Source organism: Ranitomeya imitator, chromosome 2, assembly GCF_032444005.1.
Source record: "Ranitomeya imitator isolate aRanImi1 chromosome 2, aRanImi1.pri, whole genome shotgun sequence".
NCBI classification, from domain to species: domain Eukaryota; kingdom Metazoa; phylum Chordata; class Amphibia; order Anura; family Dendrobatidae; genus Ranitomeya; species Ranitomeya imitator.
The window spans coordinates 655,162,632-655,306,810 of record NC_091283.1 but is presented as its reverse complement, the minus strand read 5'-3'; the positions used below and the strand labels follow the sequence as shown (position 1 = coordinate 655,306,810).

Below are 144,179 nucleotides of genomic sequence, written 5' to 3'. Positions count from 1 at the left end.
GTTTTTAGCTCTTGCTGTAGTCAGTACGTCATACAGACACAAATGCACACGCACACACAGACATGCAGACACATGCACACAGACGCACAAAAATGGCAATACTCACACTGGTTTGAAGGCTGTAGCGTTACCTGGAATGGTTGCAGTGGCTGGCTCTTGGCTCTATGGTGGCTGGAGTCTGGGTGTGGCAGGAGTCTTGCTGGCAGGCTGGAGTCTTGCTGGCAGGCTTCTTGAATGTAGGCTTCTTGCTGGCACATTTGGGGTTGAAGGCCCAGGCCAGGTTTATATAGATTTGGGGGTGTCTGGTGAATTTGCAACAAAATCCTGAATCTGAGCATGCTCAGTGTAAAAAAACGTATTGCAGGGCTGCATTGCGTCGTACGACGTGTCTCAACAGATCCTGCGTCCATAGGCTTCCACGTTTTTTAGGCGGAGATAAAAAACGTTGCAGTCAATGTTTTTTCCAGACGACATATCGCTAAATTTCTACGCATCCGTCGTACACGACGTATGACAATCCGTCGCAATGCGTCGCCAATACAAGTCTATGGGGAAAAAAACGCATCCTGCGGGAGATTTTGCAGGATGCGTTTTTTTTTCACAAAACGACGCATTGAGACGTCTGCTGAACAACGCTAGTGTGAAAGTAGCCTAACCCTGTATTTCTGCGGGGTTCCTTGATTTCTATGCATACCCCCGGTGAATGGTAATTGCAAGTTCTAATCCTTGGGGCCAAGACAGGTGTGGTAGTTCTGGAATGTATGAAATATGTATTGTGAACTATTTTCCAACTAGATGGATGCCTTGTAGATCTAACTCTATGGCATGTTACCTCTTAGACCATTTCACCAAATTATGACTTAGGGACGTCCACTCTAGTGTTGAGCCGCCCCCCTAGTGTTCGAGTTCGGATCGTCGAATTGGGGTGTGTTCAACGAATGTTCGTCGAACGTTTGACGAACACCGTCGAACCCCATTGAAACCAATGGCAGGCAAACACAAACACAGACAAACACATAGAAAACACATAGAAAACACCTTAAAAGGTGTCCAAAAGCTGACAAACTGCTCTGAAGACACAACAAACACATGGAAAAGTCAAAACTATATATAGTCATGTGAAAAGAAAAGAGGTGGAGGAGTAAAAGGAGGAGGAGAGACACAGATATAGGCATGTCATGCCCTTCTAAAATCAAGAAAGGCTGGAGTAAAAATCTAAAATCACCCTACCAACACCCAGACGTAGTGGTATCCCTGTTGGGAGTTGTGCCAAAAAGGAACCCAATACATTCAGACTAATCCACCATTTGTCATATCCAAGGGGCAGGTCAGTAAACGACAACATCGACGCGGAACCAAGTACAGTACTATGTACTGTACCTCCTTTGACGAGGCAATCATGCGGGTCAAGAAGTTGGGAAGGGGCACCCTAATAGCCAAAACAGACATTGAGGGGGCGTTCCGGTTACTACCTGTGCCTCCGAATAGTGTCCTCCGATTGGGCTGCTTCTGTGAAGGAGCACACTACATAGATCGATGTTTGCCCATGGGGTGCTCCATATCCTGCTCACTATTTGAGGCGTTTGATTGCTTCTTCGAATGGGTCGTCATGGACGTTTCTAAGGGGGCACATATTATCCATTATCTCGACGACTTCTTATGTCTGGGCCCAAAAGATTTGCTTGCTTCATGGGTGGGGTACTCTGCTGAGTAGCACAAAATGCTACTAGGCCCAAAATGATTTCCTGGGCTGGGTGCAGTTAAAAATTAGTACTTAGGTAAACAGGCGGTGTAGCTTGCTTCATGGGTGGGGTACTCTGCTGAGTAGCACAAAATGCTACTAGGCCCAAAAGGATTTCCTGGGCTGGGTGCAGTTAAAAATTAGTACTTAGGTAAACAGGCGGTGTAGCTTGCTTCATGCGTGGGGTACTCTGCTGAGTAGCACAAAATGCTACTAGGCCCAAAAGGATTTCCTGGGCTAGATGCAGTTAAAAATTAGTAATTAGATAAACAGGCGGTGTAGCTTGCTTCATGGGTGGGGTACTCTGCTGAGTAGCACAAAATTCTACTAGGCCCAAAAGGATTTCCTGGGCTAGATGCAGTTAAAAATTAGTACTTAGGTAAACAGGTGGTGTAGCTTGCTTCATGGGTGGGGTACTCTGCTGAGTAGCAGAAATTGCTGCTAGGCCCAAAGTATTGCCTGGGCTAGATGCAGTTAAAAATTAGTACTTAGGTAAACAGGCGGTGTAGCTTGCTTCATGGGTGGGGTACTCTGCTGAGTAGCGCAAAATGCTACTAGGCCCAAAAGGATTTCCTGGCCCAGATGCCGTTAAAAATAGTACTTAGGTAAACAGGCGGTGTAGCTTGCTTCATGGGTGGGGTACTCTGCTGAGTAGCACAAAATGCTACTAGGCCCAAAAGGATTTCCTGGGCTAGATGCAGTTAAAAGGTAGTACTTAGATAAATAGGCGGTGTAGCGTGCTTCATGGGTGGACTACTCTGCTGACTAGCAAACACTGAAGCTTTGGAGCAGACCTTTGAATCCCAGGCCATAGTATGAGTAAACAACTCTGCAGACGACCCCACCCACCTGGAATTGACGATGGCAACGTCATGTAAAACACAGCAAGGGGACTCCAAAAAGAGTCTCCATTTTTTCCAAAAATTCGGCCACAGACACCACTTAAGTGGCATCAGTTTCGCCAGAGTTTTTTAAAACAGTTGGTGAGGTGATTTTCAAAAATCATCAAGCTTTTAGTCTCCCCAGGATGACACAGGGGTAGAAAAGTCCTTGCGGATCCAGGAAAGTTCATCTTGATGAACATTAGTCTGTCTACATTGTCACTGGACAGCCGCGTGCGCTTATCTGTCAGCACACCACCAGCAGCGCTGAACACACATTCAGAGAGAACGCTGGCTGCGGAGCACGACAAGATCTCCAAGGCTTGAGTGACAGGCTCAGGCCATTTTTCAAGATTGGAAGACCAATCCAGTCCAGTTCCACAGTCATGGCATCGATGTTAACTTGGAGATACTCCTGTACCATCCTCTCTAGGCGTTGGCTATGTGTCAGACTTCTTGTCTCCTGTGGCCTTGCAAAGGATGGTCTAAAAACATCTTGAAACGATTGGAAAAAATTGCTGTTACCACCAGATATGATGTTACTGTTATGGTTTGAGTGATGACTCGATAGTCCCACGGTTGGCAAGTTAGAACTCAGAGATTCACTACATGCACCACTGGTGTTTTGTGGAAAAGCAGATGTAAGATTCTGTAACAGTCTCTGCTGATTCTCCTGCATGTATGAATCCCTTTCTATGGCAGGAATTATTATTTACTTTTGTACCGGGGATCTAAGAGTGTGGCAACCCAGTAGTCGGCATTACTTCGGATTCTGACAATCCGAGGGTCATGTTGCAGGTAGTGCAGCAAGAATGCACTCATGTGTCTTGCGCATCCAGGAGGACCAAGTCCTTGTTGTCTTGGTGGCGGTGAGGTGAGTATCATGCTTCCTTCCTCTGCCCTCTCCCCCCAACCTCACACAACAGAAATTTGATCAAGGTCTCCCTCATCTGATGAGTCTTCCATGTCCAGTGCCAGTTCGTCCTCCACTTCTTCCTCACCTCCTGCACCTTCCTCAACAGTTTGGCTGCTACCATGCACCCTCAGTAATCCCTCTCTCCCAGCCTCCAATGCCAGCCGCCTTGGTGCAGCCGACCGTCTGGACCTTGGAGATATTATCCCTTCCTCCTGTTCCTCATCCTCCTCCTCCTCTTATTCCACCACATGACTCCGCATACTGTTTAAGATGTGCTCTAGCATGTAAATCACCGGAATACTCATGCTGATAATGGCATCATCAGCACTAAACATCTTCGTCGCTATTTCAAAACTGTGCAGAAGGGTGCATAGGTCCCTGATCTGAGACCACTCCTGCAGCGTGATTTGCCCCACCTCTGGATCTTGTTGGCCCAGGCTATACATCATAAGGTATTGCACCAGGGCTCGTCGGTGCTGCCACAGTCGCTGCAACATGTGCAGAGTTGAATTCTACCGTGTGGGCACATCGCATTTCAGCCGGTGAACTGGCAGGCCCAACAACTTCTGTAGAGATGTAAGTCGTTGAGCTGCGGGATGCGAACGGCGGAAGTGAGCACACAGCGACCATGCCCTCTGCAGAAGCCCATCTAGTCTGGGATAGTTAAATAAAAATTGCTGGACAACCAGGTTCAAAACGTGAGCCATAAGAGGCACATGTGTGACATTGCCCCGGCGAAGGGCTGCACCCAGGTTTGCAGCATTGTCACACACGGCCTTCCCTGGCTGCAGGTTGAGTGGAGACAACCATTGATGGAACTCAGTCTCCAGAGCTGATCACAACTCCTCAGCTGTGTGACTCACATTTCCCAGACATTTCAATGTAAACACCGCCTGATGCCATTGAGCCCTGGTGACAGCATATTAAGGAGGTATGCAGGATTCCTTCTGTGCAGTTATAACGCGTGTTGCATTACCAGAAACGCTTTGGGTGCAGGTGGAGGACCGAGAGGAGGTTGAGGAGGCAGAAGCAGTGGAGGAACTTCTACATACAGCAATTTTTATCCAACTATCCCGGAGCAACTCGTGGGGACGGCAAGACTTGGACAGTAGCTCCTTCTCCTGATGTCACCATAGTTACCCAGTGCCCAGTCACCGACATGTAACACCCCTGTAAATGTCTACTCATCTAAGTGTCTGTGGTGAAATGCACCCTGTCACACACAGAGTTTCTCAAGGAAGCAGTGATGTTGTGTGCGACATGCTGGTGTAGCGCAGGCACAGCTTTCTTTGAGAAGTAGTGGCGACTGGGCATCTGCTACTGGGGCACTGTGACGGACATAAGGTCTCGAAAATCCTCTGTGTCCACCAGGCGGAAATGCAGCATTTCTGTAGCCAACAGCTTGCAGATGGTGAAATTCAACCTCTTAGCTTTGTCATGGCTAGGAGGAAATGGTCTTTTACTTGTCCACATCTGAGGGACTGAGGGCTGGCTGCCGTGCTTAGATGGGGTTGAGTAGGGTGTCCCCAGCAAACTGCTGGTTTGTGAGGAAGGTGCAGGTGGAGATGTTATGTTTCCTTGCTCAAAATGTGGTGTCGATGTCGGAGAGCGCTCAACAACAGCAGGTGTTTCCACTTGCAAATGTCCTGACGACCTGCCAATCACACTGGCTGTTGCGGGTAAAGAGGTGGAAGGTCTGTGTTCAAAACCATGTGCGACTGCTGTCCCCACAGTCACAGAGGATGCACTTGATGAGGCAGATGGTGGTTGATCCGGCCCACTGGGCCGCATTGTAGCACAGTGAGCTTCCCACTGCAACTTATGACTCATATCCATGTGACGGTTCATGCATGAAGTACTCAAACTAGTCATTTTTTGGCCTCTACTGAGATTTTGGTGACAAGTCTTACAGACAACATGAGTTGGGTCATCCTTTGCAATCTAAAAAAATGCCCAGGCGATGCATCCAGGAAGGCGCAACCTAACCTCGTCAGACTCGTCACTAGCATCCTCCTCCACCTCCTCTGCTGACCTCATGGACTGGCGGCCTGTGGGTTAACAGTAAGTGGGGTCTCCAACCTCGTCATCATCATCCTGTGTGTTCTTACACCGGTCGTCCTCAGAGCCAACCTCTTCCTGCCCTGACCGAAAAGTCAAGTTTTCGTTCCAATCAGGTATCTCAGTCTCATCATCATCTTCCTCTTTGTCCCCAACAGGAGTTACAGTTTGGGAACGAGGGTGTACATTATGCTCAGAACCTTCTTCATCTGGGCCTGGATCCGACTCACAAAGATTCTGGGCATCAGTGCAGATCATTTCCTCTTCTGGATTCACAGAAGCTCTGGAGCAGACCTCTGATTCCCAGGCTATAGTATGAGTAAACAGCTCTGCAGACTCAACCATCGGTGTTACCCCATACTGAGATGGGCGGCTGAAGACTTGGGAGCTGTGAGGAAGCAAGTGCAATTGGGGTGACACCTCTGAGGACTGGAGTAGTTGTGATGTTGAAGTTGACATGGAGGAGAGTCCACTTGATCGAGCACTTGATATCCGTTCAAGCACCTGCTGTTTTTGTGCCTCATCTGGAATTTTTAGTGATGCTCGTAGCGATGGTCGTAAGAAAGGGATCATATCAGATTGTCCATGAAAAGAAGTAGACATCTTACTTTGGCTGGAAGATGGTCTTTCTTCTGCAGATGTTACTGTTGCTTTACCACCTACCCCATGGACACAATTTTTTTTTGCCCTTTCCAACACGCCTATTCCCCTTCCACCAGCAGCAGGCCTTTTGCCACTCATTTTGGTGCTTAATTAATTGGCAACTCTGTATCTGTAGTTGTTGGCACAAAAACGATGGATGAAAACCGAGCAGAACTGAGTGGCTAAACTGTGGTACTAGGCTCAAAAGGATTTACTGGGTTAGATGCAGTAAAAATTTAGATACACAGGCGGTGTAGCTAGCTTCACAGGCGGGCTACTCCGCTGACGTGCAGGCACTGCTCCTAGGTCCAAAACTATTTACTGGGTTAGATGCAGTAAAAATTTAGATACACAGGCGGTGTAGTTAGCTTCACAGGCGGGCTACTCCGCTGACGTGCAGGTACTGCTCTTAGGCCCAAAACAATTTACTGGGTTAGATGCAGTAAAAATTTAGATACACAGGCGGTGTAATTAGCTTCACAGGTGGGCTACTCCGCTGACGTGCAGACACTGCTCCTAGGCCCAAAACAATTTACTGGGTTAGATGCAGTAAAAATTTAGATACACAGGCGGTGTAGTTAGCTTCACATGCGGGCTACTCCGCTGACATGCAGACACTGCTCCTAGGCCCAAAACAATATACTGGGTTAAATGCAGTAAACTTTTAGATGCACAGGTGGTGTAGCTGGCTTCACAGGTGGCCTACTCCGCTGATGTGCAGACACTGCTACCAAGCCCAAAAAGATTTACTGGGTTAGATGCAGTAAAAATTTAGATACACAGTCGGTGTAGTTAGCTTCACAGGCGGGCTACTCCGCTGACGTGCAGACACTGCTCCTAGGCCCAAAACTATTTACTGGGTTAGATGCAGTAAAGATTTAGATACACAGGTGGTGTAGCTAGCTTCACAGGTGGGCTACTCCGCTGACGTGCAGACACTGCTACTAAGCCCAAAAAGATTTACTGGGTTAGATGCAGTAAAAATTTAGATACACAGGCGGTGTAGCTAGCTTCACAGGCGGGCTACTCCGCTGACGTGCAGACACTGCTACTAAGCCCAAAAATGATTTCCTGGGTTAGATGCCGTAAAAATTTAGATACACAGGTGGTGTAGCTAGCTTCACAGGCGGGCTACTCAGATGACTACCAGACAATGCTACTAGCCCAAAAGGATTTGCGGAGCTAGATTACACCAAATGCTATGAAATACACTTGCACAACACTGGCACAGACCTGCCTGGCAGAAAGTGCTATGAACTGCTGTAACCTACCCTAAAAAGGGCTGATATTACAACTAGTCCTGACTCCTCCCGATTGCCTAAACCTATCTCTCTGACAATTTGCTCGCAATTCACACTCTTATACTCTATAGCGCTCACAGCAGCAGCGGTGCCGTCTAACACTAAGCTGCAGCAGTGAGGAAATGGTGGCGACGGGGAAAATGGCTGGTTCTTATAGGGCAAGGACATGTGACATACACAGCCAATGACACATTCCCTTGCTTGTGTGCATCACATGCACATTGCTGTGTGTGTGCGCACTGCTGATAGGCTGAGAGACTGCACCGCCCCACTGTAAATGCGGAAAAGAAAAAAAATGGAGATCGGCATTATTTCAGCACAGATCTATCAAACCCCCCACCTACTATACACTGAAGCAGTCTATTAATGATGAACAGTTTTAATGTGCAAATCAAGCTAGGCTTTTGGTGAACGAACAGTTATCGAACAGAAACTCGAACAGCCGAATTTTAAGCAAATTGTTCGAGTTCGACAAATGACTCGAACACCGCCCAAAACAGCTCAAATTTGAAATTGGCAAACAGTTTGACTCGAACACCGCTCATCTCTAGTCCACTCACCTATCAATGTTTTTATACAGTTTTTGTTAAAGTTTTGCAGTAGGTTTCATAAGAGCAATAAATCTATTAAGTACGTAGAGAACATTCAAAAACATAAAACATACTTGATATAACAATATTTAAGGTCATCAAACTCCAGGCGCAGCAAGGGTATTTGTATCTTTGAATCTATATGTAACAGTCACATATCTATACAAATTGTCCTTTATGATTAAGATTTAAAGAAACAAGAAGAGAGTACAAAAAAAGGAAGTGAGAGAAAGGGGATGTAGAGGGGAATTCACGTCAGAATTTCTTAGAATTACTAGAAGAAATACAAGAAGTCACGTTGCTCATTGAATGTCAGATGCAATAGTAATTGCCCAATAATTGTCAGCGTGAGAAGAGGGAAGAGATTAAAGTTTACAACTCAAAAATGTAGGGCTGGTTAGAGGACAGGCATTTTCTCAGTTAGCTAAAAGTTACCGTAAATGTTATGGAGTATGTGGGAAATGAAGCCCCTGGTGTTTATGAAACTGACATGATCTCCATCATCGTTTTGTTGTTTTTGTTCCATTATACAGGTAGGGCAAATGCTTTTTCAAAGGTCTGCTTTCACACTACAAGCATCTTCAGAAGAAATAGGAGGATGTTCCAGGATAGTACTACCAGGGACCCCAGGATCATTAAGAGAATGAACACAAAGCTTTAATTGGTAGTCTTGATTTTTTTTTTTATAATGAACAGAAAACATGAAGAATGGGGCATTTCAACCACATACACTCCTCAACATTGAAACTGAAACAACAAAAAAGGAAAGGTTTTAGAATTATGGAAATCACCGGATGGATAGATACAGTAAGTTAATAACATGCAAAAGATTAAAGAAAAAGAAACTAAAGTTTCAAAACACCTCAATTTATTCAGTTTTGAATATGAGCACCAGTAACCGAAATATCCACACTTACATGCATTGGCTGCTAACAGTGAGGTTATAAATGGTTGTTGGAGGGATGTTCTGCCACGCTGAATGTACTTAGGTACACAAATCCTCAAGATCTGCTGCTGGCAGCACCCTTTGTAATTGACGGCTAATAACATCCCATATCTGCTCGACGGGAGACAAGTCTGAAGGCACTGTTATCTGTTATTATACCTGTAATAAAGACTAGAGAAGTCCAACAACCATATGATATGACACCCACACCATAATCCCAGGGGTAAGATTCCATTTGCAGGTGTTCTATTGTTCTCACACCACCACTCTCAAAGGCTATCATGGTGCAGAGCAAGAGAACAATATAACATGGAATGGATGTCCATTCTTTTCAGTGATGACTCTCAATGTTTTATTGGTTGCAGTTATAGCTCAAGTTTGGTCTATTGACCTCATGGGAAACATCACGAAGAGACATTCAAGAGGGAAGACGGGTCCTACTCCTGGGATTATGGTGTGGGGAGGCATAATGTACGTTAGTCGGAAACCCTACTCTTCCATCCTGGTACACTAAAAGCTCGGCATTAGATTGATTTGGTTGTGGAAGTAATTGTACCGCAATTTCTCCAAAGTGTCTCAGAAGCCATTTTTCAACACACCAAAGCAGGGCAAATGTTGCTTGTGCTATTGCGAGAAGCCTGCATGGCTTAATGATGCTACCATAGCCTGCAGTCTCCTAGCTTTTCTCTCATTGGGCATAACTGGGACGATGGGCAGACTGTTATGGACCTGGTGGTTAGGAGCACCCGGAACGACCTGATGGTTAAACTCACACAGGACAAGCTCTGACCGCAACCCCTAATCCTATCACACAACTAGAAATAGCCGTGGAGCGTACCTAACACGACCTAGACGCCTCTTCACAGCCTAAGAGCTAACTAGCCCTAAAGATAGAAAATAAAGCCTACCTTGCCTCAGAGAAATTCCCCAAAGGAAAAGGCAGCCCCCCACATATATTGACTGTGAGTTAAGATGAAAGTCACAAACACAGAAATGAAACAGGTTTCAGCAAAAGGAGGCCAGACTTACTAAACAGACTGAGGATAGGAAAGGTATCTTTGCGGTCAGCACAAAAACTACAAAAGACCACACAGAGTGTGCAAAAAGACCTCCGCACCGACTCACGGTGCGGAGGTGCCACTCTGCATCCCAGAGCTTCCAGCTAGCAAGACAAAATCATGATAGCCAACTGGACAAGGAAACAATGAACAAATAATTAACTAGCAGGGACTTAGCTTCTGCTGGAGTAGACAGGTCACCAGAAAGATCCAAGAGCGAACTGAACCAGTACAAGAACATTGACAGCTGGCATGGAGTAACGATCTGAGTGGAGTTAAATAGAACAGCCAGCCAAAGAATAAACTATGTCACCTGTGGAAGGAACCTCAGAAGCAGCAGCTCCACTCACAGCCACCAGAGGGAGTCCATGGACAGAACTCGCCGAAGTACCATTCATGACCACAGGAGGGAGTTCGAAAACAGAATTCACAACAGCAGACACTGACAGCTTGGTGCCTCTGTGCAAGCAATGTTTGGGCACCCCCTCCTTACATGGCAACCAAGCTACAGATACTGTATATATTACTTAATCTCCTCTCATTATGTATATTACCGCCCTTATTACATAGTGCCCTCTATTGTTATGTACATCACCATTCCTTACGTATTGGATTCTTTCGTTATTTTTATTTATTTATTTATTATTATTTATAGTGCCCTGTTCTTAATTACATACTGTCCTCTCGTTAGATGTATAATACAATGATGGCTGATGGAGCATGGGAAAGCTCCTTTTCTAAGGTAGGAGCTGATGGACTGGTCTGATGGTCAGATGCTGCCCCATTAGGAGTTATATTTAACAAGTGAGTACTATGTAATAAAGAGAGGGCTCTGTGATTAACAAGAATGAGAATACGCTATGTGAGAGACGGAGATGTACATGATAAGAGAGGATACTTGATAAAATAGATTGCTCTCCACATAATAACAGAAGACGTTATGTAATAAGATACGGCGCTATACATAAATAGAGAGGATGATGTAATAAAGGACAGTGTTATACAATGCTTACAAGTAGTATTCAACCCCCTGCAGATTTAGCAGGTTTAATAAGATGCAAATAAGTTAGAGCCTTCAAACTTCAAACGAGCAGGATTTATTAGCAGATGCATAAATCTTACAAACCAAAAAGTTTTGTTGCTCAGTTAAATTTTTATAAATTTTAAACATAAAAGTGTGGGTCAATTATTATTCAACCCCTAGGTTTAATATTTTGTGGAATAACCTTTGTTTGCAATTACAGCTAATAATCGTCTTTTATAAGACCTGATCAGGCAGGCACAGGTCTCTGGAGTTATCTTGGCCCACTCCTCCATGCAGATCTTCTCCAAGTTATCTAGGTTCTTTGGGTGTCTCTTGTGGACTTTAATCTTGAGCTCCTTTCACAAGTTTTCAATTGGGTTAAGGTCAGGAGACTGACTAGGCCTCTGCAACACCTTGATTTTTTGCCTCTTGAACCAGGCCTTGGTTTTCTTGGCTGTGTGCTTTGGGTCGTTGTCTTGTTGGAAGATGAAATGACGACCCATCTTAAGATCCTTGACGGAGGAGCGGAGGTTCTTGGCCAAAATCTCCAGGTAGGCCGTGCTATCCATCTTCCCATGGATGCGGACCAGATGGCCAGGCCCCTTGGCTGAGAAACAGCCCCACAGCATGATGCTGCCACCACCATGCTTGACTGTAGGGATGGTATTCTTGGGGTCGTATGCAGTGCCATCCAGTCTCCAAACGTCACGTGTGTGGTTGGCACCAAAGATCTCGATCTTGGTCTCATCAGACCAGAGAACCTTGAACCAGTCAGTCTCAGAGTCCTCCAAGTGATCATGAGCAAACTGTAGACGAGCCTTAACATGACGCTTTGAAAGTAAAGGTACCTTACGGGCTCGTCTGGAACGGAGACCATTGCGGTGGAGTACGTTACTTATGGTATTGACTGAAACCAATGTCCCCACTGCCATGAGATCTTCCCGGAGCTCCTTCCTTGTTGTCCTTGGGTTAGCCTTGACTCTTCGGACAAGCCTGGCCTCGGCACGGGAGGAAACTTTCAAAGGCTGTCCAGGCCGTGGAAGGCTAACAGTAGTTCCATAAGCCTTCCACTTCCGGATGATGCTCCCAACAGTGGAGACAGGTAGGCCCAACTCCTTGGAAAGGGTTTTGTACCCCTTGCCAGCCTTGTGACCCTCCACGATCTTGTCTCTGATGGCCTTGGAATGCTCCTTTGTCTTTCCCATGTTGACCATGTATGAGTGCTGTTCACAAGTTTGGGGAGGGTCTTAAATAGTCAGAAAAGGCTGGAAAAAGAGATAATTAATCCAAACATGTGAAGCTCATTGTTCTTTGTGCCTGAACTACTTCTTAATACTTTAGGGGAACCAAACAGAATTCTGGTGGGTTGAGGGGTTGAATAATAAATGACGCTCTGAAAAGACTTTTCACAATTTAAAAAAAAAAATAAACAAAGAAATAACATTCTTTTTTGCTGCAGTGCATTTCACACTTCCAGGCTGATCTACAGTCCAAATGTCACAATGCCAAGTTAATTCCACATGTGTAAACCTGCTGAATCTGCAGGGGGTTGAATACAACTTGTAGGCACTGTATATAATAAAAGAGGAAACTGTAATTAAGGGTGGCGCTATTCATAACAATAGTGTATGCTATATACTACAGGATTGCGCTATGTATAAGGCTACATTCCTGTATCTGTGGGACGTCAGTGTGCTGCCTGATTTTTTTTCTCCGATGGCACATCGATCCATTGAGTATGTCCTTAAAACCGGATCAGAAATAGCCATGCTCTGAGTCTCACAGATCTCATTCTCAGATCCATGATTTTCACAGATATGTGAATGAGGCCGGCATCACACAAGAGAGTTTTACGGATGTATGAGAGGCGAAAAAACTACGCATTGCACACGGACCAATGATTCTCTATACGGGCAGCTCCTATCTGCCGTATATTTCGCAGCTGTATTTTACATGCGTAGAAAATAGCAGCATGCTGCTTTTGTCAGCGTGAAAGTCTATGGGTGCGAGAAAAATACGGATTACACACGGACCATCAGTGTGACTTGCGAGAAATACGCAGCGGTGTTCTATAGAAAAGCCATCAATTCAGTGCGGTGTACAGTAAAATCACACTGACAGGATAGAATAGATCAAATAAATGTCTACACATAGTATAGATATATATATATATATATATATATATACGCCATTTAGGCATTAAAGTCCACTTTTTTTAAATTATTTTGTGCTGGTTTTCCTTTTTTTTTTTTAGTTTATTACTTTTTGACCATTGGATTGCTGGTCGGGAGAGCTCTGCATGCCTTGTAAGGTAGTAATTTGATGCTGTTCCAATTTTTTCACTTTATATATATACATATACTGTATATATATATATATATATATATATATATATATATACACACACATTTTATATATATATATATATATATATATATATATATATATATATATATACACACAGTCATGGCCAAAAGTATTGACACCCCTGCAATTCTGTCAGATAATACTCAGTTTCTTCCTGAAAATGATTGCAAACACATATTATTTGGTATTATTATCTTCATTTGTCTTAAATGAAAAAAAAACACAAAAAGAATTGTCCTAAAGGCAAATTGGATATAATTCCACACCAAACATAAAAAAGGGGGTGGACAAAAGTATTGGCACTGTTCGAAAAATCATGTGATGCTTCTCTAATTTGTGTAATTAACAGCACCTGTAACTTACCTGTGGCACCTAACAGGTGTTGGCAATAACTAAATCACACTTGCAGCCAGTTGACTTGGATTAAATTTGACTCAACCTCTGTCCTGTGTCCTTGTGTGTACCACATTGAGCATGGAGAAAAGAAAGAAGACCAGAGAACTGTCTGAGGACTTGAGAAACCAAATTGTGAGGAAGCATGTGCAATCTCAAGGCTACAAGTCCATCTCCAAAGACCTGAAAGTTCCTGTGTCTACTGTGCGCAGTGTCATCAAGAAGTTTAAAGCCCATGGCACTGTGGCTAACCTCCCTACATGTGGACGGAAAAGAAAAATTGACAAGAGATTTCAACGCAAGATTGTGCAGATGTTGGACAAAAAACCTCGACTAACATCCAAACAAGTTCAAGCTGCCCTGCAGTCCGAGGGTACAACAGTGTCAACCCGTACTATCCGTCGGCATCTGAATGAAAAGGGACTGTATGGTAGGAGACCCAGGAAGACCCCACTTCTTACCCCAAGACATAAAAAAGCCAGGTTGGAGTTTGCCAAAACTTACCTGAAAAAGCCTAAAACGTTTTGGAAGAATGTTCTCTGGTCAGATGAGACAAAAGTAGAGCTTTTTGGGCAAAGGCATCAACAGAGTTTACAGGAGAAAAAAAGAGGCATTCAAAGAAAAGAACACGGTCCCTACAGTCAAACATGGTGGAGGTTCCCTGATGTTTTGGGGTTGATTTGCTGCCTCTGGCACTAGACTGCTTGACCGTGGGCATGGCATTATGAAGTCTGAAGACTACCAACAAATTTTGCAGCATAATGTAGGGCCCAATGTGAGAAAGCTGGGTCTCCCTCAGAGGTCATGGGTCTTCCAGCAGGACAATGACCCAAAACACACTTCAAAAAGCACTAGAAAATGGTTTGAGATAAAGCACTGGAGACTTCTAAGGTGGCCAGCAATGAGTCCAGACCTGAATCTCATAGATCACCTGTGGAGAGACCTAAAAATAGCAGTTTGGAGAAGGCACCCTTCAAATATCAGGGACCTGGAGTAGTTTGCCAAAGAAGAATGGTCTAAAATTCCAGCAGAGCATTGTAAGAAACTCATTGATGGTTACCGAAAGCGGTTGGTCGCAGTTATTTTGGCTAAAGGTTGTGCAACCAAGTATTAGGCAGAGGGTGCCAATACTTTTGTCTTGCCCATTTTTGGAGTTTTGTGTGAAATTATCAATGTTTTGTTTTTTGCTTCATTCTCTTTTGTGTTTTTTCATTTAAGACAAGTTAAATGAAGATAATAATACCAAATAATTTGTGTTTGCAATCATTTTCAGGAAGAAACTGAGTATTATCTGACAGAATTGCAGGGGTGTCAATACTTTTGGCCGTGACTGTATGTATGTATTGTGAGGTGCCAAGGGGAGAAGTACTAGAAAACAGATATGTTTCTCCCCGTTTCATTTCATATGTATCACGGTATTGATTGTGAAGCTGTTTATTTCTCTGTAATCCGGTCCTGGTTTCTTTAGTGATCAGCCTGAAAGCTCTGGTGCTTCCCTTCCACACATACGATCCAGCTTTTGCTTCAGCTGATATAATCAAGGAACTGCTGGGATCTCAGTCTCTCATCTGCTGGTCTGGGAGCTGACACAGTAAGGTTGCACAAACTTCTTTCTTGTTGTATAGGTTTATTTTGCAGTTAGTATCTTGCTGTTAGTTAGTGGCCAGACGGCCTTAGACATTTTATTTCATGTTTGGCACGTGTAACATTGTACGGCAAATGTGTACAATAAATACACCTGACACTTACCTGTGTGGAACTCGCTAGCCTGCTATTGTTCGTTGTGACTCCATAGCCACCTGCTTGGGCCAAAGCAGAGATCCCTGATGAGCTATATTCCCACAAATGGTTTTGAGAATGCGGGCATAGTGGCTGTTGGACTGTGACTGCAGATAAAGTGCTCTGTGTATGTCCTGGCTGAAAGCTCATGTGCTTTTGAAGAGCCAAGAGTCCAGTAATATGGAGGAACTAGTGAAACAGTTATTGCAGGCAAATGTGCAACAACAGCAGACCAATACTTACTTCCAGCAAGCCCTGGACCAGCAAAACCAGATTCAGCAAGAGCAGTTGAATGCAATAAAGCAGGCTTTGATTCGGCAGCCCCGAGATGAGAGGGATCATGCACAAAGTGTTGCTGGTGCACGGAAAGCCGTACAAAAAACCCTGCTTAAAATGACTGCTGACGATGATGTAGAAGCGTATCTCACCGTATTTGAACGTATTGCAGAACGTGAGCACTTACCGGTGGACACGTGGGCTGAAGTGGTTGCGCCATTTCTGAGTGGAGATCCACAAAAGGCCTATTACAATTTAAGTGGAGTGGATGCTATGGACTATACCAAATTAAAAAGCGAAATCCTGGCAAGGCTGGGAGTAAACACATATGTACGAGCACAGAGGGTACATTTATGGACTTTTGTGGAAGATCAGCCAGCCCGCTCACAAATGCATGATCTTATCCATCTAGTAAAAAAATGGCTGCAACCAGAGATTTTGACATCTGCAGAGATGGTGGAACGTGTTGTTCTAGACAAGTACCTGCGGTCCTTGCCCCCTAAGTTACAGAGGTGGGTTGGACAAGGTGACCCATATACAGCCGGCCAGTTGGTGAATATGGTCGAACGCTACAATGCTTCCGAAAGCCTACTCCAAGGGACGTTATCACCTCGCTGGGCTCCCAAGAAATCGCCAGAAAATACTGCGAGACCTACTTCATCTTCAAAAGAAGAGAACGTTGCAATAAAGGGTAGCAGACCCACAAAGAACTATGGAGGCGGTACAGTCTCACAGCAATTCAGCAGACCCTATCAGGCATCTTCGGCGAGGAAGCAAGGACCTATACAATGTTGGCGATGTCGCGGGCTTGGCCATGTAGCAGCTAACTGCCCAATGACTACAGAGCCAATGGACTGTAACGCTATGAGACGCCTTTCGTTATATGTACAGTCAGTCTGTGTTGCAGAGGTCCTCACAGGAAATGAACGACACGTGTGTTGCCTCGAGGTCGACGGCCATAGTGTGAATGCCGTCTTGGATTCCGGCAGTCAAGTAACTCTGGTACATGCCAGTTTGGTGGACCCTAGAGCCCTAACGAACTCAACTCTGGGCATTAGTTGCATCCATGGCGATATAAAAAACTACCCCACTGCCTGGGTCACCCTTGCCACGCCAGTAGGAACCAAAAGACATCAAGCGGCAGTCCTAAAGTCTATGGGACATGATGTAATATTGGGGAGAGACTTTCCCTTATTTTGGGACTTGTGGAACCTTAAAAATGGCATGAGCACTCTAGTTGAGGAGGGTGCCGTGGGGCTAACCCCTGAGCTATTGCAGCAAGAGGGGGGGGGGAGTCCATCTCAGAGGTAACTCCAGAATCTGTAGACTCACCTCTGGCTGTATATGCAGGCGACGCAAGTGAACTAGAGGAGGCTATAGAAATGCCAGGTCTTGAGGTGGCCCGTGGTAAGTTCGGGACCGCTCAACACCAGGACCCTACTCTGGCAAGGGCATGGGAAAATGTAAAGGTCTCTGAGGGAAGACCATTGTACCCAGGGGCTCAAAATGAGTTCCCACACCTAGCTGTGCAACAGGGTATGCTGTATCATATAGACAAAGTGCGGGGGGTGGCGGTAGAGCAACTAGTGGTGCCCAAGTCCTTTCGCCAGGTAGTTTTGGAACTGGCACATAAACATCCCTTGGGGGGACACCTGGCCGGAGAAAAAACAAAACACCGTATTCTGCAGCGTTTCTTTTGGCCGGGTCTAGGGGGGGACGTGACCCGGTATTGTCAGTCCTGTCCTACGTGTCAATTGACCACACCTATGTCACATTTTAGAAGCCCCCTTGTGCCCTTACCAATAATAGAGGTGCCCTTCGAGAGGAAAGCAATGGATATAGTGGGTCCATTAGTTAAATCTGCCAGGGGACATCAGTACATTTTGGTAGTACTAGATTATGCCACTCGTTACCCTGAAGCAGTGCCTCTGCGGAATGCCAATGCGAAAGCAATTTCAAAGGAGCTTGTTAATATGTTTTCTCGCACCGGCATTCCGAAAGAAATACTAACAGATCAGGGAACCCCCTTTATGTCTCGAATACTTAAGGACTTGTGTAAGCTACTAAAAATCTCCCACTTGCGTACTTCAGTATATCACCCTCAGACTGACGGGTTGGTGGAGCGATTTAATAAAACCCTGAAGGGAATGTTGAAAAGGGTGGTAGATAAGGACGGGAGGGATTGGGATGCTCTCCTACCATATCTCCTGTTCGCTATACGGGAAGTACCCCAATCCTCCACAGGCTTTTCGCCTTTTGAGTTAGTTTACGGGCGATGTCCTAGAGGCCTGTTAGATATTGCTAAAGAGACTTGGGAACAAGAGGTGACTCCTTATCGCAGTGTAATTGAACACGTAATGCTTATGCAAGATAGAATTGAGGCGGTCATGCCAATAGTTAAAGAATGTTTAGAACGTGCGCAACAGGCCCAAAGCACGGTATATAACCGAGCGGCTAAAACACGAGTCTTTCAACCCGGAGACAGGGTGTTAGTATTAGTACCCACTGTAGAAAATAAATTTCTTGCGAAGTGGCAGGGCCCATACGAGGTGTTGGAGAGAATAGGTGAAGTGAATTATAAGATATATCAACCAGACAAGAGGAAAACCGAACAAATCTACCACATAAACTTGCTTAAGGCCTGGCGGGATAGGGAGAGTCTAATGACAAAAGCCACCCTTAATGATGGACCTCGTAGGGCACCCCCATCTGTGGTAAATGACCCCCAGGTAGCATTGCCAGAGGTGGGTATTGCAGAGACACTATCCGAAAGTCAGAAACGAGAGACTAAGGAATTTATACAGAAAAACGCAGAGGTTTTTTCAGAGCTTCCTGGTCGTACTCACTTAATTAAACACGACATTGTTACTGATCCACAGGTCCGTGTACGACTAAAACCATATCGAATTCCGGAGGCTCGGAGACAAGCCATTGCCCAGGAAGTCGAGAAAATGTTAGAACTTGGAGTCATTGAAGAGTCCCGGAGTGATTGGGCTAGCCCAATCGTGCTAGTGCCCAAACCCGATGGGACTATTAGGTTTTGTAATGATTTTCGGAAATTAAATGAGGTATCAAAATTCGATGCCTACCCGATGCCGAGAGTTGATGAACTTATAGAGAGACTGGGTTCGGCCAGGTACATATCTACTATCGACTTAACAAAAGGTTATTGGCAGATTCCCCTCACGGATTCAGCCAAAGAGAAAACGGCCTTTGTAACGCCCCAGGGACTGTTCCAGTACCGTGATATGCCATTTGGGTTGCATGGTGCTGCAGCCACCTTCCAACGTCTAATAGATATTGTCCTTAAACCCCACCTCCGGTATGCGTTCGCATACTTGGACGATATCATTGTCTTTAGTGATGACTGGGACACACATTTGTCAAAAGTACAAGCCGTCTTAGACTCGATAAAAACTGCTGGGTTAACTGCCAATCCTAAGAAATGTACCTTGGGATTGGAAGAGGCTCGCTATCTGGGATATAGCATAGGGCGAGGAGTCGTAAAGCCACAGACCAATAAAGTGGACGCTATTCAGAATTGGCCACGACCGGTCAACAAAAAACAGGTCGGAGCCTTTTTAGGGATCGTTGGCTATTATAGGCGCTTCATTAAAAATTTTGCCACCATCGCGGCCCCTCTCACAGAGCTTACCAAGGGCTCAAAATCTATCACAATAAAGTGGAACGCAGAAGCAGAGAAGGCCTTTCAGTATTTGAAAACGGTCCTCTGTGACCAACCAGTGTTGGTTGCCCCTGACTTTAAACGGGAGTTTATTGTCCAAACGGACGCCTCTGGTGTCGGCCTCGGTGCAGTGTTGTCACAGGAAGTGAATGGCGAGGAACACCCAGTAAGCTATCTGAGTAGGAAGCTTACCAGGGCAGAAAAGAATTATAGCGTGGTTGAGCGTGAAGCCCTGGCTGTGAAATGGGCCCTATTCACCTTACGCTATTATTTACTAGGTCGCCAATTTAGGCTAGTAACGGACCATTCACCCCTAACATGGATGTCCCGCGTAAAAGAGGGCAATGCGAGGGTGACACGCTGGTTCTTGGCATTACAACCTTTTAACTTTTCCGTTGAGCACAGGGCAGGCGCAGCGCACGGGAATGCAGATGCGTTATCCAGAACACACTGCTTAGTGACTCATCATGTCCGACCCTACAGGCTCGAACAAAGGAAGGGGGTATGTGAGGTGCCAAGGGGAGAAGTACTAAAAAACAGATATGTTTCTCCCCGTTTCATTTCATATGTATCACGGTATTGATTGTGAAGCTGTTTATTTCTCTGTAATCCGGTCCTGGTTTCTTTAGTGATCAGCCTGAAAGCTCTGGTGCTTCCCTTCCACACATACGATCCAGCTTTTGCTTCAGCTGATATAATCAAGGAACTGCTGGGATCTCAGTCTCTCATCTGCTGGTCTGGGAGCTGACACAGTAAGGTTGCACAAACTTCTTTCTTGTTGTATAGGTTTATTTTGCAGTTAGTATCTTGCTGTTAGTTAGTGGCCAGACGGCCTTAGACATTTTATTTCATGTTTGGCACGTGTAACATTGTACGGCAAATGTGTACAATAAATACACCTGACACTTACCTGTGTGGAACTCGCTAGCCTGCTATTGTTCGTTGTGACTCCATAGCCACCTGCTTGGGCCAAAGCAGAGATCCCTGATGAGCTATATTCCCACAGTATGTATGTATGTGTGTATATATATATATATATATATATATATACACACATACATATAAAGTGTGTGTTTCATTGAGACACACATACACAGTACAGACCAAAAGTTTGGACACACTTTCTCATTTAAAGAATTTTCTGTATTTTCATGACTATGACAATTGTACATTCACACTGAAGGCATCAAAACTATGAACTAACACATGTGGAATTTTATACTAAACAAAAAAAGTGTGAAACAACTGAAATTATGTGTTATATTCTAGGTTCTTCAAAGTAGCCACCTTTTGCCTTGATGACTGCTTTGCACACTCTTGGCATTCTCTTGATGAGCTTCAAGAGGTAGTCACCGGGAATGGTCTTCCAACAATCTTGAAGGAGTTCCCAGAGATGCTTAGCACTTGTTGGTCCTTTTGCCTTCACTCTACGGTCCAGCTCACCCCAAACCATCTCGATTGGGTTCAGGTCTGGTGACTGTGAAGGCCAGGTCATCTGGCGTAGCACCCCATCACTCTCCTTCTTGGTCAAATAGCCCTTACACAGCCTGGAGGTGTCTCTGGGGTCATTGTCCTGTTGAAAAATAAATGATGGTCCAACTAAACGCAAACTGGATGGAAAAGCATGTCGCTGCAAGATGCTGTGGTAGCCATGCTGGTTCAGTATGCCTTCAATTTTGAATAAATCCCCAACAGTGTCACCAGCAAAGCACGCCCACACCATCGCACCTCCTCCTCCATGCTTCACGGTGGGAACCAGGAATGTATAGTCCATCCGTTCACCTTTTCTGCATCGCACAAAGACACGGTGGTTGGAACCAAAGATCTCAAATTTGGACTCATCAGACTAAAGCATAGATTTCCACTGGTCTAATGTCCATTCCTTGTGTGTTTAGCCCAAACAAGTCTCTTGTGCTTGTTGCCTGTCCTTAGCAGTGGTTTCCTAGCAGCTATTTTACCATGAAGGCCTGCTGAACAAAGTCTCCTCTTAACGGTTGTTGTAGAGATGTGTCTGCTGCTAGAACTCTGTGTGGCATTGACCTGGTCTCTAATCTGAGCTGCTGTTAACCTGCGATTTCTGAGGCTGGTGACTCGGATAAACTTATCCTCAGAAGCAGAGGTGACTCTTGGTCTTCCTTTCCTGGGGAAGTCCTCATGTGAGCCAGTTTCTTTGTAGCGCTTGATGGTTTTTGCCACTGCACTTGGGGACACTTTCAAAGTTTTCCCAATTTTTCGGACTGACTGACCTTCATTTCTTAAAGTAATGATGGCCACTCGTTTTTCTTAGCTGCTTTTTTCTTGCGATAATACAAATTCTAACAGTCTATTCAGTAGGACTATCAGCTGTGTATCCACCAGACTTCTGCTCAACACAACTGATGGTCCCAACCCCATTTGTAAGGCAAGAAATCCCACTTATTAAAGCTGACAGGGCACACCTGTGAAGTGAAAACCATTCCCGGTGACTACCTCTTGAAGCTCATCAAGAGAGTACAAATCAGTCATCAAAGCAAAAGGTGGCTACTTTGAAGAACCTAGAATATAAGACATTTCAGTTGTTTCACACTTTTTTGTTAAGTATTTAATTCCACATGTGTTAATTCATAGTTTTGATGCCTTCAGTGTGAATGTACAATTTTCATAGTAATGAAAATACAGAAAAATCTTTAAATGAGAAGGTGTGTCCAAACTTTTGGTCTGTACGGTATATATACTGTATATAGACTGTATATATGTTTTCAAGAATATTTGATCCCATGGATCCATTCTATGTCCATTTTGCTAGTCTTTGAGAAAATCTCCCTGTACGGATGCCATACGGATCACATACGGAGGTTTACATGCACAAAATACGCAGCCACACCCTGCCTACGGATGACATACGGATCACTGTTTTGGGATCATTTCTGCGTATTACGCCTGTAAAAAAACAGACCGTATTTCCCTACGCTGAGTGTGACCCTGGCCTGAATCTGTAAAACTCTTGAGCCCGTCTGCCATCCGATAAAAAAATCTGGCAGCTCACAGACATAAATGTGAGAATGTGGCCTAAGGGAGGTCGTTTTACAAATAACAGAATTACTCCAAGTCACACAGCATAAAGAATAAATTCTTATATCCAGGCACTTGCCGCTGATGTCTTATCTGATTAGTCTTGTTTTCTGTTGTTTCTTCTCCATCTGGTCAGACCTTCATGTCTACATCTCCCAGCCACGACTCATCTTGTCATGATGATCACTGCAGGCCTGAAAATAACAAGGTCACATATATTGTATATATGCATTTGTTGGTTGAATAAAAAATCCCCCGCATGGCGCATCTGACTACAAATATGTACACCACCATTAATATACTATTAGCCACACACCATTCAAATTATAAACTGATAAATTTAAATTAATCAGTCCCTGTGGCTCTCCCCCAATTTATTTGAAGGCTATATGAACACATCACATTTTTATTGCAGAAAATTAGCAAAGTTTTAAAGTGCAAGCAAAGTGAATGAGATGCACATATTCATAGCCACTTTTCTGTGTCCTTACCCCCCCCCCCCCACACACACACATACACATTCATTATAAGGCCCTGATAGCGTCACAATGAATTAGGGGGCGGGAGAAGACGTGATTAGGATCTTATAATGAAATGGGGGGTTGGAGAAGATGCCATCAAGTAATAATCAGGCTTCCAGTAATAATCTCCCCCATACTGGGCTCCTTCCTGGGATAATGTCTTCCAACCAGACCTCCTTCTTGGTAAAATGTGCCCCATCCTGGTCCCCTTCCTGGGATAATATCCCCATCCTGGTCCCCTTCCTGGTAATATGTACCCCAACTTGCCCCCTGCCAAGGGTAATCTTCCCCATCCTAGGGTATTGTGCCACATCCTACACCCTTTCCTGGGGTAGTGTGCCCCTTTCTGGGGATAATGGGCACAATCCTTGGCTACTGTGCCCCTTCCTAGGGTAGTGTGCCTCATCTTGCGCCCCTGCCTGGGGCAATGTGCCCTTTTATGAAGATATTGTGCTCCATCCAGGACCCCCTCCTTGCATAATGCAACCCTTCCTGGGGTAGGTTACCCCTTGCTGGGGTAGTGTTCCCATTCGTAGGGTAGTATGCCCTTTACTGAGCCCCTTCCTGTGGGTAGTGTTCCATTCCTGAAATAGTATGCCTCATCCTGGGCCCCTTCCTGAGGACAATGTGCATCATCCTGGGCCCCTTCCTGGGATACTTTTCCCTGTTCTGCAACACATAATAAACCCCAATTCTACTCACCTTCCCCACGTCCCATGCCGCACGGCGTCCTCTTCTTTACCGGGAGTCGGCAGCTGATGTCAGCATGCGTGCCATTGCGCGTGACATCACTGCCATGTGCCCCAGTCATGTACATGCTAACATCGGCTGCCAACCTCGTATTGGCAAGTGGCGTGAATTGTAGAGCTGGGCACAGTCACATTCCGCAATGCATTTCATTACAGTTGAAATTGTGCTGAGAAGGCACTTCCAACTGAAGTAGTCGCTAGTGCTGACGGGCCCCCTCCAATTCCAGTCACGGGGTAGCTGCACCAGTGATATATGGCTGGGATGTCATTGGTTGGCAATTGCAAAAGAAACTGACAGGATCAGATCCTCATGGTTAATGTAACCAAGTACATTCAGCATGGCATAACATTGCTTAGATAGCCATTAGTAGCATCATTCATAGCAGCCAAGACGTGTAAATGCGAGAATATCTACTCATATTCTTTACTTCCATTTTTTTCATAATTTGCATATTACTAACATGTCTATCCATCCTGTGATTTCCATAATTGAATTTTTTTCTTTTCAGTGTTGCCATTTCAGTGTTAAGGAGTGTATGTACCATTGGGTCCTGAGACTGTTCATAATGCCAACATCTATCAGGGAAAGATAAAAATGAGGGTACAACTGCCATCCTGTAATAATTTGTTTTCTGGGCTTTAAGGGAGATTGAGAACTAATTGTAAAGCGTAAGCAGCTGCACAAGATTGTTCAAATTCAGGAGCTGACTATCAGACACAGCCCGACTCCCCATAGAGATTTTTTGTTACAATCTCTGCTTTCCTGGATGCAATATACATAAGCCGAACAAGAACTGTGTATATAGTCCAGGAGGTGCTAACAGCAATTCTTGCTCTGAACTCAGCAAAGAATAAATAACAAAAAAATAAAGCCACTATCAGCCACAACACCATTCCAACCCCAAAAAATAAATCATATGTCCTATATATATAAAAATAACAACAATGTAAAATATATTGTAGTAGCCTATTGTAGGCTTTAAAAAAGGACAACTAAATATGCATTTTCCTTTTTAAAAACATTTTTCAACCAATATCATTGCCCCCCCCCCAAAAAAAAACAAACAAAAAAAAATCTGACAGAAAAATTGGTTACCACAAATTATGAAAAAACAAGAATACATTTGTTGAATAACCAAATGAGAAAATGTTTTAGAGCTCTTAAAAACGTAAGTGCAAAAATAATACAAAAATGTTGCTGGTTAAAATATTTGAGTTTCATCCCAGAAAATGTTGTTATCATTTGGGGACACATTCGTGCAGGGGTGCACTCGTGCACTATTATTCGTGTACATTTATTCAAAGTCCTTTTTCTAAGTACTCGCAGTTATAACATGGCTGAATATAACAAGCATCTCTTTTCTCTTCATACAGGTAAACTTATCATTCATTCTCTGAACTGAAATACCCTGCATGTCTATTGCTCCTGTCCCTGACAGCAAGCAGCCTGAATGGTATCTGAGTCATTCTATCTTCGGCATTGAATCCTGCATATATCGATATTTGTTAGCCATCTTAGTATGCAATTGTTTTTGTTTATAGATATTTAACTCACTTCTGCTTGTCCTCATGCAAAGAGGTCACATAACTGTTTCAAAGCGGTTTATGATCCATGTAGACCTGGACATTTGTTTATCTGTTCACTACATTTATTGTGTCCTGCTGTCTCAACTGAGTTAGATTGATTGCTAAAGAGAGGGGGGGGGGGGGAGGGGAAGTGAGATCTAGGAGCTAGCCTTCTATAAATGTAGACATACTTTGATGACGCATTCGTGCAGGGGTGCATTCGTGCACTATTATTCGTGCACATTTATTCAAAGTACTTTTTCTAAGTACTCACAGTTATAACATGGCAGTTAGACAGGGCCGGAGACAGGTAAGACAATCTAAATCTATTCCCTGTTCATTTGGAACAGAACAAATATTCACTATATGTATTTGTATAATCTATATCCTGGCTGCCGCATTCACACACTTTCACTGCCCTTGCATTAACTCTCTACACTCCATCCATATCGGCCCCTCTGTCCTTGCCTCTCCTATAAATAACTTTCATGCTCTGTTCACATTGCTTAACAGCGCAGATTCATTCAGTCCCACCATCCAACACAAGAGACGCTCTCACAAATCACTTAACCATCTGCTCACTCTTTCTATCCTCCTTCTCCTAGTCGCTGGAGACATCTCTCCCAACCCCAGCCCCCCCATGTTGTAGCCAGTCAAACCTCCCAACTGCTACACTCAGAAACCCCTCTAACCTTATTAATATTCCATGCATGCCTTCTGTCTCTTTCAATTGTGCCCTTTGGAATTCTCACTCTGTGTGTAATAAACTCTCCTTCATCCATGACTTCTTCCTTTCTAATTCTCTTAATCTCCTGGCTCTTACTGAAACCTGGATCCAGCAGTCGGACACCACCACTGCTGCTGTTCTTTCATATGGTGGACTACACTTTTCTCATACCCCAAGATCGGACAACAGAGCAGGTGGAGGCATTGGTCTGCTCCTTTCACCCAAATGTACCTTCCAAGTTATCCCCCAAGTACCCTCACTTGTCTTCCCTTCCTTTGAGGTCCATGTCTTCAGACTCTACATCCCCTTCTCCATGCATGTGGGGGTGGTGTATCATCCTCCCATCCCCTCTCATCAGCTCCTGGATTAGTTTGTCACCTATCATGATTTCAACATCCCCAATGCTTCTCCCCTCTCCCCATGTGCTTCTCGCCTTTTATCTCTAACCTCCTCTTTTGGCCTCTCGCAGCATACTAACTCTCCAACGCATGAAGATGGAAACTCCCTCGACTTGGTCTTCTCCCAACTTTGCTCAGTGGATGATTTCACGAACTCCCCTCTCCCGCTCTCTGACCACAACCTTCTTTCATTCTCTATCAAATAGAAACAACACTCAAAAGGGCACAAGTATAAATCACTTATATTATATATACATTTATATATGCATCTTTTATATGTAATTACAGGTCCTTCTCAAAAAATTAGCATATAGTGTTAAATTTCATTATTTACCATAATGTAATGATTACAATTAAACTTTCATATATTATAGATTCATTATCCACCAACTGAAATTTGTCAGGTCTTTTATTGTTTTAATACTGATGATTTTGGCATACAACTCCTGATAACCCAAAAAACCTGTCTCAATAAATTAGCATATCAAGAAAAGGTTCTCTAAACGACCTATTACCCTAATCTTCTGAATCAACTAATTAACTCTAAACACATGCAAAAGATACCTGAGGCTTTTATAAACTCCCTGCCTGGTTCATTACTCAAAACCCCAATCATGGGTAAGACTAGCGACCTGACAGATGTCAAGAAGGCCATCATTGACACCCTCAAGCAAGAGGGTAAGACCCAGAAAGAAATTTCTCAACAAATAGGCTGTTCCCAGAGTGCTGTATCAAGGCACCTCAATGGTAAGTCTGTTAGAAGGAAACAATGTGGCAGAAAACGCTGTACAACGAGAAGAGGAGACCGGACCCTGAGGAAGATTGTGGAGAAGGACCGATTCCAGACCTTGGGGAACCTGAGGAAGCAGTGGACTGAGTCTGGTGTGGAAGCATCCAGAGCCACCGTGCACAGGCGTGTGCAGGAAATGGGCTACAGGTGCCGCATTCCCCAGGTAAAGCCACTTTTGAGCTACAGAGAAGCAGCACTGGACTGTTGCTAAGTGGTCCCAAGTACTTTTTTCTGATGAAAGCAAATTTTGCATGTCATTCGGAAATCAAGGTGCCAGAGTCTGGAGGAAGACTGGGGAGAAGGAAATGCCAAAATGCCTGAAGTCCAGTGTCAAGTACCCACAGTCAGTGATGGTGTGGGGTGCCATGTCAGCTGCTGGTGTTGGTCCACTGTGTTTCATCAAGGGCAGGGTCAATGCAGCTAGCTATCAGGAGATTTTGGAGCACTTCATGCTTCCATTGGCTGAAATGCTTTATGGAGATGAAGATTTCATTTTTCAGCACGACCTGGCACCTGCTCACAGTGCCAAAACCACTGGTAAATGGTTTACTGACCATGGTATTACTGTGCTCAATTGGCCTGCCAACTCTCCTGACCTGAACCCCATAGAGAATCTGTGGGATATTGTGAAGAGAAAGTTGAGAGACGCAAGACCCAACACTCTGGATGAGCTTAAGGCCGCTATTGAAGCATCCTGGGCCTCCATAACATCTCAGCAGTGTCACAGGCTGATTGCCTCCATGCCACGCCGCATTGAAGCAGTCATTTCTGCCAAAGGATTCCCGACCAAGTATTGAGTGCATAACTGAACATTATTATTTGTTGGTTTTTTTGTTTGTTATTAAAAAACACTTTTATTTGATTGGATGGGTGAAATATGCTAATTTATTGAGACAGGTTTTTTGGGTTATCAGGAGTTGTATGCCAAAATCATCAGTATTAAAACAATAAAAGACCTGACAAATTTCAGTTGGTGGATAATGAATCTATAATATATGAAAGTTTAATTGTAATCATTACATTATGGTAAATAATGAAATTTAACACTATATGCTAATTTTTTGAGAAGGACCTGTATAATAATATACTGTGTTAAAAGCGGAAGGTGGGGGGAGAGAAAAATAAAACTATAAATACAAGGGAAATAAATTCCAAATATAAGATAATGAGGACTAAAAAAATCTTAGCCTCATGAAAGTGCACAGTGCCAATTGATCAATGAATAGTGCAATAACAGAGGGGGTCCGCTGGCCCAAAACTAGATCATTATACTAATAACACACAAAGTGACCAAGTGCATGCGATCAAAGGAAGCAAAAATCGCTCAACACAGTACATCAACATATACCTTAAGGGGTTAATCCGGTCCAGTAGTACATGCGCCCCGACGCGCGTTTCGGAACAAGTCCTTCGTCAGGGGGTACGTACACTGTCCTAAATGGCCATATATATACTAAGGTTAATTAGCGCCAATGTACGGCGTCCAGGTATCTGCAGCGCATGCGCCGCCAGGAGGTCCCGGAAGTCCGTGACGTCCACGCCATGTGACCGGACGCACGGCATGATGGTACGGCGTTGCCTAGGTCACATAGATGCGGTGAGTCAGGACTGCGAGACACAAGCGGCGCATGCGCACAACCAAGGACCCGACATACAGCGGAAAGCAGCAAGTACATATGCAGAGGGACATCGGATAATCTCAAACAAGAAACTGATCAAAGGGTATGGGAAGCAAATAATCGTACAGGAGCAACTGAAATACACGTACAATCTGAGCCATACATGGTAGAAGAGAATATATATATATGTACAGTGGGGCAAAAAAGTATTTAGTCAGTCAGCAATAGTGCAAGTTCCACCACTTAAAAAGATGAGAGGCGTCTGTAATTTACATCATAGGTAGACCTCAACTATGGGAGACAAACTGAGAAAAAAAAATCCAGAAAATCACATTGTCTGTTTTTTTAACATTTTATTTGCATATTATGGTGGAAAATAAGTATTTGGTCAGAAACAAACAAACAAGATTTCTGGCTCTCACAGACCTGTAACTTCTTCTTTAAGAGTCACCTCTTTCCTCCACTCATTACCTGTAGTAATGGCACCTGTTTAAACTTGTTATCAGTATAAAAAGACACCTGTGCACACCCTCAAACAGTCTGACTCCAAACTCCACTATGGTGAAGACCAAAGAGCTGTCAAAGGACACCAGAAACAAAATTGCAGCCCTGCACCAGGCTGGGAAGACTGAATCTGCAATAGCCAACCAGCTTGGAGTGAAAAAATCAACAGTGGGAGCAATAATTAGAAAATGGAAGACATACAAGACCACTGATAATCTTCCTTGATCTGGGGCTCCACGCAAAATCCCACCCCGTGGGGTCAGAATGATCACAAGAACGGTGAGCAAAAATCCCATAACCACGCGGGGGGACCTAGTGAATGAACTGCAGAGAGCTGGGACCAATGTAACAAGGCCTACCATAAGTAACACACTACGCCACCATGGACTCAGATCCTGCAGTGCCAGACGTGTCCCACTGCTTAAGCCAGTACATGTCCGGGCCCGTCTGAAGTTTGCTAGAGAGCATTTGGATGATCCAGAGGAGTTTTGGGAGAATGTCCTATGGTCTGATGAAACCAAACTGGAACTGTTTGGTAGAAACACAACTTGTCGTGTTTGGAGGAAAAAGAATACTGAGTTGCATCCATCAAACACCATACCTACTGTAAAGCATGGTGGTGGAAACATCATGCTTTGGGGCTGTTTCTCTGCAAAGGGGTCAGTACGACTGATCCGGGTACATGAAAGAATCAATGGGGCCATGTATCGTGAGATTTTGAGTGCAAACCTCCTTCCATCAGCAAGGGCATTGAAGATGAAACGTGGCTGGGTCTTTCAACATGACAATGATCCAAAGCACACCGCCAGGGCAATGAAGGAGTGGCTTCGTAAGAAGCATTTCAAGGTCCTGGAGTGGCCTAGCCAGTCTCCAGATCTCAACCCTATAGAAAACCTTTGGAGGGAGTTGAAAGTCCGTGTTGCCAAGCGAAAAGCCAAAAACATCACTGCTCTAGAGGAGATCTGCATGGAGGAATGGGCCAACATACCAACAACAGTGTGTGGCAACCTTGTGAAGACTTACAGAAAACTTTTGACCTCTGTCATTGCCAACAAAGGATATATTACAAAGTATTGAGATGAAATTTTGTTTCTGACCAAATACTTATTTTCCACCATAATATGCAAATAAAATGTTAAAAAAACAGACAATGTGATTTTCTGGATTTTTTTTTCTCAGTTTGTCTCCCATAGTTGAGGTCTACCTATGATGTAAATTACAGACGCCTCTCATCTTTTTAAGTGGTGGAACTTGCACTATTGCTGACTGACTAAATACTTTTTTTCCCCACTGTATATATGCACTGAAGGCAAAAATAAAGATATAAAATATATGTTCATATATATGTAAGAAATAAATAAATAATAAATAATGAATAATAACTTCATAATATCAAAGTAGTATGGAATAAATAATAATTACACATAAATGAATATATATATACATTATAAACATAATTAACGGCATATTTTATATCTCTCTACACATGTAATGTAATTATATAGATTAGTAATAAATGAATATGAATAAAGTAGCAGACTTAGTAAAAAATATTAGTGCAAAAGTGAATATCAGTACAAAAATATAAGAAATAAATAATAATAATAATAAATATAGAAGAAATAAATATAGAAAAAAGAGGAAAAATCAAGAAAAAATAAAGAAAATAATTTGGTTAACACCAAATAATTATAATGACACTAAATATAAAATTAAATAAAAATGAGAATATAAATGAATATGAAAATAAGACCAGAAAATAATAAAAAATAAAATAATAAATAATAATAAAAGTAAGAAATAAAAAATAAGTAAATAATAAATAAAAGATAAAAAGTACATAATAAAGACTCAGAAGTAAAAATAAATAATGAAAATTAGCAAAAATAGAAAATAAAAAATAAATAATACATAATAATGATGAGAGATAATAAGAAAGTAAATACTGAATAATAGTAAATAATAAATGAAATAAAAAATTGGAATTAATGAAAAATAAAGTAAATAATAAATAATAATGGATGAAAATAAATACAAAATAATTATCACATTGAAGATATATATAACATAATATCAATTTGCTGCTGATGAGTAGTCCAAATTAGGATATCCCAAATTCCACACATGGATCTTGATAGAATCCCATCATATCGGAACCTTATAGGAGTAATTTCAAATGTATCATAAATAGAGCACCCCAAAAAATAAAAAGTACAAGTTAAAAGAACAGTATAAAGATCAAAAAGGTGGATAAAAAAGGTGGATCTAAAATTGACAAAGGAAATTTACATATCTATTAAAGAAAAGAGGCAAAACTCAAATTTTCATTTAATCCCCTAGGGGAAACAGTATCTAATGCCCAAATCCATTTGGTCTCCTTTTGCAGTAGTTGTGTACTAATTTTACCACCACGTTCATTTGGCACAACCATATCAATCCCCACCAAGTGTGTAGCGTGTCCCAATATAGTAAGGAGTCAGAAGTTCTGTAACTCAATGGGGACCACTACCTTCAACATCAAGCACACTATAACTTGTACTTCAAAGGCCGTGGTATATTATGCCACGCGCCCCTGCACATTGATCTATGTTGGAATGACTACCCGCCAATTTAAAATCAGAGTACGGGAGCATGTTTTAGGGATAGAGGCAGCAAAAGAAATTGAGGATATTTCCCTATTGAAGACCATCCCTAAACATTTTAAATTACACCACGAATGTGACTCCTCTCTTTTAAAAGTGATGGGGATTGATATGGTTGTGCCAAATGAACGTGGTGGTAAAATTAGTACACAACTACTGCAAAAGGAGACCAAATGGATTTGGGCATTAGATACTGTTTCCCCTAGGGGATTAAATGAAAATTTGAGTTTTGCCTCTTTTCTTTAATAGATATGTAAATTTCTTTTGTCAATTTTAGATCCACCTTTTTTATCCACCTTTTTAATTTTTATACTGTTCTTTTAACTTGTACTTTTTATTTTTTAGGGTGCTCTATTTATGATACATTTGAAATTACTCCTATAAGGTTCCGATATGATGGGATTCTATCAAGATCCATGTGTGAAATTTGGGATATCCTAATTTGGACTACTGTTATGAAAAGCAATTCAGTATCACAATGGACATGGAGGTCAGAGCACATACAGTGATCTGACAATAACCCAAAATAATAGAACGAGCTCTGAGACGTGGGAACTCTGCAGACCGCAATCCCTGATCCTCTCCAAACACAACTAGAGGCAGCCGTGGATTGTGCCTAACGCTACCTATGCAACTCGGCACAGCCTGAGAAACTAACTAGCCTGAAGATAGAAAAAATAAGCCTACCTTGCCTCAGAGAAATACCCGAAAGGAAAAGGCAGCCCCCCACATATAATGACTGTGAGTAAGATGAAAAGACAAACGTAGGGATGAAATAGATTCAGCAAAGTGAGGCCCGATATTCTAGACAGAACGAGGATAGGAAAGATAACTTTGCGGTCTACACAAAACCCTAAAGAAAACCACGCAAAGGGGCAAAAAGACCCTCCGTACCGAACTAACGGCACGGAGGTACACCCTTTGCGTCCCAGAGCTTCCAGCAAAACAAATAGACAAGCTGGACAGAAAAAATAGCAACAAATAGCAAAGAAGCACTTAGCTATGCAGAGCAGCAGGCCACAGGAATGATCCAGAGAAACACAAGTCCAACACTGGAACATTGACAGGAAGCATGAATCAAAGCATTAGGTGGGGTTAAGTAGAGAAGCACCTAACAACCTCACCAGATCACCTGAGGGAGGAAACTCAGAAGCAGCAGTACCAGTTTCCTCCACAAACGGAAGCTCCCAGAGAGAATCAGCCGAAGTACCACTTGTGACCACAGGAGGGAGCTCTGCCACAGAATTCACAACAGTACCCCCCCCTTGAGGAGGGGTCACCGAACCCTCACCAGAGCCCCCAGGCCGACCAGGATGAGCCACATGAAAGGCACGAACAAGATCGGGAGCATGGACATCAGAGGCAAAAACCCAGGAATTATCCTCCTGAGCATAACCCTTCCATTTAACCAGATACTGGAGTTTCCGTCTTGAAACACGAGAATCCAAAATCTTCTCCACAATATACTCCAATTCCCCCTCCACCAAAACCGGGGCAGGAGGGTCAACAGATGGAACCATAGGTGCCACGTATCTCCGCAACAATGACCTATGGAAGACGTTATGTATGAAAAAAGAATCTGGGAGGGTCAGACGAAAAGACACAGGATTAATAACCTCAGAAATCCTATAAGGACAAATGAAACGAGGTTTAAACTTCGGAGAGGAAACCTTCATAGGAATATGACGAGAAGATAACCAAACCAGATCCCCAACACGAAGTCGGGGACCCACACGGCGTCTGCGATTAGCGAAACGTTGAGCCTTCTCCTGGGACAAGGTCAAATTGTCCACTACATGAGTCCAAATCTGCTGCAACCTGTCCACCACAGTATCCACACCAGGACAGTCCGAAGACTCAACCTGTCCTGAAGAGAAACGAGGATGGAACCCAGAATTGCAGAAAAATGGCGAAACCAAGGTAGCCGAGCTGGCCCGATTATTAAGGGCGAACTCAGCCAAAGGCAAAAAGGACACCCAGTCATCCTGATCGGCAGAAACAAAGCATCTCAGATAGGTTTCCAAGGTCTGATTGGTTCGTTCGGTCTGGCCATTAGTCTGAGGATGAAAAGCCGAGGAAAAAGACAAGTCAATGCCCATCCTACCACAAAAGGCTCGCCAAAACCTCGAAACAAACTGGGAACCTCTGTCAGAAACAATATTCTCTGGACTGCCATGCAAACGAACCACATGCTGGAAGAACAATGGCACCAAATCAGAGGAGGAAGGCAACTTGGACAAGGGTACCAGATGGACCATCTTAGAAAAGCAATCACAGACCACCCAAATGACTGACATCTTTTGAGAGACGGGAAGATCTGAAATAAAATCCATAGAGATATGTGTCTAAGGTCTCTTCGGGACCGGCAAGGGCAAAAGCAACCCACTGGCACGAGAACAGCAGGGCTTAGCCCGAGCACAAATCCCACAGGACTGCACAAAAGAACGCACATCCCGCGACAGAGACGGCCACCAAAAGGATCTAGCCACTAACTCTCTGGTACCAAAGATTCCAGGATGACCAGCCAACACCGAACAATGAACCTCAGAGATCACTTTATTTGTCCACCTATCCGGGACAAACAGTTTCTCCGCTGGACAACGATCAGGTTTATTAGCCTGAAATTTTTGCAGCACCCGCCGCAAATCAGGGGAGATGGCAGACACAATTACTCCTTCCTTGAGGATACCCGCCGGCTCAGATAAACCCGGAGAGTCGGGCACAAAACTCCTAGACAGAGCATCCGCCTTCACATTTTTAGAGCCCGGAAGGTACGAAATCACAAAGTCAAAATGGGCGAAAAACAGCGACCAACGAGCCTGTCTAGGATTCAAACGCTTAGCAGACTCGAGATAAGTCAGGTTCTTATGATCAGTCAATACCACCACGCGATGCTTAGCTCCTTCAAGCCAATGACGCCACTCCTCGAATGCCCACTTCATGGCCAGCAACTCTCGGTTGCCCACATCATAATTCCGCTCAGCAGGCGAAAACTTCCTGGAAAAAAAAGCGCATGGTTTCATCACTGAACAATCAGAACCTCTCTGCGACAAAACAGCCCCTGCTCCAATCTCAGAAGCATCAACCTCGACCTGGAACGGAAGAGAAACATCAGGTTGACACAACACAGGGGCAGAAGAAAAACGACGCTTCAACTCTTGAAAAGCTTCCACAGCAGCAGAAGACCAATTGACCAAATCAGCACCCTTCTTGGTCAAATCGGTCAATGGTTTGGCAATACTAGAAAAATTGCAGATGAAGCGATGATAAAAATTAGCAAAGCCCAGGAACTTTTGCAGACTTTTCAGAGATGTCGGCTGAGTCCAATCATGGATGGCTTGGACCTTAACAGGATCCATCTCGATAGTAGAAGGGGAAAAGATGAACCCCAAAAATGAAACCTTCTGCACCCCAAAGAGACACTTTGATCCCTTCACAAACAAAGAGTTAGCACGCAGGACCTGAAAAACCGTTCTGACCTGTTTCACATGAAACTCCCAATCATCCGAGAAGATCAAAATGTCATCCAAGTACACAATCAGGAATTTATCCAGGTACTCTCGGAAGATCTCATGCATAAAGGACTGAAACACTGATGGAGCATTGGCAAGTCCGAATGGCATCACTAGATACTCAAAATGACCCTCGGGCGAATTAAATGCAGTTTTCCATTCATCGCCTCGCCTGATTCGCACCAGATTATACGCACCACGAAGATCAATCTTGGTGAACCAACTAGCCCCCTTAATCCGAGCAAACAAATCAGATAACAAAGGCAAGGGGTACTGAAATTTAACAGTGATCTTATTAAGAAGGCGATAATCTATACAAGGTCTCAGCGAACCATCCTTTTTGGCTACAAAAAAGAACCCTGCTCCTAATGGCGACGATGACGGGCGAATATGCCCCTTCTCCAGGGATTCCTTCACATAACTGCGCATAGCGGTGTGCTCAGGCACGGATAAATTAAACAGTCGACCTTTTGGGAATTTACCACCAGGAATCAAATTGATAGCACAATCACAATCCCTATGCGGAGGTAGGGCATCGGACTTGGGCTCATCAAATACATCCCGGTAATCAGACAAGAACTCTGGAACCTCAGAAGGGGTGGATGACGAAATTGACAAAAATGGAACATCACCATGTACCCCCTGACAACCCCAGCTGGACACCGACATGGATTTCCAATCCAATACTGGATTATGGGCTTGTAGCCATGGCAACCCCAACACGACCACATCATGCAGATTATGCAACACCAGAAAGCGAATATCCTCCTGATGTGCAGGAGCCATGCACATGGTCAGCTGGGTCCAGTATTGAGGCTTATTCTTGGCCAAAGGCGTAGCATCAATACCTCTCAATGGAATAGGACACTGCAAGGGCTCCAAGAAAAACCCACAACGCTTAGCATATTCCAAGTCCATCAAATTCAGAGCAGCGCCTGAATCCACAAACGCCATGACAGAATATGATGACAAAGAGCAGATCAAGGTAACGGACAGAAGAAATTTTGACTGTACCGTACCAATGGTGGCAGACCTAGCGAACCGCTTAGTGCGCTTAGGACAATCAGAGATAGCATGAGTGGAATCACCACAGTAGAAACACAGCCCATTCAGACGTCTGTGTTCTTGCCGTTCAACTCTGGTCAAAGTCCTATCGCACTGCATAGGCTCAGGTTTAAGCTCACGTAATACCGCCAAATGGTGCACAGATTTACGCTCACACAAGCGTCGACCGATCTGAATAGCCAAAGACATAGACTCATTCAAACCAGCAGGCATAGGAAATCCCACCATGACATCCTTAAGGGCTTCAGAGAGACCCTTTCTGAACATAGCTGCCAGCGCAGGTTCATTCCATTGAGTGAGCACTGACCATTTTCTAAATTTCTGGCAATATACCTCTATCTCATCCTGACCCTGACAAAGAGCCAGCAAATTCTTACCTGCCTGATCCACTGAATTAGGCTCATCGTACAGCAATCCGAGCGCCAGGAAAAACGCATTGATATTACTCAATGCAGGATCTCCTGGCGCAAGAGAATATGCCCAGTCCTGAGGGTCGCCGCGCAAAAAAGAAATAATAATCAAAACCTGTTGAACTGGATCACCAGAGGAACGAGGTTTCAAGGCCAGAAATAACTTACAATTATTTTTGAAACTCAGAAACTTAGTTCTATCTCCAAAAAACAAATCAGGAATAGGAATTCTTGGTTCTAACATAGATTTCTGATCAATAGTGTCTTGAATCTTTTGTACTCTTGCCGAGAGCTGATCCACAAATGAAGACAGACTTCTAATGTCCATCGCTACACCTGTGTACTGAACCACCCAAATGTCTAGGGGAAAAAAAAGACAAAACACAAAGCCAAGAAAAAAAAATGGTCTCAGAACTTCTTTTTTTCCCTCTATTGAGAATCATTAGTACTTTTGGCTTCCTGTACTGTTATGAAAAGCAATTCAGTATCACAATGGACATGGAGGTCAGAGCACATACAGTGATCTGACAATAACCCAAAATAATAGAACGAGCTCTGAGACGTGGGAACTCTGCAGACCGCAATCCCTGATCCTCTCCAAACACAACTAGAGGCAGCCGTGGATTGTGCCTAACGCTACCTATGCAACTCGGCACAGCCTGAGAAACTAACTAGCCTGAAGATAGAAAAAATAAGCCTACCTTGCCTCAGAGAAATACCCGAAAGGAAAAGGCAGCCCCCCACATATAATGACTGTGAGTAAGATGAAAAGACAAACGTAGGGATGAAATAGATTCAGCAAAGTGAGGCCCGATATTCTAGACAGAACGAGGATAGGAAAGATAACTTTGCGGTCTACACAAAACCCTAAAGAAAACCACGCAAAGGGGCAAAAAGACCCTCCGTACCGAACTAACGGCACGGAGGTACACCCTTTGCGTCCCAGAGCTTCCAGCAAAACAAATAGACAAGCTGGACAGAAAAAATAGCAACAAATAGCAAAGAAGCACTTAGCTATGCAGAGCAGCAGGCCACAGGAATGATCCAGAGAAACACAAGTCCAACACTGGAACATTGACAGGAAGCATGAATCAAAGCATTAGGTGGGGTTAAATAGAGAAGCACCTAACGACCTCACCAGATCACCTGAGGGAGGAAACTCAGAAGCAGCAGTACCAGTTTCCTCCACAAACGGAAGCTCCCAGAGAGAATCAGCCGAAGTACCACTTGTGACCACAGGAGGGAGCTCTGCCACAGAATTCACAACAGACTACTCATCAGCAGCAAATTGATATTATGTTATATATATATCTTCAATGTGATAATTATTTTGTATTTATTTTCATCTCCATTATTTATTATTTACTTTATTTTTCATTAATTCCTATTTTTTATTTCATTTATTATTTACTATTATTCAGTATTTACTTTATTATCTCTCATCATTATTATTTATTATTTATTTTTTATTTTCTATTTTTGCTATTTTCATTATTTATTTTTACTTCTGAGTCTTTATTATGTACTTTTTATCTTTTATTATTTATTTTTTATTTCTTATTATTTATTATTTTATTTTTTATTATTTTCTGGTCTTATTTTCATATTCATTTATATTCTCATTTTTATTTAATTTTATATTTAGTTTCATTATAATTATTTGGTGTTAACCAAAATATTTTCTTTATTTTTCCTCTTTTTTCTATATTTATTTCTTCTATATTTATTATTTATTATTATTTATTTCTTATATTTTTATACTGATATTCACTTTTGCATTAATATTTTTTACTACGTCTGCTACTTTATTCATATTCATTTATTACTAATCTATATAATTACATTACATGTGTAGAGAGATATAAAATATGCCGTTATGTTTATAATGTATATATATATTCATTTATGTGTAATTATTATTTATTCCATACTACTTTGATATTATGAAGTTATTATTCATTATTTATTATTTATTTATTTCTTACATATATATGAACATATATTTTATATCTTTATTTTTGCCTTCAGTGCATATATACATATATATATATATATATATATATATATATTCTCTTCTACCATGTATGGCTCAGATTGTACATCTATTTCAGTTGCTCCTGTTCGATTATTTGCTTCCCATACCCTTTGATCAGTTTCTTGTTTGAGATTATCCGATGTCCCTCTGCATATGTACTTGCTGCTTTCCGCTGTATGTCGGGTCCTTGGTTGTGCGCATGCGCCGCTTGTGTCTCGCAGTCCTGACTCACCGCGTCTATGTGACCTAGGCAACGCCGTACCATCATGCCGTGTGTCCGGTCACATGGCGTGGACGTCACGGACTTCCGGGACCTCCTGGCGGCGCATGCGCCGCAGATACCCGGACGCCGTACATTGGCGCTAATTAACCTTAGTATATATATGGCCATTTAGGACAGTGTACGTACCCCCTGACAAAGGACTTGTTCCGAAACGCGCGTCGGGGCGCACGTACTACTGGACCGGATTAACCCCTTAAGGTATATATTGATGTACTCTATTGAGCGATTTTTGCTTCCTTTGATCACATGCACTTGGTCACTTTGTGTGTTATTAGTATAATGATCTAGTTTTGGGCCAGCGGACCCCCTCTGTTATTGCACTATTCATTGATCAATTGGCACTGTGCACTTTCTTGAGGCTAAGGATTTTTTTAGTCCTCATTATCTTATACTTGGAATTTATTTCCCTTGTATTTATAGTTTTATTTTTCTCTCCCCCCACCTTCCGCTTTTAACACAGTATATTATTATATATATATATTTTTTTTACTATAATATTTCTTTTGTTACCTTGAGGGGTTTAGTATTATATTTTGCTATCTATATATATTTATTTGATTGACACGCATTTTTTGGTCCAGCATACGTGCGTTTTTTGTATCTTTTACGTATTTTTTATCTTTCTTGTGGATTATTGTGTACCATATTTTCTTTGTAATGAAATTTAATCTTTAGAATTACCTATCTCCTTGACTGGGTCCCTTGTTTGTCCATTGCTCAGATTTTGGGTATTATACATTCTCTATCAAGTACTGCCATCCCCCTCAGGTCACCCCCACACTTATAGAAACATTCAGGCCATTAACACCCAGAAACTTATGAAGAACTTGCAGTCCTCATTGGCCCCAATCTCCTCCATCTCATGTCCTGATTCTGCTCTGAAGCATTACAATGAAACCCTGCAAAGTGCCCTGGATGAAGCTGCACCTCCTATACATAGAACAATTCAGCACAGACGGCGACAACCGTGGCATACGCTGCAAACACGTTTCCTGCAGCGGTGCTCCAGGTGCGACAAACATTTGTGGAGAAAATCTAATCTACCCGAAGATTTCATCCATTATAAGTTCATGCTAAAAACATACAACCCTGCCCTTCACCACTCCAAATAAACCTATTTCAACACCCTCATCACCTCGCTGTCCAATAACCCTAAATGTCTCTTTGACACTTTCCAGTCCCTTCTCAACCCAAGAGTGCAGGCCCCAACCACGGATCTCCGCGCTGACGATCTGGCTAATTACTTCAAAGAAAAAATTAACCACATTCGACAGGAAATCATCTCCCAATCTCTTCATACCATGCACTGTCCTCCCTCCCCCACTGCAAGAAGAAGTAATCAGGCTCCTTGCATCTTCTCGCCCGACCACTTGCACCAGTGACCCCATTCCATCACATCTCCTCCAGTCCCTTTCCCCGGCTGTCACCTCTCACCTAACAAAAATATTCAACCTTTCTCTCACTTCCGGTATTTTTCCATCCTCATTTAAGCATGCCATCATACATCCATTACTTAAAAAACCATCCTTCGATCAAAACTGTGCCGCTAATTATAGACCTGTCTCTAATCTTCCCTTCATCTCTAAACTCCTCGAACGGCTGGTCCACTCCCGTCTTGCCTGTCTTACCCGCTATCTCTCAGATAACTCTCTTCTCGACCCTCTTCAATCTGCTTTCCGCTCTTTACACTCTACTGAAACTGCCCTCACTAAAGTTTCTAATGACCTACTAACAGCTAAATCTAATGGTCACTACTCCATGCTAATTCTCTTGGATCTCTCCGCAGCATTTGACACTGTGGATCACCAGCTCCTTCTCACTATGCTCCGCTCTATAGGCCTCAAGGACACAGCCCTCTCCTGGTTCTCCTCCTACCTCTCTGACCGCTCCTTCACTGTATCTTTTCCGGCTCCTCATCCTCTCCTCGTCCCCTTACTATCGGGGTTCCGCAGGGCTCAGTCCTGGGCCCCCTCCTTTTCTCTCTATACACTGCCCCTATTGGACAAACAATCAGCAGATTTGGGTTCCAGTACCATCTCTATGTAGACGACACCCAATTATACACTTCTTCCCCTGACATCACCCCACTCTAATTCAAAATACCAAGGATTGTCTGTCTGCTGTCTCTAACATCATGTTCTCCCTCTATCTGAAACTAAATCTCTCAAAAACTGAACTACTTGTGTTTCTCCCTTCTACTAACCTCACTCTACCCAACATCGAAATTACCCTGGAGGGTTCAACCATAACTCCCAAGCAGCACGCACGCTGTCTTGGGGTCATATTCGACACCGAACTTTCCTTTACTCCCTATATCCGATCACTCACTCGCTCCTGTCACCTGCATCCTATAAACATCTCCAGAATCTGACTTTTTCTCACCTTTGAAACTGCTAAGACTCTTACTTATTCATTCTCGTCTGTACTACTGCAACTTTCTTCTGATCGGTCTCCCTCTTTCCAAACTTTCTCCTCTCCAATCCATCTTGAATGCGGCAGCCAGGGTCATATTTCTGTCCAGCCGCTTCACCGATGCCTTCATTTTGTGCCAGTCATTACACTGGCTACCCATTCGCTACAGGGTCCAGTATAAATTCATCTCTCTCACCCACAAAGCTCTCCACAGTTCTGCACAGCCTCATATCTCCTCTCTCATCTCCATCTATCGCCCTACACGTGCCCTCCGTTCTACAAATGACCTAAGACTAACATCCCCCGTAATCCGAACCTCGCACCTCCGTCTCCAAGACTTCCCTCGTGCTGCGCCAGCTCTCTCATCTGTCTATACACCCTCCATGCACATGATAACTGCACTTGATACTTGACTATTGCACTTAAACACACGGACTGATGACCGGATCATGCAGCTTTATATGAAAATCTCTATTTATTATAATTGCCTGAAATAACAAGCACTTTTCACCTATTGTGTCCCCCCATTTCCTTGTAGATTGTAAACTTGCGAGCAGGGACCTCACCCCTAATGTCACTGTTTAAATTGTCTTAACTTGTACTGAATTTATTGTCTGTACATGTCCCCGCTAATTGTAAAGTGCTGCGGAATATGGTGGCGCTATATAAATACAAATTATTATTATTATTACATATTCCATGGGAGATCACAGGTTTTAACTGAGATACATTGGAGAGTTTAACATATAAAAGAGGACGACTGAACTCTTGTGAACGAGAGAAACAGATAGAGATACTCCAGTATAGCATCCCTTAGAATGCCCTCCAGGATTTTACCCACAGTAGAGGTTAAGCTTACTGGCCTATAATTTCCGAGTTCAGCTTTTGTCCCCTTTTTGAATATTGGCACCACATTTGCTATACGCCAGTCCTGTGGTACAGACCCTGTTATTATGGAGTCTTTAAAGATTAAAATTAATGGTCTATCAATGACTGTACTTAATTCCTGCAGTACTCGAGGGTGTATCCCATCCGGGCCCGGAGATTTGTCAATTTTAGTGATTTTTAGACGCCGCCGCACTTCCTGCTGGGTTAAGCAGGTTACATTTAATTGGGAATTTTTATCACTAGTCATTTTGTCTGCCATGGGATTTTCTTGTGTAAATACTGATGAAAAAAAGTCATTTAGCATATTGGCTTTTTCCTTATCCTCATCCACCATTTCACCCAGACTATTTTTAAGGGGTCCAACACTATCATTTTTTAGTTTCTTACTATTTATGTAGTTAAAGAATATTTTAGGATTATTTTTACTCTCTCTGGCAATGAGTCTCTCTGTCTCAATCTTTGCTGCCTTGATTTGCTTTTTACAGAATTTATTTAATTTTCAGTATTTATTTAATGCCTCATCACTACCTACTTCCTTTAATTCTCTAAATGCTTTCTTTTTGTCACTTATTGTGCCCCTTACAGCTCTATTTAGCCATATTGGTTTCCTCCTATTTATAGTATGTTTATTCCCATACGGTATATACTGTGCACAGGTCCTATCAAGGATGCTAATAAATGTCTCCCATTTTCTTTGTGTATTTTTGTGTCTCAGGATATCGTCCCAGTTAATTGCACCAAGATCCTCTCTCATCCGTTGGAAATTTGCCCTCCTGAAGTTTAGTGTCCTTGTAACCCCTCTATTACACATCTTTTTAAAGGATACATGAAAACTTATTATTTTGTGATCGCTATTACCCAAGTGGCCCCCAACCCTTATATTTGATATGCGGTCTGGCCTGTTGGTTAATATTAGGTCTAGCACTGCCCCCTTCTTGTTGGGTCCTGAACCAGTTGTGAAAGGTAATTGTCTCTCATAGTTGTCAAAAACCGATTACCTTTGCTGGAACTGCAGGTTTCTGTTCCCCAATCTATTTCAGGGTAGTTGAAGTCCCCCATAATAATGACTTCTCCTTGAGTCGCAGCTTCATCTATTTGCTTTACGAGGATATTCTCCATTGCTTCCATTATTTTTGGAGATTTATAACAAACCCCTATCAGTAATTTATTATTTTTTCCCCCTCCCCTTATCTCCACCCACAGGGATTCTACATTTTCATTAAATTCACCTATATTATCACGCAGGATGGGTTTTAAGGACGATTTTACATATAGACACACCCCACCCCCTCACCTATCCATTCGGTCATTTCTGAACAGACTATAACCCTGCAAGTTAACAGCCCAGTCATGGCTCTCATCCAGCCATGTTTCAGATATTCCCACCATGTCATAATTATGCTCCAACAACATTAGTTCTAATTCGTCCATTTTGTTGGCGAGGCTTCTGGCATTAGTATACATGCACTTGATGTTCCTCTCTGTACCTCTATTTCTTAAATTATTAACTGTTCTAACCCCACCCCCCATGCCACCGCCACCCCAAACTTCCTTATTTGTGCCCAGGTCTCTATCTGCACTATCTTCCCCTCCTATAAATTGAATACCCTCCCCCCAATTCCTAGTTTAAACACTCCTCCAACCTTCTAGCCATTTTCTCCCCCAGCACAGCTGCACCCTCCCCATTGAGGTGCAGCCCGTCCCTAGCGTAGAGCCTGTAGCCAACTGAGAAGTCGGCCCAGTTCTGCAGGAACCCAAACCCCTCCTTCCTGCACCAATTCTTGAGCCACTTATTAACCTCCCTAATCTCCCGTTGCCTCTCTGGCGTGGCACGTGGTACAGGCAGTATTTCGGAAAATACCACGTTGGAGGTCCTTGCTTTCAGCTTGCAGCCTAATTCCCTGAAATCATCTTTAAGGACCTTCCACCTACCTCTAACTTTGTCATTTGTGCCAATGTGCACCATGACCGCTGGGTCCTTACCAGCCCCTCCCAGTAATCTGTCCACCCGATCAGCGATGTGTCGGACTCGGGCGCCTTGTAGGCAGCACACCGTTCGACGATCCCTGTCTTTGTGACAGATTGCCCAATCTGTTCCCCTAATAATTGAGTCACCCACTACCAGCACCTGTCTGGCCTGCCCTGCTCTCCTATTTCCCTCTTTACTGGAGCAGTCACTCCTCCGACTTTCAGAGGACATGCCTGGCTGCAGCAGTGCTACCCCTGTACTGGCACCCCCGAAGTTAGGAGGTTTAAGTCTACTGCGTCTATTTTGGGGAGGTGAAGGCTTTTTAAGAATTCCGTAATATTTGCTTAGTTTAATTGTGGGGTATTTGCGTCTTGTTTCAGGTTGTAGAGGGTATTATAAAACTCAGCAAAAATATCTGCTATTTCTTTTGGGCATTGTCTAATCTCTCCTTGTGGGTTTTGAATCTTGTTGACTATTTTTAACTCTGTCCCTTTTCAGCTTTCCCATCATAAACCTTGTGGGCTTATTTAGAGATGAGTAAACTTTGAATTTTGATGCTTTAATTACTGAGTCATAGTCAGACAATATAGCCGCTTTAAGATATGCCTAAGGGTACCGTCACACAGTGAAATTTTGATCGCTACAACGGTACGATCCGTGACGCTCCAGCGTCGTAACAATATCGCTCCAGCGTCGTAGACTGCTGTCACACTTTGCAATGTACGACGCTGGAGCGATAATTTCATGACGTATGTGCGATGTAGAAGCCGTTGGTTACTATGCGCACATCGTATACGATATATGTTACACCATGCGATCATGCCGCCACAGCGGGACACTAGACGACGAAAGAAAGTTTCAAACGATCTGCTACGACGTACGATTCTCAGCGGGGTTCCTGATCGCAGGAGCGTGTCAGACATTGCGATATCGCTCGAACGTCACGGATATATCGCTCGAACGTCACGAATCGTGCCGTCGTAGCGATCAAAATTTCACTGTGTGACGGTACCCTTAGTTTAAGAATTTCTAAGTGGATATCTGAGGACGGTGAGGGAAGGCTGTTTTGGGCCCCTTCTTTTGTTCTGATCAGGGATTGTAATTTTTTTATGGTTTCTCTTTTTTTTTGTTGTACAGGAGACTGTATTAGTTTTCCTCTTACTACTGCCTTGTGGGCATTCCAGATAATGAACTGGTCGAGTCCCTCAGTGGTATATTAAATGATGTAGTCTTTGATGTTTTTTTCTAGTTCTGTTTTAAATTCAGAGATATTAAGAAGAATTGTGTTACATTTCCTCATAAATGAGTTATTTGTTGGGGACCCCAAATTGATTTCTGTTAAAACAGGAGAGTGGTCTGAGAATGATTTATTAAGAATGGAAGCGGTTTTGATTTTGGACAAGGAAAAAATGTCTGTCAATACAAGATCAATCCGAGAGGAGGTCTTGTGTACTGACGAGTAATGGGTGTATTCCTGGGAGGAGGAAATGAGGCAGCGAAATGCATCATATAATTTGTAATCTATGAGCCAATTGTTGAGGGAGGGTGCTAGGTGACGAGTGGAAGATGTGGAGTCAATACGTGCATCCGGAACAATATTGAAGTCACCTATCAGAAGTAGATCTCCTTTCTTGTGGTTTTTGATTTTTTGTATTAATTTGTTAAGAAAGCGTATTTGTCTTGCATTCGGGGCGTAAATGTTTACAATAGTGCAGATTTTTATTATTCAGTAGGCAGACTAACATATGAAATTTGCCTTTGAGTTCCTCAATTTCCTCGATCAACTGGAAGGGGACTGAGTCTTTAATAATAGTAATTACTCCTGCTTTCTTTTTTTAGTTTAGGGATGAGTAAATGTGAGGGTAGTTTTTGTGTGAGAAGGTGGGGTGGTTACCTTTGGCTAGTTTTACTTCTTGCAAACATATAAAGTCTGCTTTACTCTGCTTAATCTCCTTCCAAAGTGTGTACCTCTTCCAAGGGCTGTTGAGACCTCTGACGTTGTGTGACAGACATCTTAAGGACATTAGGTATCACTAAGCTCTATCTTGTAGGCAAATGACACAAAAAAGATAATTTGGTTATTGACAAGTATAAACAGCAGAAATATAAACCGTTAAACAGTGAAGTATGAGAATCGTATAAAGTTCTCTTGAAGGATCCTCACTATTAGTGGGATCTCTTCTAATATGGGGGTAAAGTTCGTGTGAAGAGAGACCCCAAAGTTCCCCTGTATTGTGTATTAGAGACTTGCAGAGTATCCTGAGCCAGAAGTTGCACATTTTGTTAAGAGGGAGTTTGTCTAGCTATGTGATCTCCCTTCCGAGAGAAAATTGAGGAAGTGCAGTCCCTCTTCCGGGCTGATCAGGGGGCTTATTCTTCCCTTATACGAAACCAGCAGTTTAGTTGGGAAGCCCCACCTATAATGTATTCCTTTGTCTCTTAGTTTAGCGGTTATATCCCTGAAGGACCTGCGTACATCTATTGTGTGTTTTGAGAGATCCGCAAAGATTTTTATATGAGAGTATGGATCTGGGAAGGAACCTTTATCTCTTAAGAAATTTTGGACTTTTTCCTTTGTTTCAAAGAAATGGATCCTTAAGATGGTGTCTCTTGGTTTGTCAGGGGAGATGTTAGAAGGGCGTGGAAGTCTGTGTATTCTATCTATAGATAGCTCTAACTCTATTAGAGTAGGGACTGCTGTCTTGAAAAGCGTTTTAGTGTAATCAGATAGACCCGTTTGTGGGATATCTTCAGGGATGCCACAGATTTTGATATTGTTTCTGTCTTCAAGATCAGGGAGTTTAAATTTTAGATTAGTAAGTTCCAGTTTCATTTCTATGTTTTGTTTTTCAAGGGATTCAGTTCTGTTATCTAATTCTGTGATTTTTTTCCGCTGATTTCCAGTTTTTTTGTCATATTCTCACACACCTCAGAAATTGCGTTTTGGTATTTTTCTAAACCCTCTTTGTGTCTCTTGTCTATGAGGTCAGAAATGCTTTGAAAAAGCTGTCATTGAAGTCTGTTTTCCCCTCAGCTTGTGATAGCTATAAGTCTATTTTCCGGCGGATGGCAGGACTCTCATTGGGGGAAGAGTCTCTGGAAAAATCAGAGTTGTCAGAATTAGAGCCGTCGGTAGTGTCTTTGTCTGGCGTACTTCTTTTTGTGGACCGAGAGGTGTCCATAGTCTCTGTAAAGACGTTGTTCAATTTAGCGGAGGCCTGTTTTTTGTTTTCTTGGGCGCTTTGAGGGATATTAGTATTGGTTTTAATTGAAGGTGACGGCAGAGATTTTTGTAAACTCTATTTAGTGGCATAACTAAATGAGGTTCCAGGTGTTTTACTTTTACCAGGTAAGGGAGTATCTGGTTTGACGGGTGACCTCGATTTATCCCGCACGTGAAGATTTGGGATATCTTCCGAGGATCTGGAGAAGGATTGAAATGAAAATGGTTTACTTTTTTGGGTAAATTTCCTGGTATCCCTTCTTTGTTCCATTTTGTGTGAACGCAGGGTTAATACTGGTTAGTATGGCTGTTCAAATCCTAAATGGGCCCTCTTACTGTAATATATCAAAGGCCTGGAAACAGTTTTGAAGGTTAGTTCCATTTCACAGCACTGTCACCAATTTTTCCCGTAGGGGTATAAGCATTTATATATAGAATTGTCACACCTCTCAGTGTCACTTTATGATAAAGGAAAGCTTTAGTGGTGCACTATTTATTCTGCACCACTGGCTCTCAGTATGCTGATGGAGGCAATGTGTCCCATAAAAAGAACAGGAATATATTCCACAGTTTTAGCTCCCGCTCATTTATGAGGTAGATGGTTTTAGAAGTGGTTTTCCCCTTTAATATGGTGTGTACACAGATATGACCTCCCTTCATGGTATATGGATCATTCTTGTAACAAGCTTACTCCCCAATGCTGCTTGCTGTTTTGTATGGCTAAAAATCAATTATAATGCTTTGTGCTTGTTTGCAAGCTTCTTGCTAAAATCACACCACAGCGACCCAGGCATATGCCTCTTTCATTAGTTCCACAGCATAAGCCCCCGTTCTTATTTCAGTAAAATCTCTCTTTACTCAGTCTGTTCCACAGCAGCAGCTCCCCGCTATTAAAGTTTATATTGATTCCACAGCGGTGCCTCCCGCCGCTCAGACTGGGGAAATCCCCTCCTTTGCGCTTGCTGCTCGTTAATGCCAGGAGGGATTCCCGGTAACGGGCTTACCTTAAGAGCTGACAAGCGGGATAGACGCTGGCGCTGCTGTGTTCCGGGCTGCTGGATCCCCTCGGCGGCTGTGCTTGGCGTCGCTACTGCAGGTGGGAGCTGTGTCCTCGGCGATGGTCCGTGGGGGCTCCGGAGCAGTTGCTGCAGATCCCAGATCCTCGTGGTGGCATCTGCGCGAGGTAGGTGTGTTGTCCGCGGCTCTTGCTCTCCAGTGTCTTCTCTCTCGGGTCTGTGTCGATGCCGGGCACTGTTGACAGGTCGTCGCTGCTTTGTCTTGAGTCGCGGCTCACCCTTCTAACGTCCCGGCGTCCTTTCAGCTGGCGGGCAGGGCTCCTTCCTGTTTTCGCTTCTGTAGCAGAGCGTCCTCGCTTCTGGGCCAGCGAGACTCCGTGCTTGTCTTGCTGTTCGGCAATCACTGCAGAGATGCTTGTAATGAGGAGAGCGGCTCCTTTTTTGGCAGCAGGTGCAATACAGCGGCAGCGCTTTGGTGTCTGCAGCTGGAGTCCGATGAGGCTCAGGAGTTACCCGCCACTCTGTCTGCTGTAGTGTCTCTGGGCCTCCATGTTATGGCATTTCCTTATGAGAAAATGGCGGCTCTGCTGTGAGGTGATTTGGTGAGCAGAGGGCAGATGCTTGTAACTCACGTTCTCTCTCAGATAGAGGTCCAGTTCTGGTCTCAAAAGAAGCTGTATGCTTTAGGCATCTAATGAGGACCTAGAAAAGTCGAATTAAAGTCTCAATTACGATAACGATATTGTTGCTTTTTGTGACGTAGCAACGATATCGTTAACTAAATCGTTATGTGTGACAGTGACCAACGATCAGGCCCCTGCTGGGAGATCGTTGGTCACTGGGGAAAGTCCAGCACTTTATTTCGTTGCTGGATCTCCCGCTGACATCGCTGAATCGGCGTGTGTGACGCCGATTCAGCGATGTCGTCACTGGTAACCAGGGTAAACATCGGGTTACTAAGCGCAGGGCCGCGCTTAGTAACCCGATGTTTACCCTGGTTACCGTTGTAAATGTAAAAAAACAAACACTACATACTTACATTCCCGGTGTCTGGTCATATCCCTCGCCTTCAGCTTCCCGCACTGACTGGTGAGCGCCGGCCAGCCGTAAAGCAAAGCACAGCGGTGACGTCACTGCTGTACTTTACGGCCGGCGCTCAGTCAGTGCTGGAAGCTGAAGGCGAGGGACCTGACCAGAAACCGGGAATATAAGTATGTTTTTTTACATTTACAACGGTAACCAGGGTAAACATCGGGTTACTAAGCGCGGCCCTGCGCTTAGTAACCCGATGTTTACCCTGGTTACCCGGGGACTTCTGGATCGTTGGTCGCTGGAGAGCTGTCTGTGTGACAGCTCTCCAGCGACCAAACAGCGACGCTGCAGCGATCGACATCGTTGTCGGTATCGCTGCAGCGTCGCTTAGTGTGACGGTACCTTAACTTGTGGGAGCTCAGGACTCCTGCGACTTCACATCCTCAGAGCCAGGCCATGCCCCCAGCATGTGGTAATCTTAAAGTTTTTGCCTGAGCTTCTTACTTAGCAGTGGAATTTTGTCCTTTATTGTCTGACATGTCTTTGGCTAAGGGGTGTGATTCATTGTTCCTGAGTTGTTCATGTTTTTAAGTGGTTTTAATACACACTTTGTATGTCCTTGTTTTCTAATAAAAATAATTTGTTTTCATGTTGTTTGGGTGTGCATACCATTATTTGTTTGGTCTGTTTTCTCATTGAATCATGGTTTCCCTCCCGCACAAGGTATTGCACCCCATCTTTACTCTACATATATTTATTTATGAATGTAGGTGCACCCTACAGTACACATTTTTTGTGGTAAACACATGCATGCAACATGTTCACACTCCAGACCAGAAGCGGGAGCTCTGATCCAGCTTGTGGGTGGCTCCCCTATATATATTCTGGTCTGGAGGGAAAGAGGGAGAGTTCCTGTCAGAGAGACAGAGGAGAAGGGAGCAGAGGGGCTGTGCAGCCACGAGAAGTGCTACAGCTCCTAGAAAGAGAAAGCCGAACGGATTGTAGAGATCATGTAGAAGAAGTGAAGCGCAGGAGAGTGAGAACTGGAGAGAATAGCTGCGACTGGGCTAACTCCCTACAGAGTGCAGACACCGGTAGCCGGAAGACCCAGGTTGTGAGGGATTCCACAGCTCACAGCAGAAACCGGCAGGACAGCTGGATTACAAGTCACCTGTCCGCCCTGACACCTGGAGACTATGTGGCGCATAGAGCCTGGGTCATGATAGGCTCGAGCCACCTGTCATATGGGTTAGTGTCCTACCTACAAGGAGGACAGAGAGAACACGTGAGGACCTTGTGAGAGGCCTAGGGCAGCAAGGAACTACACCACAGCACTAGAGGGAAGGCTGGTAAGGGGGACTTCCAACTCGCTTCCAAGCCATCTGGACCATTGACACCTGTGATCCAGTACCCTGGACTGTGGATGCCAGAACCCTTCAGTAAAGAGGTAGCGAGACTGCAACCCCGTGTCCTCCGTTTCTTTATGGCACCACACCATCCTTGCCAAACATATCGGGAGCCCTGGGGACCCAGCTTCACCTGTGGGAAGCCATACCATCCCAGCTGCCATAACATCACCCCAGCGGACCCCTTTAAGCAGTGTCGGTCACCCCTGGCCAAGTACCACAGGTGGCGTCACGAACACAAACTTTAATTCTCATTTCAAATCCCCTTTTACTTGGCGTCCAGGGCCACGGACCGCATCGCCACTGCCGTGATACATCCCCTTTAAGTACCGGACCCGGTACAGAGTATCCCATGGCCCTGGCGGGCGTTCCACTAACCCTGCAGCAAAAATTCAAACCCCGGGTCATCTATCGAGAAATTTTCCACTTGAAAAGGGAACGTGTCAGGGATGTCATTTGTCCCGGCTTATTTTTGACCCGACACTAGACCCCCTGGCGCAATATATAGAACAACATGAAGTATTTGAAGGGATACCAATAGGGGACATGAAGCTTAGGGCCTCGTACTTTGCAGATGATATAATACTCTACAAGGCTGAGGTGGAAAGAGATCTGCCAGGGGTCCTAGATCTTATGGAAAATTTGGGTAGGTTTTCGTCATTCACTCTAAATAAAGGCAAATGTGAAATTCTCCACTTAACAGATTAACACTTAACAGAAGTAATAATGGTAGAAAAGGAAATATGTGGTAATCCGATATCCAAAACACATATAACATATTTCGGTATCAAGCTGGGTAGAAAACCAGAGTCAATATATATTTTAAACTTTCCTCCAGTCATCTCCAAAATCCAACAGGAATTAGAAAGGTGGCAAAATTTGCCTTTGAGTCTTTTTGGCAGGATTCACTTTTTAAAAATGATGAGTTTTTCAAAACCCATGTATCCATTACAGACCATCCCTGTTCTCCGAAAGCATGTGGACGTGGGAAAAATAAATTCGGCTATTAGGAAATTTATCTGAAAAGGTTGAAGATCCTGTTGTAGTGCAGCGGTGGCCTTGGTGCAGTGAGACGGCAGTCACCCAGGAAAAAGTTCAAAATAAAGTCTTGTTTATTGTTCAGCATAGTCACAAACAGAACGTAAACGACCAATTGCCGTAAATGAACTACACCACCATATACGTTGGGGTGTCAGGCTTTAGACTCTGCCTGGCCCTGTGTTGCTCCACACAGAAATAGCTCTGTACAAGTCTCCTGCTCGGTCTTCTTCCAAGACCAACACTGACACACCTCTTCCCTATACTGCAGGCTTTTTAATCAGTCACTGCTTCCCTACTGTAATCACAGCTACATTTGTGACTGCAATACCTCCTCATGGCCTCACTGCTCCTCCGTGAGCATTCTGGAGAGCAAAAACAGCGCCCCCTAGCTGTAACAGGGGTCACTGCCTCACCCTGTATAAAACTGATGGCATCCAAGGAAAATAGGGGGGAGGGGGACTTGCCAGACATAAGAGGATATAATCTAGTTTGTATTTTTCATCACATAATAGATTGGTTTAAAGACACTAATGGGTTTTCTGATACGATACGATAAAAATCGTATGCATATCCGTGGAACTTAGTAGTCGTATTACACACTCCACAAAGCCTAATGCCTAAAAAAATAAAAATTCAATAGTGTACCGAGACACAATAGCCACATGGAAGGAACTTAGGAGAAAATTCAAATTATCATGGAAAATCTCGAGAGATTTACCCATATGGGGAAACCCAGGGTTACAGCAAATAGCAGAGAACAAACTATTTCAGGGATGGAGGGTGAAAGGGATCCACACATTGCTAATCTACTGCGTGAAGAAGAAAATAGGTGGCTGAGTAGGGAAGAGTTGATATAAAAATTCAAGCTAAGTGAACAGCAATTCCTACAATTTGGACAAATAAAAGGAACGATTATGACACATTTGATAAATAGGAGGGAAGAAACGAGAAGGAATGCAATGGATATTCTATTATTTCACCGAGCAGGCACACACAATATATTTACAATATACAGAGGTTTAAAAGACATCCTTGGGAACATGGACATAGAGAAAACATGTAGATCCTGGGCTAAACAAATAGAGGGTGAGGAAATTGGGGAAAAAATACTAGCAGGTTGGCAGGCAGAACGGAAAAATATTTTGAGTGAAGTTTGGAGAGACACAATTTAGGATTATGCATAGAGTTACACTGGCCTTCAACATACCAGTATCTAGAACAATGAGAGATCACCTTGATACACTGTCCAAAATGTAAACTCAGAGAGTCCGATTTACCACACGGACACGGATTCTGGGGCTGCTCTAAAGTACAAGAATTCTGGAAAGACATAAAGCATATGATGGAAAATTTGGGCATTGAGAATACTCACCCATTACCGTTTATTTTCCATTACTGGAAAGGAGATGGGCCACACAACAAAAAGGGAAGGGAACATTAACTCCAATGTTCCACTTAATTTGTCTGATAGCCAAAAGCTTATTAAAGGATTGGTTGAGTGATTCCATTCAAAATCGGAAAGCTATAATATTTCACTTAGAGTGGCTGGAATCATAACGTAACAAGGAAAAAGAGTATAAAATCACTCATGACAAAGTGAACAGACCAGACCAGTTGGTAAATATTGGAAGACATGAGTGGAACATTGGGGAAGTTGAAAATAACTCATCTGAATGTTGATGGAATAGGTGGTAGGGACACTGGTTAAGAAGTAATATAAATTATGGATGCAAACCAGAGGCGTAGCTAGGTTTTTCGTTCAGGGGGCGAAACTTCTGAGTGGGCCCCTAACCAGGTAACCTTGATTACAACTCGGTGACGCCCCTAATAGTGGAAGAGAACCTCAGCAGATGACCGCGCTGCTACTGAAGATAATCTCTACATAATAATAATAATATAATCTTTATTTATATAGCGCCAACATATTCCGCAGCGCTTTACAGTTTAACAGTTTCAAACACAACAGTCATAGGTAACAATGTTAACAATAAGTAATAAAGCAAAATAAGATGACCCTGCTCGTGAGAGCTTACAATCTACAATGAGGTGGGGGAGATACAAAGTACAGGTGTGTATTTACAATGATGTATTTACAATGATGGTCCAGCCATCTTCAGGGGGTGGGGGGTGGATGGAGATAGTGAATGGGCTACACACACACAAACATAAAATGACTGATTAGGGAATGTGATAGGCCGCTCTGAACAAATGAGTTTTGAGCGAGCGCCTAAAACTATGCAAGTTGTGGATGGTCCTAATATCTTGGGGTAGAGCATTCCAGAGGATTGGCGCAGCACGGGAGAAGTCTTGGAGTCGGGAGGTACGGATTAGTGCAGAGGTTAGTCGAAAGTCGTTTGCAGAGCGCAGCGGTCGGCTAGGCCGATAGACAGAAATGAGGGAGGAGATGTAAGGGGGTGCCGCACTGTGGAGAGCTTTGTGGGTGAGAACAAGTACTTTGAATTGTATCCTGTAATGAATGGGCAGCCAGTGTAATGACTGGCAAAGAGCGGACACGTCCGAGTAACGATTAGCCAGATGGACAACCCTGGCTGCTGCATTAAGGATAGACTGGGAAAGTCGCGGAGGGAGGGCAATTAATAGAGAGTTGCAGTAGTCCAGGCGGGAGTGGATTAGGGCGACAGTGAGAGTTTTTGTTGTCTCCATGGTGAGAAAAGGGCGGATTCTAGAGATGTTCTTTAGGTGTAAGCGGCACGAGCGGGCAAGAGATTGTATGTGGGAGGTGAAGGAGAGATCGGAGTCAAACATAACACCCAGACAGCGTGCCTGCTGCCTAGGCGTTATTATGGTGCCACCCACGGAGAGGGAAATGTCAGATTTAAGGCCCCTTCACATTAAGCGACGCTGCAGCGATACCGACAACGATCCGGATCGCTGCAGCGTCGCTGTTTGGTCGCTGGAGAGCTGTCACACAGACCGCTCTCCAGCGACCAACGATCCCGAGGTCCCCGGTAACCAGGGTAAACATCGGGTAACTAAGCGCAGGGCCGCGCTTAGTAACCCGATGTTTACCCTGGTTACCATGCTAAAAGTAAAAAAAAACAAACAGTACATACTTACCTACAGCTGTCTGTCCTCCAGCGCTGTGCTCTGCTTCTCTGCTCTCCTCCTGTACTGTCTGGGAGCCGGAAAGCAGAGCGGTGACGTCACCGCTCTGCTTTCCGGCTCCCAGACAGTACAGGAGGAGAGCAGAGCACAGCGCTGGAGGACAGACGGCTGTAGGTAAGTATGTACTGTTTGTTTTTTTTTACTTTTAGCATGGTAACCAGGGTAAACATCGGGTTACTAAGCGCGGCCCTGCGCTTAGTTACCCGATGTTTACCCTGGTTACCAGTGAAGACATCGCTGGATCGGTGTCACACACGCCGATCCAGCGATGTCAGCAGGAGTCCAGCGACGAAATAAAGTTCTGGACTTTATTCAGCGACCAACGATCTCCCAGCAGGGGCCTGATCGTTGGTCGCTGTCACACATAACGATTTCATTAACGATATCGTTGCTACGTCACAAATAGCAACGATATCGTTAACAATATCGTTATGTGTGAAGGTACCTTTAGGGAGGCTAGTAGAAGGCGGGAGCAGAAGAAGTTCAGTTTTGGAGAGGTTGAGTTTCAGATAGAGAGCGGACATGATGTTAGAGACTGCAGACAGACAGTCAGTGGCGTTCTGTAGTACAGCGGGGGTAAGGTCAGGGGCTGACGTGTATAGTTGTGTGTCATCAGCATAAAGATGGTACTGAAAGCCAAATCTGCTGATGGTCTTTCCAATTGGAGCCGTGTAGAGGGAGAAGAGAAGGGGGCCAAGGACTGAGCCCTGAGGTACCCCGACAGTGAGAGGAAGAGGAGATGAAGTGGAGCCGGAGAACAGAACACTGAAGGAGCGTTCAGAAAGATAGGAAGAGAACCAGGAGAGAGCAGTGTCCTTAATGCCTAGTGACTGGAGCCTAGAGAGTAGGAGAGGGTGGTCAACAGTGTCGAAAGCTGCAGAAAGATCGAGGAGAATGAGCAGAGAGTGGTCACCATTACATTTTGCTGTCAGAAGGTCATTGGTCACCTTGATGAGTGCAGTTTCTGCTGAATGTAGGGGGCGGAACCCGGACTGTGAAGGGTCTAGGAGGGAATGAGTGGAGAGGTAACGGGTAAGGCGGGAGTAGACTAGGCGCTCCAGGAGTTTTGAGATGAAGGGGAGATTGGAGACCGGTCTGTAGTTGTTTGCGCATGATGGGTCAAGGGTGTTTTTTTTAGTAATGGTGTAATGACAGAGTGTTTGAAGGAGGAGGGGAAAATGCCAGAGGAGAGGGAGAGATTAAAAATTGTAGTTAGGTGAGATGTGACGACTGGAGAGAGAGACTGGAGGAGGTGTGAGGGAATGGGGTCGGTGGTGCATGTAGTCGGACGAGAAGAGGAGAGGAGCTTGGAGACTTCTTCTTCTGTGATGGGATCAAATGCGGAGAGTGAGCCAGGGGAGATGCAGGGAGGAATGGGAGTCATTGCACTTGGTGTCTGGGAGCGGATTTCCTGACGGATATTGTCTATTTTCTCTATAAAGTGGGAGGCCAGGTCATCAGCACAAATGTCTGTGATAGGGTCTTGTGCTTTTGGCCTGAGGAGGGAGTGAAAGGTGTCAAAAAGTTTCTTGGGGTTGTTGGATAGTGAGGAGATCAGAGTGGTGAAGTAGGTCTGTTTGGCAAGGTGAAGGGCAGAGTTATATGTCCTTAACATAAATTTGAAGTGTATGAAGTCTTCTGGGGTGCGAGTTTTCCTCCATAAGCGTTCAGCACACCTGGAGCATCGCTGGAGAAATCGGGTTTGCGATGTGAGCCAGAGCTGTTTCATTCTTTGTTTGGGTTCTGAGGGTGAGGGGAGCTACTTGGTCTAGGGTGCTTCTAAGAGTGTCATTGTAGTGATGTACAGCCAGATCAGGACAGGAAAAAGAAGAGATTGGGGACAATGATGAGTGTAAGGAGTCTGAAAGTGTATGAGGGTTAATGGCATATAGATCTCTGAATGTGTGGTAGGTAGGAGGGTGCTGGGGTGGGCGAGGAGTTGTGAGTGTGAAGGAGAGAATGTTGTGGTCAGAGAGGGGAAGTGGTGAGTTATCTAGGTAAGAGATTGAACAGAGCCGGGCAAAGACCAGGTTCAGGGTGTTACCGTCTTTGTGTGTTTCAGAGGTTGAGAGCTGTGAGAGGCCTAGGGAAGTGGTTAGTGATAGAAGCTGGGATGCAGATGTGGAAGTGGGGCTGTTAATGGGAATGTTGAAGTCTCCTAGGATAAGGGTTGGTAGTTCTGAAGACATGAAGTGCGGCAGCCAGGCTGAGAAGTGGTCCAGGAAGTGGGTGGGTGAGCCTGGGGGCCGGTATATGACCGCTACTCTGAGGGAGAGGGGACGGAAGAGCCTGATGGTGTGGACCTCAGAAGAAGGGAATGAAAGTGAAGGAACTGGGGGTATAACCTGGAACGTGCATTGGGGGGACAAGAGTATGCCGACTCCACCACCAGGTCTGTTTGTGGGTCTTGGGGAATGGGAGAATTGTAAGCCACCATGGGAAATGGCAGCAGGGGAGACAGTGTCAGAGTCTTGGATCCAGGTTTCAGTGAGGGCCAACAGATTCAGAGAGTTGTTCAGAAAGTAGTTGTGCAGGAAAGGAAGAAAGGAAGCTTGTTACATACAGACCGTGGATTCCAAAGGGCACAATTGAAAGAGAGAGATAAGGGAGTGCGAGTAATATTAATAAGGTTAGTATGGTTTTGATATGAGGTAGGGTAGCAGTTGAGGTTGGGGGATGGGGGACCGGGGTTGGGGGATATGTCCCCCGAAATCAGTAGGAGTAACAAGATAAAAAGCATATAAAGATGAACATGGATATTACCGCCATATGGTCAGTGGTAGATACCAGCCCTACAGAACATATAAGAGATCACTGCAGTGTTACAGATAATAACTTACCGCTGACGTTCTTTCTGATGGAGTCGTTCATTTTTCCCGTCTTTTCCATCTGGCCTAGACCGACATGACAACTTCTTCCAGTACAACTCGTCTGCAGAGAATACAACAAAGACACATTTTACTTCTCATATTCCAGCCCCATCGCCATCTATTCCCAACCTGCACAAACTCCTCATCCTGCTGATATCCCAATGCTGAGCCGCTGCTGCCTTATGTGACCCTATTACTGCCCCTGATACCCCAATACTGAGCCGCTGCTGCCGTATGTGACCCTATTACTGCCCCTGATACCCCAATACTGAGCCGCTGCTGCCGTATGTGTCCCTATTACTACACCTGATACCCCAATACTGAGCCGCTGCTGCCGTATGTGTCCCTATTACTGCACGTGATACCCCAATACTGAGCCGCTGCTGCCGTATGTGTTCCTATTACTACACCTGATACCCCAATACTGAGCTGCTGCTGCCGTATGTGTCCCTATTACTGCCCGATACCCCAATACTGAGCCTCTGCTGCCGTATGTATCCCTATTACTGCACCTGATACCCCAATACTGAGCCGTTGCTACCGTATGTGTCCCGATTACTATACATGATACCCCAATACTGAGCAGCTGCTGCCCTATGTGTCCCTATTACTGCACCTGATACCCCAATACTGAGCCGCTGCTGCCGTATGTGTCCCTATTACTGCCCCTGATACCCCAATACTGAGCTGCTGCTGCCATATGTGTCCCTATTACTGCTCCTGCTGTGTGGTTCTCTGTGCCCTCTAAATTCTAAAGCACCCCTCTATAATATAGTAATGCAGGGTGCAAGTGCCCTAGAAAACAATGCCCATATTTTGCCCCCTAGAAAGTAATAATGCCCTGTGTGCCCCTTTGATAATCACAGTAACCTGATTTCCCCTATAACAATAAGTGCCCACTTTACATTTAATAATGTCCCGAGTCTCCCCCCTGTACAGCTCCCCTACACACAGCATGATGCTCTCTTATAGACAGTATAATGCCCCCTCACCGTATAGTACCACCCACACAGTATACTGGCCCCTTAGTGGCCCCCAAACTGATGGCTCCAACAATGTATAATGACCCCCACACTGTAATCTCCATACTAGATGATGACCCCCTAGATAGCCTCCATATACAGTAGCATAATGCACCAAATAGTTCATAATATAGTATAATGCACTCCCCATAGGCAGACTCTATAGCATAAGGCATCCCCCATAGTCAGACCCTGTAATAAGGCAGTACCCCCATAGTCAGACCTTGTAATGAGGCAGCACCCCCATAGTCAGACCCTGTAATGAGGTAGCACCCCCATAGTCAGACCCTGTAATGAGGCAGCACCCCTATAGTCAGACCCTGTAATGAGGCAGCCCCCATAGTCAGACCCTGTAATGAGGCAGCCCCCATAGTCAGACCCTGTAATAAGGCAGCACCCATAGTCAGACCCTGTAATAAGGCAGCACCCCTATAGGCAGACCCTGTAATGAGGCAGCATCCCCACAGTCAGTCTCTGTAATAAGGCAGCTCCGATAGTCAGACCCTGTAATAAGGCAGCACCCCTATAGGCAGACCCTGTAATGAGGCAGCATCCCCACAGTCAGTCTCTGTAATAAGGCAGCCCCCATAGTCAGACCCTGTAATAAGGCAGCCCCCCCATAGGCAGACCCTGTAATAAGGTGGCACCCCCATAGTCAGACCCTGTAATAAGGCAGCCCCCCATAGACAGACCCTGTAATAACGCAGCCCTCATAGTCAGACCCTGTAATAAGGCAGCACCCCTATAGGCAGACCGTGTAATGAGGCAGCACCCCCATAGTCAGACCCTGTAATAAGGTGGCAGATCCCCATAGTCAGACCCTGTAATAAGGCAGCCCCCCATAGGCAGACCCTGTAATAAGGCAGCCCCCCCATAGGCAGACCCTGTAATAAGGCAGCCCCCATAGTCAGACCCTGTAGTAAGGCAGCCCCCCTATAGGCAGAAGCTGTAATAAGGCAGCACCCCTATATAGGCAGACCCTGTAATAAGGCAGCCCCCCCCATACGCAGACCCTGTAATATGGCAGCCCCCCCATAGGCAGAGGCATAAGGCAGCAGCACCCATAAAAAAAATAAATTAATAAATACTCACCTCTCTTCTTCCTGGTTCCTGCGCTGCTCCCGCTGATCTCCTGACAGTGGGCGCCGGGCAGTGACATCATCGCACCTGCTGTCAGTGTCGGCGACGTCAGACGCCGACACTGGCAGGGGGATGATAGGAGAAGGAGCGCAGCGCTCCTTCTCCCATCATTGAGGTCAGATGTATCGGCTAAATGCCGGTACAGCTGATCTTCCGATGACGGCGGGGGGCCCACTCTGGCACCGGGCTCCTCGTCTGCTCAGGGGCCCCATGGTGGCCGGGGCGGCAGAGCAGGGAGATCAATTCTCCCTGCTCTGCCGCAGAAGGTAATTGTATCGGCGCGCTGGGTGCGCCGATACAGTTACAGTAGCGTAGCTCCGGGTAGACCCCCGCCCGCACCCTCGGCCCCCCGGTAGCTACGCTACTGATGCAAACTACATATTCTATAACGGTTTGGGATTAAGAAGATGTACGTAAAAAAAGGAGAGGTGCCCACAAGAAATATACAATAATTTCCTGCATGTCTGGGAAGAGGGAGGGTGGGGGTGGGGGTTATGTATTGTTTATTCTGTATTTTGACCTTTCAAATTGTAATGTGATATTCAAAAACTGAAATTAAGAATCTGTAAGCTAAGAAAATACTTTTGAATGTACATTTCCATATATATGTTAAAAATCAATAAAAATTGTTGTTTAAAAAAAGTGAAGCTCATATACATTGTGGAAAAAAGTATTTAGTCAGCCACCAATTGTACAAGTTCTCCTACTTAACCCCTTTCTGGCATTGGACGTACTATTCCGTCCATGTGACCTGGGACTTAATTCCCATGGACGGAATAGTATGCCATAGGCGATCAGCCAATCTCACAGGGGGAGCGCGGCTGATAGCGGCCAGGTGTCAGCTGATTCTCACAGCTGACACCCAGCACTAAGTGCCAGGAGCGGTCAAGGACCACTCCCGGCACTTTAACCCCTCTGCCTTTGGATCGGAGGCCACGTGGCATGACTCGGGGTCCCGATCGCTGCCATGGAGACCCGATGTCGTCATGATGACATCCGGGTCTCCAGACCTGAGAGACTTCCTGTCATGGACAGTGATGACCAGGAAGTCTCTCGGTCAGTGTAATAGAAACTGCAGCGCTGACAGCTTCTATAGCATGCAGATCTGCATGCTATAGAAACAATCAGACTGCACAAAATGAATGTCCCATAGTGAGACAAAGTGTAAAACTTAGAATTGATTAAAAAAAATAGTAATTGTAAACATATTTAAAACAATAATAAAAAAAAATAAATATTTATTCCATCAATAAATAAATATTTGAATTAAAACAAATCTAAACAATAAAAGTACACATATTTAGTACTGCCACATCTGTAACGACGTGACCTATAAAACTGTCCAACTAGTTGACCCCTTTAGGGTATGTGGTCACGTTGCAGATTTGCCTGTGGAATTTCCTGTGCAGATTCTTCCCTCTCTTGCCAGAAAACGCAGGTGCGTTTTTGATGCCTTTTTTCCATGCGGATTTGTATGCATTTTTTAAAAGCTAAATAAAGATCTATTATTGAACAAAAAAAAATTTGTGATGCCATTTCTTGTCCAACCTCCTCTTTTACATTTGTCCAACCCACACTCCATTACACACAGATAGACAGATAGAAGGAATGAGATAGATAGATAGATAGATAGATAGATAGATAGATAGATAGATATGGGATAGATAGATAGGTAGATAGATAGATAAATAGATAGATAGAAGGAATGAGGCCGGCGTCACTAGAGAGTTTTACGGACGTATAAGAGGCGCAAAAACAACGCATTGCACACGGACCAATGTTTCTCTATGGGGCAGCTCCTATCTGCCATATATTTCGCAGCCGCATTTTACGGGCATAGAAAACCGCAGCATGCTGCGTTTGTCAGCGTATTGCGCAAAAAATCTGCCAATGAAAGTCTTGCCAACGGATTACATACAGAACACTGTTTTGGGAATATTTCTGCGTATTGTGCCCGTAAAAAATGGACCGTATTTTCCTACGCCAAGTGTGACGCTGGCCTGAGATAGATAGATAGATAGATAGATAGATAGATAGATAGATAGATAGATAGATATGGGAATATGGGATAGATAGATATGGGATAGATAGATAGATAGATAGATAGATAGATAGATAGATAGATAGATAGATAGATAGATAGATAGATAGATAATGATAGATAGGAGATAGATAGATAGATAGATAGATAGATAGATAGATAGATAGATAGATAGATAGATAGATAGATAGATAGATAGATAGATAGGGGATAGATAGATAGATATGGGATAGATAGATAGATAGATAGATAGATAGATAGATAGATAGATAGATATGGGATAGATAGATAGATAATGATAGATAGATAGATAGATAGATAGATAGATAGATAGATAGATAGATAGATAGATAGATAGATAGATAGATGATAGATAGATATGGGATAGATAGATAGATAGATAGATAGATAGATAGATAGATGATAGATAGATAGATATGGGATAGATAGATAGATAGATAGATAGATAGATAGATAGATAGATAGATAGATAGAATGAATGAGATGGATAGATGTAGATAGATATATGGATAGTTAGGCTACTTTCACATATCAGATTTTTTTCCGTCAGGCAGGATCCGGCGAATTTTTAAGAAAATGGATCCATTGCAAATAGTGAAAAACTGATGCAACTGATCAGTTTTGTTTTTTTTTAAAAGAGAGAGCGAACGGAAAATGTGCATGATTTGAATGGAAACATGCATGAAAAAACGGATTCGGAGGCCGGATTCATAATTTAACATCTCAGTTTCATATGTTTTTCGATGGATCCGTCGCTGTGCGTTTTTCCGCCGGACAGAAAAACCGTTCCTCTGTACGTTTTCTCCGTCCGCTGGAAACAGCTTTTTTGACGGATACAACAAAAAACGGATGAAACATATGGCCATCAGGTGCAATCCGGCGCTAATACAACAGACCCCCGACAGCCCGCCGCAGACCCCCAACAGCTCGCCGCAGACCCCCAGCAGCCCCGCTCAGACCCCAAACAGCCCACCGCAGACCCCCGACAGCTGCGCACAGACCCCCGACAGCCCACCGCAGACCCCTGACAGCCAGGCGCAGACCCCCAGGAGCCCCGCACAGACACCCGACAGCCCCGCAATCCCCGCAGACCCCTTCCCTGCACACACACAGTCTCCGCCCACACACTCTTCCCCCCTCCCGATCTGCAGTGTTTCTCGCAGCAAAACCGCAGATCTTTTTTAGACCTGCGGTTTTGCTGCGGATGTGCCCGACTCAATGCAAGCCAATGGGTGCAGAAACGCTGCAGATCCGCACAAATAAATGACATGCTCCTTCTTTTAACCCGCAGTGTTTTCAGTGCGGAGTTTTCCGCACCATTAGCACAGCATTTTTTTTTCCATTGATTTACATTGTACTGTAAATCACTTGCGGATCTGCAGCGTTTCCGCCCGGAATAAAACACTGCAGATCCGCAGGAAATCCGCAACGTGTGCACATGGCCTTAGTGAACACCATTTAAAAAAAAAAGGCAAAAAAAACAATGCTTTATCATCATACCGCCGAACAAAATGTGGAATAACACAAGATCAAAAAGACGGATATAAATAAACATAGTACCGATGAAAACGTCATCTTGTCCAGCAAAAAAACAGGCTGCCATCTCCATCACAGGAAAAATAAAAAATGTATAGCTCTCAGAGTAAAGTGATGAAAAAATAATATTTTTTATACAAAATAGTTTTTATTGTATAAAAGCGCCAAAAGATAAAAAAAAAGATATAAGTGACATATCGCTGTCATCATACTGACCCGAAGAATAAAACAGCTTTATCAATTTTATCACATGCAGAACGGTATAAACGCCTCCCCCAAAAGAAATTCATGAATTGGTGTTTTTTTCCCCTACAGCCCATAGTCACCAAACAGCCACTTGAACTGGTGGCCTTAGACCACGTGAAACTAACTCCAAGCCGGTCAGGCTATGTCTATGCTCTGACCATTGTGGACCATTACTCAAGATTCCTGGTAGTCGTGCCTGTCAAGGACCAGACAGCGAAGACGGCAGTCAAGGCCTTCCAACAACACTTTTGTCGACCACTTGGTTACCCTGAGAAGGTACTTACCAACCAAGGCCAAGCCTTTGAAGCGGAAGTGTTCCAGGAGTTCTTATCTTCTTGCATCCGTACAGGTTGCAGAACAACTCATCCACAGACAAATATCATCCACAGACCAACGGTATGTGTGAAAAGATTAATCATGTGGTAATCGACCTATTGAAAACCTTGCCTTTGGAAGAAAGAAACTTACAGGTGAACAAGTTCTAAAGCGGAAAAGGAGAATGCACAAACTTGATGACCAGTGAGAAGCAGAACCATATACCATCTTACCATCAAACTTTGACAATACTAAAGTGTGTCTAATAAGCAAAGATGGAGGAGAAACCTCAATTGCGGTATCAAGGGATCATCTTAAAGTGTGCCCTGACAAACTGAGAAACAAGGAGAAAGATCCAGGTACTTCTCAACCCATGGAGGAAAAAGAAGAGAGAATCCATACTGTTCTTGGAGACTTTCCCCAGTCATGGACCCAAGTAAATCAAGCGATAGTGGTGCCTATTTTGACTTTTCCCCAGTTGGAAATACCAGAACAAAATGTGATTCAAAACCATCCTGAACCAGAAGAGACTACACCAGCGGGCTCAAGCAGCAGACGTCACACCAGCAGTGGCACGAGAGAATCTACCCCTGCTATAGAATCTGTCATGCCCACAGTGAGCAACAGTACTCTTAGGAGATCAAGTACACCTGTGCTACCTAGAATCCCCAGTAGCATAGCCTTAAGAGAGCGCGTAACAACAGTGATAGCCAGCCTAGTCAATCTGGTCAGATCACCCTCAATGCCTGTGCTGCGTAGATCTACCCGTAGTACCAGAGGTCAGATCCCAACCCGTTACAGGGACTAGTAAACTGTCAATAATTGTTGTTATCTGTTTTAAAATGTTTGCTTATGCTTTTTGAAAAAACTTTAAATGGACAATAGGGTAATGGACAGTGAATTGCCCAAAAAGTGTTACTGTAAATAGTTGGCACCTCCTAGGTGCACCTTTGGTTCTACCCACATTGCCAATGTGGGTAGGGCCTTGCTTGTTCCACAGACCTGAAGGGAAAAAACATCTGGTGCGGCTGAACACCGGGTCTGGATATACGCCTTGTAGCCCGGGAGCGCAGCTGATCGCATTGGACGTACTATTCCGTCCGTGGGGATTAGGTCCCAGGTCACATGGATGGAATAGAACGTCTGATGGCAGAAAGGGGTTAAATATTGGGGTCAGTGGTCCACACTGCAGATGCACACAGAGTGGGGAGTTTTGGTTTGCTGGGAATACATGGAGACGGCGCTGGAAATGTGAGAAGTCAAATGTACCTTTGTTGCAATCTGTGCAGATGAGTCCTGGCTGGAGAAGTTCTCATGTCAGTCAGTGCCAGATAGAAAAGACAGGAAAAGTGAATGACCCGAATCAGAAAGAATGTCATGTGTAAGTTACTATGTCTTATCTGTAATCTCATGTTCTGCGGAACTGGTATCTACCAATATACGGTTACTGTTAGGTTGTAATATTGCTCTTTCTAGTAGCATTTTTTTAATTTAGTAGCAGCTTAATGTAATTCAGTCATTAGAGTAAAAGGTGTATGGTGGTATAATTGGTCTCTGTATAGAGTGTAGTTTCATGTAGAGGTAATGGTGATATTATAATATTATGTATTCGCTGTGTAGTGGTGATAGTAGTAGGCACTGTGTAGCCGTATTGTATATATGTTTGTAAGTAAGCTCAGTTATGGCACCATATCTAAGCAGTAAGCTTGGTTCTGGAACTGTATCAATGTAGTAATCTAGATTATGGTACCGTATGTATGCTGTGAGCTCGGTTCTGCTCCTGTTTCTATGTAGCAGGCTTGGTTCCATATAGTAGACTTATTAAGCTTGGTGAGCTCGGTTCTGCTCCTGTTTCTATGTAGCAGGCTTGGTTCCATATAGTAGACTTATTAAGCTTGGTTCTGCTATCTTATCTCTGTAGTAAGCTCGGTTCTGCTACATTATCTCTGTAAGCTCTGTTCTGCTCACATATCTCTGTAGTAAGCTCGGTTCTCCTTCCTCTTCTCTTTAGTAAGCTCGGTCCTGCTCTGATATCTCTGTAGTACACTCGGTTCTGCTCCCATATCTCTGTAGTAAGCGCCGTTCTGCTCCCATATCTCTGTAGCAAAGTCGGTTCTGCTCCCATATCTCTGTAGTAAGCTCTGTTCTGCTCCCATATCTCTGTACTAAGCTCGGTTCTGCTCCCTTATCTCTGTAGTAAGTTCAGTTCTGCTCCCATATCTCTGTAGCAAGCTCGGTTCTGCTCCCTTATCTCTGTAGTAAGCTCGGTTCAGCTCCGATATCTCTGTAGTAAGGTCAGTTCTGCTCTCATATCTCTGTAGTAAGCTCGGTTCTGCTCCATTATCTCTGTAGCAAGAGCCGTTCTGCTCGCATATCTCTATTAAGCTCGGTTCTGCTCCCATATCGCTGTAGTAAACTCGGTTCTGCTCCCATATCTCTGTAGTAAGCTCGGTTCTGCTCATACATTTATGTAGTAAGCTCGGTTCTGCTAACTTATCTTTGTAGTAAGCTCGGTTCAGCTTCCATATCTCTGTAGTAAGGTAGGTTCTGCTCCCATATCTCTGGAGTAAGCTCAGGTTATGCTCCCATATCTCTGTAGTAAGCTCGGTTCTGCTCCCATATCTCTGTAGTAAGCTCGGTTCTGCTTCCATACTGCTGTAGTAAGCTCCGTCCTGCTCCCATATTTCTAGAGTAAGGTCGGTTCTGCTCCCTTATCTCTGTAGTAAGTTCGGTTCTGCGCCCATATGTCTGTAGTAAGCTCGATTCTGCTCCATTATCTCTGTAGTAAGCTCAGTTCTGCTCCCATTTCTCTGTAGTAAGCTCGGTTCTGCTCCATTATCTCTGTAGTAAGCTCGGTTCTGTGCCCGAATCTCTGTAGTAAGCTTGGTTCTGCTCCAATATCTCTGCAGTAAGCTCTTTTCTGTTCTTATATCTCTGTAGTAAGGTTGGTTCTGCTCCCATATCTCTGTAGTAAGCTCGGTTCTGCTCACATATCTCTGTAGCAAGCTCTGTTCTGCTCACATATCTCTGTAGTAAGCTTGGTTCTGCTCCCTTATCTCTGTAGTAAGCTCGGTTCTCCTTCCTCTTCTCTATAGTAAGCTTGGTCCTGCTCTGATATCTCTGTAGTACACTCGGTTCTGCTACCATATATCTGTAGTAAGCGCCGTTCTTCTCCCATATCTCTGTAGTAAGGTTGGTTCTGCTCTCATATCTCTGTAGTAAGCTCAGTTCTGCTCCCATATCTCTGTAGTAAGCTCTGTTTTGCTCCCATATCTCTGTACTAAGCTCGGTTCTGCTAACTTATCTCTGTAGTAAGCTCGGTTCAGCTTCCATATCTCTGTACTAAGCTCTGTTCTGCTCCCATATTTCTGTAGTAAGCTCGGTTCTGCTCCCATACTGCTGTAGTAAGCTCTGTTCTGCTCCCATATTTCTAGAGTAAGGTCGGTTCTGCTCCCCTATCTCTGTAGTAAGCTCGGTTCCGCGCCCATATCTCTGTAGTAAGCTCGGTTCTGCTCACATATCTCTGTAGCAAGCTCTGTTCTGCTCACATATCTCTGTAGTAAGCTTGGTTCTGCTCCCTTATCTCTGTAGTAAGCTCGGTTCTCCTTCCTCTTCTCTATAGTAAGCTTGGTCCTGCTCTGATATCTCTGTAGTACACTCGGTTCTGCTCCCATATCTCTGTAGTAAGCGCCGTTCTTCTCCCATATCTCTGTAGTAAGGTTGGTTCTGCTCTCATATCTCTGTAGTAAGCTCAGTTCTGCTCCCATATCTCTGTAGTAAGCTCTGTTTTGCTCCCATATCTCTGTACTAAGCTCGGTTCTGCTAACTTATCTCTGTAGTAAGCTCGGTTCAGCTTCCATATCTCTGTACTAAGCTCTGTTCTGCTCCCATATTTCTGTAGTAAGCTCGGTTCTGCTCCCATACTGCTGTAGTAAGCTCTGTTCTGCTCCCATATTTCTAGAGTAAGGTCGGTTCTGCTCCCCTATCTCTGTAGTAAGCTCGGTTCCGCGCCCATATCTCTGTAGTAAGCTCGGTTCTGCTCCAATATCTCTGCAGTAAGCTCTTTTCTGCTCTTACATCTCTGTAGTAAGCTCGGTTCTGCTCCATTATCTCTGTAGTAAGCTCGGTTCTGCTACCATTTCTCTGTAGTAAGGTCGGTTCTGCTCCAATATCTCTGCAGTAAGCTCTTTTCTGCTCTTATATCTCTGTAGTAAGCTCGGTTCTGCTCCCATATCTCTGTAGTAAGCTCAGTTCTGCTCATATACATCTGTAGTAAGCTTGGTTCTGCTCCCTTATCTTTGTAGTAAGCTCTTTTCTGCTTCTTTAGCTCTGTAGTAAGCTCCGGGTTCTGCTCACATATCTCTGTAGTAAACTCGGTTCTGCTCCCATATCTCTGTCGTAAGCTTGGTACTGCTCCCTTACCTCTGTAGTAAGCTCGGTTTTGCTCCCTTATCTCTATAGTAAGCTCTGGTTATGCTCCCATATCTCTCTAGTAAGCTCAGGTTATGTTCCCAGATCTCTCTAGTAAGCTCGGTTCTGCTCCCATATTTCTGTAGTAAGCTCGGTTCTGCTCCCATATCCCTGTAGTAAGCTCGGTTCTGCGCCCATATCTCTGTTGTAAGCTTGATTCTGCTCCCATATCTCTGTAGTAAACTCGGTTCTGCTCCCATATCTTTGTAGAAAGCTTGGTTCTGCTCCCTTATCTCTGTTGTAAGCTTGGTACTGCTCCCTTACCTCTGTAGTAAGCTCGGTTTTGCTCCCTTATCTCTATAGTAAGCTCTGGTTATGCTCCCATATCTCTCTAGTAAGCTTGGTTCTGCTCATATACCTCTGTAGTAAGCTTGGTTCTTCTCCCATATCTCTATTGTAAGCTCGGTTCTGCTCCCATATCTCTGTAGTAAGCTCGGTTCTGCTCCCATATCTCTGTAGTAAGCTCGGTTCTGCTCCCATATCTCTGTAGTAAGCTCGGTTCTGCTCCCATATCTCTGTAGTAAGCTCGGTTCTGCTCCCATATCTCTGTAGTAAGCTCGGTTCTGCTCCCATATCTCTGTAGTAAGCTCGGTTCTGCTCCCATATCTCTGTAGTAAGCTCGGTTCTGCTCCCATATCTCTGTAGTAAGATTGGTTCTGCTCCCATATCTCTGTAGTAAGATTGGTTCTGCTCCCATATCTCTGTAGTAAGCTTGGTTCTGCTCCCATAGCTCTATAGTAAGCTCGGTTCTGCTCCCATATCTCTGTAGTAAGCTTGGTTCTGCTCCCATATCTCTGTAGTAAGATTGGTTCTGCTCCCATATCTCTGTAGTAAGCTCGGTTCTGCTCCCAAATCTCTGTAGTAAGATTGGTTCTGCTCCCATAGCTCTATACCAGCCTGTTTTTAAACCCTGCTATCTCTGCTGCTTTAGTGCAATGGCCAGAGCTAAACAGGCTAAATTAGGGCCTCAGCCTTGTGAATGCCCCCCAGGCTGAAAAGCGCCAGCCAGCCCGTTTAGGACCCTAGCAATGCCCCCTGGTTACGATGATATGGCTTGCACAGCTTCCAGCTCCATGCCTGTGGCACATTTTATTTATAGTCTGAGGCCCCCCATATGGCTTCTGTAAACCCCATTTCCTTGCTGTTGTGGCATGCTGGGACTTGTAGTTCCACAATAGAAGCGCTTATATTATGAATCAATGGCAGCCCCGCCTCCACTCCTGAATACAACTCGTGACTTCAGACCTTTCCCAACCACAAAACTTCCTCATTCCGTCCCGGCCTGTAGCGCTGCCCACCTGCTCCGTGCAATGGTCCTATGGCGCCCTGTCCCCTCCGCGTCTCCTCCCCCGGGGCAGGAACACTGAGTGCAGGAAGTTGTGCTGTGAATGCAGACCCGCAGCTGGAGGAACGATCCGTGATACTGCTCGTCCTGTTCCCCCGGTGTCGGTGCTTCTCCCACAGGTGCCATAGACCGTAACTGTAGGCACATCAGCGTGCGCTCGGCCCATGGCCGCCATCTAATGCCTTCATCCATTCATGGCTCTTCCAGGCGCCGAGATGGGCTCTATGTTCCGCGGGGAGGAGATGTGCCTGGCCCAGCTGTTCCTGCAGTCCGGCTGCGAATACCAGAGTGTCAGTGAGCTGGGCGAGCTGGGGCTGGTGGAGTTCCGGGACGTAAGTACATGGTGCGGGCTCTCCGGTGCTCTGCCTCCGGCCGGTCCCTGCCCCCAACCGGTCCCTGCCCCCCCCCCCCCCCCCCGGCCGGTCCCTGCCCCCCCCCCCGGCCGGTCCCTGCCCCCCCCCCCCCCCCCGGCCGGTCCCTGCCCCCTCCCTCCCGATCTCTGCGCCCCCCCCTCCCTCCCGATCTCTGCGCCCCCCCCTCCCTCCCGATCTCTGCGCCCCCCCCTCCCTCCCGATCTCTGCGCCCCCCCCTCCCTCCCGATCTCTGCGCCCCCCCCTCCCTCCCGATCTCTGCGCCCCCCCCTCCCTCCCGATCTCTGCGCCCCCCCCTCCCTCCCGATCTCTGCGCCCCCCCCTCCCTCCCGATCTCTGCGCCCCCCCCTCCCTCCCGATCTCTGCGCCCCCCCCCTCGCTCCCGATCTCTGCGCCCCCCCCCTCCCTCCCGATCTCTGCGCCCCCCCTCCCTCCCGATCTCTGCGCCCCCCCCTCCCTCCCGATCTCTGCGCCCCCCCCTCCCTCCCGATCTCTGCGCCCCCCCCTCCCTCCCGATCTCTGCGCCCCCCCCTCCCTCCCGATCTCTGCGCCCCCCCTCCCTCCCGATCTCTGCGCCCCCCTTCCCTCCCGATCTCTGCGCCCCCCCTCCCTCCCGATCTCTGCGCCCCCCCCTCCCTCCCGATCTCTGCGCCCCCCCCTCCCTCCCGATCTCTGCGCCCCCCCCTCCCTCCCGATCTCTGCGCCCCCCCTCCCTCCCTCCCGATCTCTGCGCCCCCCCTCCCTCCCGATCTCTGCGCCCCCCCTCCCTCCCGATCTCTGCGCCCCCCCTCCCTCCCGATCTCTGCGCCCCCCCTCCCTCCCGATCTCTGCCCCCCCCTCCCTCCCGATCTCTGCCCCCCCCTCCCTCCCGATCTCTGCCCCCCCCTCCCGATCTCTGCCCCCCCCTCCCTCCCGATCTCTGCCCCCCCCTCCCTCCCGATCTCTGCGCCCTCCCTCCCGATCTCTGCGCCCCCCCCCTCCCTCCCGATCTCTGCGCCCCCTTCCAGCCGGTCTCTGCCCCCCCCCCCCACCCCACCCTCCCGGCCGGTCTCTGCCCCCCCCCCCCCCACCCTCCCGGCCGGTCTCTGCCCCCCACCACCCACCCTCCCGGGAGGTCTCTGCGCCCCTCCCTCCCGGCCGGTCTCTGCCCCCAACACCCACCCTCCCGGCCGGTCTCTGCCCCCCCCCCACCCACCCTCCCGGCCGGTGCCTGCGTCCCCCCTTCCTCCCGGCCGGTCTCTGCCCCCCCCTTCCTCCCGGCCGGTCTCTGCCCCCCCCCCCCCCCCACCCTCCCGGCCGGTCTCTGCCCCCCCCCCACCCTCCCGGCCGGTCTCTGCCCCCCCCACCCACCCTCCCGGCCGGTCTCTGCCCCCCCCACCCACCCTCCCGGCCGGTCTCTACCCCCCCCACCCACCCTCCCGGCCGGTCTCTACCCCCCCCACCCACCCTCCCGGCCGGTCTCTACCCCCCCCTTCCTCTCTGCCGGCCGGTCTCTGCGCCCCCCCCCTCCCGGTTTGTCTCTGCACCCCCCCGGTCTGTCTGTCTCTAAACCGTGTACATGTGACCTAGGTGGCAGAGAGTACTCTACCAGGTGACTGCCGATTCCTGAAGTTTTGCGGTTCGGTTCCATAATTCTGTTGCCTTTCTGCCTTCAGCTCAATCAGAACGTTAACGCCTTCCAGCGTCGCTATGTGTCGGAGATCCGGCGCTGTGATGATATGGAGACAACGTTTGGTGAGCTGCTGCCGCTGTCCCGTACTTCCATATACTGTATGTTTCCGACACGACGGCTCACAGTTGTGCTCCTCCTCTCAGGGTACCTGGAACAGGAACTGCGCAAGGCTGGCATGAAGGTGCCAGACTCCTCCGAGTCGCCACCCGCCCCTTTACCTAAAGATGCCCTGAGGATACAAGAGGAATCGGAGCAGCTGGCTAATGAGCTAAAAGAGGTCTCCAGCAATAGACAAGCCCTGCGAGAACGTCTGCGGGAGCTGCGGGAGTACGCCAACATTCTGCGGGAAAGTCAGCGCTTCACTGGCCCCCTGGTGAGTAGCACGAGCTTCTAGTGTCCGCCACTCCCTGCCCAGCTTCTGTGATCACTGTGTATTGGGCATACCCATCAGATGGCTGTCAGCCGAGCATTGGACCCACCTCCATCTTGGCGCTATCTCCCATACACAGGATCGCTCCGGTGTCCTGATGCGGTGGCTTGGCTCGCAGAGAGCTGGAATCTCTCGACATCAGTTGGCTGGTTCGGCCGACATTAGATTACTGTGTCTAGTAAACATCCACCTTTTCGGGATGGAGCGCTCCAGTACTATGTATTATATACACTTTATGTAAAGCGGGAGCGTACAAACCCCACGGGCTGCAATGTGTCAGGAGCATTACAACCTAAATAGCTAGTAGGTGCCAATTCCTGTTATTTAACCCTTGCGCCTATTCCGTAGCACTTTACAATCCAGATATGCTGGCGCTCAGCTATAAATAATCGGGAGGATAGAGGTCCTCTTCTCTCCCATCCGTAAGCCCAGAAAGGAAGAGGCCATGGATTCAGCGTTCTCCATTGTAGTTTGTGAGACGCTGCCAGTCGGTGTTTCAGGGCACCTAATGCCGCAGGTTGTGCACCCCTGACTTAAGGACACGCTGTTATTTAATTTTTCTTTTTGTATAACTCAATTAGTACAGATGATCTATTGTTTTTGTCTTACATAGTGTCATGAATTTTAAGGTTCAATGTGGACATAAGTCCATAGAGTTCAACCTATAACATACTGATCCAGAGGATGGCAGATACAAATGGCTCCATATTAGGGGAAAAGTCCACATACAGCAGTCAGACTAGTTCCCGGGATCAGTGTCCCATCACCGAATCTAGTACCTGTAGCCTTTACTAATATATTAATCAAGTAAGGCATCCATCCTCGTAGTGCTTGTTTAGGGAGTCCGACCATTACGACTTCATACGGCAGAGAGTCCCATCGTCTCACTGCTCTTACAGTAAAGAATCCGCGGCTGTGATTATGATTGACCCTGTCTTCCTCTAGATGTAGGGGGTGCCCCTTGTCACCATCCCAGGCGTAGGGGTAAAAGCTCATTGGAGAGATGTCAGAACTGTGCCCTCGTGTATCTGTGCATTGTACTAAGACTTCAGTGTCCATTATTGGATATGTGGCAATAAATGACACGGGTGTACAGGATGTCGCTCAGCCTGGGGGGTGTTCTGTTTTCTCACATCTTTTTCTTGGTTTTTCTGTAGCCGGAGTCTGAGTCCTGGAGAGAAAGTGCTGATGCGGACCCCCTGATTGACCCTACAGTAACCTCCAGGAGTGACCTCAGAATTAGGTGAGTTACATGGAGCGGAACCTGACTTCTAACAGGAGCTCGTATAGAACAGTCTATTGTAGCATATGGACAAATGATCAGACAATTAACGCCAATAAAAGTGCAGAGAGAAGTGAACAACATGTTGTCTTCTCTTAATAAAAGGAAAATCCCTTATACAGCTGTGTGGACGGAAAAATAAAATGAGTGGCTCTTGGAAGGAGAGGAAAGATGTTACATGTCTTGGTTTTTGGTCACAAAGAACCGTTATTAAATGTTCAGTAGTCTATTGCTGTTACATAACTGGTATCTAGTTCTGCAGTTTTCCATTTGTCTTCTCATTTCCAGTTGTGAGAAATCTATCCTATCTATCCTATCTATCCTATCTATCCTATCTATCCTATCTATCCTATCTATCCTATCTATCCTATCTATCCTATCTATCCTATCTATCCTATCTATCCTATCTATCCTATCTATCCTATCTATCCTATCTATCCTATCTATCCTATCTATCCTATCTATCCTATCTATCCTATCTATCCTATCTATCCTATCTATCCTATCTATCCTATCTATCCTATCTATCCTATCTATCCTATCTATCCTATCTATCCTATCTATCCTATCTATCCTATCTATCCTATCTATCCTATCTATCCTATCTATCCTATCTATCCTATCTATCCTATCTATCCTATCTATCCTATCTATCCTATCTATCCTATCTATCCTATCTATCCTATCTATCCTATCTATCCTATCTATCCTATCTATCCTATCTATCCTATCTATCCTATCTATCCTATCTATCCTATCTATCCTATCTATCCTATCTATCCTATCTATCCTATCTATCCTATCTATCCTATCTATCCTATCTATCCTATCTATCCTATCTATCCTATCTATCCTATCCCACCTTGGTGCCTCCAACATCCCCGGCCCTCTGCCTAATCTTCGTGAGGAAAAAATGGCAGGCTCATACACAGTGCGCCCCCTGAGGCCGGCCGTCACCAGTGTACAGCAGCGAATTTTCCTATTTCGTTCCTGACTTATCACAGTGATTAAAATGCCCAATAAATAGTAAATCATCCCCCTAAGTCAGATTTCTTTTTTTTGTATTTAATAATTTTTTTTTTCACGCTTTGCCATTGGGGCTTGATGTTTGGGTAAAATCCTTGAGGGGTTTAGTTTCCAATATGAGGTCATTTGAGGGAGGATTTTTGCTTTAGGATCCTTAGGGGTCCTGCAAATGTGACTTGTTGCCTGCAATCTTTCTTTTTTTTTTAAATTTTTTAATTTTTTTCTTAATCGGCTCTTATTTATAAAAGAAAATTCATAACAATATTGTCCACCAATTAACATAACAAGATTATAATTATATGACAGGCCATCTGTGACGCTAGTGACAACCCACAGACAGGCCGTGAGTCAGTGAAGTAAGACGTTCCGGGGTCAATACCAAATGAGGATGTAGTAAACCAAGGGAAAATACGAAGTCATAAATCAGGTCACCAGAGAACTAGCGGATAAGCAAAGGGGCACGAACTAACACGGTCCAAAGGTCAGCAGCAGTAGATCAGAACTTACAACACACGGATCAGGCGAACCCACACTAGACAGCACAGGCTTAGAACAAGCTCTCGACTGGTAGTCATCTGGGCCAGACAGCTCACCTAAATAGCAGCAGGGCAATTACCAAGAACATAGAGTACCTGTGGAAAAATGCCTTCCAGTCTCAGGTCAACTGAGCTGTCAATCAAATCACCAACAGCTCAGCACGCCCCATCACAGTATAGGATAACAGAGCCGTCCATCACAGTCCCAGACACACTGAGCAGAAGAATCGTGACACCATCACAGTATTGTTATCCATTAAATTTATACACTGACTAGTTATATAAACATGTTTATATCTTATTTATTAATCATTCTACAAATATAAACCAATAACCCCCCCCCCCCCATATAACAGAACAAACTACGTACATACATTACAATATTTCAATATACCACATCCCCACGCCCAGTGGGAGTGGGGAGCAGTGAATATTCATTTCTCTTTAATAGCAGACAGTGTTAGCCACAGCCGCCGTCTTTCTGTAGCGACTGGGTGATCCTGTGTGCTCACTATTAAAGAGAATGAATATTCACTGCTCTCCCCTCCCATGGGTGTGGGGAGCAGTGAATATTCATTCTTTTTAGTAGCGGACACACGTGATCGCCCGGCCGCTGCAGGAACCGGCAGCTAACAGTGTGCCAGCTATTAAAAAGAAATGAATATTCACTGCTCCACACCCCCATAGTCCCGGGCGTAGGGAGCAGTAAGTATTCCGGCAGCTGTCACTGCCGTACACTGCTTACAAGCTGAAATCCGCTACTGGCATCAGAACAGGATGCTGCGAGGGAGTGCATGGGAGGTTAGTAGAATGGGTGGTGGTTATGTGTTTTTTTTTCCCTGATGGGAACATGCGTACCTGGATTGGGGATATTAGAACAGATTTGACCACTTTTTTTTTTTTTTTTGTATTTTTCTCTAAAACCTAGGTGCGTCTTATAGTCAAGCCTGATCAGAGACTGAACTCCTTTATTCCCGACATAATTGGGCCTAGGGACGTTTCTATATTTCCCACGTACAGCAGCATACAAACTCACTTTTTCCTCTATATTACACCTGAAACCAACAACGTTCCGTAAGTCCCTTAGGCTACGTTCACATTTGCGTTGTTGGGCGCCGCGTTGGCGACGGATACTGACGCATGCGTCATGTGCCCCTATCTTTAACAGGGGGGCGCATGGGACATGCGCCGGTATGCATTGTCATGCGTTGTATGACGCATGCGGTTTTTTGGCGCACCAGACAGGGCGCGGACGACGCTACAGGTTGCAGTTTTGATGCGTCACATTTTCGAAGAAAAACGCATGCAACGCATCTGTGTCGTAAATGCGTCAAAAAAATACAGTGTCTATGAAAAATGCATAGGGCGCAGGTGCCTGCGTTGAGCCGCGTTTTTTGATGCATGCGCCTTTTGACTTAATGTATTTTTTGGGGGCGTTTTCTTCAAATGTCAAAAAACGCTGCGTTGTGTATGCGTTTGACATGCGTTGTGCGTTGTGTCGACGACGCTGCGCCCAACAACGCAAATGTGAACGTAGCCTTAGTCTACATGCAAACTTCTCTATTGCCCAATGCCATTTTTCTCAGGCCCTCCCATAAATAATTCCACTTGACGCTGTCAAATGCTTTCACAGCGTCCAGGGACATTATTGCTCAATGCCCTGTTTCCAGTCTACACATTTGCAAGTTAAGGTATAAGTGTCTGCTATTAACCTCTTAACGGGCACTGATACGTCTTTCAACATCTTAATGGTTAATGGTACTTACTCTTCAGTGCCGATTTCCAGTGGTGCTGAGAAATAAGGGTATAGTGCCAGCCAGTGTTGTAAAATCTCCATTATCTAAGCTACCAGGGGTAGCTGAGATTAGGGCGGGGTTTTATGGTCCCCTGTATTCACTGAATAACTGCGATTACCAAAACCCCAAAAAGTCAGATTTAAAATTAATTTCTCTCTTCTCTGCTATGAGCTAACATAACAGAAGAGAAAAATGGGGTCCCCAGATACCTCCGCCATCCCCTGACCCTCCTGCTCCGTCCCCAGCCCTCCGCGTCATCTTCATGGAAAAAAATGGCATGCGCAGTGTGCTTGCCGAGATGTGCCAGGTGGTACCCGGCAGCAATAGAATCCCAATTAAAAAATAAGTAAATCAAATGCCTCTTTGTCACAACCTTAGTTATAACAAATTTCATACATTCTTATATATATATTTTTTTCAATTCTTTGTGATTGGGGTTAGAAATTAGTTTTTTCACAATTTAAAAAAGCAAACTATATGAAGGCAAGTGCTCGCTACTCAAGTTTACATCGGTTGCTTGGGTATGCATGGAATATAGCGGATATCCGCATGTGTTTTGATTTTTTTTTTTTTGGTGTCAAAACAGCCGTGAAACATACGGGGCGGAGACTCGAGCACCCGCGATATTTGGTGCATACCCGAGCACCCAATGCAAACTGGTATATATATGTAATGTATTTCCCCAATCCGGGTATACATGGCTCCCTCATCCCCTTTCCCGGTAGGCATGGCCTCGTCATCCAACACCCCCACTCCCCTTCCCGGTAGGCATGGCCTCGTCATCCAACACCCCCACCCCCCGGTAGGCATGGCCTCCTCATTCCCCTAACACCGGCCCTGCCTGCGGGCCACATGAAGCAGCCTCAGGGGCCATGTGTTTGAGACCCCTGGTTTAGACCAACTGCTGACAGTGGAAAAGTTGAAGGAGACTCTGTGTAAACTCCAAAATGAAAAGGCCCCAGGGTCTGACTGTCTTCCCATAGAATGTTACAAGGAATGCAGGGAGATTTTGCTTCGTTATCCACTGAAGGTGCTGGATGTAGCGGTAACAGGAGTTTACCTGCCTTAATGAATGACGCTATTGTCTTGCTATTAAAACTGGGAATAAAATCCTGGATTCCCCGATTCCTACAGACCCAAACTTCTTCTTCCGGTAGACATAAACATATGTGCTAAAGTACCAGCCATGAGACTTAATGAAGTGATATTGGAGTTGATAAAGGATGACCAAACAGGTTTTAAGACTAAAAGGCCCACCGCTATTAAAATGCTTTTCACAGTTTTAAATATTTCTTGAATAAAGATTTGTATATTTTATTACGGTATATTTGGACTTTATTGCTTCCCCCTATCTTGGAATTATATGTAAATGTAGTGACCAGAAGAATATCCCATTCAACTTTGCCACAGAATAGACAAAAATATGGCAATAGTGCAATGTTTGTTTGCTTTTTTTTATTTGCAACCTCACTGTGCTTTTTTTTTTTTTTATTACAAGTAAAATGATTTAATTCAAAACTCTTAATCCTGCAAAAGAAAAAACCACACGCCCTCATGGCTATATCGTTGGAAAAATAAGTCACGGAGTGCCTGTGGTGGGAAGGCGTTAGTCTTTATTACTTGTATACTTTTGTCAGTCTTTTCCCCCCCCCTTTTTTTTTTTTTCTTTTTTTTAATTTGTATCTAAAATTGTGTATTCAACCCTTGTTTTCAGCTTCATGGCCGGAGTCATACACCCATGGCGCATGAATTCTTTTGAACGTCTGTTGTGGCGAGCCTGCCGAGGGTACCTCATTGTCAACTTTGTGGAGATGTCTGAACCTATGGAGGACCTTGTAACAGTAAGTTGCTGCTGAGGTTTCCATTCTGTCACGGTGGGTGTAAGAATGGTACAGCGCTTATTAGACGACTGACCCTACATTCGAAGATGCACGAGCTCCAATACGCTGATCATTCCAAACGTCGACTGTTGTGGAAAGTGACCCTTTTACTGGCCGTGGATGTGTTCATGTTTATACCCAGGTTCTAGCCTGTTATAAGGAGGCCATAGATGTTTAATACTGCAATCATATGGCCTATGTACTGTCCCTGATTGTTCAGACTTTAAAGATGTCCGTTTTAGAATTGCTCTCAGACAAGTATGTGACTACCAATAACTTTGTGAGCAGCCACATTTTTTGGTCACATTGGTTGGTGAAAATGCGTGAAACTGAGCTGTCATTCTGTTTTGTACAGGGGGAGAGTGTAACACAGATTATATTCTTAATTTCCTACTGGGGGGAGAAGATAGGAGAGAAGATTAGAAAGATTGCAAACTGGTGAGTGCGTATAGAGCCTGACTAGATTCCGGTAAGTGGGTTCCTGCAGTCCCGTGTTTCTCATCCCCTTTTTTTTTCTTTTAGTTTCCACTGTCACGTTTACCCCTATGCGGAAGATGAAACGGTCAGGCTTGACACGCTGAAGGATCTCTTGGTGCGGATCCAAGACATGCAGAAGGTGATCACTGTTAATATAGCAATGCTATAATTTACCTTTTTAGGATTGCTTATATATTTCAGCAGTGCTAGTTTCCTTTGTTACCTACCATGTGGCTAAAGGTGGTCTGCCGATGAGCCCTATTTCCAATACCATTCTTGCCTATGTAACAAAGGATTTTACACAAACTGAGGACTCCTGGGACATAAAAAGGATCATTTTGGTAACCGAGAATTACAATTCATGCTCAAAATGCATTTATTATACAATTTCCCACCCCTCAATAGAATATTATGGACACATAATGGACTCATTATGTGTCCATTTTTGGAACAGAAAAAAAGTTCTGTTTGCATCAGTCACTTTTAGCCAGGGCTGTGGAGTCGGTAACCAAACCTCCGACTCCCCAATGTCCATGACTCCGACTCCACCAAAATGGGCTACGACTCTGACTCCACAGCCCTGACAGGAGTGTGGATTCAGTAAGCCAAACCTCCGATGACTCAATTTCCATGACTCCGACTCCACCAAAATGAGCTAGGGCTCTGACGCCACAGCCCTTCTTTTGGCCATGTTTTCTGCTTGTCTGAATAAGTGTGACCCCAGCATCGTGTCCGAGTTCAGAAGGCTAACTCTTGAATGTTCTGCTGCTGTGCTACAATGTATCACTTTCAGACTGCTACCCTAACGCAGAATACATTTTGTATAGGAGCAAACTAATGTTATGAGACTTTCTAATGGTTGGAGCTTCAGTCAGTGTCTCAGTGATGGGTCCAGTAGAGATGGTTTATTGTCCGAGATGAGTTTGGCCAAAATGTAAAAAGTACAAGCTCAAAACCCCATAATGAATTGGGCCCTAAGTGTCTGACAAATAACCCATTAAAGGACTTCCAGTGTTTCTCAGTGTTAGACCAGGGTACAAAGTGCCAACCAGGGGAGATGACTCTACGGGTCTGTTTACGTGGACCGACCTGCCGCACGATGCAACTGCTGATCAGTCACACAGGCAGATTACAGTATGTGATGTGCACTGAACAATGTACAGTACAGATCAAAAGTTTGGACACACCATCTCATTTAAAGATTTTTCTGTATTTTCATGACTATGAAAATAGTACATTCACACTGAAGGCATCAAAACTATGAATTAACACATGTGGAATTATATACTTAACAAAAAAGTGTGAAACAACTGAAATTGTCTTATATTCTAGGTTCTTCAAAGTAGCCACCTTTTGCTTTGATTGCTTTGCACACTCTTGGCATTTTCTTGATGAGCTTCAAGAGGTAGTCACCGGGAATGGTTTTCACTTCACAGGTGTGCCCTGTCAGGTTTAATAAGTGGGATTTCTTGCCTTATAAATGGGGTTGGGACCATCAGTTGTGTTGTGCAGAAGTCTGGTGGATACACAGCTGATAGTCCTACTGAATAGACTGTTAGAATTTGTATTATGGCAAGAAAAAAAGCAGCTAAGTAAAGAAAAACGAGTGACCATCATTACTTTAAGAAATGAAGGTCAGTCAGTCCGAAAAATTGGGATAACTTTGAAAGTGTCCCCAAGTGCAGTGGCAAAAACCATCAAGCGCTACAAAGAATCTGGCTCACATGAGGACCGCCCCTGGAAAGGAAGACCAAGAGTCACCTCTGCTTCTGAGGATGTTTATCCGAGTCACTAGCCTCAGAAATCGCAGGTTAACAGCAGCTCAGATTAGAGACCAGGTCAATGCCACACAAAGTTCTAGCAGCAGACACATCTCTACATCAACTGTTAAGAGGAGACTTTGTACAGCAGACCTTCATGGTAAAATAGCTGCTAGGAAAACACTGTTTCAAGATTGTTGGAAGACCATTCCCGGTGACTACCTCTTGAAGCTCATCAAGAGAATGCCAAGAGTGTGCAAAGCAGTCAAAGCAAAAGGTGGCTACTTTGAAGAACCTAGAGTAAAAGACATAATTTCAGTTGTTTCACACTTTTTTGTTAAGTATATAATTCCACATGTGTTAATCAGCGATACGACCTGGCCGTGATCGTTGGTAAGTCGTTGTGTGGTCGCTGGAGAGCTGTCACACAGACAGCTCTCCAGCGACCAACGATGCCGAGGTCCCCGGGTAACCAGGGTAAACATCGGGTTACTAAGTGCAGGGCCGCGCTTAGTAACCCGATGTTTACCCTGGTTACCAGCGTAAAAAAAAACAAACATTACATACTTACATTCCGGTGTCTGTCCCTTGCCGTCTGCTTCCGCACTGACTGACTGCCGGCCGTAAAGTGAAAGCACAGCACAGCGTGCTGTGCTCTGCTTTCACTTTACGGCCGGCAGTCAGTCAGTGCGGGAAGCAGACGGCAAGGGACCTGACGGACACCGGAATGTAAGTATGTACTGTTTGTTTTTTTTTTTTTACATTTACGATGGTTAGCAGGATAAACATCGGGTTACTAAGCGCGGTCCTGCGCTTAGTAACCCGATGTTTACCCTGGTTACAAGCGAACGCATCGTTGGATCGGTGTCACACACACCGATCCAGCGATGACAGCGGGAGATCCAGCGACGAAAGAAAGTTCCAAACGATCTGCTACGACGTACGATTCTCAGCAGGGTCCCTGATCGCTGCTGCGTGTCAGACACAGCGATATCGTATGGATATCGCTGGAACGTCACGAATCGTGCCGTCGTAGCGATCAAAATGGCACTGTGTGACGGTACCCTTACACTGCTCAGATGTTGAGTTGCCCAGCAGGTCCCACACGCAAGAACTGTCTGATTACTTTATCTGTAATATATGAGCAGGGCAGATGTTTCTAACCTCTCTCCTCACTTTCCATTCTGCCACAGGTGCTGTCCCAAACAGAGGGCTTCCTGACACAAGTCCTTACCCGGGCTGCTGCAGTTTTGCATCATTGGAAAATCTGTGTGAGAAAAATGAAGCACATCTATCAGATTCTGAACCTGTGCAGTGTGCGGGAGCGATGCCTGATTGGTGAAGTGTGGTGTCCAGTGGTTGATCTACCCGTACTCCAGGGAGCCCTTGCTCGAGCATCGGTGAGACTAGATGTTGATGAGCAACTGAAAAGTTAATCATTTATTTATTTTTTTCTCCTACGCCTCATTGGGGGACACAGGACCATGGGTGTTATGCTGCTGCCACTAGGAGGACACTAAGTAATACAGAAAGAATAGCTCCTCCCCTGCAGTATACACCCTCCTGCTGGCTTCAAGTGAACCAGTTCTTGCTTAGTGTCTGTAGGAGGCACTTGGGTCCGCTTTCAGACCCCACCGTTTTTATTTTTATTCTATTTTTCCCTTAACGAAGCGAATGGGGGCGACTGATCCTTTCTAGGTACCGATCTCCAAACCCCCGAACCATCAACAGGCAAGAACGCGGAGCGTCCCTCCCCGTACCCTTTCCTGCACCGTTGGATGCCAGCCCTCAGCTCACTTTACGGGCGACGGTTCCTTTGCGTTCCAATCTCCCCCCTCCATAGCAGGCGACCACATGGAGTAGCCCTCCATCTACCTCTCCTGGAGCCAGGTGCATAGCCGGACATGATGTTTATGGCGTCCGTGCAGCCCCCCCACTGCATCACCACTGATATAGCGGATGATAGAATGCGGCAGAAGCTCTCCACCCCCTCCCTGACTATGGTGACGGAGGATTGAGCAGCAGCCCACCGCATCTACCGTGAGTACACCTGCAGGGCCGAGGCGCTGGGAGGTCCTGGTCCCTGGGATAAAGGAGGTCCGCATATACCTTAATGCCCGGGTGCGTGGGTCATGTTGGTCCACACAAATAGCAGCCGCGGCGCGCCAGGCCGCAACCGCAAGCTGAAAATTTAGCCCCCGGCTTTCTTTATCGCCTCTCATTGGGGGACACAGGAACCATGGGTGTATGCTGCTGCCACTAGGAGGCTGACACTATGCAAATAAAAAAGTTAGCATCTCCTCTGCAGTGTACACCCCACCGACTGGCATTATACTCTTCAGTTTAGCTTAGTGTCAGTAGGAGGTGGACACGGGTCTTTCATTAGACCCTTATCTACCTCAATGTGCGTCGTTTTTTCTTTCAGGTTTCCGGAGGAATACAGGGTGAACAGTCACACCTGTAATCCCAAAATACGGACTATGAGTACGGCGTGTACTGCCACCCCGTATCCTCATAGATCCTTCTCCAGGACCAAGAGCCTTAGCACACAAGCGTGCTTAGAAGTCCGGTCCTGGCTCCGTCACTCGCCCACCAGAGCCTGTCGGTTGCGGAGACGAGGACGTCCATCAGCTCCCCGGACGTCTCATCCCCTTTAAGGTTAGTACCGGCGTGGGATGTTTGAGGTAAGTATTTCCCATACCATCCCAGATATTTCAGGGGGTCTTACTAGGGGCTCCCATATACCTGGTCGTCGCTTGCACGGATCCCGCAGCACGACCCGGGTTTACCTTCGGCCACAGACCTTCAGGTTCTGCTATCCGTGGCGCACTGCTCTGCGCCGCGGTTTTTCATGGGGCACAGGCGCTGCAGCCCTGGCAGGCCGGCGCACCGCTTCTTCCTGCGGCGCACTGTTCTGGCGCCGCAGGGGGTTTTCACTGCGGCACTCTTAAAGCGGCACTGTCTTAGGCTCACCTTTCCTAATTCAGGCCCGGCTTCGGTCGGGGCCTACTTCCGGCCCTAGCCTGGTAGGCTGCTGCGCCGCCTGTATCTCTTGCGGCGCACTATTCCGGTACACCTTTCCGGCGCCGCGGCCTCCCCTCGGCCGCCGGCGCCTAATTTAGGCCCCGGCTTCGGTCGGGGCCTACTTCTGGTTTGCGAGCTCCCCCACTTCTGTCTTCTGCGGGCGGGCTTTTTTTCCCGCCCGACCTTCTGTGCCCTGCCCACCGGCGCCTCAGTGCCTGGCTCCGCCCCCTTCTTCCAGGGACACTCTTCTGGTGTGCGCACCGCTCTCGCAGCGCGCCCGCACCTTCGCATCTTCTGTGGGCACAGCACTATCTGCGCAGAATACTGCTCCTCAGGGCACTCCATCTACAAGTGGGACATCTTCCAGGACCGGGTCCGTGAGTAGCTGCACTGCAGACTGACACCCCCCTCTGCCCCACTGTCCCCTAACCCTCTGGCATTTTCTTCAGGGACCTCTCAAAATGTCTACCTCTAAAGGGGGCCGCTCTCGTCCCCCTACTTCTTCTTCTTCTGCCTTAGTCAAGTACTTTGCATGTTCGTCCTGTAACAGCAAACTTCCCTCAGGTCAGTCCTCTCCGCTGTGTCAGTCCTGCAGCAACCCGATTATTCCCACCGCCCAGGATCCCCCGGCTGCTCCGCCCGAGAGTGATACCCCCATCCCAGGCTGGGCCTCCTCTCTGTCACAATCGGTGGCCGATTTAACACGGGTGTCTCAAACCCTGGTGTCCGCGCTGGATCGGTTACCCCTGCAGACCCCTGCAGTGGCCAGCGGGTCGCAGGAACCGCCGCCCGAGCCCTCCTTGATAAGCCACAAAAGGTCCAGACAAGAACGTCGGTCTGAGTCCTCTTCACGCTCCATCTCGCCACACGGCCCTCCCCTGCGGTCCCGATCCTCCTCCCCTGAGTCAGGCGAGGCATTATCTGATGCGCCCTCGGAGGATATTTCGGAGCTGGATCCTAACCAAATCGCCACCATGAGGGAGACGGTCCAGAATCTCATTGGGGCAATAAACCAAACCTGTGGAATCAAGGATCCCTCTACGGAACCTGCAGATCAGGCGGTTTCGTTTAGACGGGCCAAACCACCTTCTAAATTTTTCGCTCCTCATCCTGAATTCGAGGAAATCTTGTCCAGAGAGAGAGAGACTCCGACCAGACGTTTTCAGAGGGGAAAACGCCTGGGGGTGTTATATCCTTTTTCTCCAGAGCTTATCGCCAATTGGACGGTCTCTCCCTCGGTTGATCCCCCTGTTTCGAGGCTGTCCACCAACACGGTGCTTCCACTGTCCGGCGGAGCATCTCTGAAGGATTCTAACGATGGTTATAGAATCCTTTGCGAAATCGGCTTTTGAAGCGGCTTCAGCGGCTCTATGTCCAGCCTTTGCTTCCACTTGGGCCTCAAAATCCATCTCAAAATGGGCCAAGGATCTACGGCGTGGTATTCTGGACGGGGCGCCTCCCGCGCAATTAGCGGAACTTGCCAACCAGATTTCCCATGCTGGCGATTACCTGGTCTCCGCCTCCCTGGATGTCGCGTCTTGTGCGGCTCAGGCTTCCAGCAATGCCGTTGCCATCCGCCGGACCGTCTGGCTCAAGGCCTGGCAGGCGGACTTGTCTTCCAAAAAGTCCCTCACTAGTCTGCCCTTCCAGGGCTCTCGTCTCTTTGGTTCCCAGCTGGACCAAATCATTAAGGACGCCACCGGGGGTACAAGTTCTCTTCTCCCCCAGGCTAAGCCTCGTTGCCCTCCTCCTAGACGGCAGTTTCGCTCTTTTCGGCCTTTTCGTCGCTTCGCTGCGTCAAACTCCATTTCCCAGCAGCAACAGAGGCCACAGGCACGTCAAGAGAAGAAGGCGGTGTCCTTTAGGCCCACTCCGTCCTGGCGTCCTCGCTACTCCCAGGGTAGATCATCCAGGCCCGGGACTGGAAGATCCACCTCCGCATGACTCTCGGCAGGACTCCAGCCCAACTCCCAGATTGGGCGGCAGTCTTCTCCTTTTCAGGGACGTCTGGATTTCCGCAGTAGAGGACGCTTGGGTCAGGGAAGTTGTATCCTCGGGATACAAGATAGAGTTCGCTTCCCGACCCCGGGATCGTTTCTTCCAATCCCGTCCTCCAAGAGATCCCGCTCTAGTTCCGGGCTTCTTCGCAGCCATCGCTTCTCTGCTCAAATCCGGGGTAATCGTTCCTGTCCCAGAAAAGGAACGGTTCATGGGTTTCTACTCGAACCTTTTTGTGGTACCGAAAAAAGACTGCAAGGTTCGACCCATTCTGGACCTCAAATTGCTGAACAGGAGAGTTCGCCTGAGACACTTCAGGATGGAATCCCTTCGTTCAGTAATTGCTTCCATGGAGGCTCAGGAATTTCTATGCTCAATAGATATCCAGGACACCTACCTCCATGTCCCGATATTTCCCGGACATCACCGTTTCCTGCGCTTTGCAGTGCAACGAGATCATTTTCAGTTCGTCGCCCTGCCGTTCGGTCTCGCAACCGCGCCAAGGGTGTTCACGAAGATCATGGCGGCGCTGATGGCCATCTTGAGAGTCAGAGGCTTGGTCCTATTTCCATACCTCGACGACATCCTCATCAAGGCTCCGTCCTTTGCTCAGGCTCACAAAAGCCTGTCCATTGTTCTCGACACCTTAGCCCGTTTCGGGTGGCTGGTCAACCGGAAGAAGTCCTGCCTTATTCCTTCTCAGCGCATCATCTTTCTGGGCATGCTTTTCGACACTCGTCAGACCAGAGTCATCCTTCCCAAAGACAAGAGATCCACTCTTTGTCGGGACATACGCTTGCTCCAGGGTCCTCGGCCTCCCTCCCTCCGTTCGGCCATGAAGGTTCTGGGGAGGATGGTAGCTACATTGGAAGCGATTCCCTTCGCCCAATTTCATTCGCGACCCCTTCAGCAAGCCATTCTGTCTCAGTGGGACAGGTCTGTCTTCTCCCTGGATCGGCCGATCAGACTCTCTTCTCGGGTCAAGCGGTCCCTCAACTGGTGGCTGACATCACCTCTCATCTCCCAGGGCAGGTCCTTCCTTCCAGTTCACTGGCAGGTGGTGACAACGGACGCCAGCCTGATCGGCTGGGGTGCGGTTTTTCGCCACCTGACTGTTCAGGGCCGTTGGTCGTCGCAGGAGGCATCTCTGCCAATCAATGTCCTCGAAATTCGGGCCATCTTTCTGTCCCTCCGCCACTGGGAAAGGATCCTCAGGGGCCTTCCAGTCCGGATCCAGACGGACAACGCCACGGCTGTGGCATATGTCAACCATCAGGGGGGGACCCGGAGCTCCTTGGCCCTTGCTGTGGTATCCAAGATCCTCCTTTGGGCAGAGGCAACGGTTCCGGTGATATCCGCGGTGCATATCCCCGGCGTGGACAACTGGGCTGCCGACTTCCTCAGCCGCGAGGGCCTCGCGGTAGGGGAATGGTCCTTGCATCCGGAGGTCTTCCATCAGATTTGTCTTCGATGGGGGACTCCGGACGTGGATCTCACGGCGTCTCGAATCAACAGGAATGTTCCGCAGTTCGTCTCCAGGTCCCGCGATCCTCTCGCAGTGAGCGTCGATGCTCTGGCCATTCCTTGGTCACAGTTCGAGCTGCCCTACCTGTTCCGCTGTGCTTTCCGGCTGCTGTGCTTACACAGGGCAGAGAAGCAGAGCGCCGAGGGACAGACAGCGGAAGATAAGTATGTAGTGTTTTTTTTTTTTTACTTTTACGCTGGTAACCAGGGTAAACATCGGGTTACTAAGCGCGACCCTGCGCTTAGTAACCTGATGTTTACCCTGGTTACCGGCATAGTTGGTCGCTGGAGAGCTGTCTGTGTGACAGCTCTCCAGCGACCAAACAGCGACGCTGCAGCGATCCGGATCGTTGTCGGTATCGCTGCAGCGTCGCTTAGTGTGACGGTACCTTTAGTGATTTCGGTGGACACATTGCAGACCTCCCCTGGGGACTCAAAACACAGGACCTGGGTAAGCTGGAGAAACATGGCTTAACCCTTCCCCTGCTAGTAAGCGCTCTCCTCAAGGCTACACTATGTCTCAATCAAAGCCTAACAAAAAGTCTGGGAAAACCGACACTGTTTTTTGCTGCTTGTATCTCTTGTAAGGTATCTCTCTACCCCGGGGTCACAATACTGCGTTATACTCCACTTGTGAACCGGTGACTGGTCAGGAGCCACCTGTTACTGATACCGAACCCAGTGAGCCTAGTCCCCCTGAGTGGGCTACCTCCCTTACCCGGTCTGTGGTATCCCTGGCCAAAGCGTTAGACTCGTTCCGAGACCCTTCCTCTAACCAGGGCACTCTTACGGACAATGCTTCCGATGATCAGAACCCGTTGTACACTAGGGGTCGTACCTTACCAAGGAGCTCTTGCTCTTCCAGGAAAAGGACTCATGCCTTGTCTCCAGACCATCACCGGGAATCGGGTTCTGAGAGATCCTTTTCTTGCTCCCCCTCCCTTGGGGCTAGTAGAGAACCTGGCTCAGAGGATGATTCTGATACATCCCTATATCAGGAATTTCAACACGATCAGGAGACTCTCGATTCTCTCATTGTGTCAGTAAACAAGGCTCTGAAGCTAGATGAGGAACCTTTATCTAAAACGGATCATGCTGTGTCCTTTAAGAGGACCAAGCGGGCTCAGAGTGTTCGCTAATCATCCCGAATTTAAAGAAATCGTTGAATCTCATAGGATCCGTCCAGATAAACACTTCACAGGGCAAAAGCCCATGGAGTCAAAATATCCCTTTGCTCCTGATCTAAGAAAAGATTGGTCACAGTCTCCTCCGGTAGATCCTCCGGTATCGCGACTAGCTACTAAATATATTTTATCCTCTTCAGAGAGCGCCTCGATTTAAAAACCCCACCGATCGTCAGATCGACAATATGGCTTGTTCAGCTTTTGAAGCCTCAGCAGCCGCACTCTTTCCATCTTTTGCCGCTATGTGGGTGGCTAAGGCTATGACCCATTGGGCTGAGGTCTTGTCTTCAGCTGTTCTGGATACCAATTCCCCCCCCCCCCCCCCATCCTTCCCCCCGAGGTAGCAGACCTTGCTACTCAGATAGCCAGAGCTGGGGATTTTCTAGTGACCGCGTCTCTGGATGCCGCTGACTGCGCTTCTCAAGCAGCAGCAGATGCCATCACCATTCGGAGGTCCTTATGGCTCAGGGACTGGCGTGCAGATTCTGCTTCCAGAACGTCATTGACTTCTTTACCATATCAGAGCGGTCGCCTTTTTGGCGAAAAACTCGATCAATTAATTTCCGACGCCACTGGAGGGAAGAGTAAATTTCTCCCACAACAGAGACCATTTTGGAACCAGCAACAGCAGGCTCGGTACAGTTTTTTTTTTTTTTTTCCACATTAAAACTCAAATTGGTCCTCTACTTCCAAATCTTCCGTACCCGGCCGGACACAACGTAGGGATAGAGGTCCCCAAACCTCTTACAAACCTTCCCCTTCATGGAGAGGCAGGCCTAGGCAGTCAGGATTCAGGAGGTTCAGACTGGGCAGATCTCCCACACAATGGCTCCCTGTGGTATCCGGGGGACACACTCAAAGTAGGCGGCCGCCTGCTTTCCTTCAGTGACGCGTGGCTCTCGGTCGTTCACGACGAATGGGACCGCGACCTAGTGTCCTCCGGATACAAGATAGAATTCTCCTCTCTTCCACCAAATCACTTTTTCCTGTCTTCTCCTCCCAGGGCAAAGGCATTAGGCATTCTTCCAGGCCATACGCTCTCTAAAAGAAGACGGGGTTATTATCCCGGTCCCTCAATGCGAAAAGTTTCAAGGTTTTTATTCAAACCTGTTCATTGTTCCAAAGAAGAACGGTACAGTACGGCCCATACTGGACCTAAAACTGCTGAACAAGTTCGTCAGGGTACGACGGTTCTGAATGGAATCGCTTCGTTCTGTCATTACCTCCATGGAAAAAGGCGAGTTCCTGGCGTCTATAGACATCCAGGATGCGTACCTCCACATTCCAATTTTCCCTTCTCACCAGAGGATCCTTCACTTCGCAGTTCAGGAACAACACTTCCAATTCGTTGCTTTGCCCTTCGGCCTCGCCACCGCTCCTAGGGTATTCACCAAGGTCATGGCGGCCACCGTGGCCATCCTTCACACCCGAGGCGTGGTGGTGCTATCGTATCTAAACGATATCCTCATCAAAGGCCCCTCTTTCTGCGCCTGCAAGGAGGCTGTGAACATCACAATAGATTCTCTTTCTCGCCTGGGTTGGAAGATAAGCTTCAAAAATTCTTCCCCAGTAGCGGCTCAGCGAATTTCCTTTCTAGGAATGATACTGGACTCGTCCCAGGGGTTGGTGCTTCTTCCCCCGGAAAAGATCTCAGCCTTTCAGCGGGAAGCTCAGAAGCTCTGAACCTCGCACTCACTCTCTGCGTTTCAGTATGAGAGTCCTTGGCAGGATGGTAGCAGCCTTGGAGGCGGTTCAATTTGCCCAATTACACCTCCGTCACTTAAAGCATGCCCTCCTGGCTGTTTGGGACAGGAACCCGTTCTCCCTCGACCGTTGGTTCTTCCTTCCCCACCGAGTCAGTGTCTCAGGTGGTGGACATTAAAGTCTTCCCTGAATCAAGGGAAGTCTTTTCTTCCAGTACATTGGCTAGTTGTGACAACAGATGCCAGCCTTCTATGCTGGGGAGCGGTGTTCTTACATCACACTGCTCAGGGCCGCTGGTCACTTCAGGAATCACGCCTTCTGATCAACATCTTGGAAATTTGGGCAATCAGGTTAGCTCTTCTCCAATTCCATCCCTTCCTGGTGGGTCGTCCCATCAGGATTCAGTCCGACAATGCCACTACAGTGGCATACTTCAACCGACAAGGGGGAACCCGCAGCATGGCAGCCATGAACGAGGTAGGCTATATTCTCCTTTGGGCCGAGGAAAACCGCTCAATGATATCTGCGGTTCACATCCCGGGAGTGGACAATTGAGGCAGATTTCCTCAGTCGTCAAGGCCTCGACTCCGGGGAGTGGTCTCTCCATCCGGAGATCTTCCACCAGATCTGCTGTCGCTGGGGAACTCCGGACGTGGATCTGATGGCCTCACGGCTAAATTCCAAGGTTCCCGACTTCATAGCTCGGTCCAACGATCCAGCAGCAATCGGGGCAGATGCTCTCGTACTCCCGTGGCATCATTTTCGGCTTCCGTACATATTTCCCCCGCTCCCCTTACTGCCGAGAGTCACGAAGAAGATCAGAGCGGAGGGAGTACCGGTAATCCTGATTGTGCCAGATTGGCCGTGCCGGGCATGGTACGCGGAACTGGATTACCGAATCGCGCAGACCTGCTATCACAGGGCCCCATTTACCACCAGAACTCTGAGGCCCTGTGTTTGATGGCATGGCCGTTGAGTCCTGGGTTCTAACCCAGGCAGGTTTCTCTCCGGAAGTCATCGCTACCATGATCAGCGCTAGAAAGCCTACGTCTATGCGCATTTATCATCGCACTTGGAAAACCTTCTTTTCTTGGTGCAACGACCGGGGACGTTCTCCTCTTGAATTTTCCATTCCTTCCATCCTGAAATTTTTACAAACGGGTTTGGACTTAGATCTCGCCCTTAGTTCTCTCAAGGGGCAGATTTCAGCCCTGTCCATTCTGTTCCAACGCAGGATTGCCAACAGATTACAAGTGAAGACGTTCATTCAGGGAGTCTCCCATAGGGTGCCGCCCTATAAGATGGCATTGGAACCATGGGACCTTAATCTGGTCCTCGGAGTCTTGCAAGAAGCTCCTTTCGAACCTATACAGGAAGTTTCCCTGTCCTTTCTTTCATGGAAGGTTGCCTTCCTGGTTGCGGTCACATCCATTAGACGAGTCTCAGAGCTGGCGGCTCTGTCTTGTCAAGTTCCGTTCCTGAATTTTCATCAGGATAAGGTGGTTTTGAGAACATCCCGTCCTTTTTGCCAAAAGTTGTCTCCTCCGTTCATCTCAATCAGGAGATTGTCTTACTGTCTCTGTCCGGCACCAGTACATCGCATCGAGAAGGCCCTCCACACACTGGATTTAGTGAGAGCTCTCAAGAGATACGTCTAGCGGATGGCGTCCTTCCGCAGGTCGGATGCCCTGTTTGTGCTCCTGGAAGGGCCAAAGAAGGGGTTTCCCGCTTCCAAGGCGACAATAGCCAAATGGATTCGTTCAGCTATTCAGGAGTCCTACCGAGTCAGAGGTCAATCTGTCCCAGCTGGGATTAAGGCTCATTCCACTCGGTCAGTGGGTGCATCTTGGGCCATCCAGCACCAAGCTTCGGCAGCACAAGTTTGCATAGCTGCGACCTGGTCCAGTCTGCATACGTTTACAAAACATTACCATATTCATTCTCAGGCCTCGGCAGATGCGACCGTCGGCAGACGAATTTTGCAGGCGGCTGTGCCGCATCCGTAACCTGTGGGTACAAGGAGCAATTCCAGTTGGTTGTTCCCCACCCAGGGACTGCTTTAGGACATCCCATGGTCCTGTGTCCTCCAATGAGCCGTAGGAGAAACAGGGATTTTTGTGTACTCACCGTAAAATCCTTTTCTCCGAGCCAATCATTGGGGGACACAGCACCCACCCTGTTAGCCTAACGGCTTTGGTTTTCTGTGTTGGCTTGGTTTTGACATGGTTCATCCTGGTTAAATGTTAATCTCCTACTGCTTTGTTACTGAACTGGTTCACTTGGAGCCAGCAGGAGGGTGTATACTGCAGGGGAGCAGCTATTCTTTCTGTATTACTTAGGCTACGTTCACATTTGCGTTGTTGGCCGCAGCGTCGGCGACACATACCGACGCATGCGTCATGCGCCCCTATCTTTAACATGGGGGCGCATGGATATGCGCCGTATGTGTTGTCATGCGTTTTATGACGCATGCGCTTTTTTGGCGCTCCAGATAGGACGCGGACGACGCTACAGGTTGCAGTTTTGATGCGTCACATTTCCGAAGAAAAACGCATGCAACGCACCTGCGTCGTAAAACACATTAGTGTCTATGAAAAACGCATAGGGCGCAGGTGCCTGCGTTGAGCCGCGTTTTTTGACGCATGCGTCTTTTGACTAAATGTATTTTTTTGGGGCGTTTTGGATCTTCAATTGTATAGGACAACGCATGCGTCAAAAAAACACTGTTGTGTATGCGTTTGCCATGCGTTGTGCGTTGCGTCAACAACGCAAATGTGAACGTAGCCTTAGTGTCCTCCTAGTACCAGCAGCATAAAACCCCATGGCCCTGTCCCCTTGCACCCCCCCCTTCAATGATTGGCTCGGAGAAAAGGATTTTACAGGGAGTACACAAAAATCCCTGTTTTACATTTTTGGGTGGAGGAGACCATAAATACTTTTTATATATCACTTCTGGCAAAATATCAAGGAGTGATAACAGACCATAACCTACGCCGTATTTCAAATGCATGCAAATAAGAAAAAGGTTTAATGCACAGCCAGATGATCGGTCTCAAGCAAACTTGGCTGTAGGAACACCACAGCATGAGACTTCAGGTGCCCATATACATGAACTTGACTCAGCTCGATGTCTCTTTACGGGCGAGCGGCGTAAACTGCTGCTGTACACCACTGGCGGGGCTCATGCCGCTGGAGAATGAAGGGTTTGGGCATTTGAATTCAAACTACCTGACTCTTCTCTCTCAATCTGTCCAGTGTTTTGATAAGTCTGTAGTCACACTGTGACTGCAGACTTCGGAAACCATACAGCATGTGCACTGCTGTTCTTTTGTACACCAGTCTTGAGTCCATTGCAGTAAGCAAGGCATTAGCAATACGTACTGGTGACTATTGACCATAGCTCAGCTTCAGCAGTGATCCAGGGCTCGTGCTGAAGCTTAGATTATCAACGTAACCATGAGCCACTAAACCTTATCACAAGTCGGGCCATAGTCACATGTTCAGTATTTGGTCAGTATTTTACCTCAGTATCTGTAAGCCAAAACCAGGAGTGGAACAATCTGAGGAAAAGTATAATAGAAACACATCACCTCTTCTGTATTTTTTTTTTTTTTACACATTCCTGGTTTTGGCTTACAAATAGTGATGTAAAATACTGAATGAATGTGTGAATGTAGTCTTAGGCTGGGTTCACACTGCGCTGTGTGAACCCGTTTAACGGACTACGTTACACTGAGGCATAACGCGGTGTAACGTAGTCCATTAATGCCGCCATTACTTGCAATGGTGAACGCATCGCTAGCGCACGCCCACAATGGGTGTGCGCTAGCGATGTGCCGTCATTGAGTGACGGACCTGAGACGCGGGCTGCAGCGTTTCCGGGTCTGTCACTGCTAGCGCAGATGGAGCTAGCAGATGCTCCATCTGCGCTAGCGCAGTGCCAAAGTCGGCACTTGCGTTAGTGCAGTCTGTTTAACGGATTTGTTGAACGGACTGCACAGCGCAAGTGTGAACCTAGCCTTACAGTGAGAGTTGGAATGACCGCTACAGACACATGCAGGTCTCACTTTACCTCATGATAGATCATGCTGGTTTGTGAGAGCTCACTGTTGCAGCTGCGATCCAGGCTGAGAGCTCACTGTTGCAGCTGCCGTGCAGCCTGAGAGCACACTATTGCAGCTGCCGTGCAGCCTGAGAGCTCACTGCTGCAGCTGCCGTCCAGCCTGAGAGCTCACTGCTGCAGCTGCCGTCCAGCCTGAGAGCTCACTGCTGCAGCTGCCGTCCAGCCTGAGAGCTCACTGCTGCAGCTGCCGTCCAGCCTGAGAGCTCACTGCTGCAGCTGCCGTCCAGCATGAGAGCTCACTGCTGCAGCTGCCGTCCAGCCTGAGAGCTCACTGCTGCAGCTGCCGTCCAGCCTGAGAGCTCACTGCTGCAGCTGCCGTCCAGCCTGAGAGCTCACTGCTGCAGCTGCCGTCCAGCCTGAGAGCTCACTGCTGCAGCTGCCGTCCAGCCTGAGAGCATACTGCTGCAGCTGCCGTCCAGCCTGAGAGCTCACTGCTGCAGCTGCCGTCCAGCCTGAGAGCTCACTGCTGCAGCTGCCGTCCAGCCTGAGAGCTCACTGCTGCAGCTGCCGTCCAGCCTGAGAGCTCACTGCTGCAGCTGCCGTCCAGCCTGAGAGCATACTGCTGCAGCTGCCGTCCAGCCTGAGAGCTCACTGCTGCAGCTGCCGTCCAGCCTGAGAGCTCACTGTTGCAGCTGCCGTCCAGCCTGAGAGCTCACTGCTGCAGCTGCCGTCCAGCCTGAGAGCTCACTGCTGCAGCTGCCGTCCAGCCTGAGAGCTCACTGCTGCAGCTGCCGTCCAGCCTGAGAGCTCACTGTTGCAGCTGCCGTCCAGCCTGAGAGCTCACTGCTGCAGCTGCCGTCCAGCCTGAGAGCTCACTGTTGCAGCTGCCGTCCAGCCTGAGAGCTCACTGCTGCAGCTGCCGTCCAGCCTGAGAGCTCACTGCTGCAGCTGCCGTCCAGCCTGAGAGCTCACTGCTGCAGCTGCCGTCCAGCCTGAGAGCTCACTGCTGCAGCTGCCGTCCAGCCTGAGAGCTCACTGCTGCAGCTGCCGTCCAGCCTGAGAGCTCACTGCTGCAGCTGCCGTCCAGCCTGAGAGCTCACTGTTGCAGCTGCCGTCCAGCCTGAGAGCTCACTGCTGCAGCTGCCGTCCAGCCTGAGAGCTCACTGCTGCAGCTGCCGTCCAGCCTGAGAGCTCACTGTTGCAGCTGCCGTCCAGCCTGAGAGCTCACTGTTGCAGCTGCCGTCCAGCCTGAGAGCTCACTGCTGCAGCTGCCGTCCAGCCTGAGAGCTCACTGCTGCAGCTGCCGTCCAGCCTGAGAGCATACTGTTGCAGCTGCCGTCCAGCCTGAGAGCTCACTGTTGCAGCTGCCGTCCAGCCTGAGAGCTCACTGCTGCAGCTGCCGTCCAGCCTGAGAGCATACTGTTGCAGCTGCCGTCCAGCCTGAGAGCTCACTGTTGCAGCTGCCGTCCAGCCTGAGAGCTCACTGTTGCAGCTGCCGTCCAGCCTGAGAGCTCACTGTTGCAGCTGCCGTCCAGCCTGAGAGCTCACTGCTGCAGCTGCCGTCCAGCCTGAGAGCTCACTGCTGCAGCTGCCGTCCAGCCTGAGAGCTCACTGTTGCAGCTGCCGTCCAGCCTGAGAGCTCACTGCTGCAGCTGCCGTCCAGCCTGAGAGCTCACTGCTGCAGCTGCCGTCCAGCCTGAGAGCTCACTGTTGCAGCTGCCGTCCAGCCTGAGAGCTCACTGTTGCAGCTGCCGTCCAGCCTGAGAGCTCACTGTTGCAGCTGCCGTCCAGCCTGAGAGCTCACTGCTGCAGCTGCCGTCCAGCCTGAGAGCTCACTGTTGCAGCTGCCGTCCAGCCTGAGAGCTCACTGCTGCAGCTGCCGTCCAGCCTGAGAGCATACTGTTGCAGCTGCCGTCCAGCCTAAGAGCTCACTGTTGCAGCTGCCGTCCAGCCTGAGAGCTCACTGTTGCAGCTGCCGTCCAGCCTGAGAGCTCACTGTTGCAGCTGCCGTCCAGCCTGAGAGCTCACTGCTGCAGCTGCCGTCCAGCCTGAGAGCTCACTGCTGCAGCTGCCGTCCAGCCTGAGAGCTCACTGCTGCAGCTGCCGTCCAGCCTGAGAGCATACTGTTGCAGCTGCCGTCCAGCCTGAGAGCTCACTGTTGCAGCTGCCGTCCAGCCTGAGAGCATACTGTTGCAGCTGCCGTCCAGCCTGAGAGCTCACTGTTGCAGCTGCCGTCCAGCCTGAGAGCTCACTGTTGCAGCTGCCGTCCAGCCTGAGAGCTCACTGCTGCAGCTGCCGTCCAGCCTGAGAGCTCACTGCTGCAGCTGCCGTCCAGCCTGAGAGCTCACTGCTGCAGCTGCCGTCCAGCCTGAGAGCTCACTGTTGCAGCTGCCGTCCAGCCTGAGAGCTCACTGCTGCAGCTGCCGTCCAGCCTGAGAGCTCACTGCTGCAGCTGCCGTCCAGCCTGAGAGCTCACTGTTGCAGCTGCCGTCCAGCCTGAGAGCTCACTGTTGCAGCTGCCGTCCAGCCTGAGAGCTCACTGCTGCAGCTGCCGTCCAGCCTGAGAGCTCACTGCTGCAGCTGCCGTCCAGCCTGAGAGCTCACTGCAGCAGCTGCCGTCCAGCCTGAGAGCTCACTGCTGCAGCTGCCGTCCAGCCTGAGAGCTCACTGCTGCAGCTGCCGTCCAGCCTGAGAGCTCACTGCTGCAGCTGCCGTCCAGCCTGAGAGCTCACTGCTGCAGCTGCCGTCCAGCCTGAGAGCTCACTGCTGCAGCTGCCGTCCAGCCTGAGAGCATACTGCTGCAGCTGCCGTCCAGCCTGAGAGCTCACTGCTGCAGCTGCCGTCCAGCCTGAGAGCTCACTGTTGCAGCTGCCGTCCAGCCTGAGAGCTCACTGCTGCAGCTGCCGTCCAGCCTGAGAGCTCACTGCTGCAGCTGCCGTCCAGCCTGAGAGCTCACTGCTGCAGCTGCCGTCCAGCCTGAGAGCTCACTGCTGCAGCTGCCGTCCAGCCTGAGAGCATACTGCTGCAGCTGCCGTCCAGCCTGAGAGCTCACTGCTGCAGCTGCCGTCCAGCCTGAGAGCTCACTGTTGCAGCTGCCGTCCAGCCTGAGAGCTCACTGTTGCAGCTGCCGTCCAGCCTGAGAGCTCACTGTTGCAGCTGCCGTCCAGCCTGAGAGCTCACTGCTGCAGCTGCCGTCCAGCCTGAGAGCTCACTGCTGCAGCTGCCGTCCAGCCTGAGAGCTCACTGCTGCAGCTGCCGTCCAGCCTGAGAGCTCACTGCTGCAGCTGCCGTCCAGCCTGAGAGCTCACTGCTGCAGCTGCCGTCCAGCCTGAGAGCTCACTGCTGCAGCTGCCGTCCAGCCTGAGAGCTCACTGCTGCAGCTGCCGTCCAGCCTGAGAGCTCACTGCTGCAGCTGCCGTCCAGCCTGAGAGCTCACTGCTGCAGCTGCCGTCCAGCCTGAGAGCTCACTGCTGCAGCTGCCGTCCAGCCTGAGAGCTCACTGCTGCAGCTGCCGTCCAGCCTGAGAGCTCACTGCTGCAGCTGCCGTCCAGCCTGAGAGCTCACTGCTGCAGCTGCCGTCCAGCCTGAGAGCTCACTGCTGCAGCTGCCGTCCAGCCTGAGAGCTCACTGCTGCAGCTGCCGTCCAGCCTGAGAGCTCACTGCTGCAGCTGCCGTCCAGCCTGAGAGCTCACTGCTGCAGCTGCCGTCCAGCCTGAGAGCTCACTGCTGCAGCTGCCGTCCAGCCTGAGAGCTCACTGCTGCAGCTGCCGTCCAGCCTGAGAGCTCACTGCTGCAGCTGCCGTCCAGCCTGAGAGCTCACTGCTGCAGCTGCCGTCCAGCCTGAGAGCTCACTGCTGCAGCTGCCGTCCAGCCTGAGAGCTCACTGCTGCAGCTGCCGTCCAGCCTGAGAGCTCACTGCTGCAGCTGCCGTCCAGCCTGAGAGCTCACTGCTGCAGCTGCCGTCCAGCCTGAGAGCTCACTGCTGCAGCTGCCGTCCAGCCTGAGAGCTCACTGCTGCAGCTGCCGTCCAGCCTGAGAGCATACTGCTGCAGCTGCCGTCCAGCCTGAGAGCTCACTGCTGCAGCTGCCGTCCAGCCTGAGAGCTCACTGCTGCAGCTGCCGTCCAGCCTGAGAGCTCACTGCTGCAGCTGCCGTCCAGCCTGAGAGCTCACTGCTGCAGCTGCCGTCCAGCCTGAGAGCTCACTGCTGCAGCTGCCGTCCAGCCTGAGAGCTCACTGCTGCAGCTGCCGTCCAGCCTGAGAGCTCACTGCTGCAGCTGCCGTCCAGCCTGAGAGCTCACTGCTGCAGCTGCCGTCCAGCCTGAGAGCTCACTGCTGCAGCTGCCGTCCAGCCTGAGAGCTCACTGCTGCAGCTGCCGTCCAGCCTGAGAGCTCACTGCTGCAGCTGCCGTCCAGCCTGAGAGCTCACTGCTGCAGCTGCCGTCCAGCCTGAGAGCTCACTGCTGCAGCTGCCGTCCAGCCTGAGAGCTCACTGCTGCAGCTGCCGTCCAGCCTGAGAGCTCACTGCTGCAGCTGCCGTCCAGCCTGAGAGCTCACTGCTGCAGCTGCCGTCCAGCCTGAGAGCTCACTGCTGCAGCTGCCGTCCAGCCTGAGAGCTCACTGCTGCAGCTGCCGTCCAGCCTGAGAGCTCACTGCTGCAGCTGCCGTCCAGCCTGAGAGCTCACTGCTGCAGCTGCCGTCCAGCCTGAGAGCTCACTGCTGCAGCTGCCGTCCAGCCTGAGAGCTCACTGCTGCAGCTGCCGTCCAGCCTGAGAGCTCACTGCTGCAGCTGCCGTCCAGCCTGAGAGCTCACTGCTGCAGCTGCCGTCCAGCCTGAGAGCTCACTGCTGCAGCTGCCGTCCAGCCTGAGAGCTCACTGCTGCAGCTGCCGTCCAGCCTGAGAGCTCACTGCTGCAGCTGCCGTCCAGCCTGAGAGCTCACTGCTGCAGCTGCCGTCCAGCCTGAGAGCTCACTGCTGCAGCTGCCGTCCAGCCTGAGAGCTCACTGTTGCAGCTGCCGTCCAGCCTGAGAGCTCACTGTTGCAGCTGCCGTCCAGCCTGAGAGCTCACTGTTGCAGCTGCCGTCCAGCCTGAGAGCTCACTGTTGCAGCTGCCGTCCAGCCTGAGAGCTCACTGCTGCAGCTGCCGTCCAGCCTGAGAGCTCACTGCTGCAGCTGCCGTCCAGCCTGAGAGCTCACTGCTGCAGCTGCCGTCCAGCCTGAGAGCTCACTGTTGCAGCTGCCGTCCAGCCTGAGAGCTCACTGTTGCAGCTGCCGTCCAGCCTGAGAGCTCACTGCTGCAGCTGCCGTCCAGCCTGAGAGCTCACTGCTGCAGCTGCCGTCCAGCCTGAGAGCTCACTGCTGCAGCTGCCGTCCAGCCTGAGAGCTCACTGCTGCAGCTGCCGTCCAGCCTGAGAGCTCACTGCTGCAGCTGCCGTCCAGCCTGAGAGCTCACTGCTGCAGCTGCCGTCCAGCCTGAGAGCTCACTGCTGCAGCTGCCGTCCAGCCTGAGAGCTCACTGTTGCAGCTGCCGTCCAGCCTGAGAGCTCACTGTTGCAGCTGCCGTCCAGCCTGAGAGCTCACTGCTGCAGCTGCCGTCCAGCCTGAGAGCTCACTGTTGCAGCTGCCGTCCAGCCTGAGAGCTCACTGCTGCAGCTGCCGTCCAGCCTGAGAGCTCACTGCTGCAGCTGCCGTCCAGCCTGAGAGCTCACTGTTGCAGCTGCCGTCCAGCCTGAGAGCTCACTGCTGCAGCTGCCGTCCAGCCTGAGAGCTCACTGCTGCAGCTGCCATCCAGCCTGAGAGCTCACTGCTGCAGCTGCCATCCAGCTTGTCGAGTTCGCTCCTCTCCCTGAAGTCAGCTAGCGAGAGGGGAAATTTGGGAAGAGCTAACAGGCTGCAGGGACAGAAGGGAGATTATTATTGTCCCTGTGTAAGCGTAATGGTGTGATTCACACCTCCAGTTATGAAAAGCTGCCAATTTATGGCTACTTGGCTTTGAAATATTTGAAGAGCAATCAAAGTCAGCAGTGCAAAATTACACCTTGTCCCTTCATAAACGAGCACATCATGTACTTCCACCACCAACAAAATAACATGGCTCTTAAAATATGGCAACACAAATGTGTATTTTTTAACCCCCATAATGAGTGAATAAACTATACATATTTGGTATTGCCATGTCCACAAGGAGCCAGACTATATAGCATAAGCACGCTAGGTAACCTGACTAGTGAACTTTTTTTGTTTTGTTTATTTCTATGTCACATTGCTTTTCATTTTCTCTTGTGAGACAATCATTCATACACCACCTTGTTCTTCACAAAAAAAAAAAATCTTCATACTTCTCTGCTCAATCAACAGAAAAGTAACAAGGACACTTTTCTAAGAATATGCTAAAAACCTAGGAAACTATGAATAAAACTATGTAGACTTGTTACTTTTGTTAACCATACTGACCCACCAAAGATAGGCAATATATCATTTGTCACACAGGCAACCCTCTAACTTGGGGGTACGGGATACCCATTTTCACTTTTTCCCATCTGCTGCATATTCATTTTTTGAAGACCATTTTTGTGTCCGACACTATCTACTATATAATTGTCTAAGGGTCACTTCTGTCTGTCCTTCTGTCTGTCCTTCTGTCTGTCTGTTACGGATATTCATTGGCCGCGGCCTCTGTCTGTCATGGAAATCCAAGTCGCTGATTGGTCGTGGCAAAACGCCCACGACAATTGCCACGTCCAATCAGCGACAGGCACAGTCCGGCGGCAAAATGGCCGCTCCTTCCTCCCCGCAGTCAGTGCCCGCTCCATACTCCCCTCCAGTCAACCCTCACACAGGGTTAATGGCAGCGTTAATGGACCACTTTATGCCGTGGTGTAACGCACTCCATTAACGCAGCTATTAACCCTGTGTGACCAACTTTTTACTATTGATGATGCATATGCAGCATCAACAGTAAAAAGATCTAATGTTACAAATAATTAAAAAAAAACAAAAAAGTTATTCTTACTCTCCGACGTGGCGCGGTGTCCTTGGCAGTGCAAGTGGCAGGTTCCGGTGCCAAGGATGCTATGCGAGAAGGACCTTCCATGACGTCACGGTCATGTGACAGCGACGTCATCACAGGTCCTGCACTCATACCAACCCTGGGACCGAAAGCTGCCGCGTGCACCGCACACAGGCGTCAGGACTTCAATTGGCCTTCGGAAGGTGAGTATATGTTTATTTTTTAAGTCTTTTTTTTAACCACGCATATAGTGCCCACATTGCTATATACTACGTCGGCTGTATTACATACTGTGTGGGCTGTGTTATATGCTACATGGCTGCTATGTACTACGTGGGCAGTGTTATATACTATGTGGGCAATGTTATATACTGCGTGGGCAGCGTTATATACTACATGGCTGCGATATACTATGTGGGCAGTGTTATATACTATGTGGGCAGTGTTATATACTGTGTGGGCTGCGTTATATGCTACATGGCTGCTATATACTACGTGGGCAGTGTTATATACTATGTGGGCAGTGTGATTATACTGGGTGGGCTGCGTTATATACTGCATGGCTGCTATATACTACGTGGCCAGTGTTATATACTATGTGGGCAATGTTATATACTGCGTGGGCTGTGTTCTATACTGCTTGGCCTGTATTAACGCATCAGGTATTGGGTCATTCCATATCAAGTGATCCAAATATGAATATTTTTTTTACCTGACGTCTTTAGATTTTTTTTTATTTTTTGATTTTATGAAGTACAACTTTAGTTAATTACAAATTAAAAGTTTAGAATTTTTTTTCTTCATCAGTTATTTTTTTTTACAGATTTTTAAAGTTTTAAAAAAGTGCGGATTTTGGCCCGGTATGGCTTTACATTTTTTATCATACCTCGGGCTAAAATTAAGATAAAGAGGTCGGAGAGGCATCATTGTTCTGAGAATGGTGCCAGCTTTCATTTGATATGTCACAAGACTGTTTCTTGATATTTTGTTTAGGAGAAATCAAATTCAAAATTTTGATGCGCAATTGTGAAAAAAACGTATGTTTAAAAATTGTGAAAACATGCATGTGTGTTACTTGTGTTCTTGTTTATATTTGTACAGGGATTCAACTTGGGATCTATCAATTTTGTATTTTTTTTTTTTAAGCCTTGAATCTGATTTCATGTTTGTGCGAGTTTTTTCCCTTTTTCTTTTCAAATTACAACTTATTGCATTCAACATTTATATGCAACAATAAAGAAACACAAAAAACAAATACTGAAGTGCCAGAATAAATACATACATCTTAATCATCATAACACAACTTGCTCAGCATTTTCAACCTGAATTCATTGAACAAACCAAAAGAAAAAAGGTCATCATATCCTCAAGTGTGATTTTCCAAATACAGTCTCGTCCTCATTATATGTTAAAAACCAGATTAAAAGAACCAATATTTTTACCACCTATTTATACATGTAACAATTTTTTTTCTATTCTATCACTAAACATGTCATTTATGAAGTGTTTAAGAAGAATAGTACAGTATGAACGAATCAAGCAATTAATAGTAGGTTTTTACACTGGCCTTCTATCATCAATGTGTCCCTTCTAGTGGGTGAAATGTCATCTTGTCCATAAGCGCTTACTAGCAATGGCCGTTCCCTTCTGTGTCAGAGTATGTGCGGCCGGTCATGGTGCTTGGAGTCAATATCTGATACTTTTACAATGTCTGGTTTTCTTGGATACACAAAGGACGGCGTTGGACCAGAAGCTGCAGAAAAGTCCTTTCTACTTCTTCATTTTCACAATCTTTGGAGAGTCCAGTAGCCGCCACCAGCGCCGATCATATTTACAGGTCACATCACCAGTTATGTCTGTTATGATCTGGTGATTAAGGAGCGACATGTGTCTAGCTCTGAGCAGGTGGCAACTATACTGACCGCAGTCCCTAAGCTCAACACAACACTAGAAGTAGCCGTGGAATGCTCCTAACTCTGCCTAGGCATCTCATCACAGCCTAAGAGCTAACTACCCCTAAAGATAGAAGCAGGAAAACTATCTTGCCTCAGAGAAAATCCCCAAAGGATAGATTAGCCCCCCACAAATAATGACTGTGAGAGGAGAAGGAAATGACATACGTAATATGAAACAAGATTTAGCACAGGAAGCCACTTCTAGCTAAATAGAAATAGTACAGAACAGAACGCTGTGCGGTCAGTAAAAAAAAAACTAGAAAAAGTCCACCGCAGAGAAATGCAAAAATCTCCACACCTGACTAAAGGTGTGGAGGGCAAACTCTGCTGCCCAGAGCTTCCAGCTTAACTGAATAGATCCATACTGATAAGCTGGACAAATGAACAAAAACAAAGAAAGTGCTGAACAACAAAGTCCACAATAAGTGAACCGCAAAAGGACAAGCAAGGACTTAGCTTTGATGAACTGGTCAGAGTGTCAGGAAACTCCTAAGATCAATGACTCCAGGCAGGAACAATAGACAACTGGCATTGAATGAGGGATAAGGCCAGACTAATATAGCCGAGCCAGAAAGACGATCAGTGAAAACAGCTGCTGAAGCTAAATCCAAGAAGCAGCCATACCACTCAAAACCACAGGAGGGAGCCCAAGAGCAGAACTCACAAAAATGCTACTTACAACCACCGGAGGGAGCCCAAGAGCGGAATTCACAACATATGTCATCCATTGCCGATCTTGTGCCGCCTTCTACCACGTCATGGACGTCACTCTTTGCTGTATGAAAAAATCCTTGTTTTTATTTCTGTTTCACTACATGAGATGACAGTCCGGTATTGCCGAGTCCCTGTGATGGGTTCTGCTTCCTGTAACCGATGCGTTAACAAACACTTCTCCTCTTCATAGTCCTGTTTTGTACAATACATGAACTGGATGTTAAGAATATTTTTCTCCTCCATTTGAGGAGTTGTCTGGGTGATAAGATTTGGTGTGAATACGGTCTGTAGAGGCTGGAGCTGCCGGCCTGTCACCTGCTCTGCAGTCACCGTCTACCCCTGGTCATTCTCAGCCCTAACAAAGCTTTCTCCTCTGTCCTCTCCTAAGCTGTAACATAATAAAATAATACAGTAATATCTAAACATCATGGATTATTTGGTAAATATAGACCCCACACTGTTAAACCACAGGCTGAACAGATCTGAATGCGAGATTTTCGAATTGATAATGTAATTTTTTTTTTTTTTTAAATATGATCTCATCAAGATCCCAACTTGTATTTTGGTACAGATGTGGATAGGAACATAGCAGGCACAAGAGCAGTTTTTGACATTTTTAAATTAAACGTTTTTTTCGGAAATGCGTTTTAAAGTTTTGCGCGTGTGTTCGCATAGGTAAAATATTATCAAAGATACTCTTGTGACATATCTGGTGAAAGCCTGTACAGTTCTGAGTAGATTGGTGTTTATTTTGTTTCTCTATCTTTTTTTCTAGCCTGAGTTATGGGGAGAAATGTAAAGACGGGCAACACCGAAATTTGCACATTTTCCGAACTTTGAAAATCAATAAAAAAAAAAATATCGAATTTTTTTTCTTCACATTTTGCATTCTCTGACACCCTATTATCAAATAACAAAATCTCAAAATAATAAAAAAATATAGTGGTAAAAATCATTGGTTCACTTGACATGGAATGACCAAGAATATGTCGTGGCCTGTGCTGTATACTATGTGGCTGCTATATACATACATATTCTAGAATACCCGATGCGTTAGAAGGGGTACTTCCCTCTGTCTGTCCGGGAAATCCCGCATTGCTGATTGGTCTCGCCAGCTGCCTGTCCTGGCTGCCGCGACCAATCATCGACGGGCACAGTCCAATTAGTCCCTCCCTTCTTCCGTCCAGTCCGTGCCTGGCGCCCGCTCCATACCCCCCCCCCCCCCCTTCTCAGTCACCGCTCACACAGGATTAATGCCAGTGTTAATGGACCGCGTTATGCCACGGGTAACGCACTCCTTTAACGCTGCTATTAACCCTGTGTGTCCCCAACTTTTTACTATTGATGCTGCCTATGCAGCATCAATAGTAAAAAAGATGCAATGTTAAAAATAATAAAAAAACAAAAAACCTGCTATTCTCACCTACCATAGTTCGCCAAGACGTGCGCAGCCTCCGCCAGCTTCCGTTCCCAGAGATGCATTGTGAAATTACCCAAAAGACTTGGCGTTCTCGCGAGACCACTAAGTCATCTGGGTAATTTCGCAATGCATCCTGGGAGTGGAAGATGGCGGCAGCCGCGCGCGTCTCGGCACAGCTTCGCTGGATCCCGGCGGGTGAGTATATAACTTTTTTATTTTAAATATTTTTTTTTAACAGGGATATGGTGCCCACACTGCTATATACTACGTGGGCTGTGTTATATACCGCGTGGCTGCTATATACTACGTGACCAGTGTTATATACTGCGTGGGCTGTGCTATATATTACGTGGTCAGTGTTATATACTGCGTGGGCTGTGCTATATATTACGTGGGCTGTTTGGGCTGTGCTATATATAACGTGGCCAGTGTTATATACTGTTTGGCCTGTGTTATATACTACGTCGCTTGTGTTATATACTACGTGGGCTGTGTTATATACTGCGTGGCCTGTATTAACGCATCGGATATTCTACAATATGTATGTATGTATATAGCAGCCACATAGTATATAGCACAGGCCACGTAGTATTTGTCTGCTATATACTACATGGCATGTGCTATAATACTATGTGGCTGCTATACATACATGCATACATACATACATACATACATACATATTCTAGAATACCCGATGCGTTAGGGTAGTTTCCAAAAATGGGGACATTTCTGGGGCGATTCCTCTGTACAAATACCTCGGGCTCTGCAATATGGAGACAGAAATCCATGCCAACAAAATGAAGCTCTAAATGGTGCTCCTTACCTACTGAGCCCATCACCTAGGGCATTTCTATGCTCCAAATACATTACACTTGTATGGTGTCCTTTTTGAAAATGAAAAATTTGTAGCTAAAACTAAATTTAAATGAAAAAAAATAATTTCGCTTTGCATTAAATCATAATTGGCAAGCTTACTAAACACTAGATGGTGGCCCGATTCTAACGCATCGGGTATTCTAGAATATCTATGCATGTATGTATGTATATAGCAGCCACATAGTATATAGCACAGGCCATGTAGTATATAGCAGATAAATACTACGTGGCCTGTGCTCTATACTATGTGGCTGCTATACACATACATACATATTGTAGAATACCCGATGCATTAATACAGGCCACGCAGTATATAGCACTGTGGCCACGCAGTATATAGCACTGTGGCTACGCAGTATATAACAGCCCACGTAGTATATAGCAGTGTGGGCACCATATCCCTGTTAAAAAAAAAAAAAAATTAAAATAAAAAATAGTTATATACTCCCCCGCCGGGATCCAGCGAAGCTGTGCCGAGACGCGTGCGGCTGCCGCCATCTTCCGTTCCCAGGATGCATTGCGAAATTACCCATATGACTTGGCGGTCTTGCGAGACCGCTAAGTCTTCTGGGTAATTTCGCGATGCATCTCTGGGAACGGAAGCTGGCGGAGGCCGCGCGCGTCTCGGCGAACTACGGAAGGTGAAAATAGCAGGTTTTTTTTTTTTTTTAACATTTATATCTCTTTAGTATTGATGCTGCATAGGCAGCATCATTAGTAAAAAGTTGGGGACACACAGGGTTAATAGCAGCATTAACGGAGTGCGTTACCCGTGGCATAATGCGGTCCGTTAACGCTGGCATTAACCCTGTGTGAGCGCTGACTGGGGGGGGAGTATGGAGCTGGCGCCAGGCACTGACTGGACGGAAGTAGGGGAGGGACTAATTGGACTGTGACCATCGCAGATTGGTCGCGGCAGCCAGGACAGGCAGCTGGCGAGACCTATCAGCGACGCGGGATTTCCGGGACAGATGGAAGAACCCCTTAGACAATTATATAGTAGATGATTGTGAATACTATTTATTTTTTTCATGGTGTAATTTGTTTGGGGGGTGTGGGAGTTAATATACTTGCACCTCAAAGGAACTTGAGAACTGAACTGACCCCCTCCAATAAGTTTGAATTATTACTCCGAAGTGTATAAACAACCTAGTGTCCCAATAAAATGTAAAAAAAAACGCAAAAATTTGTTAAAATATCAATCTTTTTAAAGACCTTTTAAACATAACGTGTTTTTAAATTTACTGTTTACCTAAAGTACAATGTATCATAAAACCTCTCCGGACCAAAGCAAATATGTCATATGGATATTCCTATCTCCAAGATCCGATGCCAATATGAATCGGGTGTAGTAGTAATAATAATAATATTATTCCTACTACATGTTGGGATCGGATCTTGGAGATGGGGATATCCATTGAAGGTATTCAATAGTTATTGCTTCGTAAGTGATACATGCCAGATATGATTTTTCCAGTGTACAATCAGAATTTTTTTTTTTATTTCTCCAGGTCTAATGATTTGATGAAGATACATACCACTTAGGCCTAGATTTTATGTATGGATGGATTATGCATGGTAAACTAAAAGACACAAAAGAGCACAGTGAGGTCAAAAATACTCTGTTGTAAAAAAACAAAATCACAGTAATAAGCAAGTACTAGTCAAAAGATGGAAAAAACAGGGTATTTAGTTGATACGTTTTTTTGCAGAAAAATGTATACTAAGCTGCTCCACCAATCGTCAAGGTATACCCATATAGAGCAGTCCTACCTAATGTATATAATCCCTATCTGATGTATTTAAAAACCTGATTATCTGTATAGTACCTGTATAAAGCAGGGTTCAGAGAGGGAATATCCATGTGGACAAGCAGGATGGAACAGCTTAAATGCAAATGACCCATGAGGAGTGGTGGACTCCCTAGTCTTGTAGAAACAAGAACACAATTATAGAACCAGAAACAAAGTATTTTTGACCTCACTGTGCTCTTTTGTGTCTTCAAGTTTCTTTGTGGCGTGTGAACAGGTTCCTACAGACTTGTTCAATGTGCAAGTAGCCCATGTGTTTCTGGTTCTATAATGGTAAACTAAAGTATATGTTGATAACATTCTGCATGCCTTTCTAGGTGGACAATGGTGGGGGAGGAGAATCGTTTTGTCACCGGATTCCCTGTTCTGTCAATCCTCCCACCTTAATTCGCACCAATAAGTTCACCTCTGGATTTCAAGGAATCGTGGATTCATACGGTGTAGCCAGCTATCAAGAAGTAAACCCTGGTGAGTATACCCTATTGATTAGGTGTAAAGGGTTGTTACCAGAATCGTGAAGTGGTCTAATAACTATGTACATTTGTGTCAATGTACCTATAGTATTCTTAAATCTGCTCTATTTTGACAATGTCCTGTCTAATAAAGCCCCGCAGCACTCTCCAGTTGTCAGTGGATCCATCCTCCAGTGCCATAGGATGAACATGCGGAGGTTTTCCTATTTTCCAATAGTTTGCCTCTGTATCGGTGTATGGCCGAGCACTGCTCCTCATCTGCTTGCGAGTTCACACTTAACATTCCAGACAGTGCTGGTGTAATCCACTCTGTTAACCTAATACTTGAAAAGATTAGAGTACATGCCTCGTACACCCTTAGGCTACTTTCACACTTGCGTCATGTGGCATCCGTCGTTTTGGCCAAAAAACGGATCCTGCAAATGTGCTCGCAGGATGCATTTTTTGCCCATAGACTTGTATTGCCAACGGATGGCCATCGCGTCCGTCGTGCATTGGATCCGTTGTGTTTTGGCGGACCGTCGTCACAAAATAACGTTCAATGTAAAGTTTTTTTGTATGTCGCGTCTGCCATTTCCGACCGTGCATGCGCGGCCGGAACTCCGCCCCCTCCTCCCCGGGACTTTATATTGTGCAGCGGATGTGTTGAAAAACTGCATCGGCTGCCCACATTATGCACAATTTTCACAACGTGCGTCGGTACGTCGGGCCGATGCATTGCGACATCCCCGTACCGACGCAAGTGTGAAAGAGGCCTTATTCCTGGGGACACATTTTGTCTCTAGACATATTTATCTATTGAGCCAGGGCCTAGTAGTGATAAAGTTATGTAAGTAAAAAAACAAAAGTAAAACAAAATACAGAAAATTACAAGTTGGTCTCTATACTGTACAGCAATCTATATCCTAGTTAATCGCCCCCTTTTGTTCACTGATATACAAATTAATAAATGTGTAAGGGCAACACCCTGGACAAGAAGCAACTGTAGCTTATGATGTGAACGAATACAGGAGCTGCCAAAAACCGCAAATATGAACATTCTCTAAGACTAGTTTCAGACGTCCTCTGTGCCGAACCCCGGGCACATACACTCGGGATGTAGGGCTGATACCTGGGGTATAGCCATTCCTCCTTAGCTCATTTGTCAGGTGCCTTGTATGTGGTGGTTGATTTTTAAATAGTCCAAAAAAAAAAAAAAATTTCAGCAGCCCATCATTATGATCAAGCAGAACATGCACAGAATGATCATATTAGGGATTGTTCTGTTCACATGAAGTGTGGTCAGCTGGTCTAAGCAGGCCATTAAAGACCACCAATTGGCTTGCAATGTAGCCGATAAATGATTGTTTCATTGGCAGTGGTCGACATGTTGTCATGTTATTTATTTTCCCTCTCCGTGTGTGTTCAGACCATACATACCCAGTAGGCAAAGAAAATATGAATAGCCTAATGGAATACTTTAAAATTTTTTCACTTGCTATTCAGTAAAAAAAATACTCATGTCAGATATGCTCCTGCTGTATATTGGTCAATGTCAAATGAAAGAAAGTGCAGTTGTCTCCAGGTAATGCCAAGCCACGTACATTAATCAGCTTATTAATCACCCCTATTATAAGCCTAATTCACATATGCATTAAAATTGTCTACATCAGACAGTGGTATCTGACCACCCACACTTTATGGAAGCCATACCTCCGGTATGACCACAACAGCGGTGACATCCGCAGGCTCTCCAACCTCCCCCACCTGCACAGCATGGCGAGACCTGCATGTACACTGGCTATATTCACACATGCCAGTATGAGCAGTAGCTGCCACTTAATCATAGCATGGACTCTCCCATCTCCAGTAATGTCTCAAACTTGCAAAACAGAATCAACCATGAACTGACTGGCCTGTATCTATTCTAATGTGCGAATTCCAGAATTAGATGTCCTCAGCTACTACTGTCTTGTGGACGTATGCAGGAGGTTATCTTCAAGATTACACTACAGGAAGAAAGGTCATTCTGTTGATCCTCCCCTTGTGGATAATCTTATCACAGTCCAAAATGTGATGTCTTTGGGGTGCAAAGGAAACTTATACTAGAAACTGGTTTGTGAGGCTGGGTGCGAAGAAGGGCAAGAGACAGAGTTAACAAGAAAAACTTAGTCTTTGTCGGACTGACAGCTGATGCATGCTGCTCGAACCACAGGCAGCATGAGTCAAGACCCTGCATGCATGATTTCCGCCAGGTAGCGTTTCGGAGGAAAGCATACTTTAAAAGCCACCAGGGACGAAGCAGCATGGAGACTAGTTGGACAGGTGGGTCCCTAATGGATTCTCAACTCCTTGAGTGACAGGACTCTCCTAGCGTGCATGTTTAGGGAGACGCCTGTCAGTCACCTCTGAGGACCCGCCTGTTTGACTAGAGTCTTGTGTGGCTTGGTCCCTGGCAGCTTTTAAATTGTGCTTTTATGTGAAACGTCGGAGTGTGCCAGGTCAGTGCCTGATGCATGCTGCCTGTGGATCGCGCACCATGTGTCGAAACAATAGTTATGCTGATGCTGTGCTTTTTGAAAAATATTGCAATTGTGAGAATAACCTTTAATGGATTTAGAATGTCTAAATTACCGTAGTTAATCTAGATAGTAGGTGTCTGTAGATATCACTTGTAGGAAATCTAGGCACAAAGCGGTCTCTAATCCAAACGTAACCAGCATCAGTCAAAAAATGGAAACTTAATTTGTCTAAAATCTGTTCTTATTTCAGCTCTCTACACAATTATAACATTTCCATTCTTATTTGCTGTGATGTTTGGAGATGTTGGCCATGGACTCCTCATGGCCCTATTTGCCCTGTGGTTGGTTCTTGATGAGAACAACCCGAAGCTTAAAAACTCTGACAATGAGGTAAGAAGCATCAGTGTGTGGGGTGGGCCAAGTCTTGCAAAGGAGACCTCTAAAGCCCCCGTCACACATAGCGAGATCGCTGCTGAGTCACAAGTTTTGTGACGCAACAGCGACCTCAGTAGCGATCTCGCTATGTGTGACACGTAGCAGCGACCAGGCCCCTGCTGTGAGATCGCTGGTCGTGTCGGAATGGCCTGGACCGTTTTTTGATCGTTGAGATCCCGCTGGGTAGCACACATCGCTGTGTTTGACACCTTACCAATGACCTCGTTGACAGGACGTCCCATTGAATAGTCATGAAATAGCATCGTTCTACAGGTCGCTACAGGTCGCCGCATCGCTGCTGCGTCGTTGGGGAGATCGCACTGTTTGACATCTCACCAGCGACCACATAGCGACGCAGCAACGATCCCTGACAGGTCGTATCGTTGTCGGGATCACTTAAGCGTCGCTATGTGTGACGGGGCCTTAACTTGTCATCAACTTATCTTTGCAGATTTTTTCCATGTGCTTTGGTGGCCGTTACCTAGTCCTCTTGATGGGAGTGTTATCCATATACACAGGATTTATTTACAATGAGTGCTTCAGCCGGGCCACCGTGATTTTCCCTTCAGCCTGGAATGTGACTGGAATGATGGGCAGAAATGACTGGACGTAAGTCGGCTGTTTTACCTCTGAGCATTTTCAAGTGTCTGTGCAGGTTGTTAAAATTATATTTCTCTAAATCAGACTTGAATTCTTGTCTACATCCACTCCTCCTCCGCTGGATCCCAACATTACCAGTGTCTTCACCGCAGTATACCCTTTTGGCATTGATCCGGTGAGAACATCTTCCTTAATACTTTCACGTTGCAGCTACTTTTGGCTTTTCTTATAGAGGTGTGTGGGTTTTTTTTTTTTTTTTTTGTGATGCAAATAGGAGTGTTAATGTTGTTGTTCCATCAAATCATAAAAGATCTCGGGGGATATCCATGGAACCTTAGTTGCAGGCGATAGCTGCACTCTGCTTTGCTTGTACTTGGCAGCTCTGACATGCTTGTAGAAACCTGGCAATCCATGTGATCACTCGGTCTTTCAGAAGCCTCAGCCATGTCGTAGCTTTCACGGAGTGTTATGTAGACAGTAAAGGAGAAGATAGAAGCTGTAACAATGAGCTTCTGTCTTCTCCATGGGGTCCACGGCTGTGTCTGACAGCTGATGGATAGACCTGCCTCTGCTAGATTATTGCATGTGGTAAAATTTACAATGGCATGGGTTAAAACCTAGGACCAAAAAAAGGAAATTTACAGCTCTTGGACGTTCGAATTAAAGGGCTGTAAGTCTGTTGTTTTAGTTATTTTAATGAGAGCTCTTTCCATTGTTTTATAAGCTAGTTGTAGTAGCAGTGAATATGTATGTATACTATATTGTTTGGATTAAATGCCTTATTAGAGCATTCTGAAAAGAATGACGACTGAAGGATTATGGGCGCAGTTCTGCTCCGGAGAACACTGTAAGGGCTTGTACACACTAACATATAACTTGGACAGATGCTATGCGTTGTTTTATCAGATGGCACTCGCCCAATATTATATTATGAGTCAGTGCAGATGTGCCATTATTTTCTCATGCCAATTCTGCAAGAGAAAACAATTGCGGCATGCTGCATGTGGCTCCGATATTCGGATCACGCACACCCATACAAGTCTACGGGTGCATGTAGGACCTGTTTTCAAGGATCTGTTTTCAAGTGCATCAGTTTGAAACCAGTACACTGTTGCCTTCAGCCAAACGATGCTTAAGCTGACAGCCATTTCTGCAGTCTCTCCCATACACAGGAGCGTTTTTGTCCGCGTGCCCCTGTGCTCACTATGGAAAAAACGCCAACACACATCTGTCAGCGGCTTATCTCCAAGAAAACCAATCGATTGGTAGTGTGAAGTTGGACATTCACGATTGACTCCTTTCCCCAACAATCTTGTCCGCTGCCCCCATACACATTAGTGTCGGGTCAATACCATTGATGTTGGCAGGTGCTGCTCAACGTTGGTTTATGGCATACATGTCAAACTCTGGTCCCTGGGCCAAATCTGTCCCACAACACCAGCACTGCCCACACCCACCCAGCATCACAATTGTATCTATGTAGGCATCCTGGATGCCGATACAGTTTAAAACCATGATGGAGGGAGCATCAACTTACGCTCATCCTCCATCATTCTGCCTTTGTGTCGTGACATCTCAGCGCAGAGGGTGCGATGGCATCACTGTGCAAAGCAGTGAAGAAATTCCGATCGGCTGCTGGCGAGACTGGTGCAGCGGGGAAGCAAGGAGAGGCGTGTGTGTGTGTATAGATAGACATAGATATTTTCTTCTTTACTGTTGGGCCCACTATATTGCATGGGGGAGTATGAGCAGTCTTGGGTCATCATACATTGCCAGTAGGGTTGAAGGGGAGTTACGGTAGGGTCATCATACTGTGCGTGTGGAGGAATTCACTGTGGGGGTATCATATGTTTGGGGGGCACTTTTGTTGGAATCATACTTTATGGGGCAATCCAGGGGCTTCAATGGGATAAAAATTACTTTGCAAGGGTACAAAGGAAAATACCCAATGCTTCGGTCACGTGATCTCACTGTTAGTACATTTTAATTAATAGGACATCCTATCCTGGGACATCCCCTTTTAAAATGTTGTCAATATGAAAAGGTTCATTTTTATTTTTGATGAAGAAAAACTTCCCCATTTGCAGTCTTATTTATTAAAAAAATCAAGACTGGCCTGTGACTTGACCCAAGTTTTTAATTCTGGCCCTCTATGTATTTGAGTTTGACATCCCTGGTCTAGTGTATTCAGCTAAGAAGTGATATTACCACAACAGTGTCAGACCGGTGAGACAACTGGCCAGACTGAGTTATGTTTTACCGTTTTTCATGATGTACCAGTTTTGGACTGGCTGATAGGTGACATATGAACCAGAAATGTCTAGTGTACATATAATAAGCCAAAGAAGTTGTTAATTTTTAATGGTGTTTTTCTCTCGTTCATTTCAGATCTGGAGTTTTGCTTCAAATCGCCTGACATTCCTAAACTCCTTTAAAATGAAAATGTCTGTCATTTTGGGGGTTTGCCACATGTCCTTTGGAGTTTTTCTAAGCATCTTCAACTTTATGTAAGCTTTATCACAATTTAACTAAACCTGTCACTGTGCAATTGTATGTTATGCCTGTATCCTTCCCACAGTATCTTGGGTCATTTAATCCATACTGTAGTGGCACTTTTTTGGGGAGCAGATTTTAAAATGGATTTTAGTGGTCATGAAGAAAATCTAAAGCGTGAAAAACAGACATGTATTTCCTTTTTTCCCTCCAATTGCCTGTTAAGGACTTGCTGATCTTGGACGTATAGATACGTCCTCGCTTTAATGCAGCAGTGCGACCGCATTAAGGTGCCTGCTGAATCTTGCAGCAGGGCACCAGGAGTCGTCACGAGGGGTGGTGCCTACCCCTCCCGCAACTACGATCGCTGTGATTGGCTGTCCAATTCTGAACAGCCAATCATGGCAATTTCAGTGTTTCATACAATGAAATTGCCTGAAACACTGATATTCAGCCTATGATCGGTGCTGTTACAGCACCGATCATAGGCTGGTGGTAGGTAACTCAAGGATCACCAGCCCCAGCACTGATTGGTGCCATCAGTCTAATTGTCCAATCAGTGTGCAGAAAGGTATTCTGAACCTTAAATGACTGCATTTACTTGACTGCAATTACTTGGCTATCTTGCTGGGATTTGTGGTGCCACAGTTAAAATTTTCCCTGTGACATCACTGATGCTGCTCTTGTTCCTGTGAGAACAGACATTCCAAATCCTTTCCTGACCTCTTCTAAGATTTTTCCTAACCCCTTCCCCCACCCCTCCTTCTGGTTCTGATCAGTACTTGATCTCTCAATTTTTGGCAGTTTTTTTTGTTTTCTTAGTTCGTGTCAGCGTGCTGATCAGTGATGCAAATCACTGATCAGCACCCATGCTCGCTCCCTTTATTTTTCATCCTCCTTTTTCAAGTGATGCTGAACTGCCACGCAGATGCCCTGTGGCGGTAAATGAAACAGCGCCCATCGTTGCTGAACCCGTATGGACCTCACCCCCACACCACCACCCGAAAGATAATGAGCCACTGATTGGTGGTGCAATCTGGACTTAAAATTGTCACCACTGGCTTCACTGAAATATAATTTTTCAAAGTCTTTTTCTCTAAGGATTTTGTAAACCTAATGATGGCCGAGACAAATGATGCCCAGCAATTTTTGTCACAAAACCGCCCATCATCATTTCCTAACTGGACTCTTGTAGATGCAGTGGAAATTACATTTTGGGGCCTGGTTGTTCACATGGGCCTAATGCAGAAGCCAGAACTTGAGCGTTATTAGTGGTGATGTTTTATACAATATCCATTGTTCCACTTGGCTACGACCCATAAATTTGAGGCAATCCAAAAATATTTGCATTAGTGATGATTCACATGTCCTCCCAGAGATGTCCCCAACTTTAACCCCTTAAGCCCCAAGGGTGGTTTGCACGTTAATGACCGGACCAATTTTTATAATTCTGACCACTGTCCCTTGATGAGGTTATAACTCTGGAACGCTTCAACGGATATTGGCGATTCTGACAGTTTTCTCGTGACATATTGTACTTCAGGATACTGGTAAAATTTCTTCGATATAACTTGCGTTTATTTGTGGAAAAAATGGAAATTTTGTCGAAAATTTTGAAAATTTCGCAATTTTCCAACTTTGAATTTTTATGCCCTTAAATCGCAGAGATATGTCATGTAAGATAATTAATAAGTAACATTTCCCACATGTCTACTTTACATCAGCTCAATTTTGGAACCAAATTTTTTTTTTGTTAGGGAGTTATACGGGTTAAAAGCTGACCAGCAATTTCTCATTTTTACAACACCAATATTTTTTAGGGACCACATCACATTTAAAGTCATTTTGAGGGGTCTATATAATAGAATATAACCAAGTGTGACACCATTCTAAAAACTGCACCCCTCAAGGTGCTCAAAACCGCATTCAAGAAGTTTATTAACCCTTCAGGTGTTTTACAGGAATTTTTGGAATGTTTTAACAAAAATTAACATTTAACTTTGTTTCACAAAAAATTTAATTCAGCTCCAATTTGTTTTATTTTCCCAAGGGTAAGAGAAGAAATTGGACCCCAAATGTTGTTGTGCCATTTGTTCTGAGTACGCCGATACCCCACATGTGGGGGTAAACCACTGTTTGGGCGCATGGCAGAGCTCGGAAGGGAAGGAGCGCTGTTTGACTTTTCAATGCAAAATTGACTGGAATTGAGATGGGACACCATGTTGCGTTTGGAGAGCCCCTGATGTGCCTAAACATTGAAACCCCCCACAAGTGACACCATTTTGGAAAGTAGACCCCCTAAGGAACTTATCTAGCTGTGTTTTGACAGCTTTGAATCCCCAAGTGTTTCACTACAGTTTATAACGCAGAGCCGTGAAAATATTAAATATGCTTTCTTTCCTCAAAAATAACTATTTAGCCCAGAATTTTTTAATTTTCCCAAGGGTAACAGGAGAAATTCGACCCCAAAAGTTGTTATCCAATTTGTCCTGAGAACGCTGATACCCCATATGTGGGGGGGAACCACCGTTTGTGCGCATGGCAGAGCTCGGAAGTGATGGAGCGCCATTTGGAATGCAGACTTAGATGGATTGGTCTGCAGGCGTCACGTTGCATTTGCAAAGCCCCTGAGGCACCTAAACTGTAGATACCCCCCAGAAGTGACACCATTTTGGAAAGAAGACCCCCTAAGGAACTTATCTGGCTGTGTTTTGACAGCTTTGAACCCCCAAGTGTTTCACTACAGTTTATAATGCAGAGCCGTGAAAATAAAAATTATTTTTTTTCACAAAAATTATTTTTTAGCCCCCAGTTTTGTATTTTTCCAAGGATAATAGGAGAAATTCGACCCCAAAAGTTGTTGTCCAATTTGTCCTGAGTGCGCTGATACCCCATATGTTGGGGTAAACCCCTGTTTGGGTGCACGGGAGAGGTCGGAAGGGAAGGACCACTGTTTTACTTTTTCAATACAAAATTGGCTGGAATTGAGATCGGACGCCATGTCGCGTTTGGAGAGCCCTGATGTGCCTAAACAGTGGAAAGTAACAGCGCAAAGTAACCATTTCTGTGAGGCTTGTGATTCCGAGCGCGTGCAGGAGCCCCCGTCTGCTACCCTGTCTGCTTCCCTGCCGGCTATCCTGCCGGGTGTGCCTGTACCTGGGTCGGCAGTGTCTCCCCCTGAGTGGGTCATATCATTAACGCAGTCTATGGCGTCTCTAACAAAGGCGGTTGAGTCCCTTCAAGCCCCTGTCAGGGACATTCATCCGCCTGTTTTGGAAAGATCCTCCGATTTTCAGGATCCTCCGGCCTGCAGGGGCCGTACTCCCTCTAGGTAGACACAGGGGAAACGATCCCACACAGCGTCTCCCGGTCCGTCAGGTGCATCAGCATCTTTGAATCCTGTCTCTCGATCTCCCTCTCCTGCGGAATTGAGTGAGCACGGTTCGGACTATGACTCAGAGGGGTCTTTTGATTTAGAAGCTCCTGGTTATCAGGAATCTGTTGACAGTCTCATTGAGGCCGTTAACCAGACTTTGGGAGTAGAGGATGTGGCCACCTTACCTTCTGGTCATAAGGTGTCCTTTAAGAAATTCAAGCAACCTCATAAGGTGTTTTCTACTCATCCTGAGTTTGAGGATTTAGTCCAACGTCACATGGAGCGACCGGATAAACGTTTCTTAGGCCAGAAGGCCCTAGGTGCAAGGTATCCGTTCGCTCCAGAGCTTTGTAAAAAGTGGGCAGAATCCCCTTCAGTGGATCCTCCCGTATCCCGTTTGGCCTCTAGTACGTTGCTGTCTCTTCCTAATGGGTCGTCTATTAAGGATCCGACTGATCGGCTCCTAGAGAGTCTAGCTCGGTCTCTGTTTGAGGCTTCAGGGTCAGCCCTCGCACCGTCTTTTGCGGCCACATGGGTTGCCAAAGCTATGATAGCTTGGTCAGAGTCTGTAACTAAGGCACTTCAGGATAAGGGGTTTCCTGTAGAGGTGATAGAGATGTCAAATCAGATATCTTTAGCAGGAAATTATCTGATTAATGCATCCTTGGATGCGGCAAATTGTTCAGCATTGGCTGCGGCAAATGCTATTGCTATCAGAAGGGCCCTATGGCTAAGAAATTGGCGGGCGGACTGTACTTCAAAGAAGTCCCTTACATCCCTTCCTTATCAAGGTGTCCGTCTTTTTGGCAAAAAATTGGATCAGCTTATATCTGATACCACGGGAGGTAAAAGTAATTTCCTTCCTCAACAAAAGGTTAAGCAACCTTTTCGTCGCCAATTTCAAGCAAGATTTAAATCCTTTTGTAACTTCCGGTGGTCTGCGGCACCAAGCGCAGGTTCCCCAAGTCGGCCTGTCCAAGACCGGGAGCACCAGGTCTCCTATAGGGCCAATCCATTGGCAAGAATGCGGTATCAACCGTCAAGATCTAGGGGATCTAGATATCCTCGATCTTCGGCTAAATGACTGGAGGCAGCCTCTCGTCGCTTCCAACAGAGTAGGCGGTCGCCTACTACTGTTCCATCAGTCCTGGCTGTCAGTTGTTCACGACAGATGGGTAAGAGACCTGGTGGTTTCAGGGTACAAAATAGAGTTTTCCTGTCTCCCTCCAGGCTGGTTTTTTCCGTCCAGTCTTCCCAGTTCAAAAACCCGTCTAAGAGCTTTATTCAGAGCAGTCGAGTCTCTTCAGTCCAACGGGGTCATTGTCCCTGTTCCAAAGGAAGAAAGGTTCAAGGGGTTTTATTCAAATCTGTTTACGATTCCCAAAAAGAATGGGACCGTGAGACCCATTCTGGACCTAAAGTGTCTAAACAAATTCATCAGCACTCGTCGCTTCCGTATGGAATCTCTCCGCTCGGTCATTGCGGCTATGGAAAGGGGAGAATTCCTGGCTTCCATAGATATTCAAGACGCCTATCTGCACGTTCCTATATTTCCTCCTCATCAAAAATTTCTACGGTTTCCCATAGGCGAGCGACACTTCCAATTCACTGCATTACCTTTCGGGCTCGCCACTGCTCCCAGGGTGTTCACGAAGGTGATGGCAACAGTGGTGTCAATCCTGCACTCTCGAGGCATAGTCATTCTGCCTTACTTAGACGATCTCTTAGTCAAAGGACCAACTTTTCAGGCATGCAGGGACAACGTCAACATCTCTTTGGACACCCTAGCTCGTCTAGGGTGGCTGGTCAATTTAAAGAAGTCATCTCTAGTACCATCTCGGAAGATCTCTTTTTTAGGGATGATCTTCGACACCTCTCAGGGGCTAACTATTTTACCCCAGGACAAGGTGCTTTGTCTCCGGCAGGAGGTAAAAATTCTTCGGCAGCCAAGTTTCCATTCAATCCGGTTCTGCATGAAGGTCTTGGGCAGGATGGTAGCAGCTATAGAAGCGGTTCCATTCGCCCAATTCCATCTTCGTCCACTCCAACAGGCACTTCTGTCAGCCTGGGACAGGAGTCCTTTGTCTCTCAACCTCAGGTGTCGTCTGGCTCCTGGGGTCAGGCAATCCCTGATATGGTGGATGAGGAGTTCCTCCCTACTTCAGGGGAAAGCCTTTTCTCCAGTTCATTGGCTGGTAGTCACTACGGACGCCAGCCTTCTCGGTTGGGGAGCAGTGTTTCTCCAGCACACGGCTCAGGGTCGTTGGGTCCCCAAGGGAATCAACCCTTCCAATCAATCTGTTGGAAATAAGGGCAATTTGGCTGGCTTTGCAGCACTTTCACCATCTTCTGGCGGGTCGCCCGGTGCGGATCCAATCGGACAATGCCACGGCCGTGGCCTACGTAAATCATCAGGGGGGCACTCGCAGCAGATCAGCCATGCGCGAGGTAGGACAAGTCCTCCGCTGGGCCGAGAACAATCACTCTGGGATCTCGGCAGTTTACATCCCGGGCAAGGAGAACTGGGCAGCGGACTTTCTGAGCCGACAGGGTCTTGCGCCCGGGGAATGGTCTCTTCACCCCGATGTTTTTCGGCAGATATGTCTACGCTGGGGAATCCCGGATGTGGATCTAATGGCCACCGGGTCGACTACCAAAGTACCCAGGTTCGTTGCACGGTTTCGAGATCCAGGAGCAATTGCCGTAGACGCACTAGTCCTATCTTGGAACCAATTTCGTCTTCCATATCTGTTTCCCCCTCTGGCGCTGCTTCCAAAGGTCGTCAGGAAGATCAAGTTAGAGGGAGTTCCGACAATTCTAGTCGCCCCAGATTGGCCTCGGAGGTCATGGTACGCAGACCTAGTTCAGCTGATCGTTGGGGTTCCTTGGCAGCTACCAATGCAGCCAGATCTTCTGTCGCAGGGGCCGATATTCCACCAGAACTTAGAGGCCCTGCGTTTGACGGCTTGGCTGTTGAATCTTGGATTCTGACCCAGGCCGGTTTTTCTCAGAAAGTAGCCTCAACTATGGTTAATGCTCGAAAGACAGCTTCAGCACGCATTTACCACCACACCTGGAAAGTCTTTCTCTCATGGTGCAGGAAGAAGGGTCTTCCTCCTCTTCGGTTTTCCATTCCTAATGTCCTAGCTTTTTTCCAATCTGGTCTAGACTCAGGTCTCGCTCCAAGTACCCTTAGGAGGCAAATATCCGCCTTATCGGTTCTTTTCCAGCGCAGGATCGCTACCAATCTGCAAGTAAAAACTTTTTTGCAGGGAGTCTCTCATATAGTCCCTCCTTACAAAGCTCCAATAGAAGCTTGGGACCTTAATTTGGTCTTGAGTGTTCTTCAGGAACCTCCATTTGAGCCCCTCCAAGATATTCCTTTAAGGTACCTTTCTTGGAAGGTTTTGTTTCTGGTAGCTATAACATCCATTAGGCGGGTATCGGAATTAGCGGCCTTGTCCTGTCAGGCGCAGTTTCTACAATTTCATCAGGATAAGGTGGTGCTGAGACCAGCACCTTCCTTTTTGCCAAAAGTAGTCTCCTCATTCCACATTAATGAGGACATTGTCTTGCCTTCTGTTTGTCCTGCGCCTACACACCGGGTGGAAAAAGCTCTCCATACTCTAGATTTGGTGAGAGCTCTGAGAAGATACGTTTCTTGGACCGCTTCTTTTCGAAAGACGGATGTTCTGTTCGTTCTTCCTGCGGGTCATAAAAAGGGACTCGCAGCCTCTAGATCGACCTTAGCCAGATGGATAAGAACCACTATTCAGGAGGCCTACCGTATCAAGGGTGCAGCCATCCCGGCGGTAGGGGCTTCCTGGGCGCTTCGGCACCAAGCTTCAGCAGAGCAGGTTTGCAAAGCGGCCACTTGGTCCAGCCTGCACACTTTCTCTAAACATTATAATATCCACACTCAGGCCTCTGCTGATGCAAGTTTGGGAAGGAAAATTCTTCAGGCTGCGGTATCACACCTATAGGCGGTAAGTGCCTAGGGGTTTTCTTCGAGTGAGTCGTCTTCCCACCCTGGGACTGCTTTGGGACATCCCACAGTCCTGTGTCCCCCAATCAGACGATGGAGAAACAGGGATTTTTGTGTTACTCACCGTAAAATCTTTTTCTCCGAGTCGTTCATTGGGGGACACAGCTCCCTCCCTATTCATTTTATTTGTCTATGGGGCTGTTCAGACTATAGTATTATTCTAGACATGTTGTCTTTGCTCGAATGCTGTTTTGTTTTCTCTATCTCCTACTGCTTGTGCACCAAACTGGAGCTGTCAGGGCCAGTGGCAAGGTGTATACTATGGAGGAGGAGCTAACTTTTTTTTTTTTATACCTACTTAGTGTCAGCCTCCTGGCGGCAGTAGCATACACCCACAGTCCTGTGTCCCCCAATGAACGACTCGGAGAAAAGGATTTTACGGTGAGTAACACAAAAATCCCTGTTTCTTTACGGCCATGCATGGTGATGGCAGCACACCCGCAGCTGTACGAGGTACCTTCTACATAGACCCCAAACCAGACTTTGTCCTGGGGTGCAACAAGCACATGGTGGAGTTCATCTCTCTAATCAAGTCCTCCAGCCCTTACAGTGCCATGTGAAAAGCTAAGGTGTGACACCCGCAGACCGTTCCATAAAAGTCTGCATTCAAAAATGTCACTCCTTCCCTTCCGAGCTCTGCCATGCGCCCAAACAGTAGTTTTCCCCCAGTAGAAATTGCACAACAATTTTGAGTCTAAAGTAAAATTATTGTGGAAAAAAATATTATGTTCATTTTTTTCCTTCCACATTGCTTCAGATCCCGTGAATCACCTGAAGGGTTAATAAACTTCTTAAATGTGTTTTTTTTTTTTAGCACCTTGAGGTGCAGTTTTCAGAATGGTGTGACTTTTGGGTACTTTCTGTCATATAAACCCCTCAAAATTATTTAAAATGTGATATGGTCCCTGAAAAAAAAAAATTTGCTGGTAAAATTAGAAATTGCTGGTCAACTTTTAACTTTATAGCAAAAAGTTGTTTCAAAAATTGTTCTGATGTAAATTAGACATGTGGGAAATATTGTTTATTAACTATTTTGTTTGACAGAACTCTCTGGTTTAAGGGCATAAAAATGAAAAGTTTGTAAATTGCTAAATTTTCTCCAAATTTCTGATATTTTCACAAATAAATGCAAGTCATATTGATGCAAATTTACCACTGTCATGAAGTACAATATGTCATGAAAAAGCAATTTCAGAATCACCGGGAAGTGTGTGAAGTGTTCGAGCTATTGCCACAAAGTGACAGTGGTTAGAACTCAAAAATTTTCCCTGGTCATGAAGGTTGGCTCGGGGGAGGGGAAAGGGGTTAATCTCTGAATCTGAACAAGAGGCAATTTTACATCTCTTTAAATTGCGTCTATGAAAAACCAGTAAAACGTGTCTAGTCAGGAAGGAGGGTAAATGTCCTGGTCCTGAACTGGTTAAGCGGGGCTATTCAGTGTGTCTTGTGAAAATGAATGCTTAATATTTTTATTGATATTATTTGTTGTCGGTGATCCCAACATTTGTGTACGGACATCGTCCTTAAAGATCTTCCATTTTTTTAATCTCTTTCAGACACTTTAAACAGAAATATCGCATTTTGGTGATTTCAGTTCCTGAGCTTTTGTTCCTCCTGTGCCTGTTTGGATATTTAGTATTCATGATTTTCTATAAATGGTTTGCCTTTGATGTAACTCATGCTCAGACTGCACCGAGTCTTCTCATTCACTTTATTGATATGTTTCTGTTCACCAAGAATCCAACTAACAAAGACCTCTACCCTGGACAAGTAAGTTACCTGCAAAACTGCATGGGTGTGACATGCCTCCCATAGTTTTGTAGTATAGTAATTGTGTACACGAGTGAGTATTATGGACAGAAGCCGTGCCATAAATTGGGCTGATGATGGTATACAAAATTATTTTCTCGAGTCTACGGTAAATGGTGAAATATTAGAGAAGCTAATGTAGTGAAATGACAACTTGGAACCAACCCTGAAGATCACCTCCTGTCCTGGAAAGCCAGAATGCAGTGAGCATTCATGAAGGAATCTAGGGTACAGCGGGCTCATATGTAGCGGACCATTTTTTTGTTTTTGTTTTGGGAAGGTAACCTATGCAAATTGCTCCCTTGAGCTGGTATCGTTAGAACTTCTCACCACACAAACTAAATAGGAGACAACATGGAGACTAGAATGACATTGTCAGCAGTTCCAGAATTACACCATGTATCAAAACCTGTTCCTACCTGGTAATACCATTGCCAAATCCCTAAAATATATATTTAATTTTTCCAGGACATCGTTCAAATGGTTCTTGTGATTGTCGCGCTGCTGTGTGTTCCAGTTCTGCTTCTAGGTGACCCAATTTGTCTTTATATTAAGCACCGCAGAAAAAAGAACAAGAGCCATGGAGAGCAGGTATGATCTGTTAAGTAAAAGTTTAGCACACTACTTTTTAGTGTGTCTGGTGGAGAAAAAAAAATTAGTTTTGCAACATGTAATCCTGGCTTCTGCATTTATCCCAGGGTGATGAAAGCAGTGGCTTACTCGCAGAAGATGAGCAGTCTGCAGAAAATTCAGGACATGGGGCACATGATGGCAAAGAGGTAACTTACCTCCATTTATTTCCGCTGTGCCGTATCTGTAGGCCTGTCAGGTTTTCCAGGTGTTGGAGGGCATCACAGGGCCCCTTCTGGTTTCACAATTCCACTGATACCATGTTATGTTGTATATTTCTGTTCCATTTGAGTCAGTAGTTTACATGACAAGCTAAGAGTCCTCTACTGTCCTGCACTTGGTAATTAATAAAGATGGGAGACGAATAGAGCTACTGACCAGACAACAGGGGCTATGGAAAACTAGGCACGATTCTTTATTGGTTGCACATTTTCCATGCCCTCACACCTACATCAGAATAGATGATTATTAATCCCAGTTGATGGCATGTGTGCATGGCATTATTATTTTGAAAGGTATTGATATCATGAGTGACATTTCCAGCGCTTAGCAAAAAGATTCTAACAACTTAGATTGGGGAAAGCCAATTGTTTATCACACTATATTCATAGCCCATACAGAGATATTACTTGCATAAGAATTCAGTCCTGGAGGATTTGTACCTAATCCTTAATATCCATTGTTTTGTTTGTCACCTTTTAGTTTGATGCAGGGGATGTTTTTATGCATCAGATGATTCACACCATCGAGTACTGCCTGGGCTGCATTTCCAATACCGCATCCTATCTACGACTGTGGGCGCTCAGCCTGGCTCATGCACGTGAGTAGCATTTTTCTTTTTCCTTAACCTTCTAATGAAATGCAGTTGTCATGGCATATGCCAAGTATTGAAGTATTGATTGCAGGTCATAGAATTAATAAATATATATATATATATATATATATATATATATATATATATATATATATATATATATATATATATATATATATATATCTATATCTATATCTACCTACTATATAATTGTCTAAGGGTCACTTCCATCTTTGTGTCCCTCTGTCTCTGTCACAGATATTCATTGGTCGCGGCCTCTGTCTGTCATGGAAATCCAAGTCATTGATTGGTTGCGGCAAAACCGCCATGACCAATCAGCGACGGGCACAGTCCGGAAGAAAATAGCTGCTCTTTACTCCCCGCAGTCAGTGCCCGGCGCCCGCATACTCCCCTCCAGTCACCGCTCACACAGGATTAATGCCGGCGGTAACGGACCGCATTATGCCACGGGTAACGCACTCAGTAACCGCTGCTATTAACCCTGTGTGACCAAGTTTTTACTATTGATACTGCCTATGCGGCATCAATAGTAAAAAGATCTAATGTTAAAAATAATAAAAAAAAACAAAAAAAAAACCTGCTATTCTCTCCCTCCGTAGTCCGCCGAGCCGCACGCGCCTGCCGCCATCTTCCGTTCCTGGCGATGCATTGCGAAATTACCCAGAAGACTTAGCGGTCTCGCGAGACCGATAAGTCATCTGGGTAATTTCGCAATGCATTCTGGGAACAGAAGATGGCGGCAGCCGCTCGCCTATCGCCGGAGCTTCGCAGGATCCCAGGGGTGAGTATATAACTATTTTTTTATTTTAATTATTTTTTTAACAGGGATATGGTGCCCACACTGCTTTATACTACGTGGGCTGTGTTACATACCGCGTGGCTGCTATATACTACATAGGCAGTGTTATATACTATGTGAGCTGTTATATACTGCGTGGGCTGTGCTATATATTACGTGGCCACTGTTATATACTGCGTGGGCAGTGTTATATGCTATGTGGCTGCTATATACTGCGTGGGCAGTGTTATATACTACGCGCATCGGGTATTCTACAATATGTATGTATATAGCAGCCACATAGTATATAGCACAGGCCACGTAGTATTTGTCTGCTATATACTACATGGCTCCTATATACTACGTGGCCTGTGCTATATACTATGTGGCTGCTATATACATACAGAAATACATATTCTAGAATACCCGATGCGTTAGAATCGGGCCACCATCTAGTGTGCATATATCTACTATATAAAGCTGAATGTGTGTGTGTGTGTGTGTGTGTGTGTGTGTGTATATGTATGTCCGGGATTGGTATCTGCACCGTCGCAGCTACAGCCACAAAATTTAGCACAGTCACACGTCTGGACCCCGAGAGCGTCATAGGCTATGTTGTGAGGCGAAATTTTAACCCCGCGCTTTCCAATTCACCAAACAATTTTGCCCCTATCTACATAATGGGGAAAAAAGTGAAAGGAAAAGTGTTGGAAGCGTCGCAGCTACAGCAACAAAATTTTGCACAGTCACACGTCTGGACCCTGAGAGCGTCATAGGCTATGTTGTGAGGTGAAATTTTAACGCCGCGCTTTCCAATTCACCAAACTATTTTTCCCCTATCTACATAATGGGGAAAAGTGAAAGGAAAAGTGTTGGAGGCAAATTGACAGCTGCCAGATATGAACAAGGGGGACTTAAAGAATGAGAGCGATGGCGCAAAAGAGTATATACCGATCAGTTGCTAAGGTGAGGCCCGACATGAGATACTCACCACACATGGGGATATGAACACACACACAAAATGCACCACACACTACCACGTGCTTGAACACATATACCACCCTCAGCACACATTTCACCACACATACACCAACCTCGCCACATAAAAGTCGAAACATAAAAGTCGCCGCTCAAAACTCGCCACGCGCAAAACTCGCCACATGCAAAAACTAGGCTCACGCAAAACTCGCCACAAGTGCAAAACTCACCTCATGGAAAACTCGCCACATGCAAAACTTGCACATGCGGAAAAATTGCCACATTCACAAAATTTGCAACACATGCAAAAGTTGCCTCACACAAAACTTGCACATACTCAAAAGGCACCAGACATGAAACTCACCACGCACAAAACTCGCCATGCGCAAAACTTGCTGCACACAACTTGCTACACTAACCTGTTACATGCAACTCGACACACAAAAAGTTGCTACACGCATGTTGCCACACAAAACTCATCTCACAAAAGTCGCTACATGCATGTCGCCACACACAACTGAACACACACAACTTGACAAACGAAACTCGCCCTAAAACACACACAAGTCTGGTATTAGCCTTCAAAAATAAAAATCTGATTAATAAGCAGACAAACTACAAGAGCAACAAATGTACCATATGGGAAATACAGCAGCTGTCAGTCACATGACCTGTCTATTATGTGTATGTGTGAGCTAATATATACTGCCAGGGTGAGGGCTTCCTGTTGGCTGGGGATTTATCAGGCTGCCAATTTATCTTACAAATACTGAGGTAAAAATACTGAGCAAATAACGTGTTAACGAGGTCTAATACAGGAGATCACACAGGTATATACTATATACAGGGGAGATGACACACAGATATATACTATATACAGGAGAGATAACACACAGGTATATACTATATAGAGGAGGAGATGACATACAGGTACATACTATATACAGGAGGAGATGACATACAGGTATATTCTATATACAGGAGGAGATGACACACAGGTATATACTATATACAGGAGGAGATGACATACAGATGTATACTATATGCAGGGGAGATGACACACAGGTATATACTATATACAGGAGGAGATGACATACAGGTATATACTATATATAGAAGGAGATGACATACAGGTATATACTATATATAGGAGGAGATGACATACAGGTATATACTATATATAGGAGATGACATACAGGTATATACTATATATAGGAGGAGATGACACACAGCAGGTATATACTATATACAGGGGAGATGACACACAGCAGGTATATGCTATATACAGGGGAGATTACATACAGGTATATACTATATACAGGAGATGACATACAGGTGTATACTATATATAAGGGAGATGACAAACATGTATATACTGAGGTGAAAATGAGAGGTGTGAGGTGAAAATGAAAAGGTGTGAGTGCAAAATGAGAGGAGTGAGGGAAAATAGTGTAGTGATCGGAAAATGACAGATGTGAGGTCGAAATGACAAGTGTTAGGGGGGAATGAGAGGAGTGAGGGAGAAAATGAGAGGTGTGAGGGAGAAAATGAGAGATGTGAGGGGGAAAATGAGAGGCGTGATGGGAAAATAAGAGAAGTGACGTGCTATAACTAACCACAGATATTTAATATGCCCAGGCAACGCCGGGCTCTTCAGCTAGTCTACTATATAAAGCTGAATGTGTGTGTGTATGTGTGTGTGTGTATGTCCGGGATTGGCATCTGCACCGTCGCAGCTACAGCCACAAAATTTTGCACAGTCACACGTCTGGACCCCGAGAGCGTCATAGGCTATATTGTGAGGCGAAATTTTAACCCCGCGTGTTCCAATTCACCAAACAATTTTGCCCCTATCTACATAATGGGGAAAAAAGTGAAAGGAAAAGTGTTGGAGGCGTCGCAGCTACAGAAACAAAATTTTGCACAGTCACACATCTGGACCCTGAGAGCGTCATAGGCTACATTGTGAGGTGAAATTTTAACCCCGCGCTTTCCAATTCACCAAACAATTTTGCCCCTATCTACATAATGGGGAAAAAGTGAAATGAAAGTGTTGGAGGCGTCACAGCTACAGCCACAAAATTTTGCACAGTCACACGTCTGGACCCTGAGAGCGTCATAGGCTATGTTGTGAGGTGAAATTTTAACTCCGCGCTTTCCAATTCACCAAACTATTTTTCCCCTATCTACATAATGGGGAAAAGTGAAAGGAAAAGTGTTGGAGGCAAATTGACAGCTGCCAGATGTGAACAAGGGGGACTTAAAGAATGAGAGCGATGGCGCCAAAGAGTATATACCGATCAGTTGCTAAGGTGGGGCCCCGACATGAGATACTCACCACACACGGGGACATGAGCACACACACAAAATGCGCCACACTACCACGTGCTTGAACACATTTCACCACACATACATCAACCTCGCCACATAAAAGTCGAAACACAAAAGTCGCCGCTCAAAACTCACCACGCGCAAAACTCGCCACATGCAAAAACTAGGCTCACGCAAAACTCGCCACAAGTGCAAAACTCACCTCATGGAAAACTCGCCACACGCAAAACTTGCACATGCGGAAAAATTGCCACATGCACAAAATTTGCAACACATGCAAAAGTTGCCTCACACAAAACTTGCACATACTCAAAAGGCACCAGACATAAAACTCACCACGCGCAAAACTCGCCATGCGCAAAACTTGCTGCACACAACTTGCTACACTAACCTGTCACATGCAACTCGACACACAAAAAGTTGCTACACGCATGTTGCCACACAAAACTCATCTCACAAAAGTCGCTACATGCATGTCGCCATACACAACTCAACACACACAACTTGACAAACGAAACTCGCCCTAAAACACACACAAGTCTGGTATTAGCCTTCAAAAATAAAAATCTGATTAATAAGCAGACAAACTACAAGAGCAACAAATGTACCATATAGGAAATACGGCAGCTGTCAGTCACATGACCTGTCTATTATGTGTATGTGTGAGCTAATATATACTGCCAGGGGGAGGGTTTCCTGTTGGCTGGGGATTTATCAGGCTGCCAATTTATCTTACAAATACTGAGGTAAAAATACTGAGCAAATAACGTGTTAACGAGGTCTAATACAGGAGATCACACAGGTATATACTATATACAGGGGAGATGACACACAGATATATACTATATACAAGGAGAGATGACACAAAGGTATATACTATATAAAGGAGGAGATGACATACAGGTACATACTATATACAGGAGGAGATGATATACAGGTATATTCTATATACAGGAGGAGATGACACACAGGTATATACTATATACAGGAGCAGATTACCTACAGGTATATACTATATACAGGAGGAGATGACATACAGGTATATGCTATATATAGAAGATGACATACAGGTATATACTATATACAGGAGGAGATGACACACAGATATATACTATATACAGGGGAGATGACACACAGGTATATACTATATACAGGAGGAGATGACATACAGGTATATACTATATATAGGAGGAGATGACATACAGGTATATACTATATATAGGAGATGACATACAGGTATATACTATATATAGGAGGAGATGACATACAGGTATATACTATATACAGGAGATGACATACAGGTGTATACTATATATAAGGGAGATGACAAACATGTATATACTGAGGTGAAAATGAGAGGTGTGAGGTGAAAATGAAAAGGTGTGAGTGCAAAATGAGAGGAGTGAGGGAAAATAGTGGAGTCATCGGAAAATGACAGATGTGAGGTCGAAATGACAAGCGTTAGGCGGGAATGAGAGGAGTGAGGGAGAAAATGAGAGGTGTGAGGGAGAAAATGAGAGATGTGAGGGGGAAAATTAAAGATGTGATTGGGAAAATGAGAGGCGTGATGGGAAAATAAGAGAAGTGACGTGCTATAACTAACCGCAGATATTTACTATGCCCAGGCAACGCCGGGCTCTTCAGCTAGTATATATATATATTTACATTTTACTTATTTTTATTGCGTAAATGGATATGTTGGAGAGACAAACTTCTAGCAAAATTTGCTATTCAGTGTGGGTCTCAAACTCACATGTGGCCCCTGAGACTACATCCTGCTTCCCAGGAGCACCATAGCTCCTGACATGGAGACATTGCTACAGATGGGGACTAGGATATGGGACGTTTCCCCAAGATGGGCACTAGGATGTGGGACATTGCCCCAAGATGGGGACCAGAATTACTACATGGATTTAATTGTAGGACAATATTACTGTAAGGTGCCAATGAGGGGTAGACACACAAAAAAAGTGAAAACATAATGGAAAAATATTTGCCTCTAAAAATACCTTGATATAAAATCTAAAGTAGACAAAAAAGTACACTTATTGCAACATCCTTAAAGATATTTAATTTGCTGTACAGTGAAGGTGGTTTGGGAAATATGTTCTGATGCACCGTCCAATATAAAAGGAAAAAGTAATGGAAGTAAAAAAAAGTCCCATTGGAAGGGAGAATGTATAATCAAAGCCATAAAATTCCCCTGGTATAATTACAAACACCTCACCACTGTAGCCAGCCAAGGAGCTCAGCAGCTCAACAGAGCCACTGAAGTCAGTGATTGGCTGCAGGGGTGATGTGCACTGGAGTCCTTGCATCACCACTGCAGTGAAAACGCAGTATTCACTTGTTTGTCTTCCACTTTCAAAAACCGGGCCCCTTGATTAAATGTGCAGTATATAAGAACACAAGGGAATTCATACTCTTTTTTTTTTTTTTTTTAAACAAAATAACTGATCTAGTGCAGACTCATTTGGGTATCACTTCTATAGTGGAATTCTGCAAGTGCCCCGGGGTGGGAAAGAGCACTTCACTGCTCCTGCTTTATTCTTATGACACAATATGAGCTGCTTAGAAATAATACGTATGTATCCATGCAAGATAGAAATGCAACCTACATTCAGAGGTGTATCTAGGGTTTCTGACACCCGGGGGAAGAGTTCAGTTTGCCTCCGTATGAAAATCACATATGAGTGACGTGTCCATGTGACGACTACTGGAACCTGCAGAGCTGAATCCTGACATCGCAGGCTTCTGAATTCTCACAACGCATGCACTGCACACTTTTAGGATTCTCCCTTGCCGGTGGACAGTCATGTCAGTACAAGCATGTGATTTGTATACTTCTGACCACATTCCGACTAGACGTGTCTGGCCTCACAGTTCATTTTCATTGAGTGATGCCGCACGTCTAGTCAACACGTGACCGCACGTATGTAAAATCGCCGGTACGAGAGAATCCTGACAGCGTGCAGTGCACACTATGCGAATTCAGAAGTCTGCAGTCACAAAGAATGACTGCAGACTCATCACAAACCTGGACATCCCCTTTAACCCCTTAGCGACCGCCGATACGCCTTTTAACGGCGGCCGCTAAGGGTACTTAAATCACAGCGCCGTTAATTAACGGCGCTGTGGAAAAAGTCCATAGCGCCCCCCAGAGGCCGATTTTCTCCGGGGTCTCGGCTGCCGAGGGTAGCCGAGACCCCAGAGAACATGATTCGGGGGGTTTTTAACCCACCCCGCATTTGCGATCGCCGGTAATTAACCGTTTACCGCCGATCGCAAAAAAAAAAAAAAAAAAAAAAGCGATCTCTTTTTAATTTCTCTGTCCTCCGATGTGATCGCACATCGGAGGACAGAGAAAAGGGGTCCCAGGTGGCCCCCCAATACTCACCTAGCTCCCCCGATGCTCCTCGTGTCTCCCGGTGGGCGCCGCCATCTTCAAAATGGCGGGCGCATGCGCAGTGCGCCCGCCGGCCGGCACCGGGAGAATCTTTGGGGTCTCGGCTGCCGGGGGTAGCCGAGACCCCAAAGAGCACGATCGGGGTCGGTATTACCGACCCCTGTTTTGCGATCGCCGGTAATTAACTGTTTACCGGCGACCGCAAAAAAAAAAAAAAAGTAACGTGTAATTCTCTGTCCTCTGATGTGATCGCACATCAGAGGACAGAGAAATAGGGGGATTCGGGGACCCTAGCATACTCACCTAGGTCCCTGGATCCTCTTGCTGCTCCTCCTGGCCGCCGGCAGCAGAACATGGCGGACGCATGCCCAGTGCGCCCGCCATCTGTCTCCATCTGCCGGCCGGCAGGAGAACAGCAGTTGGGGCTAAAATTAGGGTTAGGGGTAGGGTTAGGGGTAGGGTTAGGGGTAGGGTTAGGTTAGGGGTAGGGTTAGGGGTAGGCTTAGGTTAGGGTTAGGGGTAGGGTTAGGGGTAGGGTTAGGTTAGGGGTAGGGTTAGGGGTAGGTTAGGGTTAGGTTAGGGGTAGGGTTAGGTTAGGGTTAGGGGTAGGGTTAGGTTAGGGGTAGGGCTAGGGTTAGGGCTAGGGTTGGGGCTAAATTTAGGGTTAGGGTTGGGGCTAAATTTAGGGTTAGGGTTGGGGCTAAATTTAGGGTTAGGGTTGGGGCTAAACTTAGGGTTAGGCTTCTTTCACACTTACGTCGGTACGGGGCCGTCGCAATGCGTCGGCCTGACATACCGACGCACGTTGTGAAAATTGTGCACAACGTGGGCAGCAGCTGTAGTTTTTCAACACATCCGCTGCCCAATCTATGTCCTGGGGAGGAGGGGGCGGAGTTACGGCCACGCATGCGCGGTCAGAAATGGCGGATGCGACGTACAAAAAAACGTTTCATTGAACTTTTTTTGTGCCGACGCTCCGCCAAAACACAACTGATCCAGTGCACGACGGACGCGACGTGTGGCCATCCGTCACGATCCGTCGGCAATACAAGTCTATGGGCAAAAAACGCATCCTGCGGGCACATTTGCAGGATCCGTTTCTTGTCCAAAACGACGGATTGCGACGGAATGCCAAACGACGCAAGTGTGAAAGTAGCCCTAGGGCTAGGGTTAGGGTTGGGGCTAAAGTTAGGGCTAGGGTTGGGGCTAAAGTTAGGGTTAGAGCTGGGATTAGGGTTAGGGTTTGGATTAGGGTTCGTATTAGGGTTAGGGTTTGGATTAGGGTTGGCATTAGGGTTACGCTTGGGATTAGGGTTAGGTTTGGGATTAGGGTTAAGGTTAGGGTTGTGATTAGGGGTGTATTGGGATTAGGGTTAGGTTTGAGGTTAGGGTTGAGATTAGGATTAGGGGTGTGTTGGATTTAGGGTTTTGATTAGGGTTATGGTTAGGGTTGACATTAGGGTTGTTTTGGGGTAAGGGTTGTGATTATGGTTAGGGTTAGTGATTAGGATTATGGATGAGGTTGGGATTAGGGTTAGGGGTGTGTTGGGGTTAGGGTTGGAGCTAGAATTGGGGGGTTTCCACTGTTTAGGTACATCAGGGGGTCTCCAAATACGACAGCCAATTTTGCGCTCAAAAAGTCAAATGGTGCTCCCTCCCTTCCGAGCTCTGCCGTGCGCCCAAACAGTGGTTTACCCCCACATATGGCGCATCAGCGTACTCGGGATAAATTGGACAACAACTATTGCAGTCCAATTTCTCCTGTTACCCTTGTGAAAATAAAAACTTGGGGGCTACAATATCTTTTTTGTGGAAAAAAATAATATTTTTTATTTTCACGACTCTGCATTCTAAACTTCTGTGAAGCACTTGGGCATTCAAAGTTCTCACCACACATCTAGATAAGTTCCTTGGGGGGTCTAGTTTCCAAAATGGAGTCACTTGTGGAGGGTTTCTACTGGTTAGGTACATCAGGGGCTCTGCAAACGCAACATAATACCCGCAGACCATTCTATCAAAGTCTGCATTCCAAAACGGCGCTCCTTCCTTCCGAGCTCTGCCGTGCGCCCAAACAGTGGTTTACCCCCACATATGGGGTACCAGCATACTCAGGACAAATTGGACAACAACTTTTGGGGTCCAATTTCTCTTGTTACCCTTGTGAAAATAAAAATTTGGTGGCTAAAAAATCTTTTTTGTGGAAAAAAAATAAATATTTTTTATTTTCACGGCTCTGCATTATAAACTTCTGTGAAGCACTTGGGCATTCAAGGTTCTCACCACACATCTAGATAAGTTCCATGGGGGGTCTAGTTTCCAAAATGGGGTCACTTGTGGGGGATTTCTACTGTTTAGGCACATCAGGGGCTCTCCAAACGCGACATGGCGTCCGATCTCAATTCCAGCCAATTCTACATTGAAAAAGTAAAACGGCACTCTTTCTCTTCCAAGCTCTGCGGTGCGCCCAAACAGTGGTTTACCCCCACATATTGGGTATCGACGTACTCAGGAGAAATTGCACAACAACTTTTGTGGTCTAATTTCTCCTGTTACCCTTGTGAAAATAAGAATTTGTGGGCGAAAAGATCATTTTTGTGTAAACAAAAGCGATTTTTTATTTTCACGGCTCTACGTTATAAACTTCTGTGAAGCACTTGGGGGTTCAAAGTACTCACCACACATCTAGATAAGTTCCTTAAGGGGTCTAGTTTCCAAAATGGTGTCAATTGTGGGGAGTTTCCACTGTTAGGCACATCAGGGGCTCTCTAAATGTGACATGGTGTCCGATCTCAATTCCAGCCAATTCTGCATTGAAAAAGTCAAACGGCGCTCCTTCACTTCTAAGTTCTGCGGTGCGCCCTAACAGTGGTTTACCCCCACATATGGGGTATTGGCGTATTCAGGAGAAATTGCATAACAAAATTTATGGTTACATTTCTGTTTTTACACTTGTGAAAATAAAAAAAATGGTTCTGAATTAAGATGTTTGCAAAAAAAAGTTAAATGTTCATTTTTTCCTTCCACATTGTTTCAGTTCCTGTGAAGCACGTAAAGGGTTAATAAACTTCTTGAATGTGGTTTTGAGAACCTTGAGGGGTGTAGTTTTTAGAATGGTGTCACACTTCATTATTTTCTATCATATAGACCCCTCAAAATGACTTCAAATGTGATGTGGTCCCTAAAAAAAAATGGTGTTGTAAAAATGAGAAATTGCTGGTCAACTTTTAACCCTTATAACTCCCTAACAAAAAAAAATTTTGTTTCCAAAATTGTGCTGATGTAAAGTAGACATGTGGGAAATGTTATTTATTAACTATTTTTCATGACATATCTCTCTGATTTAAGGGCATAAAAATACAAAGTTTGAAAATTGCAAAATTTTAAAAATTTTCGCCATATTTCCGTTTTTTTCATAAATAATCGCAAGTAATATCGAAGAAATGTTACCACTAACATGAAGTACAATATGTCACGAAAAAACAATCTCAGAATCAGCGGGATCCGTTGAAGCGTTCCAGAGTTATAACCTCATAAAGTGACAGTGGTCAGAATTGCAAAAATTGGCTCGGTCATTAAGTACCAAATTGGCTCTGTCACTAAGGGGTTAATGCTCCTAACATAAATAAAAACATGAGAATTCGTTAGTATCACAAATAACATTTACATCCCGGTACCTTATTGATGACGTCATCTGTAGAGCCGTTCTCCTTCTTTTCTTCATCTTGTCCAGACCCCATGATGAGTTTTCTCATCCACAGGCGTCTCTGCAGACTTCCATCTTCTCTGCTCTTTAGTAGAAGATCTCCACATGATGCCCTTAAAGATACAAGTGTCATTATAATGCTCCTGAATAAAAAATTGCCCCTCACTATTATTGTCTGCACAAAATATGACCCCCACACTGTCCCTCTTATGGTACATGCTCTTCACACTGACCTCTCATCCTGTGTCCCCCCTATAGGGCCCAGTATTTATACTGTAATGTCATCACACTCCCCCTCCTAAGTATACTGTCCTCTCCTGGCTGTGCCCTTACACTGTCCCTCTATGCTATGAACCCACTACTCAGTTTCTATTCTGTTCCCACTCACTTTTCTCCCCCCGTACTGTTTCCTCATACTATTCCCCTCCCTTCTCATACTGTCTCCTCTCACATCCCTCCTGTTCACCATACTGTCTCCTCATATATTTACCCCCTCACTTTCTATGCTGCCTGCTCACCTGACTCCCCATACTGTCTGCACACATCCCATCACCCTCATACATGTTTCCTCATACATGCTTCCTCATACATGCCCTCATTCCCCCGTGCTGTTTCCTCATACATGCCAACCCATTCCCCTTTTACGGTTTCCTCATATATGCCCCCATCTCTCCCTTTGCTCTTCATTGTGTCCTCAAATCTCCCCCACACATTAAATCCCCCATCTCCACTCCAAATCTCCCCACACAATAAATCCCCCCCCCCATTCCCCACACAGCCCCTCATCATCCCCCATACAGACCCTCATCATCCCTCCATTCCCCACACAGCCACTCATTCCCCACACAGCCACTCATCACCCCCTTCTCCCCACACAGCCCCTCATCATCCCCCCATTCCTCACAGCCCCTCATCATCCCCCCATTCCTCACACAGACCCTCATCATCCCCCCATTCCCCACACAGCCCTTCATCATCCCCCCCCATTCCCCACACAGCTCTCATCATCCCCCACACAGTCCCTCATCACCCCCCTTCTCCCCACACAGCCCCTCATCATCCCCCCTATTCCCCACACAGCCTCTTATCATCCACTACACAGCCCTTCATCATTATCCCTCCATTCCCCACACAGCCTCTCATCATCCACTACACAGCCCCTCATCATTATCCCTCTATTCCCCACACAGCCTCTCATCATCCACTACACAGCCCCTCATCATTATCCTTCCATTCCCCACACAGCCTCTTATCATCCACTACACAGCCCCTCATCATTATCCTTCCATTCCCCACACAGCACCTCATTATTCCCCCCATTCTCCACACAGCCTCTTATCATCCACTATACAGCCCCTCATCATCCCCTCATTCCCCACACAGCACCTCATTATCCCTCCATTCCCCACACAGCCTCTCATCATCCCCCCATTCCCCACACACCTCGGTAATCTCACACGGCTCCATGGTGCAGGTGAAACCCCTCATTTCCCGCTTATTTTCTCCAGCAGCCTCCGCAGCTTCCTATCATCGTGTCTTCACTGGACTGAAGGAGGCCCCGCCCCTTCTGGTGACATAATTACCTCCCGAAATCACCTCCGTTCTAGTCACTGCAGTCAGATCTTCAATTGTACTCGTCTCTGCAAGAGAATTGAATACTAGGAGCCGGCGCGCTGCAGCTGCTCTGTGCCGGTTGTCAGCTTGACAGTCTGCACAGAGAACAGCTGACTCCCAGTCTGGGGGGCAGCAGGATGCAGCTGCCAGGGGAGACACTGTGGTCTGCCTCATTAGGCGGCCTGACTGCGCCCCCCTGCTAACTGCGCCCGGGGCACATGCCCCGGCTGCCCCCACCTAGATATGCTACTGTCTACATTACTCTGCACTCATTGGAGTGTGTGTGGTGTTGGGGCATATATAGTAACCAGCCGTGCGTGTTTACAGTGGGAAACCAACACACGTTCAGTATCCATGTAGCATCATAGCCTGTCTTAATATTTGGTTTTGTTTCTCTCTTCATCGGCAGAGCTGTCAGAAGTGCTTTGGAACATGGTGATGCATTTTGGATTTATTGATTCAGGTTTCAGGTGGAGCATTGTTCTAGTGCCCGTCTTCGCATTCTTTGCTGTGCTGACATTAGCCATCTTGTTAGTCATGGAAGGCCTCTCCGCTTTTCTACACGCGCTCCGTCTACATTGGTAAGTGAAAGAGAAATATTTTATTTATTTTTTTGCAAGTTATTTTGACATTTATTTGGGCTTAAGATGACATTAAACACATGCAGATTTTGCTGAAGAGTTATGTGCACACACCATGTTTTTTTGTTTTTTTTTCTGTGCCAGAAAAACAGCATTTTATCGTCCCAGCAAAGTGAACGAGATTTTTAAAGTCATGTACACATTGCTTATCTTTTTCTTGCAGATTCGAAGCCTTTTTATATCTTCAACATGTCAATTCTTTCAACATTTTTTTGTACCCATTCTAGCGTTTGGGGAAATATGCTTTTATTTTTTATTTTCCCCATGCGGTGTTAAAGAATGTGTAAAAATCTACTATATAATTGTCTAAGGGTCACTTCCGTCTTTCTGCCCTTCTGTCTGTCTGTCACGGATATTCATTGGTCGCGGCCTCTGTCTGTCATGGAAATCCAAGTCGCTGATTGGTCGCAGCAAAACCGCCACGACCAATCAGCGACTGGCACAGTCCGGAAGAAAATGGCCGCTCCTTACTCCCCGCAGTCAGTGCCCGGCGCCCGCATACTCCCCTCCAGTCACTGCTCACATAGGGTTAATGCCGGCGGTAACAGACCCCGTTATGCCGCGGGTAACGCACTCCGTAACCGCTGCTATTAACCCGTGTGACCAAGTTTTTACTATTGATGCTGCCTATGCGGCATCAATAGTAAAAAGATCTAATGTTAAAAATAATAAGAAAACAAACCTGCTATTCTCACCCTCCGTAGTCCGCCGAGCCGCTCGCGTCTGCCGCCATCTTCCGTTCCCGGGAACAGAAGATGGCGGCAGCAGCGCGTATCGCCGGAGCTTCGCTGGATCCCAGGGGGGAGTATATAACTATTTTTTATTTTAATTATTTTTTTAACAGGGATATGGTGCCCACACTGCTGTATACTACGTGGGCTGTGTTAGATACCGCGTGGCTGCTATATACTACATAGGCAGTGTTATATACTATGTGGGCTGTGCTATATATTACGTGGCCACTGTTATATACTGCGTGGCCTGTGTTATATACTACATCGCCTGTGTTATATACAGTGTGGGCTGTTATATAGTACGTGGCTGCTATATACTGCGTGGGCAGTGTTATATACTACGTGGCTGCTATATACTGCGTGGGCTGTGCTATATATTACGTGGCCAGTGTTATATACTACGTCGCCTGTGTTATATACTGCGTGGCTGCTATATACTGCGTGGGCTGTTATATAGTACATGGCTGTGTTATATACTGCATGGCCACTGTTATATATTGTGTGGCCTGTATTAGCGCATCGGGTATTCTACAATATGTATGTATATACAGTTATGGCCAAAAGTATTGACACCCCTGCAATTCTGTCAGATAATACTCATTTTCTTCCTGAAAATGATTGCAAACACAAATTATTTGGTATTATTATCTTCATTTAATTTGTCTTAAATGAAAAAACACAAAAGAGAATGAAGCAAAAAGCAAAACATTGATCATTTTACACAAAACTCCAAAAATGGGCCAACCAAAAGTATTGGCACCCTCAGCCTAATACTTGGTTGCACAACCTTTAGCCAAAATAACTGCGACCAACCGCTTCCGGTAACCATCAATGAGTTTCTTACAAAGCTCTGCTGAAATTTTAGACCATTCTTCTTTGGCAAACTGCTCCAGGTCCCTGATATTTGAAGGGTGCCTTCTCCAAACTGCCATTTTTAGATTTCTCCACAGGTGTTCTATGGGATTCAGGTCTGGACTCATTGCTGGCCACCTTAGAAGTCTCCAGTGCTTTCTCTCAAACCATTTTCTAGTGCTTTTTGAAGTGTGTTTTGGGTCATTGTCCTGCTGGAAGACCCATGACCTCTGAGGGAGACCCAGCTTTCTCACATTGGGCCCTACATTATGCTGCAAAATTTGTTGGTAGTCTTCAGACTTCATAAGCCATGCCCACGGTCAAGCAGTCCAGTGCCAGAGGCAGCAAAGCAACCCCAAAACATCAGGGAACCTCCACCGTGTTTGACTGTAGGGACCGTGTTCTTTTCTTTGAATGCCTCTTTTTTTCTCCTGTAAACTCTGTTGATGCCTTTGCCCAAAAGCTCTACTTTTGTCTCATCTGATCAGAGAACATTCTTTCAAAATGTTTTAGGCTTTTTCAGGTAAGTTTTGGCAAACTCCAGCCTGGCTTTTTTATGTCTCGGGGTAAGAAGTGGGGTCTTCTGGGGTCTCCTACCATACAACCCCTTTTCATTCAGATGCCAACGGATAGTACGGGTTGACACTGTTGTACCCTCGGACTGCAGGGCAGCTTGAAATTGTTTGGATGTTAGTCGAGGTTCTTTATCCAACATCCGCACAATCTTGCGTTGAAGTCTCTTGTCAATTTTTCTTTTCCGCCCACATCTAGGGAGGCTAGCCACAGTGCCATGGGCTTTAAACTTCTTGATGACACTGCGCACGGTAGACACAGGAACATCCAGGTCTTTGGAGATGGACTTGTAGCCTTGTGATTGCTCATGCTTCCTCACAATTTGGTTTCTCAAGTCCTCAGACAGTCCTTTGGTCTTCTTTCTTTTCTCCATGCTCAATGTGGTACACAGTCAACTGGCTGCAAGTGTGATTTAGTTATTGCCAACACCTGTTAGGTGCCACAGGTAAGTTACAGGTGCTGTTAATTACACAAATTAGAGAAGCATCAAATGTTTTTTCGAACAGTGCCAATAATTTTGTCCACCCTTTTTTTTATGTTTGGTGTGGAATTCTATCCAATTTGGCTTTAGGACAATTATTTTTGTTTTTTTCATTTAAGACAAATTAAATGAAGATGATAATACCAAATAATTTGTGTTTGCAATCATTTTCAGGAAGAAAATTAGTATTATCTGACAGAATTGCAGGGGTGTCAATACTTTTGGCTATGACTGTAACAGCCACATAGTATATAGCACAGGCCACGTAGTATTTGTCTGCTATATACTATGTGGCTGCTATATATACATGCATAAATACATATTCTAGAATACCCGATGCCTTAGAATCGGGCCACCATCTAGTTCATATATAATATATAATAGATGAGAGAGCGAAAATAATGAAGTAAGACTGCAAGTAATATCTGTGACACTGGCTCATGGCAACTCTGTACTGCATGATATAAATGGCACTGTCCTCCAGGGAAAACGTGAGTCTCCTATAGTCCTGCTGCTTCTGACACCAGCCTAACCCCTAAGGTCAGAACTGCGTAACTCCAAGATAGCGGGGTAGTATGACTGTTGTGTGGTACAAGATCTTCTAGTCACTTGCAGGAAGAGGTTTTGAAGGAACCGGGAGGTTTTCAAACCTCTTTAAGCACTGTCCTCAGATTTTCTATTTGTGTAGGCTTGTGCAAATCCTTCTATGTAATCCCAGACTGACTCTGGAGATCAGGGCATATCACCTCCAGGACTCCTTTATACTGAAGATGGTCCTTAACGACATTGGTTATATATTTGGGGATCATGTTCCTGCAGCAGAATACATTTGTAGCTACCGTAATCGGAAGCCTCACTGATGGTAGCGCATGATGGACAAGAGCAGCACAAGACTTGCCAAGAATACACACTATCTGTAACTGCCATGTCTACAAGACCGTTTATATACCGGTCAATGGCTGCAGACATGTAAACCAAAGATGAGGATTATTATTATTATTATTTATTATTATAGCGCCATTTATTCCATGGCGCTTTACATGTGAGGAGGGGTATACATAATAAAACAAGTACAATAATCTTGTTGTAATCTTGTTGATCATGGAATATACTTATTGTACATACTGTAGATCACTGTGTGGGCTGATACATATTTTTTAGTCTTTTTTTGGCTCATACATAAATGCATTGTTTGGGTAATACCTTTTTAACTATGTATATGAAACAAATCCCTTCTGTTTTTGCTCTTCTGCAGGGTGGAGTTCCAGAACAAGTTCTACACTGGCGGTGGATACAAGTTTACTCCATTCAGCTTTGAACCATTATTCTAATTGAATTCTCAGTATTCTTGTTCCAAAGTCTCGGGTCTGGCATCTAAAGGGAATTTGCATATTGGGAAATGCTTCTTTGTATTCTACGCACAAATTAAACTTCTTTTAAGCACTGTCGTATGTAGCCTTTTCTGATCCATATTAGATATTCTGCAGTACTCACACATTGCAAGAAAACTGCTATTGCCTAGAATCTGGTCCACTTACAATCTTTACCTCTGCAAGCATTTTCTGTAGAAGGATAGAGAAAGGGTAACTTGGGGGCACTACTACTACCCATCAACCCATTTGCATGCAGACTTGTGTTATCAAATTATTTAGTTTTTATTTATTTTGTTGTCCCTTTACAGAAGTTATTACTACTCGGGTGCAGTTTAGCAAAAAAACTAACAAGCTTTAC

At 46.0% G+C, this 144,179-nt stretch overlaps 1 protein-coding gene across 3 annotated transcripts; it reads left to right on the top strand.

Moving 5' to 3' along the window:
• Positions 1-70,544: 70,544 nt before the first annotated feature.
• Positions 70,545-143,896, top strand: TCIRG1 (T cell immune regulator 1, ATPase H+ transporting V0 subunit a3). Of its 3 annotated transcripts, none has more exons than XM_069752940.1 (20): positions 70,545-70,767; positions 70,856-70,980; positions 72,675-72,753; positions 72,835-73,064; positions 74,279-74,364; positions 79,476-79,602; positions 79,997-80,079; positions 80,164-80,257; positions 83,072-83,278; positions 109,478-109,628; positions 112,385-112,524; positions 113,021-113,178; positions 113,254-113,344; positions 115,558-115,676; positions 124,640-124,853; positions 125,361-125,483; positions 125,591-125,671; positions 126,225-126,342; positions 139,577-139,748; positions 143,704-143,896. In XM_069752940.1, exons 2-20 carry the CDS (start codon positions 70,864-70,866, stop codon positions 143,777-143,779), a joined length of 2,466 nt encoding a protein of 821 aa, XP_069609041.1. In that variant the 5' UTR covers positions 70,545-70,767; positions 70,856-70,863; the 3' UTR covers positions 143,780-143,896. The 3 variants fall into 3 exon arrangements, with proteins under 3 accessions (XP_069609041.1, XP_069609042.1, XP_069609040.1); XM_069752941.1 differs by having other exon boundaries at positions 70,613-70,752; XM_069752939.1 differs by lacking the exon at positions 70,545-70,767 and having other exon boundaries at positions 70,782-70,980.
• Positions 143,897-144,179: the final 283 nt, after the last annotated feature.

Bases quoted from the DNA above. Each gene is read 5' to 3' on its own strand.
- TCIRG1 (XM_069752939.1), top strand. From the start codon at position 70,843: ATGGCTCTTCCAGGCGCCGAGATGGGCTCTATGTTCCGCGGGGAGGAG. The intron at 80,258-83,071 runs GTGATCACTGTT...ATTCTGCCACAG, and splicing joins GGATCCAAGACATGCAGAAG to GTGCTGTCCCAAACAGAGGG. The intron at 126,343-139,576 runs GTGAGTAGCATT...CTTCATCGGCAG, and splicing joins GCTCAGCCTGGCTCATGCAC to AGCTGTCAGAAGTGCTTTGG.